The following is a 139,000-nucleotide window of genomic DNA, read 5'->3' on the forward strand; positions in this document are numbered from 1 at the left end:
TATATATACACTCTGCTATATCAAAACCTCATGGGAAATGCAAACCAGATATCTACAATAGATACACAAAGAAAAAGCAACCCAAATGCAACACTAAAGATGGTCATCAAACCACAAGGGAAGAGAACAAAAGAGGAAGGGAAGAAAAAAGAGCTACAAAAACAAACCCAAAACAATGAACAAAATGACAATAAGAACATACATATTGATAATTACATTAAAAGTAAATAGACTAAATGCTCCAACCAAAAGACATAGACTGGCTGAATAGATACAAAAGCAAGAACCATATATATGCTGCCTACTAGAAACTCACTTTAGATCTAGACACCCACACAGACTGAAAGTGGGAGGGTAAAAGAAAGGTATTCCATACAAATGGAAATCAAAGGAAAGCCAGAGTAGCAATAGTCATATCAGACAAAATAGACTCTAAAATAAAGACTGTAACAAGGACCAAGAAGGACACTGCATAATGATCAAGGAATCAATCCAAGAAGAAGATACAACAATTGTAAATATATATTCACCCAACACAGGAACGCCTCAATATATAAGGCTAATGCTAATAGCCATAAAAGGAGAAATTGACAGTAACACAATAGTATTGGGGGATGTTAACACCCCACTTTCATCAATGGACGGATCATCCAGACAGAAAATCAATATGAAAACACAGGCCTTGAATGACACATTAGACCAGAAGAAATCAATTGATATTTATAGAGCATTCCATCTGAAAGCAGCAGAATACACATTCTTCTCAAGTGCACACGAAACATTCTCCAGGATAGATCACACACTGGGCCACAAAGTGAGCCTTGGTAAATTTAAGAAAATTGAAATCATATGAAGCACCTGTTCCAAACACAATGCTATGAGATTAGAAATCAACTACGAGAAAAAAACTGTAAAAAACACAAATACATGGAGGCTAAACAATATGCTATAAGCAACCAATGTATCACTGAAGAAATCAAAGCAAAAATTAAAAATATACCTACAAATGAAAACAAAAACACGAAGTTCCAAAACCTATGGGATGCAGCAGAAGCATTTCTAAAAGGGAAGTTTATAGTGATAAAATCTTACCTCAGGAAACAAGAAAAATCTCAAATAAACAACCTAACCTTATAAGTAAAGCAACTAGAGAAAGGAGAACAAACAAAACCCAAATTTAGTAGAAGGAAAGAAATCATATAGATCAGAGCAGAAATAAATGAGAGACAAAGAAAACAGTAGGAAAGATCAATGAAACTAGTAGCTGGTTCTTTGAAAAGATAAAATTGATAAACCATTAGCCAGCATCATCAAGAAAAAAATGGGGAGAGCTCAAATCAATAAAATTAGAAATAAAAAAGAAGTTACAATGGACACCACAGAAATACAAAAGCTCATAAGAGACTACTACAAGAAACTATATGCCTGTAAAATGCACAACCTAGAAGAAATGGACAAATTCTTAGAAAGGTACAACCTTCGAAGACTGAACCAGGAAGAAATAGAAAATATGAGCAGACAAATCACAAGTACTGAAATTGAAATTGTGATTAAGAAACTCCAACAGGGCATCCCTGGTGGCGCAGTTGTTAAGAAACCACCTGCCAAGGCAGGGGACATGGATTTGAACCCTGGTCCAGGAAGATCCCACATGTCACAGAGCAACTAAGCCCATGGGTCACAACTACTAAGCCTGCTCTCTAGAGCCCACGAACCACAGCTGCTGAGCCTGCATGCCACAACTACTGAAGCTCACGTGCCTAGATCCCATGCTCTGCAACGAGAGAAGCCACCGCAATGAGAAGCCCATGCACCGCAATGAAGAGTAGCCCCCGCTTGCCACAACTAAAAAAAGAAAGCCTACATACAACAACAAACACCCAATGCAGCCAAAAATAAAATAAATAAATAAATTAATTTAAAAAAATTTATTTAAAAAAAAGAAACTCCCAACAAACAGAAGTCCAAGATCAGATGGCTTCACAGGTGAATTCTCTCAAGCATTTAGAGAACACTAAACACCTGTTCTTCTGAAACTATTCCATAAAATTTCAGAAGAAGAAACATTCCCAAACTCATCCTATGAGGCCATAATCACCCTGATACCAAAACCAAACAAAGGTACTACAAAAAAAGAAAAAGAAGTCAATATCACTGATGAACATAGACTCAAAAATCATTTACAAAATACTAGCAAAGTGAATCCAACAACACATTAAAAGGATCAGACACCATGATCAAGTGGGATTTATCCCAAGGATGCAAGGATTTTTCAATATCCACATATCAATCAGTGTGATACACCACATCAATGAATTCAGTAAAGTCACAGAATACAAAATTAATACACAGAAATCTCTTTCATTCCTATACACTAAAAACAAAAGATCAGAAAGAGAAATTATGGAAGGAATCCCATTTACCATCACATCAAAAAGAAAAAAAATACCTATGAATAAATCTACCTAAGGAGACAAAAGACCTGTACTCTGAAAACTCTAAGATGCTGATGAAAGAAATCGAAAGTGACACAAACAGATGGAGAGATATACCATGTGCTTGGATTGGAAGAATCAATACTGTCAAAATGACTATACTACTTAAGGCAATCTACAGATTCAATGCAATCCCTGTTAAATTACCAGTGGAATTTTTTTTTTTAGACTTTTTTCATGTGGACCATTTTTAAAGTCTTTATTGAATTTGTTACAATATTGCTTCTGTTTTATGCTTTGATTTTTGGTTTTTGTTTGTTTGTTTGTTTGTTTGTTTTGGTTGCATGGCATGTGGGATCCCAGCTCCCTGACCAGGGATCGAAGCTGCATCCTCCTCATTGGAAGGTGAAGTCCCAACCACCGGACCGCCAGGGAAGCCCCCACCAATGGCATTTTTCACAGAACTAGAACAGAAAAATTTTAAATGTGTATAGAAACACAAACCCCCAAATAGCCAAAGCATACTATGAAAGCAAAATGGAGCTGGAGGAATCAGGCTCACTGTCTTCAGACTATATTAAAAGCTACAGTAATCAGTATGGTACTTGCACAAAAACAGAAATATAGATCAATGGAACAGAATAGAAAGCCCAGAAGTAAACCCACACAACTATGGTCAATTAATCTATGACAAAGGAGGCAGGAATATACAATGTAGAAAAGACAGTCTCTTCAATAAGTGGTGCTGGGAAAACTGGACAGCTACATGTAAAAAAAAATGAAATTAGAACAATTTTCTAACACCACAGACAAAAATAAACTCAAAATGCATTAAAGACCTAAATGTAAGATGGGATATTATAAAACTCTTAGAGGAAAATCCAGGCAGAACACTCTTTCACAGCAGCAATATCTTTTTGGATCCACCTCCTAGAGGAAAGAAAACAAAAACTAAAATAAACAAATGGGACCTAATAAAACTTAAAAGCTTTTGCCCAGCAAAGGAAACCATAAACAAAACAAAAAGACAACCTACAGAATGGGAGAAAATATTTGCAAATGATGGGACTGACAATGGAATAATCTCCAAAGTATACAAATAGCTTATGCAGCTCAATATCAAAAAAGCAAACAACCCAATCAAAAAATGGACAGAAGATCTAAACAGACATTTCTCCAAAGAAGACATACTGATGGGCAAAAAGCACATGAAAATCTGCTCAACATCACTAATTATTAGAGAAATGCAAATCAAAACTACAATGAGGTATCACCTCACACCAGTCAGAGTAACCATCATCAAAAAGTCTACAAACTGTAGACTACAAAAATGTTGGAGAGGGTGTGGAGAAAAGGAGTCCTCCTACACTGTTGGTGGGAATGTAAATTGATTCAACCACTATGGAGAATATTATGGGATTCCTTAAAAAACTAAAAATAGAACTACCATATGATCCAGCAATCCTACTCTTAGGCATGTATCTGGAGAAAATTATACTTCCAAAAGATACATGCACCCCAGTGTTCAGTGCAGCACTATTCACAATAACCAGGATATGAAAGCAATTTAAATGTCCATTGACAGATGAATGGATAAAGAAGATGTGGAACATATATACAATGGAATATTACTCAGCCATAAAAATGAATGAAATAATGCCATTTGCAGTAACATGAATTGATGTAGAGATTATCATACTAAGTGAAGTAATTCAGAGAAAGACAAATATCATATGATATCACTTATCTGTGGAATCTAAACAAATGATACAAATGAACTTAATTACAAAAGAGAAACAGACTCACAGACTTAAAAAACAAACTTATGGTTACTAAAGGGAAAAGGTATGGGGAGGGATAAATTAGGAGTTTGGATTCACATATACACACTACTATATATAAAATAGATAATCCACAAGACCCTACTGTATAGCAAAGGGAACTCTACTCAATATTCTGTGATAACCTATATGGCAAAAGAATCTGAAAAAGAATGGATATATGTATATGTATAACTGAATCATTTTGCTGTACACCTGAAACTAATTCAACATTGTAAATCAACTATACTTCAATATAAAATAAAAATTAAATTTAAAAAAGAGATTAAAAAAAGAAGTGTCTTCCAATGCAAGGATCAGATCAAAGAACATGAATGGAATATTCCTACTGGGACGATTAGGAGGATAACACATCCTTGGTAGGTGCAGAGCCTGTTCACTTATCCTCTGACTTTCCTTGTTCCCTTTCTCCACTACATCCAATTAAGCAGATAAAAACTTTGAGAAAGCTGCCTCTTCCTTCACCAATGCCAAGAAGGACAAACTCAAAGAGCCATTTGTCTGTCTGTCTTCCTCTGATGTTGCTTCTTCACGTTTGAGCTATTGGGAGGAGAGAGAGGCAATAAATTCTCTTAATAAAAGCAAAAAATAAAAATAAAAAACAAGCCTATATGGTCAGTCACAATCCTTGCTATACTTATATAAATAAGACCAAGTTTATTGAATCTAGACTTATTTTGCAAACAAATTTGTCTTAATTTGGCTATCTTTGATAGAAATGAGGGTGATTTTAGAGGGAAAAATTATCTTTCAATAGAAACCAAAATACGTATTGTGGATATTAGATTCTAGTGCTATTAATTTTCCTTGAAGTTTTGTTAATTACCTGAAAACTGTACTGTATCCTGAATTTTTCTAGTTTCCTCCACTACCTGACTACAACTCTCCAAACTAGTGTTTCCAAATTTTCTCCCACCCTTTTGACTTGGAATCATTGCAACTAAAACTGCTTTTTTTTTCTGAAGTCCTGCATACTGAAGGTAGATACCTTAATATAAACTTCAGAGAAATCTCCACAGCAGCTCATGTTTAGACAATCTTCTTCGTTCCTGTTGCTATATGGACCACTCAGAAAGTTTACCTGAACATCTGATGGACATTCAAACTACAAAAGATGCTTTAACCCTGACATTTAGAGATCTTCTCAACTGTCTACCCTCAGAACTCAAAAACTGATCCGAAATTTGCCTCAATTATTAACCATTGTTTTTTTGTCTCCATAGCAATGCCTCTTATTAAATACCTGATTGCTTGTACAGTAAGCTTAACTTCTACTTGGAAATACTGCTTTGGAAGAGAAAATTAAGGTAAAATGATCATATGGATGGACTCTAATCCAATATGACTTGTATCTTTATAAGGGGGGAATTTTAGAACACAGACATGCACAGACTGAGGGGCAACCATGTGAGGACACAGCGAGAAGGTAGCCATCAAAGGAGAGAGACCTCAAGGAAACTAAACTTGATATTTTGATCTTGGACTTCTAGCCTCTAGAACTATGAGAAAATATATTTTTGTTGTTTAAGCCACCTAGTAGCCAGTGTGGTATTTTGTTATGGCAGCCCTAGCAAACAAATACAATCACTATTAGGGAAAAAAAATCATGTGCTTTGTTATTCCAGTAGAATGATTTTAACACTGATTACTTCTTACCTTGAGATTATAAAAGACAGGGATAAACATTACTGTAGAGTATATATGAGTTGTGTCCTATGAAACAAAGCTAGTTAACAAACACCTCTCAGCTGTAGATGATGCCATGTGTTCATCTGATCAGCAAGAGGACATGAGTGGAAGGGAGAACCTTTTCTGCTTCAGACAAGCAACTTCCTGGGTTACCCTGAGTATGACAAAGAGGGCCATTGCTTGGGGACCAGGTCTCCAAGCAGTCGCAGCAGGCCTCAGGGACCCACAAGAAAATTGTGAAGGAAGAATATTACTAGCCAGGCCCATATGTATCTTTTCCTCCCATCACTGCTCTTTTGTGAAAAATTCTTCCAAATGCATATTTTTGTCCCAAAATATCATGTTGGACGCTCGCTACTAGGAGCAAAATTTTCTAGCATCTCTGTTGGATGAATTTTCACACTTGCAAAATCACTCAGAAAAGAGTTCATCCTCCCAACACCTGCCCTGCACCAGTGTCCCCCTAAACAGCATCTGACCACAATATGAAGGAACTTACCTCCCAGGTAAACAGGTGCTTGAATGTGATTTAATTATCTCTGCATCCTCTCCCTGGTTTCCCTGTGAAATCTAGTCACCTCTTTGCATTAAAGCATTTCTGTGAGAAGCCCTGTAAGGTGCTGGATATTCTCAATTCTGTCCTGCTGGTTTCTCTGAAGTGCCTAGAAGCTGTCCTCTCCACACACAAACTGTTCTGACAAACTTCATTTGAATGATTTGGATTTTAATTCTCAATTTGCTTCTGTTCCTAAGCTCTTAAGGCTTTTTTTTTTTTTTTAACAATTCAGAAAAAACATTAAAAAAAAGACAAGGTTGGGCTTCCCTGGTGGGACAGTGGTTGAGAGTCCGCCTGCCGATGCAGGGGACACGGGTTTGTGCCCCGGTCTGGGAAGATCCCACATGCCGCGGAGCGGCTGGGCCAATGAGCCATGGCCGCTGAGCCTGCGCGTCCGGAGCATGTGCTCTGCAACGGGAGAGGCCACAACAGTGAGAGGCCCACGTACCGCAAAAAAAAAAAAAGGCAAGGCTACTCGCAGATCTAACATGCTAAGCTTTAACTTAGTACGTTCTTAAGACTGATGTTTTCCAAGGAACAAACTTTCATGTTTCCTGTGCAATAATAAAGGTTTGTTATAAAAGTTAAGTACGAAAAGTGAAAAAAAATAAAAATTGTGGTATCTTCACAGTTGAGTTCTTAACATATTTTCTGATATATGTAAAAAGAGAAAAATTGTCAAAATGAATACCAACATTTTAAAAAATAATAATTAAGCCTAAATCCCTAGATTTACCAATTTTATAAAATAAGAAAATAACATTTTATAAAATACAATTTTATGAAATATGATTTTATAAAATTTGTTTAGCTAAGTAACAAATGATTTGCCCAAAAAACAGATTGAGCAGGTGGAGTCCAGAGGGCACATTCTACAAAATAAGTTTATTGACACTGTAAAGGGTCACTAGCATAAAATTGTGGCGGGAATAAAAAGGGCAGTGACCTTCCTCCTGAAGTTTAGGAGTGATCCCTGAATTGAGAGATATCTGAGTTGAAGTGGTCATTGGAAACAAATGGTAGAGAGAAATCACAGAGAGCAGACTATCAATTCCAGCTTCAGGACTCAGAGAAGGAAGGAAGAGCTTCAGATTTCACTGCAGAGAATGAGGCTGAGAAACTTTAAAATCAGATGCTGTTTCCCAGATCCAGGAGGCCAGCTAATGCACAAAAATGCTTAAAGCCACATAGGTATGTCACCTTTATTTCCTAGAGAAGATGTTAGCATTTTCTAAATCCTCATCTACCGTGCCTGGCATGCATTATTTTATAGCTTTCTGGAAGTTTCATCAGCACCACTTGTATATTTGTAGTACGATGTGTCTGTGGAGAGTACAGAATGCAGGTCCGAGGTGGGGGCAACGGACTCTTCTAGCTACCACAGTGAGTGGTTCCCCTGCAAACCTGAGTAAGGAAGACAACTTGCCTTTGGGTGGGTAGTGTTACAATCTGCATGTCTAGGGGCACAAATGTAAAGACCGACCCTGTTCTGGGAATGATTCTGATTCTGACTGACCTCAAAGGGGTAATTATGAAACCCCTGGATCATCAGGATCTGGATGTTCCCTACTTTTTCCATGGTGTGATCATGACAGAAAGTGTGGCTGTAGATATCTGGGAACATTTCCAGAAATGTCCTCCTGTAGGAGTTAATTATAAAGTAAATGTGTATAAAACAGAAAATAATATTGAAACCTATCAAGGGGAGTAGATATTAAGGGTTAATATTGTAGATGGACTACTTTGGAAAAACTCTTTTTCCCTTGGAGTATTAAGAAGTCATCGCATAATTGCCATCTCTCCACATTTTGTTCTAGAGTGCCTGGTTTATTGATATCAGTGTGAGACCTGTTTTAAATAAAAATCTATTTGTAAAAATCCAGATCTGTAATATGTTCTAAATATCATTATAGTGTCTTTTAACTATAGATTAAAAATCACTTCATTTTCAACAAAATATTTTGATGTAAACATCAAATGTTTTGAAAACAAAGGGGATCTGTTTTTGTTGTTTTCTCTTTTATCTAATTTTTGTATCCATTTTGTCTGGGCATATTAAATGGTAAAAATATTTATAAGATTTGCAGTAGGTGAATCTTCTTAAAAAGAAAATACTGAAGGCCACAGAGTCTGGGAATATTAATATCTTTCTAATAGATTGATCCCCCTTGATTTCTTATTCTGGAGTAAAAGTACAAGTTTTTCCATGAAAATTAGACACACAAATCATCTGACACAATGTATGACAGATGGAAAATGATTGATGGGAATTTTGCTTTAATGCACATTGCTCATTGTAATTTTGCCCAGCTTAATGAACTGTGAATTAATAATGAGGAGCAACACATTCAACGTATTATAGTAATAAAGTGCTTTTATGGACATTTTTCATGTTTCCAGACTTTCTTGGCCACCCTGAACAATTTTAACTCAAAGGATTAAAAAATAATCGCTTATTTAACTGTGTTAAAATAGTCAACTTTGAAAAGGATATTTTCCTGTATGAACTTTTTCCTAATTGATTCCATTTTGTTCTGATCAGTAAAGTTACCTGAGTAAGCTGCACTATTAAAAAAAAAGTGATCTGATGGAGTATTAGATGACATACATGACCATAGTCCATTGTTTTCTGATTCAACGACATAAGGGAGTAAAGTGAAAAATTAATACTTATACATTTTTTAATTAGGAGAATAGAAAAACTAAATTTCTTGTAGAAATAAGCCCAAAGAGTCCTCGTGTCAGCCCTGCTCCTCTTAAAAGACCGTGATGCTGTAATACCAATGGATAATCTGGGAGACAACCAGCTGTCATTAAAATAGATTTTACCAAGGCAAGGACAATAGGTTGCTTATTAGCAGTGAGAAATCAGTAGTCTTTTAGAAGTGTACCCTTTGGAAAGTGTGAGATATATAATAAATGAAAGCCTTTCATTATTCATTGTTATGAGCCAAATGTAGATTAAATGTAGACTACCTTCAATTCAGATATTAAGATATCCTTCCCTCAGTAATTTTATGAGGTAACATGTATAATGTCAAGCATAGGCTAAGTCATATATTTTATAATCTTTCAAAAATTTTTAAAGCAATGTGTTAACCCTATAATGAATATAAAATGGATCCTAACTGCATGTCTTAGAAAATGTGCATTTCATAGAACTATTTAAGAATGAAGCCTTAATAGCCCATCTTTTTAAGTATGTTAGCTGAACGTTATGATTGTGTAATATCATTTTAGGGCATTGCCACATTTTAAGAAATAAAATAATATTCAGAAGCATAATTTTGCCAGAATGTAAAATTTAAAACCAGAAATTTGACTTGTGAAAAATCCTCACATGATTATTGGCCTGTTAAAAAATAAAGCAAACCCCACAAACCTGATGCAAGCTATTATGTGCAAAATAATGTGCTAGTTACACAGCCCTCTGGGAAGTGAATGTGAGTCCGGATGCTTCTTTCTTGGTTTATTTCATTCCTAGAGTACCTTTGTTGCAGGTTTTTCTTATGTTTCCAAAGGAAACAAGTAAGCCATCTCAAGTTTAAGTTTTGTCCTCAATAAAGTAAAAAACGTGCCAGATACCATTTGACTGGATGATAACTAAAACTGGACAAATATTTTCCCTCACTGGAGACTGACAGTGTTTTAGTTGTGCTTAAAATTTGTGATTCTCCTAAAAAAAAAGGGTACAAATGAAAACTTATGGTTACCAAGAGATAAGGGGGGAAGGATAAATTGGGAGATTGGGATTGACATATACACACTACTATATATAAAATAGATAATAATAACCTACTGTATAGCACGGGGAACTCTACTCAATACTCTGTAATGGCCTATATGGGAAAAGAATCTTTAAAAAAAGTGGACATATGTATATGTATAACTGGCTCACTTTGCTGTACACCTGAAACGAACACAAATTTGTAAATCAACTATACTCCAATAAAAATTTTTAAAAATAAAAAATAGAGTACTACATGCATTTCTAAGAAATAAACATTATTTTCTTCATTCTTCTAAAATAAATAAAAATAAAAAAATGTAATTTGTGATTTTCAAGCTAATGAACACCTAACAATGAAATTTGCAAATCTGCATTTGGAATGTATAATTCTTTTGTTCAGAGGCAGTGACATTACAAAAGAACAAAACTTCTCAAACATTTCCCCATTTAGAGTAATGCTGACAGTGAGTGTCTGGTGGATCTCAGAGGGGCACAACTGATGATATATTTATCATGCTGCCAGTTTGCTAAGTGGTTTCATATTCACTAAGAAAGACTTGTCAATGGATACTGAAGAATAGATGTGAGGTCTCTGTGAGGTCTTTTTGCCAAGTCTCTGTGTGTTGTCTCTGGGTGAGATCTCTGTGTGAAGTCTCTGTATGAGGTCCCTTTGGAAGGTATCTCTGGGAAATCTGTTAAATCTGTGCTAGGTTTCTGTCTGAGGGTCTGTGAAGCAACATGAGGTCCCTGTGTGAGGTCTCAGTATGTGATCTCTGAGAAAGGTGTTTGCGTGAGAAGTCTCTCTTGAGAGGTGTGTCTGTGAAGTCTTTGTGTATTGTCTCTGGGTCTCTCCATTTCTTTTTTTCTTTTGGTCTCTCAATTTCTTGTCTTACTGTACCTTATGGAAGATGGAGCAGCAAGAGAAGGGCAAAGGGACTTGCTTCTTTCTGTTTTCTTGCTGTTCCATCAGCATCACCTGTCTGTGGCACTCTCCCAGCAGGAGCCGAGGGGTCCAAGTCCAGCTTCCCCATATTCCCAGAACTCACTTCTGGGTGCCCCTGAGAGGACCCAGCAGCAGCCAGGCTCAGGTCCCAGCCCTGTCAACTCTTTCCTCTGGGTACCGACCCCTCCCACAAGTCCTGGCTCCACTCTCACTGCTGTGCCCATTCTGGAGGTTGCCTTGGGAATTGGGGCCCAGAGGTAGGGCCTGGCTCCAGGGAGAAACCAGGGGTGTGAGCAGTCCTGTGCTCACTCTGCCCCCTCCACCCCAGGTCACAGCATTTCCACGTGTTGAGGGGCCTGACAGGGATGGGGGATGGGGTCCATTTCTGTTGTCATCTGGATCAGGGGCATCAGCTGGAACAGAAATCTCCACACTGAGAAAGACACCACCTGGAGCTGTGTCCACCATGCGCCCTGCACATGGCAGAAAGCACCAAATCACTCTAGAGAAATTCTTCCTCATCTCCCTGCTTTTCCATATGGATGGGGGTCAGGAGACAAGAAAAGCTGTGCCAGAAGCAGATCAGTGGAACACTCCTGGATTGCACCCTGCCTCATCCACTTTGCACAGGTCACCTCCACACCACCACAAATCCTGTCTGATTGCTTCTTCACCTGCCAGGCTCTGGGGTGATCAAGGACTGGGAGACAGGCAAGGCTTACTACACAATCACAAGCCAGTCCCCACCTCTCCCCTGGAGCAGTCCTTGGGCCATGTGTTTATGTGAAGGTCACCAGACTAGGAGTCACATCCCAAGTTCCCTAGTCCTGGCTTTTACACCTATTGTTAAGTTATCCTTTCTATAAGTCAAGAGGTGATGATGTGTAAGCTTATTAAATATAGTATTAAGAGATTAACCTTCCCTGATTTGCTTTACTTCTATAAGTTTGACTTTCTGTTTTGACCTAAAGGTGGTTTCTCTAGGTCTGTGATCTTAGAGTTGGAATAGGGTAGAGACCCTGGGGTGGGGCCATGATGAGCTACTGGACCCTTAACGTTTCCTCCCCTTTAGGCCTTTAGATGGTGGTTGTAGTCAGGGGGCTGCTCTTTCAGAACTGCACATTTATGGGAATCTGGTACCACTTTGCCTCCTTCCTTGGATCCAGTGATTTTTCTACACCTACATCCCACCCTAAATTCACAGTGTTTGACCATCAGATAGTTACTACCCACAGTCACACCCCTATTCCATTCATCCAAAACTCCTTCTCTGGGGTTAACATAGAGTGGAAGGTAGGTGACCCATGAACATAGCCATTCATTTATATGGGACTGGACTCAACACAGCCCTCAGCAGCCTCCCTGATACTCCCCCCACCTACACACACAGAGCTGGAAATGCCATCCTTGCTGCTGCTCTAAAGTATAGGAAAAACAGAGGTGGGGGAGGGTGATGCTGTACATTTTATTATGGCTAAGCTAAAAGGGGTTCATAGGGCGTATCTCAATCCCAGCCTTCATCAGAGAGAGAAGGAACTCTTAAGAGCAGATGTTGTATATTCCCTACCAAGAGATCCAGGGGCAAGCTTTCTCCTGTTTCTGAACTCAGAGCCCATACTCTATTCCCCCCAAACTTCCATCCACTTGGCTCTGACACTTCCTGGAGACTGAATTGGAATCTCCGGCCCTATCGTGTAAACCTATCCACTACAGTTGCATAAAGTTCAAAGTAGCATAGAAGAAGGAGAAAGACTGGTTGAACCAGATCCTTGGGTGTGGGTTTCATAGGTTTTTCCCGTCTCATTGTTAGAGTAATTTTGGTTTGTGTAATGACAGTATTATAAGGTGCAATGAAGGGACACGAGACAAGGAGCAAGCTTGTGATGCTACCGTCAACCTCCCTCCATGCCCCTCCCTTCTAGAAGACAAAGTGCACAGCACAGACAGCAGCCATTACACTATGCTTTTATTAGAAAAAAAAATATATATATATATATACATGTATTGGGGAACATTAAATACCTTGGACGTGCTAATGAGAAAATCATTTTCTCTACATGGACTGAATTTTTACTTGGAGACATGTTTTCCTACTAAAGGGAAGACTAAAGAAGGATTTTACTGTCGACCAGGCAAGACACCTCCCCAAAGATGACAATGCCTTGGACAGTGTTGATGGCGGGCTGGGGCACCTGGAATCCTTGGCCCATACTGGCAGGTACTAACTGGAAACAAACTCTTCTTGGGGGGCAAGGATGGGAGGCACCTTAGGCCCAGCTGCTCATCTTCGAACCTTACACTTTTCAAGCTATGTTGGTGTCTGACTTTCCTTTCCCTCATAGAACAACTCTGGCCCTTGGAGGTGGCTTTATGACTGCAGGCTGTATAACCCATCATTCTCCCTTGCTCTGGGTAGGAGGTAAGCCTATGGTAGCAGAAACACCCACATACTGGGACTTGGAATTCCAGTTTGTGTTCATTTAACTTTGTGGCATGAAGTCCATGGTGAATTGCTCTTTTTTCTTCTAGGATCTGTCCAACAGCTGCCATGCGTGCCTGACCCTCAGCAGTCTCACTCTTCAAGATTGATCTGCTTTTGACTGATCCGTGACTCTGGGCAGTGGCTGATATGGGCTTTTTTTTTTTGCAGAACATCTCGACCATTGACTTTTTTCTTGGGGAAAATCCACTTTAAAAATAACCTCATCCTTTTTCTGAAGAGGCTTTCTGGAGGGCTATGTTTCTTCTCTGGCATGCGCTGGAGACATCTGCTCCCAATAGAGTCTGTTATTCCCCTGACCTGGGCAGGGCGGCTCATACTTCCAGCTTGAGAGGTCCCTAATTCTTTAAACCTTTCTTCATGCTCTCCTGGTTTATGCCTCCTACAGTCCTCTCTTTTGTAAGTAGGGGCAATCATCTTGCTCTGGCTCTTCCATGAGTCTTGGAGTTTTGAAGTTTTGGGCTCCTGCTGCCCTAGGTTGCTCCTTTGGGCTTCCATAAGGCCACTTGGCTCCTGGGAAGCTAACCTGTCTCTGGTGAGGACTCTCTGGGGATGGCACTGAGGCACCTGAGAAGCCAAGTTGTCTGCAGCAAGGAACCTGTGTTTGGGAAAGTCCTGAAACTGGTTGTCTGACTGTACCTTTACTTTGGAGTTAAACTCACTAGCAACCTCCATGTTAAGGCATGGCTCACCTGGATGTTGGAAAACAGACATTCTAGGTAGTAGGAAACTTTTACTGGCCCCTGGCACCTCTAAACTCCTCATATGTACATTTGTGGTTTGGGATTTTGTCAACACTTTGGTTTCCAAGATAACACGAGACTGTGGTTGAAGAGCAGGAGACTCCTTGGCCTCCACAGCCTCCCTGGCCTCTTCACCTCTCAAAGACTGGGATCCTAAGTTCACCTCCATCACTGTTACCCTATGGCAGGGGTCTCCTGAGGCCTGACCACCACTCTCCTCTCTTGGCTCATTCCTGACCATTGCTGAACTTGGACCTGGCTCTAGGCTGTCCCTCTTGACCCATTCCACAGTCTCACTCTTCCAGGTTCTGCCCACAAGGCTGAGTGTGAGGGACTGAGAAGGTGGCCTGCCCTCCTGTCCAGTCAGAGAAGCCTTTGAGGGCCCATGGTAGTCACCAGATGGAATCGCTCTCAGGGCACTCTGGATTTCCTTACACACAGTTGAGGGGACAAGGAGAGGCCTCTTCAGGGTAGGAACTGACTCTTCTGTTATCACCTTCTCTCCTGAATGAGCCTGAGGAGGTTTCTCCAGGAACTCAGCAAACTGGACTGTTGAGTGGGACCCAGACACACAGGTAGCTGCAGGGGAAGAGGCAAACTGCAGAACGGTGGAGGGTTGGAACTTTTTCAACTTAAAGACATTTATGGCCTTGAGGACCTTGAGGGGTAGGGTCCACCTGTGCTTTACCCCAAACCGTATAATATGTGCTTCCAGCACCTCTCGAGTGTCTGGATCAAGGAAGGAAACCCTACAGGAGGTGTTCATGCAGGGTTCCCAACCCTTCAAGCAGTGTCTTCCACAGGCTCCAGCAGGCACTGCTTTGCACGCCTCACCAGGAGGGTCTTGACATGAGAGCTGATGAAAGTTGTCCTTGCCAGGAAGCCTCCCCAGGCAGCTATAGGAGAGCAGATGGGGCCAGGATGGCTGGACAGGACAGGCAGGGCTGGGGACCTGCAGCCCAAGAACCCTCCTCTACCCCCACACTGACTTCATAAAGCTCCTGCTCTCCCTCACTCTAGGGCCTTAGCCACGCCCTCCCATGGCTCCCCCTCCCAGGGCTGGGGTCACATTATAGGCTCTGGGAGGAAGGACGACCCAGGAGAGAAGGGGAAAGATTCTTTACCTTTGCCGAAGTGAAACCAGGTTGTGAGTCCCCTCCAGTTCTTCCAGGCAATCTCTGCAAGCTGGAAATCAGGAGACTGGGTCATGGTGGTGAAGGCAGAGGCCTAAGAGTCTTTCAGGAGGCTGAGTGCAATGGCCCTTTAAGGGAAATCTTTGGAGGATTAGACTCTGGAGCCCAAGTATCAGTGTCCAAGGCCACATGTCCCTGACAGTGATGGTAAATCTCACTTGAAAAGGGTTTGTCCTTTGCAAAGTGCTTCCACGTTAATTAGGCTCAGGCTCTGTTTCCTGAGGAATAAGCTCTGCCACTGGCATCCTCAGAGACCATGAAGCTGGGCCCTCAGGACTAGGAGAGATGGAAGCTAACTCTCGGGGGTGCGCAGGGCTGAATGGCAAAGGCTTACCTTTCAAAGATCCACTTTTCTTCCTACTCCTGCTCCTCCCCTTCAGCTCTACTTGATGCTGAGAGATAAGAAAAAATGAGGGGCGAACACCCAACTCTCACTGTCCTCTATCTAGGCAAGCTGTGTTCATGAACAACATGACTTTCTACATTTAACTAAAACTCTGTGGGTTTTTTTCCCCTTTTACTTATTTTTAAAGTGGATAACAATATTTTCAGTTTTTCTTCTTTGAAGAGTGCAAAGAAGGTTTTTTTTTTTGTTTTGGGGTTTTTTTTTTTGCGGTACGCGGGCCTCTCACTGCTGTGGCCTCTCCCGTTGTGGAGCACAGGCTCCGGACGCACAGGCCCAGCGGCCATGGCTCACAGGCCCAGCCGCTCCATGGCACGTGGGATCTTCCCGGACCGGGGCACGAACCCGTGTCCCCTGCATTGGCAGGGGGACTCTCAACCACTGCACCACCAGGGAAGCCCAAGAAGGATTTTTAAAGTTTTAATCACCATAGATTTCTTCTGTCACTGTTCCTCTGATCAAGAAACACACACATTCTCAGACCTAAGTGCTCACGTGAGCTTTGTCAGATAGGATTCTGCTTCCCAAGGCCAGACCTCCACTCCAGCCTCTTCTCTCAGGCTCTCAGGGGCTCAGCCCCAACACAGAGGAAGGTCTCACTTGTGACACCCGCTGCGGGTAGGTGGCTGGTGAACCAGGGCTCAGGGGTCAGCCTTCCTGCAGAGATTGAACTCTTAGTAATCCAGTCCTTGACCATTATTAGTCACGGCATTTGGGACTTGCCCTGGAGCCCTCTACCATACCTGAACTCCTGGTCTAAGATCTCAGGCTAGAAATCCTCATGCCCACTCTAACCCCTCTCTGGCCTGGCTTTTCCCTAGAAGGATGATGTTCTATACTTTTCTGAGAGTTCCCATCTCAGGAGTCTCTCTAGGTGGTTTAGAAAAGTGGAAATAAGAATAAGAAAAAAAGAGATAATCTCTGCTGGGATTAAGCCAAAGCTTTCTTACCTTCCTGATGTTTCTATGTTTCCTAGGTGGTGCTAAGAATGGATTACTCTGGAAGCAGGGGAGTAACATTAGGAAGAGCACCAGTCCACACAGGAACCCAAGGATGATATTAATCACCCAGGAAGTTGGGCTGCATCTCAGCCACATAGCAACAATGCTTTTCGAAGAAAAGAGATTCTCCATCTTCTGAATTGCATTGCTGCCCTCAGGCAACAGAGCACTGGGAGTTCACTTGATGGCAGAACCCCAGGCCTGCATCACAGAGCTGTGGCCTTGTCACAAAGGGCTCCTGAGTGTGGGGGAGGGGCAATAAGAGAAATAGGCTGAATCACTGCCCCGCCTTCCCATCCAGACCCACAGACACCTGCACCCTCCTGGGGCTTCCAGATCCCTCCTTCCAACTACTCTCATCCTGTCAGAGAGACCTTAGCCAATTTTCTGTTCATTGCATCTGGAACCTGGTTCCTTCATCCATTAGAGACCTTTACTTGAGGCCCACCAATTTGATAACTCTTGAACATCTTAAGCTGACCCTGGAAGACTAGCTGTTTCACAGACATTTTTACTCAGGATTTCCTTTGTCCTCAGCTCCAACTTTCCCACATCATGTTTGTGTCTTGTGTAAACCCAGGGATAGAACTTGAATTTCGTTTACACTTATTTAGTTTTGTGAATTTTGAATAGTGTATGTTTTGCCTCATTTTCTATCAGAGGGAACTACACACAAAAATTAAAATAATTTATTTTTCAAAATTCATAAGTATGAAAGAATGATAAATAGTTATGTAATAGGGAAGAACAAATCTGACTCCACATTAGATCTTTTTTACTTTAATCTTTATGCTTTGTTGCCAGAGCTAACTCTGTCCATCCCTGTGACCCAGGCTGGCTCTGCACTTTTTGGAAAACAATGTTGCCTATAGCCTGAAATATACAGGATAGCCTATTGCTAAGGCTCTGACTTTTAAGAGCCCATTCATGGAGATAAAAAGTTGCAGAACAGAGAATAATAATTGTTTTGTTGGAGGTTTACAGGAACACGTGACCTGACCAGGATCTGACCCATCTGGCCAGCTGCTAGAACAAAGGATCCAACACCAAGATATTTGCAACAATTAGCCATGCCCCTCCCTCACCTTGCCTTTAAAAAGGCTTTGCTGAAAGCCTTCAGGGAGTTTGGGGTTTTTCCTGGGCATGAGCCACGTGTCTTCTTGCATGGCACTGTATAAACCCTTCTCTGCTCCAAACTCTGATGTTTCAGTATTTAGCCTCACTGTGCATCAGGCACACAGACTTGCATCTGGTAACAGTTAAACCTTCAAATGATGTTTTTGTAAGTTTGTAGTGTTTATAATTCTGGAGTTAGTAAATCTTTAAACTGCACAAAAACTTGGGACACACTGCAAACACGCACACACACACGTACTCATTTTCCTTAACCAATCTACTACTTTCAAATCCAATAATCCATAACTTTCTACTTAAAGAAAATCTTTCATATGTTGTCTCAACCCAACTTCTTAGTTTGCAACGATAAGACAGTCCCCACTCTCCAGATAAATTTTGAAATATGTGGTCTTAATCCATTAGGGCTGCTATAACAATATACCATAGACTGGGTAGATTAAAAACAACAGACATTTATTATCACAGTTCTGGAGGCTGGGAAGCCCAAGATCAAGTCACCAGTATGGCCACCTCGTAGTGAGAGCTCTCTTCCTGGTTCACAGCTGGAGCCTTCTCTCTGTATCCTCATATGATGGGAGGAGGCTAGAGCTATCTCTGGAGTCTCTTTTATAAGGCACTAATCCCATTCATGAAAGCTCATAAGCACTTTTGCATGGCCCCGCCTCCTATCTGTAAGAGGTAGGATTTCAACATGTAAATTTTGAGAGAACATTAACATTCAGACATGTGCACTCATGCTATACCCGGAAGCTAGGAATGGGTTAGGGTGAGCCAAGGTCCTGACCCTAAAGGGCTGTAGGGTGAAGAGTAGGACTAGGGGTCAAACCCTTGGGGCTGAGCCAGGTCTTGAGCAGCCTCTTCAGATATTCCTAGTGTGTTATGTATGTATTCTCTTTTCTGAGTGTGCCTTGCCTTTCCAGCCCCATCCTCTCAGGCCCCTGAAGCTTCAAGTCCAGCCTGAACCATATAGAAAGGGAGCTTTGAGTCTTACACAAAATTCCCTTATGACACCACTTTCTATCCCTTAGCAGTAACACAAGATTCACTGAAGGATTCACATGGTAAATATGTCTTAATGCCCCATGAGGGCTTTAAAATAATGTGTATTCTCTGCTTGTTGGTCAAAATTTTATACAGTTTTAGTGGGAATGTGGGCATGTGAGTTTATTTGGCTATATTGCTATGAATGTGCACTTTCACAAACATATCTCCTACATCTACTATTTTTCCTACAGTCTTTTCCTCCCATATGATATTCTCACCTTAATTCAACCTTTTATCAAAATTTAGACTTAGGTCTCTCACCATGTGGACATGTTTGTAACAAAATAGCTTCAACCGAGGAGGTCAGTGGAAGGCCTGGACCAGCTACCTTGGTTCCATGATAGTAAGCAAAGGATCGCAAACTACCATGTTAAGCTTAAGCACAAAGCAAAGTTTATTTAAGCATAGGTACACTCTCAGAGAGGGAGAGAGAGGAGGAGAGAGAAAGAGCAGGCTGTTTCTGAGAACAGGCTATTTCAGCGAAGTGAAGCAAGCCCAAAGCAAAGCAAAGTATATCGAAGCAAAGGTACACTCTCGGGGTGGGGGGGGGATGGGTGTACTGTTTCTGCAAATTGAAAGCAGCATTCCTATAAAGGCTTACGAGCGCTTTTAAGGAGCATTTTGCAGAGAGGTGGGGGTGAGTGACAAGGATCATTATTTGATTGACAGTCCTGAGCTATGTAACAAGTTTTCTGCTGTGCATGCTCTCATCCTTGAATCCCCAAGAAATGCCTACTGGGTGGGGGGAGGGGCAAAACCACATGTAATTTATTGTAATTATGGTATAATGAGTTTGGATTTACTATAGGTTATACGCCTGTCTGGTCTGGGCATGCACAGCCTGGAGAAGTCCCCTTGTGTTACTGTGCCTCTCTTTATCAGGATAAGCTGCCCACCACCTGACCATAGTTTCTCCCATTCTGGGTGGATTCAAGGGAGAGTTCCCAGATGGCTGGGTGTGACTCAATTTCTTCTTCTTGTCTTTCTCACCACTGTCACCTCCTTGCTGCTAATGTCTGACTAACTACCTAACAGGTCTTCTTTGCATTCATATTTGCTCTCTAAATTTTCTCTGTTACTTTATTTTCAATATGTTTTGTTTGATGGGTTTTTTTTGAAATTTAAAAATCTTATGATAACATTTACCTTGATTTATTTAATTATTGTTCTACTGTTATTGATTTCTGTCATCTTATTTTATGCTTTATTTTCTACATTTTCTTTATTGTTTCTTTTTTTCCCTTCTTTGGCATCTTCCATTTTACAGGTCAAGGGTACTTATGTTTGTTTGACATTTGGGAATTTTTAATATTGTAATGGTTTTATATCTTGAATTATGTTAATTTTCTCCTCAATTTCTTACCTGTGGATGAAAAATGTTCCCTGCCATATCAGTAGACAAAGGATGTTGCAGTCGTCAAGTCAGACGTCAAAGCAGGAACCCTCAACTGTGCACCTTGAGGGGATTCGGGACGGAGAAAAACAGGGCACTGATCCTAGAGTTAAGGTGCATATCAAAGGAATGATTTCACGGAGCCCAGATTCTTTCATCTTCTCATACATAGAAAAATGCTAAAGTCCTTAACTTGAGATGTCTAGTTTTCTTTAATTAATAGTAATCTTTTGATGTTCTGACTACCTGGTTTTTGTTGACTCCTCCCTTAGGTCTTCTGAGCAGTTCCTCAGAGTGATCTGACAGGCTGTGTTCTGGGCTTAAGTCCTCAGGAAATCTGCCAAATAAAACATAATTCTCCTTTTGGGTTGTGCATATTTTTCAGTCAGCAGTCTTGGCAACCAATGAAGGGGCCCAGAGCAGACTTTTCTTCTTTGCCTGAACTCTATGAGGATCCAGAGTCCTGGCACCAGCAGAGGCTTCTTGGGCCTGTCCGCTTTCTCAGAGTGTCCAGACGAATTTGGGTGAGTATCTCCTGGTTCTTGGATCTCCAGTTTTGGTTGATGATCCTAAGTTTTATTCAGTGGTGTTAAACTCTTCTCTTGAGTAGTAGGTTATCCTTGAAACTTGGTTTCAAGAAGAAGTACCTGGGTCATCCTCAGTGAAAGACACTGGGAAGATTTTTACTCAGTTTAAACACTGAGAGCTTATCCTCAGTAGAAAAACACTGGGAAGACTTTTGCTCAAGTGGGTTAGCCTCACTTAAAAGACACTGGGAAGATCTTGCTCAGTTTAGACACTGTGTGGTTTATCCTCAGTTGAAAGACTGGGGAGACTTTGCTCAGGTGAAAGACACTGAGTAAAAGTTGGACTGGGTAATTAGGTGGAAGACTAAGCTGTCTTCCTTGAATTGGCTACTTTAATAGAGTTTGTCAAAATAAAAGTGATCTTCACAAATTGAGCTCAGAATGGGGAACTTAGCTTTCAATACAAAAGAAAAAGGAACAACAGATTTCCAGCCTCCAACGGATATCCTGGCCAGGTTTATGTACATACAAAATTTACATTTACAAGTGCTTACTTACTTGGGACTTAAAGAAAATCTTGCCCTAAAAATGACTAAGATAGGACTCTTTTATTGCATATGCAGTTAAGTTAGAAAAAGCTGGCTTAATAAAAACATCTTTTCAGAATTCTGACTTCAAAAAAACAAAAGGCTTTCTAGGGGAAACTTGCATTTCTCTTCCTGTGTCTTTGAAATGTAAGTGTTCTGATATTCTTCAGTGTGTGTGTGTGTGTGTGTGTGTGTGTTTTGAGAACTTGGTCACTACCATCCAAAAGTACTTATATGGTGTACATTTGGCAGCCAGTCAAATAGACTGGGATTCTGAGCAGGCTTTTGTCTGACTGTACAACTCTCGGGGGCTTTTTGCCATCCTAACCTTCATTGTGTCAGCCTGTACAACAAAGACCATTACTTTCTTAAACTACTTTTGGGAGTAAACTTTCTGGATCTTATTTAGACAGCATCCTTTACACTCTTTTGTGGGGAAGCCTCTTGCGTCTTATTGGTTTGAGTCACTATTAAGGTATACCTCATTTATGGGCAGATCATGGATCCTTCAAATTGGAGAAACTTCTAAATTGGTAAATTTTTAGAGAGCTCTCATTATAAACAGCTGTTTCATTGGCTCCTATGGGGGGGAAATGTGGGAAATTAGACATATAATGGTTAACCTAAAAACTCCTTTAGTTTCAAACAAACCCAAAAAATTGGTTTGGGAAACCTTATTTGTGGTCTCTGCTTCCCCTAAATGGGTCTTACAGATGCTAATAAAAACATTAGAATAATTATTGTTAATTAGGTTAAGTAACAGGGAAAAAAACTGAAGGAAAAGTCTAAAAACTTTTTCCCAACAAGGTGAAAATTTTAAAGGGACTTCTCCTAAATGAATAAGAAATCTTTAGATGGTTAGTTTAAAGTGGGATAAATAAAACAGACATTAATGAGATAAATCAAAGATTGGATACAATACTACCTAAGATTGGATGGGCCAAAGGGATCTCCTACTTTTCATCAACATTAAAGGGCCAGACCCAAACAAGTCTGCCCTATTTACCCCAGTTTAAAATACGTATATTTTATTACATGTAAATTTTATACACGTAAAATTACACTGAGATACCTGACCAACAATTACTTGGGGCAAAAGTTAGACCAATTAATCAAGTTAAAAGATTGACAAAAGTGCCTGAGTCCCTTGGCTCAACCACTCTCTGGGGACCCCAGAGTCTTTATAAAAATTGGTATGTTTAAATGGGCATTGTATAAGATAATTACCTCTCTTTTGCCTAATTATATTGTGTGGGATAGACATGTTTCACTGGGGAATTCTTCCCCTGCTTGATATTATAAGACGGCATATGAAGGAAATATTAATTAAACATACTAAAGGAAACCAGTGGGATTACCTGAGCCTATAAAATATAAAGTAAAAACTAACAGCTAATATTTAAGGGATAATAAAAATAAATAATGGAGACTTTACTCTGGGTCTAATCTGTGCACTCAGAAAGAGGGTCTTTGTTGAATGCCTTATGCACGTTTTGAAGGTATGATAAATTAAACCATAAAGTTCTAGACTATAGAATTCTGAAATTTCAGTCTAGTTGGAAATCTTCTCACTGTTACAGAAAAGCAAATTAAAGAAAACGTAGTTGGGCAAATCAATCTTTCAATATTATTTAGGTGACAGGCCAGTTCTTTGGGGAATTAAAAGCAACTGTCTTTGTCTTGCAAACCGGTACAAATCAGAAATGTAAATACAGACCACAATGACCTGAGACTGTGCCTAATTAGCTAAATTAGGTAGAACCTGAAACCAAGGTTAAAAAAGGGGAAAAAGTGGCCTTTTAAAACTCAAACTGCTGATTAGTCAGTCAAGAAGACGGAGGAGTAGGAAGATGTGGAGTTCATATCTCCCCACAAATGCATCAAGAATACACCTACAAATGAAACGATTCTCCCAGAGCGCCTGATAAACACTAGCAGAGGACCTCAGGCACCTGAAAGGACAAGAAAGATCCCCACGTAACCAGGTAGGACGAAAGAAAGAAGAAGGGAAAAGGAAGAGCAGATGAAGTGGGACGTGACCTGTGACCCTGGGCGGGGGAGCGGAGCTGAAGGTGAGAAGAGGTTCCCGCATCTGGGGAAGCAGCGGGGAGAGAAGCTGGGGCAGAAGGAGAAATTTGGTGGCTCAGAGAACAGTGCAGCAGCCAGTCTGTGGCAGGCAGGAGAGAGTGAGGCCTACACAGATGGTCTGGCCACAGCTCTGCATGCCCCAGCCACTGGGGACCACTGGTGCACACGGGGGCTGAGTGTTGGAATGTGGGGTTTGAAGAGCAGACCCAGGAAGGGGAATGATGTTGGCTGTGAGGAGACAGCTCAAGGGGATAGGAGTGAGGAGCTCCACAACAAGGAATGCTCCTGGAGGAAGCCCAGACCAGCATAGAAGCAAAGTGCCACTGCTGAGTGATGCACAAAGGGCGGGGCCCCCATTGCAGCCTCTCTCCTCACACACCGGCCCCTGCCTCCACAGGCACTAGGAAGGGCTCCTGCCAGAGTGGCTCACATGCCCCCAGCCATCATCACCTCAGCACTCTCCTGCTTGGGTGGCCCATTTGCCCAGCTTGCCACCTTGACTCCCTCCTGCCTGACAGGCTCGTACATCCCATAGCCACCCAGCACCCTCTCACCTGGGCAGCCTGCCTGCCCTGATTGCCGCTTCTACATCCTCCTGCCTGACAAGCTCGTGTGCTCCAGCAGCCTTGGGAGCAGACGCCAGTGGGTGGCCCACATGCAGAGATGGGGCTGAAACCACAGCTGAGTTCCAGGGAACATGCAACTAAGGAAGAAGAGCTGAAATCTCTCCTCATGGCTGTGCAAATCATGGCATTACACTTCCTCTGATGGTTTCCTAAATTCAGCACCTGGGAACATCCCAATGGACAAGTGCTCCTGCAGCTGAGACAGGTCTGGCTTTAGCAGCTGTGGGTTTTGTGGGCACATACATGCTGGGGTTTGGCCAGGCCAGAGTCTGAGCTGCCTCCATATCTCACATAGTGGGTCCAGGTACATAATTACTGCAGTCCTGGGACCTGACCTCAGTGGATCTGGGCCAGTGGCCTAGTAAAAATGAGGCCTGAGTCACCAGGGCCAGTTGCCGGCATAACCATGGTTAAGGTGGGACTGAGAGCAGTACCAACAGCCGTGTACTTTGTAAGCCCACACAATGGGCGAAAGGAGACAAAACAGAGCATACCCACAGGTGAACACCTCCAGAGGAGGAATACTCAAAGGCTTCTATCCCAGTGGGAGTGCTCCAGTCCTCCCGACCTCACACCGCAGATCAGAAACACAGCTAAGAAACAGATCTGACAGCCTCTACTCCAACGACTAGGGGTCAGAACCCAACCCTGACAAGGCAGTGACAACCACAGAGGAAAGGGAAATTTCTGCTGAATAAAAATCAAAATTAAGAAAATCAACAGGAAAGATCAAACTTGGAAAATGTTTGCAATATCAATATCTGGCAAAGAACTTATATACAGATTAAAGAATTTTTACACTTCAAAAATAAAAAGACAATCCAATGGGAGAAAATGGCAAAAATATATTTATGGATATGTTATATATATAAATGTAAAGTATATGTATCTATGAATATATGCCTATTGGCTATTTGCATGTCTTCCTTTTATTTTTAAGTGCCTAATTATATTTTTTATATGTATACACACTATTACATATAAAATAGATAACTAATAAGAACCTACTGTATAGCACAGGGAACTCTATTCAGTACTCTGTAATGACCTATATGGGAACAGAAACTAAAAGAGTGGATATATGTATATGTATAACAGACTCACTTTGCTGTACAGCAGAAACTAACACAACATTGTAAATCAACTATACTCCAATAAAAATTAATTAAAATATTTACATATATTGTATACAACATATATATTAAGTATATATAATTTATATATATTTAGAGATTGCTCCATCAAAGACGTATAAATTATAATGAGATACCACTACATACCACTATAATGTCTAAAATTTAAAAAACTGTTAATATCAAGTTTTGGTGTGGACCTAGAGAAACATGAATACATTGTTAATGGACTTGTAGCATGAAAGTTTTAAAGTTAAATATACATTTACATATGACCAAGCAATTACCTAATAGTTCATACTTATCCAAGAGATATGAAGTCTTATGTCGCACAAATTTGTTCACAAAAATGTGTAACACCATTATTCATAATAGGTAAAACTGGATATGACCAAAATATCCAAGATTTTTTTTTAAACATCTTTATTGGAGTATAATTGCTTTACAGTGGTGTGTTAGTTTCTGCTTTATAACAAAGTGAATCAGTTATACATATACATATGTTCCCATATCTCTTCCCTCTTGCATCTCCCTCCCTCCCACCCTCCCTATCCCACCCCTCTAGGTGGTCACAAAGCACCGAGCTGATTTCCCTGTGCTATGCAGCTGCTTCCCACTAGCTATCTATTTTACGTTTGGTAGTGTATATATGTCCATGCCACTCTCTCAGTTTGTCACAGCTTCCTCTTCCCCCTCCCCATATCCTCAAGTCCATTCTCTAGTAGGTCTGTGTCTTTATTCCTGTCTTACCCCTAGGTTCTTCATGACCTTTTTTTTTTCTTCTTAGATTCCATATATATGTTAGCATACGGTATTTGTTTTTCTCTTTCTGACTTACTTCACTCTGTATGACAGACTCTAGGTCCATCCACCTCACTACAAATACATCAATTTCATTTCTTTTTATGGCTAAGTAATATTCCATTGTATATATGTGCCACATCTTCTTTATCCATTCATCCGATGATGGACACTTATGTTGCTTCCATGTCCTGGCTATTGTAAATAGAGCTGCAGTGAACATTTTGGTACATGACTCTTTTTGAATTATGGTTTTCTCAGGGTATAGGCCCAGTACTGGGATTGCGGGGTCGTATGGTAGTTCTATTTTTAGTTTTTCAAGGAACCTCCATACAGTTCTCCATGGTGGCTGTATCAATTTACATTCCCACCAACAGTGCAGTAGGGTTCCCTTTTCTCCACACCCTCTCCAGCACTTATATGGTACTGGCACAAAAACAGAAATATAGATCAATGGAACAGGATAGAAAGCCCAGAGATAACCCCACACACATATGGTCACCTTATCTTTGATAAAGGAGGCAAGAATATACAGTGGAGAAAAGACAGCCTCTTCCATAAGTGGTGCTGGGAAAACTGGACAGCTACATGTAAAAGTATGAAATTAGAACACTCCCTGACACCATACACAAAAATAAACTCAAAATGGATTAAAGCCCTAAATGTAAAGCCAGACACTATCAAACTCCTAGAGGAAAACATAGGCAGAACACTCTATGACATAAATCACAGCAAGATCCTTTTTGACCCACCTCCTAGAGAAATGGAAATAAAAACAAAGATAAACAAATGGGACCTAATGAAACTTAAAAGCTTTTTTTGCACAGCAAAGGAAACCATAAACAAGACGAAAAGACAACCCTCAGAATGGGAGAAAATATTTGCAAATGAAGCAACTGACAAAGGATTTATCTCCCAAATTTAGAAGCAGCTCATGCAGCTCAATATCAAAGAAACAAACAACCCAATCTAAAAATGGGCAAAAGACCTAAATAGACATTTCTCCAAAGAAGATATACAGACTGCCAACAAACACATGAAAGGATGCTCAACATCACTAATCATTAGAGAAATGCAAATCAAAACTACATTGAGGTATCACCTCACACCGGTCAGAATGGCCATCATCAGAAAATCTCCAACAAGATTTATATGGGTGAACCAGTTGTGGTATATCCATACAATGTCATACAGCAGTAGAAGGATAGAATTATGAGGAATGCAACAAGGATGAATCTCAGAAACACTATGCTGAGAAAAAAGCTAGACACACAAGAGTATGTACTTTATGTTTCTGTTTATATGACTTTCTAGAAAAGGAAAAATGAATCTATGGCGACAGAAAACATATCAGCAGTTGCCTGTATCAAAGATGGAGTAGAGAGTGACTGCAAAGAGGAAAGGGAAAACTGCAAAGGGGGGTAATAGGAAAATTGTCTACCTTGATGGAAACAGAGTTACAAAATATTTACATTTGTCAAAATTCATTAAAGTGTACATTCAAGTTAGTATATTTTTTATATTATACCACAATATATTTCTTTTAATAAAAATAATTATGAAGAGTAGGTAAGTGGGCAAAGGACCTGAACGCCAGCTTTAGCTATGTTAGAGCTGTAAAATCAAAAAAGATTAAGTTGCCCCTAATTTAAAAACCAGGAAAATGCATAGAAGTTGAGGAATAGAGATTTTAACTTATTTTAAGAGTGAGTTTTCTAATAATTAGAGCTTCCTAAAAATGAAATAAACTTATTTTGAGTTGCAATTTCTTTCTCAGTGAGGACATTCAAGTACAAGATGACGATCATTTTTCAGGTATGTTGTAGAAGTGCCTTAGAGATTGAAATTTGCATTAACCAATACTTAAGATGATTCAATAACATCAGAAAATATGCTATATTTATATATGCTCTTTTATGATAGAGTTCTGTCTATAATGTTTTCTAAAATATACTTTGAATTAATATTTCAATAGTAGTCTCCAGTGCTGCAAATGTAGGCCAGAAAGTTAGATCTGTGCACAGTCTATTTTTTAAGAAGCTTGTAATCTGGAAGAGAAGATAGACAAAAATGTTGTAGCAAAATGCAGTAAGTTTCATAATAGAGATATCCTCATGCTCTTATATGACATGGAAGCAGCGTCACATTCTTAATATGTCATCTTTTTCTGAAATACTTCAGTATTAATTTCTAACAATGATAATAATTAATTAAGGCATGAATTATTTACGGAGAGATACTAGTTATTCCTAAAATATTTGGAGATTGTTTTAACATGAAGGTATTTCTTAGAATACCTCCAGTAAAGTTCCAAAACGTGTCTTTCAAAGCCTAAATGTATTTGTACAATCCTGAAAACCTCAAGGAAAAATGTGAATGTTGCTGGTTATCCACCATTTAAAGTTTTCTAGGCTTTGGCATTTTTCTGCAAGTATAAATAATTGACTATGAACTATGCAGAGAGTTGTTTTACCTGAATTTCTTTGAGATCCATCAGATGTGGCCATTAAAATGAGCCAATCTCCTCCATTACAACTACTCACTGTGCAGGCTTCTAGTCAAGCATTGGTGGAGATAGCGCAGCTCAATTTAAATTTAAAATTCAAGGTAATGTAACTAAACAAGTTAGTCCTATCCTTTTCCCCTTACTTTCCCTTAGAGAGTTTTTGAAGTTAGGGATTTGTAAAATGAAAATATTAAACCAAATTTAATAGCAAAATGTCATTGATATCATTAGTGAAACCAAACCCAGTTTCCATTTACCCCAAAGTATAAATCGCCTATCTGAGAAGCAGTTCAAATTTAAGTCATGTCAGATTGGTGGTCTTTCTGAGTTTCAGTTTGGAACTCTTATTTGAAGTCATTGTTTCATTCAAGAGCACCTCAATATCAATAGCAGATTTTCTACTTCAGCAAAAGCCTTGATGTACATCAGTGCCATTGGGTCCAGAGGATAGCCTTTTTGTACGTTTTTTTCTCCCAGTCTCACTGCAATGTTAAAGTCACTGATATCACAGAGCACACTTCTAATCCTAACTATATGCCCTAATTTTGGCAGAAATCCACTCCTCCACTTTTATGCAATGTATTAACAACCAGAAATTTAATTGTATTTGTTGAGACTGTAATATCAATGTGAAGCATTCCTTTTTTGAAGCTCAAATTCTTAATACTTGCTTTCCCCTTTGCAAGAAATACTTACTCCTTTACTCCCTTGTCCCCTTAGGCTACCTACCTCATACATCAGTTAAGAAGACATTTCACAAGGGATGCCTTTCCTCATCCTTCCAGGAGAGAAAGGCTCCCTGTTCCATGGCTCATAGTACCCTGTCTATATTTACTACAATTAGTAATTATTCTTTAGACTGCAGGCTCTAAGAAATATGGACAATGCTTGCTTTTTCACACCTTGTATTACCAGCACCTAATGCAGTGCCTGGGACATAGTAGAAGTTCTATAAATATGTAATGATTGATGAATGAATGAATGAACGAATGTGTTAGTAACAAGATAAATGCATAAATCGTATTTGTAAAGCACAATACAAAGTAATTTCATTAATATTCACCCACTTATTTGTACCTTTATACCCTTCTCTTCATTTATATATCTTAGAATTACTTTTAATTTTATCAGCAGGGATACAGGATTTAATGATGAAATTTTGATGAAATGTATTAGAAATATTTGTGAGTGAGTAAGCACTATGCCATGGTGAGAGAGAGAAAAAAAATAAAAGCTATTGCTATATTCTTGACTCAAGTCATACTCAATATTATTTGTTACATATTATATTACACACACAAATGCATTCTCACTGGCATGGTATCACCTACATTATTATAATTTCCATTTCCTTCCCAATCCCTTTAAAGCCCACATCTGACCCTTAGACTTATTAAATTGCATTGTTTTAAACCACTTCTCCAATTTGTCAAGGTCATATTATGGTCATGTTGAATTTTGATCTTGACAAAGTATTAATCAGTCTTATCAACTAAAGAGAACTGTAAATTACTAAATCCACATGCTTTTCTATCATCCTAGACTTGATGAAAATACTAAGTAGCCTCTGGCCCAGGATTGACCTCTACATATAAAACTTCTGTCCACTTTGGTTGAGAAGGAACTATAAATGAGTTTAATTGTTCTACCTACTTTGTTTCCAATAAATAGGTCTCTGGTGCTGATCTATTTTTATAAATTTGTGAATGAATTCAATTAGTAACATTTTTTTATAATATTAATATTTAATGTCTGATTTCAAGTCATGGATGAAAAAATGCTAACATCAATGAAAACTACTACTTGCCCAAATAGATTAATAATAGTAAGAACAGTTAAAGTAGATTTTAAATCTACTGTCATGTTTTATTTACTTTCCTGAATTGTTCCCACTATGCCACTTCCTTACTTTCTGAATATGACAGGTTCATGCATGACGTCTTCCTCTAGATGCTGTGCCATTAAGAAATCTCACTGATTATAATAGGTGATCATCTATGATGGATAGTAAGATAAATATGCTTGTGCATTTTCAATCACAAATCCATGTCTTGCACAATGAAATGATTTTACTTGTTGCTTGATCACGGGGACTTCTTCCTCTGAATAAATAAGACTTGACTTTGCCTCTTTATGCAGTCATCTGTTCACAGTTCTGCCTCTCTCCAGTAGACTGTGTCTCCTTAAAGACAAATGAATATTCATTCATCTTTGATCCCCATTGCTTAGCATGCATAGTAATTGTTCAACAAATATTTGTTTAATAAGTTAAACACCAATATGCCGTGAAGTAGGAAAATCTGGAGATGTGAGTGGTCAAGATGGGGGGTGTGATTAAAGGACCCCTCTGAATTCTAAGAACAACATACTTAGGAGGGAATGCATAAGTAATCAATGGGGCTGACTACTTGACAACTAGTATGTATTCAACTTTCAAATTCTATATTATAAGCATCCCTGAGTGTAATTTGAAATGGATAGACAGGAATCTTTATTTTATTTTTTCTAATGAGGAAGCAGTGTAGGTCTCTATTCTCATGGCCTCTGTTGCTTCCTATGAATACTTCTCCAATATCTTGACATAATCATTTTCAGGAAGCCAAGAGAGTCCAAAAGAAAATGACAAACAACAGAAATTGCTTTCATTTTCTAGTGTTTGGAAAAACATAAAAATAGGTTTAAGTTTTTCAAACATACTTAGATTTCATGAGATTTTACTTGGTTTATAATCAATATGATAAGATGCATATATATGTATATATAGAATCATCATTCATTTTAAATTGGAAATAATGTGTATCCCCATGGCTGATTTGCAAACTGTCAATAATAAGAACCAAGCTTATGTCCTCCTAAGTCTTTTGTAGCCCCATTTTAACACATTTTCTGAAAGTTATTTCACTTCAGCCACTCTAGATACTTTCTAAAAAAACAATAGATGACTTTTTAAAATTTTCATTTCAAAATGAAAATATTAAAATATGCTACAAATTGGTGCAATAATGGAAGCTACAACTTACCATGTAAGTTTGTTTGTAATTGAGCAAAATATGTTCCAATAATTTTTGCATTGTATTTGCCTTTCTCTCTGTAATTATTAACCCTTTTTCTTTCACTATGGAATGTGAATTTTGATTTCTCATCTTCAAATTTGCCTTTAAATACATTTCTACCCCTATTTTTCTTCCATCTGGAAGCTAAGTTTTCAAGAGAAAATTTGTTTCCACAAATATTGAATGTCTTCATATTAGGAATAATTCTAATGCAAATACTTTGTATTTGGAAATGTGCCACTGTGTTTAGGAAGGCTAAACACATACTTTTGGGTAAGTTCAAAAAAGATTACTCCAATGATTCAACCAAATATATTTCCAGCATATTGATAAGAAATTTCAAACTAATTGTGTGTGATAGCCATCGATTAAAGACGTAAAATGAATGCCTGCTATTTTAAAACATAATTAAGCCAAGGAAAAGCTATGCATAACTAGCATGTTCCGTAAAGATAATTGGCTCACTAACTAAATTCTAACAGCCCATTCACATTTCTAGATTTTAATTGAAGAATGGATGGAAATAGTAAGGTGAGCTCATTGCCCAATACACATAAGCATGTGAAAATTTTAATTTCTGCAGAGATGCCCATATCGTATGAAATCTTATTAATATTGTGATGGAATACAGTGAATCATGCTGTGAAAGAAGCACATATTTGACTGTTGTACATGTGTTCACACACACACACACACACACACAAACACACAGATACACACACATTTCTTTTCTCTCCTCTCTATTCTCATTTCAGTCCCATTTTTCCTTTTCTTAGGTAACTGGTATCATGAATTTAATATAAATATTTTGAATCCATGCTTGAAGTTTTTACTATATGCAAATGAATCCATGAAAAATACATGATTGCTTTGAGTTTTAAAAATTTGTATACATGTCATCATGCCAAATATGTAATCTTGAAAATCATTTATCATGTATATAATTAATTATTTCGAGTGAAGTATTGCATTGCATCTTAAAAATAGTTTATATATGTCTTTTGTAAGCAGCAAAAACTGGAATTTTTAAATTTATTTTTATTGTCTCTGTGATCAAATGTATTGTGATTATTGATCTATTTCTCCTTTATTTTTCTATGTTTTATCCCTCCCAGTACTAACTTCGTTTAAACACATTTTTCATTCTCTTTTTATGGTCTACCTTTTTTATGAATCATATATGAAGTATTCATTTTTAGTGTTTTCTGAAAAATTTGACATATATTTCTAACTTTAAAAAGTCTAAAACTAATTATCTCATCTTCCTCCTAAGCGGTTCATGGACCCCTCAAATTTTAAATCTGATCTTCAGTATTTCAGTATATTATCTAGTGTTTTAGTTTTACTTTGTACATACCCCCATTGGCTATTATTTTTTACACTCAACCGTTATTCAGATTCATTCCAACATTACAAATTTCTTTGCTGGTCACTGTTCAGTGCACCTTCCTACTTCTTTTTATGCTTATTTTCTTTCTTACTGAAGAACATTCTTTTGTACAATGGTCTCCAATCTTGCCTAAAACACATGAGAATTATGTGAGAACTTTTTAAAGCTCCCATTATTGAAACACTGCCTAGATCACTTTGGTTAAAAAAAAAAGACTCAAAGTATTGGCTTTAGGCATCAGAATATTTTTTAATGCCTTCAGACAATTCCAATAGCTGCTGCTACTGCTTTAGTCATTTTTTGTTGTTGTTGTTACAGTTTGTGGGTGGCAATTCCTCTTTGTCTATGAATGAAAATTTCTTTACTTCTTGTTCTTGAGTAGTTTTTTAAAATGAGGTGTAGAATTTTAATTTGGACAGCTATATGTCCTCAGTACTTTGAAGATATTATTCTATTGTTTTCCAGCATCTACCTGTTTTCTGATAAGAACGAATATTTAAAGCCAGCCCTCAAAAACAAGGCTTATTATTTCCAGGGCCCCCTTGAATTTCTTGGTTTCAACTCCTCCTCACTATTCTAATGTTGAATTTGTTTTTTCCCCTTAAATCCTGAGACTGGGGATCCCCCCCCCTTTTTTGTAAGCTTGTTCATTTGCTTTTTATATGTTGCTACATGTAAAAGCAACATATAAAAGAAAACACAAGTATAGCAAACTGTGTGTTCAGATTGGAAGAAAGGATTCTCAATATCTGTTCAGCCTATCGTATTGACTGAAAGCATTTACCTTGTTTCTTTTACAACTAACTTGAATATTATGAGTCTTACATCTATACAGTACTCTTCACCCTTCTTGGAATGTCTATGCTCAATAAGGACATTAGTTGATTTGTCACTAATATTGCTTTCCCTACATGTGACCTCATTCAGAGTTCTATCCTGTCCCATATACATAGCATAATCTTATATTTTGTATCTAACTGGCATCAGTTTTCCAGTTTTTTTTTCGATTTACTTTTAAGCTTTACTTTTAGCAGGACTGTACTGAAACACTCTTACACTTTAATAGATCTAATTGTCTGGACTTAAAATAATAGATTTCTCTATCACAGGGGAATTTGTCTTTACAGATACTGATTTCTGTTCTCTGCACATGTTTTCATGTTATATGCCCAGTGTAATATGAAGCGAGTTAATTTATTGTGTTACATATAGTAAAGAATCCAGCAGAATAATGTTATTTAGGTTTTTTTTCATTATTTCTATGAATAACAACAACATCAACAATAATAGTAATAGAAAAGATAATTTTTACCTATAGCAAGTCTCAGTTTTTTCTTAAATGCAGTAGAAGGCCCTTCACACTCTATTTGTCAGCTTGGCTTCAGGTTTTCATTTTGTTGGCTAGAAGACAGATAAAGGGGATTATGGACAGAACTGAGCCTGGTTTCTGCTAATCTCCGACTTGAATTCTTTCAAGGGTTGCAAAATACGATTCAAGTATTTCACAGGCCTTTATAACCTTTGTCATCTGCCTGATATATGTGCCATCATGGGTGGATTTGGAACTGACATTTTATATCTCTGATCTCAACTGTATAAATATTTGTTTAGACTGACTATCAACATAGAACACAGACATTCTCTTCTGATGTATGGATGATACAGTAGTCCTTAACTGGGCCCCTAAGGATGGGGCAGGCACAAACTAACAGAGGGCAATGAGGCAAATTTACAATGAACTCAGATTTTATACTTTCCTTTAGGTAAAAGAGTGGTTGCTTCTATACCAAAAAACTATTTCTTATAATTTGGGTTACATTAAAAATATCTCATATATACAGCCATTTATCTGAATCTATAATAGTGACTTGGTTTTCTCAAATACATTATATATGGAGTCCTTTAGACTGGAATTAAATTAATCATGGTTGTATTTTTTTTTCTATTGACTTCCCAGCTATTTACCCCTAGGAAAACTCTCTTAAATAATCAAGAGAAATATTTTAGGCAACATTATGTAAATCATCACCCTTATTAGATGAATTAATATTCTTGAAGTTACAGCTCATTTCATGGAAATCAGATTAACCTGGTGTTATGGGCATTGTCATTTATCAGTAAGTTATTTGTTAATATGCTCAGTATGTGCCATAAAATATGTAACTTTAATAAGAGAATGGATCACCTCAAATAATTTAGCAAATCTTGAAAATGATAAGGATTAAAATTGTGGATGTATAAAGGACACAGAAGCTTGGAGAACTTTAAAACCATCTATTTCTATCCTGTTTCCCTCAGACAAGGAAATGAAGGCTGACACTTTAGCATGGTTTGGAAATCCTTCTAAAAATTATCTGACTTTCTCTTAGAATTAACAAGTAATTTAAAGTTTTAAGAACTGCAGAACTGATCATATGAATTACCATAATTTAGTCAAGATTTTTTTTGAATATCCACCTTTTGACAAACACTGTACATATATGTACCAGGCTGTAGAGATGAATAAAATCATCCTTAGTCTCAAATAACTGAAAGAAAAATCCCCCAATATTAGTGAATACTGAGGAATTAAGGATGATGCTATGAGAAAATTTTTATAATGTGAAATTTATTAAGTTAAATAAAATATTTTGCTTTTGAGATTAGAATGCCTTGTTTTTGTTCTAATGATACTGATGATAGATAGTGGTTGTATTTTGCAGAAGTTTTATGGGAGCAAAATAAAAACTTGGTAATGTGATATAAATTTGGTCCCCCAAGGTGATTTTTATTGTGATTTCTATTGGTGTTGTTAATGAGAGAAATTTCTGTGAGCTATTAGAAAAGAACATGTGGATATCAATATCTAATCAAAAAGAAGGACAAAATAATGGATAATTAGAGAATATATATAACCAGTAAATTAAAAATATACTCACATGCCAAGGAAGCACAGTGGTGGAAGTTTTGCTCATCATAAAGCTTTAACAGTGAGTAGAAGTTATCTTGGTGTCTTGGGTGTGGGAAGATATGCTAACAACCAGTGATAGATCCGTTGTAAAATTTGGAACTGTTTCTTTGGTATTCAATTTCACTTAAGACCTGTGCTTCTGGACAGGATGGAGTAATAGGAACTGGATTTACTCTCCTGGCTTAAACTGCTAAAAGTAAAAAAAAAAAAAAAAAAAATATATATATATATATATATATATATATATAAAACAATAATTTTAGACATTGAACAACAAACAGCACAAGACAACGGTTGTATAAAGCTGTTAATTATAATGAAAACCCATAAAAACCAGTGGCATAATGTTTTATGTAATACAGTTAAATGTTGGTGTTTGAACAAGTCCCTGGTCACCTGTAAAAAATAAAGGTGGATTCTCTTTTCATATTTATTAACAAAATGAATTTCATAGGGATACAGTATTTAAATATGTTAAAATACTACAGTTACTAGAAGAAAACATTTTTGTTTTATTTAATAAAAGTTAATTTTAAATTTTTTTTTATATTTTTATGTGTTGCATTTATTGTTTTAAGATTATACAAATATGTTTTGATATAATTTAATACATGCAGCATCAACTAGAGTATTCAATACACAGAGTATTCAATGGGTATAGCCTTGGTAGTGGGACCAAATTAGCCCTAGACTAAATTGTTTCAGTTGCAGCCTAATAAGGCTTACAAGGAAGCCTCAAAGTGATCAAACTATTTCTTAACTACCTCTTTGAGCAAAGTTACAAATATTTAAAAAAATACAAAAACGCCCTGCAATCAGTAAAGTAAAATTCACAATATCTGACATGCAATCTAGAATTACCAGGGATGCAAAGACAAAGGAAAATATAACCCATAACAAGGAGAAAGATTAATTAATGAAAAGACACTGAAAAATGGTACAATCAGTAAACAAAGACATTCAAACAGTTATTATAACTAATTTTCATAGGTTCAAAAAGGTTAAAGGAAAGCATCAACATCTTAAATAGACATATAGAGGATATAAAAATAACCCAAATTGAGTTCCTAGAGATGAAAAATATAGTTTCTGAGATGAAAAATAAACTGGATGGGATTAAAAGAGATGAGGCAATGCAGAAGCAAAGATTGACCTCCCTGCAAAAGCAAAATTCTGTTATTATAATCTGTCCCACTGAGTAGTCCAAATATAAAGTCTGAAATGAAAAATGCCAGCTTGGTCACCTTTTTTCATTTCGAATTTGCTTTACCCTTGCTTTACCCTTTCAAAAATAATTAAAGTATAAAATTATGAAAATTGTATTCAATGGTATTAATATTAAGCATCTATCCATCTTATGGATTGCCCTGCATAATGCAAATATCTAAAATCTAAATATTATGTGTATATATACATATATGTATATATATCTCACTAGCAGAATGAAAAGAAGATGTGAAAGTACAACACAAGTTGTGGAGGAATATAGTAAAGGAAAGTAAAATAGTATTTTTTTTAGATGTAGTTGCTCTACGCAGTGGAAAAATGATATATGGATTAGCATATTTTATTTTCTGAGAAGCATGAATCAATTTAAAAGGCGAATGGGCAGATGAATTTAAAGAATGAGTAATTTGAATACATTATCATTCTTCAATTTTTCTGTTACTGACAACATCCCCTTTAAGATTTTCAAAATGCTGAAAGGTGAGATTCCAAGATTTTTAGTTGCTATAGAAGCAATTATTAGCAAATCCTTTCTTCTAATCTCATTACAGAAAATACTGCTCTTTGTGCCCAGAGAACTCCCATTAGAACAGATAGCTAGTGGGAAGCAGCCACATAGCACAGGGAGATCAGCTGGGTGCTTTGTGACCACCTAGAGGGGTGGGATAGGGAGGGTGGGATGGAGGGAGACGCAAGAGGGAAGTGATATGGGAACATGTGTATATGTATAACTGATTCACTTTGTTATAAAGCAGAAACTAACACACTATTGTAAAGCAATTATACTCCAATAAAGATGTTAAGAAAATAAAAAAGGAACTGCATTTCGGAGCAGCTCAGAACATAGGGTGTAGCAGTCTGGAGCTATCCCACATTTCCTGTGTCTTATTAAATATTGTGTATATATGCTATGTATTTATATCTCCATCTAAATATACATCTATATCTCCTAAAATACTGTCTCACATATAATGAAGGCACAGTTTCCAGATAGTTGTTCTGGTAGTCATTAGACAAAATATAGTCTCATTTATTTAAAAAATGTGAAATGAGAGAAATGTACGAAAAACTTGATCCATCTTCTGACTGAATTTGTAGTATTAGTACCTTCAGAAGAGGAAATAATTAATTTATTGTAAATTATTTTATTCCTCATTTATTAGAGAGGAAATTTATAAACTGAATCTGTTAGGGCTTAAAGGGTTTTTTTCCAGAAGATAATATCTGTGGTTCTCACCTTACACTGAGCAGTATATCACTAGTGAACAATCTGACAAATATGTACATTATTAAGTTATTTTATTTTAACCTGGCTTTTTAATACTATCATCTGATATACATCATATTAATTGACACTGCAATTTCTTCCTTGATTTGTGTATTTTTTTCTACAAACACTTTGCATTCCATCTTCCACGTATCTGATTTACTCATCCATGTGATGGTCTTCATCTTCAGACATCTTGCTGTCTGAGCTGTTCAACCCTGTGACAGTAAAAGCACACTCACTAGGGACTAGGAGTTTGAGAAGGACTTAGAAAATTGTTTGACACCTGAAAAAAATGGCTCCAGGGTATGAAAAAAAAATCTGCAAAATTGAGATCAAAACTTGTGTAATTAATTTTTTCAACTAATATTACTACAACAGCAATGTTACTCAGCTTTCATATAGTTATCTATAAATTATATTGGATATGTGACTTGGGCACATATTAATGCATTTGATAACATTTAGGGTAAAGCTTCTAAAAGGGCAATTGCCTAGGACTGAGGAAGGTTTAAAAATGGCCCTGCACAGAATGAACTAGAAGTGACTTGAATGGGAGGCTGAGGCAGAGATGCTGGACCCAGAGAGTTACAGAGCAGGCGTACATTGGAGAGAGCTTTCCTATATAGGAGAGCCAAGAATTTGTTACTTATTGAGCGGGGAGCATGAAGGTAGGGGACCCTATAATGAGAATCCTAGGATTGCTTCTAGATTTCTAACTTGGATAAGTGACAGGACGGTACTCTTTGGTGAATACTAAAGGAACAGCAACAGCAGCAAAAGTCTAAGAATGGAACTTTAACATATCACAATGCCACCTTTAAAGTAAATTTGGCATTCTTCTCCTTTTTGAATGAATGAAAATGCATTAATTAAAGACATACACGTTCACACACCTGCTAATATCTGCTCTTCTGCAATCATGTGTTTTCTGTATAGTGTCTAAATATCTATTCCAGTTAAAGTAGTGCTTAAACACTGCAATATGCCTCTTTTCAGCCAAAAAGAAAAACTGTCTATGACTGTTTCAACATATTTTAAATATATGTATAATCATTGCCAACTTATCTGCTTTGCAGATACTAGTTTCCTATACAATATTTAATATCTCCCTTTATTGAAAATGTCATTGCTCAGTATTATGATTGTTTTTCATTTTTATTATATGTCTGACTGTTAGAATTATTGATTAATCTCTTTATTAATGGAATGATCTCAACACAATGTTAAATACTCTTCTTCTCTACCATTATTGTATGTTATTTTAAAGATTTTCCATACAGTTACTTTAAATGGGATTTTCAGATTTTTCAGGCTTTTTGAAGTCAGTAGGATAGGCTCCAGTGAGTAAAAGAAATGCTGAAGAACAACAATATGAATTAAACAAATTTAAGTAGTTAAGAAAGCACTAATCTAGTCATTGAGAAATATATACTAATATTTACATAGTATGTATATATAAATCAATAGTTTCAAAATGAGATAATTTACTGAACAAAATATCTTAAAATGTGAATGAAAAGATGTTGTCAAATCGCTATATGATTAAAGTACAAAAATTTGTATAAGCTTGGAATATAAATAATAAGTACATTTTTGTCTGGGAGACAAGTTGTTATCTGGGAAACCTCAAGACATTTTGTAGATTATCGAAATCACTTTACTATCAATCTTGAGCATTTCTCCTATCAACTCTATAATTAGTATTGGAAATTAGCATGCTGACTCTATTTCACTATCAGGAACATTGAAGAAACTATTTCAAGTGCTAAACATTGGTTTTAACAAATAAAAAACAATTCATCTGAAGAAAATGTTACAATGAGCTGAGGAATTAAAAGATCTCAAAGTAGAGAAATTTCACTGACTGCAGTATACACAACTTGAAGGTAGAGTTTCTGTTTTTCCTGTTTGCCCTCCAAATTTTGGAACAGTGTTATATGCACAGTGCAGGGTAATAAGCAAATATTTAACAAATGAAAAGTACTGAATTCATTACCTTGTGGTACAAATTAGGATTTCTTTTGTACTGTAACTAGAAGATTTTAATTTCAGCATTATGAATTATTAATGTCTTTATCTGATTCCCAGTTCTGTGTCAACCAAACTTATTTGAGTGATAATTAGAGGACTTCATGTTTATCCTATCTTCTAGGATTTCACTTTTGCATATCTGTTAATTCATAATTTTGACATTTTTATAGCACAACCAAAGACTATAAAAACACATGGAGCAAGCACTTGCCGAATAACTAAATAAAACAGGTTTCAGATATGAAACTAGAGCCATGCTTGGTTATACTTCTAAATGCTTCATCTAAAGAGAGACCTGCAACACTGCTGCACGAATTAATCACCTAGGGTGACTTTTAAACCTACCAACAGCTGGCCCCTCTATCATATCTGATTTTATTCAATAGTCTAAATGATAATAATTTTTTGATCAAGAACTTTATTTTACTGGTTGTAAAGGTGTGCGCATGAACACGCACACAATCCCCAGGGCTTTTAAAAATGGTGGGACAGAATTAATCATAACTATTGAGTTTAAATGTCATTTATCAACTTACTAAAGTGCAAGCATGCAGGGAAAATAAGCTAAAGACAAGACTTTTGTTTTTCAATTTATTTTTAAAAAGTCTTGTAGAAATCTTTATGAAATTAACACAAAACGGTAGTACCAAAAATCTTTTTGCTTTGTTTATCCCCTAGTCTGTGGCAATGTAAACAGTGGAAGTTAACCCGGAATTTAAGTTAAGGAAAGCTATATTGTATTAAGTTTAGCCAAACATTGTCTAACTTGCCATCATATTTTTTCAAATCAATAAAATTTCTATTCTCTTCCCTCTCTCCTCATCTCCCTTAAGGTATGTCAACTCTAACCCCGCCCCCCCCATACACACACCTTGTTGCCTCTGACATTATCTCCTCTACTAGAGGTGCTTTTGTACTTATTGCTACATAACAGTTCAACAATAAAATGTGATAAATGCAGGCAAAGTTGTTTCAAGAAGGAAGGTAAATGTCCTTACACATTTTCAACATAGAAACAGAATTTTTCAAAAGTGAGTTACAAAACAGCAAAATTAAAAAAAAATAGTTATAAAGTTTGCAGATAATGTTGTCATCCCTCTTAAAAGAAGAGGGATAAGGCACAGAAGAAATGTAGTGTTGAGGACAATGAAAATCAGCAGTTATTGCAATCTATTTATGCTGCATTCAATGGATTTAGAAGACAGAGGCTTGAGTGCTGTCGTTATTACTTGTTTGCCATTTGATGGTGGGCAAAATATTTAATTTCATTGCGTTTCTGTTTCTATGCCTCTAAAATTTGGATTCCCAGGCTAAGAAAATATTTCAAATCTTTTCTAGGTCTAAAAGTCACACACCTTAGTGTACCCTTTATAAAGGCCACATTTTCACAAAAGATAGCATTCTTGTAAAACACCTTTATAGAAAGAAAAAGCTATATTTAGAAGGTCCACTCAGTGTCCAGGGTTTTCTGAAGTCGTACTGCTGTTTATAACCAGGTGTAGGCCAGTAGGACAACACATTTGCTTTAATAACTGTCCAGATTTCTTGGAGTTAAAGATAAGTTTTCCATTATTCTAAGTGTTGACCTAAGAAATTATTGAAAGAATTGTTCTAATTTACTTATTGAATTGCCCAGTTCTTACATGGCCTGACATGAAAGGTGATTTAAAAGATTGCATTTAAGTTTGGACATATAGCCTTCACCCTGCTGTTTCATCACAGATCTCTTACAGGATAAACACGTGCAACCATTTTGAGTTTCTGAATGGGAGTGCTCCTTATAGTATTTTCCCCTTATAAATTTCTTGCCAACTTACTCCAATTTGAATGCAGGTAGAAATTTATAAATTTCTCCAAGAACTTATTTTTATTTTTATGAATCTCACTGATTTTGTTTTAATACCGAGGACTTTATCAAGTTCATAGACATTTGATAGAATAAAAAGCAAAAGCATAATTAGGAAAAATCCAAAAACCTCAAATAGAAAATAAGATGCTAGGTTGTTAGTAACAGAAATTAGCACAAATAGACTGAAAAACTGACCACCGTTGTAAACTGAGCTTTTAACTATGGGAGTCGCCAGGAAAAGGAGGGTTACCTGACTCAGGGCTCTTCTCCTCTTTCTTTGCCTTCTTTTAACAATCTCGAAAATTAAAGAAAGATTGAAATGACAATAAAAATAATTTATTTCCCAAACCATTTGAGAGTAGTTGCCAACACAATGCAATGTCTCCCCCAAATCCTCTAGTATTTCCTACAAACATATATCCAAATATAATCATGAAAATCAGGAAATTAACACTGACACATGACCACAGAGCTACTAATCCTCAGACCCCTTTCAAGTTTTGTCAATTATCCCCATCATGTCCTTCATAATAAAAGGATCAGCCCAGTGTCACATGTTGCATTTAGCTGTCCTGTCTCTTTAGTTTTTTAATCTGGAAAATTTTCTCAGGCTTCCCTTGAATTTCATGAACTAGAAAATTTTAAAGAATATGGATCAGTTATTTTGTAGGATTTAGCTGTTTGTATTTGTCTCATGATTATTCAGGATATGTGTCGTTGGCAGGAATAACACAGTGGTGAAGCTCTGTTCTTCTCACTGCTTCCTATCAAACAATTTCGGCAAACTTTTAACTTGTAACCTTACTGGAATATTATTTTACTCATTTGATTAAGGTGTATCACCCAGTCTTCTCCATTGTAAAGTTATTTTTTTTCTCCTTCATTATTAATAATTTTTGTGGTAAGGCACTTTGTAATTATGTAAATATCCTGTTCCTCATCAAACATAATTTATTCAATTTAATTATTTAAATCAGTATGAACTCATAGACTCCTATTTTATTCAATTGACTATAATATGTTTCTACCATTATTAGTTTTGAGGCTTAGATTGTTCAAGATTTGTCCAGTGGAAACCCCTTCAGTTTGGCTTCTATATCCTTTGATGTTTCCCAATTATTCTGTGATATCTCCCTTCTTTTTTTTTTAAACATCTTTATTGGAGTATAATTGCTTTACAATGGGGTGTTAGTTTCTGCTTTATAACAAAGTGAATCAGCTATACATATACATACATCCTCATATCTCTTCCCTCTTGCATCTCCTTCCCTCCCACCCTCCTTACCCCACCCCTCTAGGTGGTCACAAAGCACCAAGCTGATCTCCCTGTGCTATGCAGCTGCTTCCCACTAGCTATCTATTTTACGTTTGGTAGGGTATATAGGTCCATGCCTCTCTCTCGCTTTGTCACAGCTTACCCTTCCCCCTCCCCATATCCTCAAGGCCATTCTCTAGTAGGTCTGTGTCTTTATTCCTGTTTTACCCCTCGGTTCTTCATGACATTTTTTTTTTTTTAGATTCCATATATATGTGTTAGCATACGCTATTTGTCTTTCTCTTTCTGATGTCACTCTGTATGACAGACTCTAGGTCCATCCACCTCACTACAAATAACTCAATTTCATTTCTTTTTATGGCTGATCCCTTACTTCTTGAAACAATAATATGTTCTAGAGTCATCTTCTATTTTCCCTATAGTGGTTCTAGAATCAGCCATTTCTCCAAAGAGCTTTAATTCCTTCAGTTGGAGAGCTGTATTTAGAAACCAAGATCTGGACACTAGGTGTATTCATTGCTCTTGGGAAGTAGTGGTCCCAGGTATTCTCAATAGGCAGGGCTAGGGGATTTATGTACATATATACATACACACATATGAAAACATATATTCATAACTATTTACATATATTCACAAACACATTCATAAACATATGCATACATATTGTCTATGTTTATTCTTATAATGTCTCTATATTGAAAATACATCCTCCATTCCCTTTCAACACCCTTTCATTCTAGTTTTTGCCCTTTTCATATTTTAACTCCCTCCACAGATATTAAAATAACACTGATTACCATATTGTTAATATCCTTACTTATTTGATCAATCTTCCTGTATTTAAGTAAATTCTTGTAGCTGCCACTTTCCCATCCACACATTTTCTCCACCTGGCACGGGTTATGACTATCTGTACAGAGTGGTTGCCAAGGCCACTTCCTCATGTGGATGCCCTTTCACACGAATCAGACTTCAGCAGTCAACTCCAGGCTCCCTTATGCAGACATCCTCTCCCCTTTCTCAGACTCTGAGACCCAATGCCAAGTCATGTGGCTCCTTGAATGCCCACCTCCCCCATGCTGACAAAGGGTTATTTTACCTCACTTAATGGACTAATTTGTTCAAGAAGGGAAGGGATCACAACACTAAAAAGCAGTTATACTCCAATAAAGATATAAAAAAAAGGAGGGAAGGGACAAGGAAGGGGATGAAGGGAGGTGGACAGGGATGAACAGGTATCTTTTTTTTCTAAACAATATTTGAAGAGGTCCTTCATTTAGAAGTTACAAAGACATTATGAAGTATCAGCTGAAGAACTGAAACAACGACATATATTTACACATCTATATCCCTACATCTGACACACAATGTACACCTAATTTTATAGCAACCAAAATATAATTTAACAAAACTTATGATGCTTAGCCATACACTTTAATACTCAGCAACTTAAAAAAATATGCAGTGCCATTTGGCTGTTAACTATCAGTCCATTCATATGAATGGATTTGTAAAACTTCTAGCCAAGAGTGTTTGGGATAGCGTCTCTACTGGTCCTACTGGATCCTCTTCTTCTTTTGTCACTCTTTTCAGTCATTTGTTGATTCTCCATTGTATCTCATTGGTGACTTGCATGACCTTTGCTAATCATATCTGGGCAAATACCCCAGCTTGGTGTCTCTCAAAGGGCTGACTGAAAACCATCTGCAACAGAATCAACTGTGGTACTAGATAAAATTCAGGTCCACAGGCCCTGTTCTGATTTCCTGCTCAGAAGCTCTTTAGAGAGTAATGAGTATTTGGAAAATACCTTAGCTAATTCTCACACATTAACACTGAAACCATGGTGTAGTTTGCATGTCTACAATTCCTCAAAGTTCACGGTTTAAAACACATAGGTCTCACCAACTACAGTTCTTTTATCTTAGCTTCATCAATTCACATTTGTTATTTAACCAACTTGGAAATTGCCAGATGTGTGAATAGCCGCCAAAGTAAAATGTATCTGTCTTCTGCAAAAATGTCTTCTACCAAATGTCTCTACAAAATGAAATGTAAATACCTTCTAAGATCTTGCTTGGAGGAATCTTACAGATTTTTAAAATCTTCCAGGTTTTAGGGAATACCAAGTGCAAAGGCCCTGATGTTGGGAAAGCCACTGCAGAAAGAAAATCTGGATGTGTGTGTGAGAGAATAGTAGTAGTAAACGAGCTTGGAGAGTAGGGCAGAAGAAATACTGAATAAAGCATGTAGGACAGGTAAAAAGTTTAATTTTTATTCTAAAGTTATGGGAACAGGTTTTGGGAAATAATGTGATATGATTCATGTTTTTTTTGTGATTATTCTGGCTATTGTATTGGTTATAGACTATAAGGATTGGGGCAAGAGGGGAAGAAGCAAGGAGGTTGTGGAAGAGGCTGCCTATTGCATTAGATGAGGCAAGCAATGATGGCTTGGAGTAAGTAAAGATGGCAAGAGTAAGGTGAGAGGTAGGTGGATTCAGGATGTATTTTCAAGTTAGACTGGCAAGAATTTCTGATGGACTGGACATAGGAATTGTGGGAAAGTGAGAGTTTAAGGATGAATCTAACATTTTTGGCCTGAGCAACTGGATGAGTTATGGAGCCAGGAAAAACTGGAGTGCGATGGATGGATCAAAGCAAAATATTTAGTTTTATTTGCTAAGTTTGAAATGTCTATTATGCATAGATTGGAGATATTTAGTGGGAAATTGGAATTAGGAGTCTGGAGGTTAGGTGAGTGGTTAGGGCTAGAAGTATGAATTGGGGAGTCATAAGTTATCTTCCCATTAAAGTAATGGGACTAGATTAAAACTCATGAGTAGTTAAGGTAGATGGAGAGTGAAGGGGGCCAGGAATGAGCCTTAGGGCATTCTAACAGACTTTGAGGGATGGGAGGCATCACCAAGGGAGACTTCCAAGGAATGCTGAGTGAGGAGGGGAGAAATCTAGGAGAGGATGGTGTCCTGGTAGCCAGTGAAACAAAATATTCATTCTGGAAATTATGAAGTTCATTTTCCAAAGTTTCTTGAATTGATGATCATTTGAAACTTGGTATTTTAAAAAGAGCTTTAGCAAACAGAAAAGAGAATAATTTTCTATCATGAGTGATTGATTGCAGTAGCATGGGGAATGGAAAAGTTGTGAAAAGGGAATCAAGAATTTATGTAAGGGCCTCCCTGGTGGCGCAGTGGTTGAGAGTCCGCCTGCCGATGCAGGGGATACGGGTTCGTGCCCCGGTCTGGGAGGATCCCATATGCCGCGGAGCGGCTGGGCCCGTGAGCCATGGCCGCTGGGCCTGCGCATCCGGAGCCTGTGCTCCGCAACGGGGGAGGCCACAACAGTGAGAGGCCCGCATACCGCAAAAAAAAAAAAAAAAAAAAAAAAAAAGAATTTATGTAAAAGACAATTTTAAACAAAAGTCTTCATTTACAAAACAAGTACACAATATTTAGACATTATATTTTGTCTTTGTGTCAACAGCAGCTACAGCATGCTGTAAGTGAAAGATGAAGGATTACAGTTGAATATCAAATCAGGGAAAAAGGTGAAATAGTTGAGTTCTTTGTAGATTTTTAATAGATTTCAAACCTCTATTGGTTTTGAATAATGTCATATTTCAAACATAATTTTCTAAATAATCATAACAATTTTAGAATCAGAATAAAACTTACACAAGCCTTATTTAAATGCACATATAGTTCATTTTTATGGGTAAAACTAGGACTCTAGTCTTCTGATTACCAGTACTATTTCTTATTGCAACACACTGTTTAAATGTATAGATGATTGAAAAAAAGAGCATACCAGTGATCTCTTAAATGGTTTACAAAATATTAAGTAATTAAAATTAGGGGAAATAAAGCTCATGAGGATTAAATTACAGGAAGAGTTTAAAGGGGGCAAAGAAGTAGGAGATGTATTTCCACATGGATAAATATGATATTTTAGGAGAAAATGACCAAAACTGCATTTATAAGGTCATGATACTAGCTAAATGAAATAAAGACAACCATCATGTGAATAACATATAATTTTGATGGTGAATTTTGAATATGGAGACTGATACAGATTAACATCTGATTATAATAAAAACCAGATAGGCAGGGTAACAAGGTCTTCTTCATCCAATCACAGCTTATCAGGAATAAGGGAACCTCTTGTGCCATTTTAGGACAATGAACTTGCTACAAAGTGAACACTTGACACAAGAAATAGATTAGAAACATAAATATGATTCAAGAAATTCATGGATGGTGAAAGCTATGTTGGATTATTTCAAAAAGTTAGGGATGACTAGGTTAAGTAACTTCTCTTTTTAATAACAGAATAACTGTCACATGAAAGATCTCACTATGCCATTGACAAAGATAAAATCCCGGGACGCCATGGCTTCACAGTCTAATAGTCTAGAGATACAATGTCCAGTATAGTGTCCATTAGTCACAAGTGGCTATTAAATACTTGAAATGTGGGCAAGTTTGACTTAGGAACTTAAATTTTAATTTTATTGAACTTACATTTAAAAATTTAAAAACATATGTGACTAATGGCTATAGTTTTTGACAGCACTAAGAACATTTCCATTATCATGGAAAGTTCTATTGACCAGAGCTGACCCATAACATTTTTATTTAATTTTACATTTATTCCTCTTTGCTAAGAAAATCCTCTCTCTTACTAAAAAACAATATTAGCAAGATGGCTAGATATAAGCTCAAGATGCAAAAGTCTATTGGATTTCTATAATCCAGGAACAAAGAGAGAGCTTAAAAATTATTTAAAATGGAAAAAAAAAAAACTACCTAGGAATAAATCTAAATAAAAATGTGCAAGACATTTATGGAGAAAATAAAACCTTATTGAAAGATATTAAAGAAGTCTTAAATAAATGGAGAGGTACATCTTGTTTATGGAGAGAAAAGACTCATCATAATGATGTAAATTTTCCCCAACTTAATTTATATAGTCAATACAATTACAATAAAAATACTTAATAGAGGTTTTACAGGATTACCAATTCTGAAATTTATGTGAATGGTCAAGAACAGCTCAGACACACCTAAAAAATCCATTCATTCCAAAATGGTCCTGGAAAACTTAATTATTCATAAGAAAACAAAGAAATTGGATAATACAGACAAGTCGATTGTAAGTGCATTAATGGCTTGAATATAAAACAAAGATACACTAGAACTTTCAGAAGAAAATATACTATATCTGGGTAGCATTAAACTAGGGAAGGACATTTTAAGTAGAACAAAAAGACACTAAACTAAAAGATAAATTTGATTTCATTAAAATTGAGAGCTGCTATTTATCACAAGACAACATTGAAAAAGTGAGAAGGCATGAAGTAACTTATTTGTGTCATATATAGCTGACCAAGGATTATTTGCTTGTATTTAAAAAACAATAGAAATAAGTAAGAAAAAGATAAACAGTAGAAAAATGGACAAAAGATATTCTCTGGACTTTCATAGAATAGGAAACATAGGCAACTATTAAACAAATGAAAGGATTCTCAACCTATCGGTAATTAGGGAAATACAAATTAAAATTGTTATGGACTGAATTGTGTTCCCTAAAATTCGTATGTTGATGCCCCATCTCCCAATGTGGCTGTTTGGAGACAGGGACTTTAAAAACATAATTATGGTTAAATGAGGTCATAATGGTGGGGCCCTAACTGATATGACTGGTGTCCTTGTAAGAAGAGGAAGAGATACGAGGGATGTATACACACAGAGAAAAGGCCATGTGAGGACATAGCAAGAAAGCAGTGGTCACCTGCAAGTCAAGGAAAGAGGCCTCAGGAGGACCCAAAACTGCCAACATCTTGATCCTGGACTTCCAGCCTCCAGAACTGTGAGAAGATAAATCTCGTTTTTTAACCCACTGAATCTGAGGTATTTTGCTAGGACAACCTGAGCAGACTAATACAAGGAACAAAAGACTAGAATGGCCATTCTAACTGGTGAAGCTATAGAGCAAAAGGGCTGAAAATTGATTCCATATCTTTGGAAAACATTTTGACGTTATTTTTTAAAGTTGAATATTTGAATTCCCTACAACTCAGCAATTCTACTCTTAGTATGTCTACTCTTTTACTTATGTTAAATCTTGCACATGTCTACCAGGAAACATTAAAATAAATGTTCATGGAAGTACTGTCCGTAATAGGCCCAAAACAACCCAAATATCATTAATAGAATAATAAAGACATTTTCTTGTATTTATACAATAAAATATTATACAGTAGTACAAATGAATGAACACTAGTTAAAGTAAAGTGGGTGAACCTTAGAAATATAATGTTGAGTAAAAAAAGCAAGCACAGAAGACTAAAGTATGATATCAATTTTATAAATCTCAATAATAAGCAAAATCAGATAAAAATTATGTGGATGTTGAACATAGAGCCAAGATCAGAGTGATTTCTTGGGTGAAAGCAGGAAGGTGGGATCAGGGTAGAGAACAGAGAGAAGACTCAGCAGTTTTGATTCTAGTTCTTAGTTTCGGTGGTGTGTTTGCAGGAGTTTTTATTATTTATCATAACTTACATACAATTAAATATATTCTTTTGTATATTATCTAATAATATTTAAAAAATCAAAATACATTGTATACCAAAGATAACCCTTAGACATTAATTATAGAGAGTCCACTTTGAAACAACATACATAGTTACTCATAAATCTTCTGTAGTTGAAAGCTTTTAGCTATGAAATTCTTCCCCCTTCATATGAGGACTTTATGTTCCATAATGAAGGAAAATTGTTCCTACTTTGGGACAATTTGCATTCTTTATTTAAGTGATACTAGTCCTTTGGCTGCCTAGAAATTTTAAAAACAACCGATAACTACATCTACTGCCTGCAAGAGAATAAAGGAAAAGGAGCATAGGAGGCAATCTCATACATTATTGATAAACACATACAAAGACAATATTGGTACAGAGCTATTTCTCCATATAGCAACTCTGAATTTTATTAATAAATACATATATGTATATATATCAAACATTAATAAAAGAATAAAATTATCCAATATGAGTACATTTGCTCTTTTTTTGCAATTAGTTCCAGGATTCTATTTTAGATTATTACTTCATATCTGCGAGAGTTGGGTGTGTGTTTGTGTGTTTGGTTTTGTGGAAGTTGCATTGTGCTAAATTTTACATTTCTTTCTTGAATTAAATGGCTTTTGTTATCCCTTGGGAATACTGAAGATAGCAACAGCAGATTACTACCTACAGGTGGAAAAGTATAAACAGCAATTTTAGCTGCTAGTGATTCTGAAATTGCCCTTAACTTTGCCCTTCTAAAAATGCTCCAAGAATTACGTTTTGCAAATCCACAGATTTACTATCCATATTCAAGTCATTTACGTGGACAAAGAATGTAGCCTTCGGTATCAGTAACAAAGAATGTTACAGCCATCAAGCCATCAGCACCCTGAGGGGATTCAGGATGGAGAAAACAGGATACTGGCCCTAGATAATTAAAGTGCATATCAAGGGAAAGATTTCCATGAGACCAGATTCCTGCATCTCACCATATATAGGAAAGTGCTAAATTTATTAACTTAACTTAGTTTCTTTAATTAACAGTAATCTTTTGATGTTCCAACTACCTGGGGTTTTTTTTGCAACAACCCCTAAATATCCTGTGCCCTCCCTTACCTTTTCAGAAGGGTCCCTCAGAGCTATCTGAGAGGCTGTCTCCTGATTTAAGTCCTAAGTATGTCCTCCAAATAAAACATAATTCTCAACTTTCAGGTTGTGCATTTTTTTTCAGTCAATATTTAATTGTATGGCTCACGTAGGTACTATGCCTAGATGTAATGGGATGAGATGTAAATTATTAAAACTAGATAAATTCTGTCAGCTCTACCACTAGCTGAGATCCAGGCTTTCATCTCTGGATACTTCTGTCATAGACCTTGGCAGATATGGGGTCTGTGTTGGTCTTAAAATTATTCTTAGAATTGTGGGGACTCATTCATTCTTTCAACAAAATTTTATTGATTATATTCTATGTGTCACTTACAGTTCTGGGTCTTGGAATATAGAAGTCAACACACGAAAATACAAGGATAAAACACATTTTCTACCATATTAACTTTCTTCATTCATTAATTCATCCCTAAGTCATTCAACACGCATCTTCTTATTGAATACTGACGAGGGGTCAAATGCCATGCTAAACACTGAGTAGATAACTGCAAATGAGATGGATAGGCCCTGATTTTGATGTCACTACTATCTTTTGTCCTGCCATATAATGGGACAGCTTCATTATTCCCTTTACCCTAAGTTTTTATCACAAATTGCTAATGAAAATAAAACTGTTAGTGGAGTTTCAACATGCATAGGTAAATGAGAACAGAGAACTCCCCTTTCGCATGCCCCATTCTCCTCCTTCTAACTCCCTATGTGAACTCACTTTGTGCCAAGACCAAGAAGATGTGCCCCAATAAGAACTAAGCTGATTTCCTCACACTGACTGGGGCTTTGCTCACTTAGAAGACTTGATGCTTAATTTTGATAAGCAACTAGAAGACCATGGAGACAACCTATAAAAATGATTTGTCTTGGGAGAAAATACTAAAAAGGGTTAATGTGCTATTCCACATGTCTAACCTCCTGGGATTAAACCACAGGCACCAAGATCACCAAGTGTACGTGGCAACAATGAGCTAAAAATGAAAAAAAAAAGCATCATACTGTTATTGTATTCGTCTTCCCCCAAGGCACTCTCTGATAAACACCACAACCTCTAAGGGAATTGAGACCAACTTCCTTGTGAGGTAGGTTATATATGCATCTTTTTCCAAGCAGTTAAATCATATCCAGCTATCAGCACACCTTACTTAAGGTGATTGTAATGTATGAGATTAAATGTTCCTACCTGATTGGAAACCTTCTTGTCCTCAATTCATTGGCTATACTGGATTATTTTTCTTGGGTCAGACCTTCAGACTTCTACCAGAAATCGTTCCTTTGGGGAAACAAGGCCTTCCCAGAAACTCAGGAAACTGAAATGGAGACAGCAAGAGAGAAGGAAATTATTTGGACATATAGACCTCAATTGTTTGGTTTTAAGTAAACGTCCAAGCAAATATCTTCTAAATGGTATAATAACTTTAGGGAAATTCACGGTTTATAAGTTTGTGTACTCATGAACTGTACATATTATGATAAGAGTACAGGTTGCATTTTGTGTCTTCAACTCAAGCAAAGACTTCAAAAAAGGCCCAGTTATCCTTTGTTCATTAAGATACAAAGAGAGGGCAAAAAGGGCAAGTTTCTAAGTCTTTTTCTTTAAAATTTACTTCCTTTCTTCAGTCTTTATCAAGATCTTCAGGAAATTAACTTTACTAAAGTTAATTATTCATAAAATAAACATAGGAACCTGCAGAAGACTATTTCACAGAGACCTGTAATGTACAATATCCATTGCATACATGCACCATGAGCTTGTCTTTTCGAGCACTGGCATACACAAAACTCTGTGTGTGTGTGTGTGTGTGTGTGTGTGTGCACATGTGTGTCTTTTTTGTGATGGAGCCATAGGGAGAAAATAAAGCTATTGGCTGCAATTCAGTGATGTAGAAAGATTTAAGGGTAAAGGAAAAGGCTACATCAAGCGAAGCAATAAAGTCATGAGGTTGTGCCTCCATAATAATAACAATAGCAGTCTTCTGTAACCAAGGGAGCAGGCTCCTCAAATTATACTCACACCTGTTAGACCATCTGCCCATAAATTTCACACTATCATTAATGGAAAACAAATGGCACTGTCTCTCCTTCCCTTTATCCATTGGCTATTCTCATATAAATTATTTTTCTCTTCAAGGTCACGCTCTTTTCTATCTGTTTAAAAATATTAGGATTTAGGAGGAGTGATACAAATGTGCCATGCCTTGGTACTTGTACCAGTGATGGCTCTGTAAGGAGCACCGGATTGGTAGGAGGCTATAAATTGAATTCCCCTAGAAGCAGAACCTGAGGCAATAATTTGAATGCAAACTGTTCATCTGGGAGGTGCTTCCAGAAAACTCAGAAGTGGAGCAGAAATTGAGAATGGAGGCATGGAAGGAAGACAACAGAGGTGCATTACTGAATAAATTACTCCTGCAGGGAACTGCTGCCAGTACTTCAGGGGAGTTCTGTGAAACTCTACAGAACATGTCTCAGAGTTATCCTAAGAATTGGTGAGAAACTTGAAGTACTTATCTTCCAGCCCCCTCTGTCCTTGGTTGAAAGCTACACCCAGATACATTAACTCCTGTACATTTCTGGCCTGCCTTAAGGTGGATAATTGCAGGTGGTAGCATGAGTCTATCAGCATATAGTGGAATGATGAGTGCTGGGGAGATATGAGTGGAGCAGTGAAACCATCTAATACAGTCGGGGCAGGAGATATTAATTACTGGCTTGCAAGTCCAACTGGATAACCTTAAATTCCTGGGTTAATGGTTTTACTTTGAGGTATTTAATCATGATGTATGAGTAAAAATTTCCTCTATTAAATCAAGTTGAAGATCCTAAGTCCCTAATCGTCTGGAAAAATGTGGGTATCTTTTTAACAGATTTTTGAAAAGTAACATGATTAAGATTTCAAACTGACCATTCATTCATTCATTCATTCACTAATTCAACCAACATTTATTGAACACCTAAAGTATGCCATGGGTTAAACTAGGCACCAGTGTTACTGTTACTAAAATCATTATCGTGCCACCTAGAAGTCAATGTATTGTGACACTCAAATAAGAAAATCCATAGTTACCGTAAAAATTATTATAGAGTGCTATAGGAAGACACGGTAAGACCTTAATGCATGCTGTGGAGAGTAGTATATGGGGGATATCAGTAGGGCTTCCTGTAGAAGGCAATTGAAGTGGATATGTAACATGAAGGAAGGGTGAATTTTTGAGGAAAAGAGAAGATAAATTCATGTTTGCCAGAAAATGAATGGTTAAGGATCAGTCCAGAAAGGAGTTCCATTCATAATCAGTATAAGAAATGTCACTGGGGCTTCCCTGGTGGCACAGTGGTTGACAGTCCACCTGCCGATGCAGGGGACACGGGTTCGTGCCCCGGTCCGGGAAGATCCCACATGCTGCAGAGTGGCTGGGCCCATGAGCCATGGCCGCTGAGCCTGCATGTCCGGAGCATGTGCTCCGCAACGGGAGAGGCCACAACAGGGAGAGACCTGCGTACCGCAAAAAAAAAAAAAAAAAAAAAAAAAAAAATGAAATGCTCACTGGAGTGTTAGAAAAGAAGACAATGGAGAGGGTGGTAGAAGCCAGACCATGAATGGTCCATGTATGTATACTAAGTGCTATGGTCTAGTCTTTGTGTTCCCCTCCAAATTTATACGTTGAAATCTTAATTTCCGGAGGTGATAGTATTAGTAGGAGGGGCCTTTGGGAAATGATTACGGTATTAGTGCTCTTACAAAAGAGACTCCACAGAGCTCCTGAAGCTCTTCTGCCATGTGAGGTTACAATGAGAAGTCTGGAACTCAAAAGAGGGCCCTCATCTGACCATACTGGCACCCTATTCTTGCACTTGCAGCCTCCAGAACTGTGAGAAAAAAATGCCTGTTGTTTATGAGCCACCCAACCTGCAATATAATCTTACAGCAGCCCAAAAGGACAAAGAGAGTTTGGATGTGAGATTTTACTCCAAGAAAGATGGGAATCCACTGAAGGATTTTAACTGGTAACTTAGAAGAGAGACAAGTTTCATAACACAATCAGGTATTTTTATAAGAAAAATTTGTTTCATTTTCAGAACGATCACTCTGGAAATACTGTGACTAGATTTTTGGAGAAGGGTGACGGCAGTCCCGGATATACAAAGATGAGTTAGTAGTCCATTAATGTAAGTCAAACAAGAAAGTGGAGATAAAAGTGTGAATTTGTGGCTGAGCGATCTTTTCTGTTAGCAGTTGAAAAATGTTATGTCAATGCTTCTGACTCCAGAGTTTTAGACAAGAAATATGCTGTCATTGGAATTGGTGTTTCTCAATAAGTGATGCATTGTTTTTGCCTGTCCACTTGCGAGATTTTTTTTGTCTCTACTTTTCAGAAGTTTAATTATGATGCGTCTTGGCAAGGATATCTTTGCGTTTTTCCTCTTTGGGTTTGTTCAGATTCTTGAATTTGTGTTTATGTCTTCTAAAAAACTGGGAACTTTTTAGTCATGATTTCTTTGAATACTTTGTCAGTCCTACTTGCTCTCTTTTTTCATTCTGGAACTTTGATGATATTAATGTTAGTGCTTTTGTTACTGTTTACACGTTCTTGAGATCCTGTTCTTTCTCCCATCTCTACCCCTCAGTCTATTTTTCTCTGTACATATGGTACATTGTACTGATCTCTTCTAAGTTCATGATTCTATGCTTTGTAATCTCCACTCTACTCTTGAGCAAAGATTTTTCATTGTTGTATTTTTCAGTTCTACTGTTCTCATTTGTTTTTATTGTTATAACTTCTAGTTTTTTGTTTACATTTTCTATTTTTCCCATTTCTGTCAAGGAACGCATAATTGCTAATTGAAGCATTTAAGTGACAGCTTATTTAAAATCCTTGTCTGATCATATCAATAGATGTTTTACCTCAGTGTTGGTGTATGTTTATTGTCTTTTCTCATTTATTCTGTGATTTCCTGGTTCTTGGTGTCATGAGTATTTTTCAATTGTATTCTAAACATTGTGAGTTATTATATGACTCTGTATCCCATTTAATTTTATTATTACTTTTTAGAAGGAAGTCATCCTATTTGAGGCGTAGTATGAGGACTGGGGAGTGATGTACAGATTTCCATTGGGCCCTACTGACAATACCCCAGCAAAAGTGGGCACTTACATTGTCTCACTGCAGACAGATCAAGGAGAAGTTCAGCTAGCCTATGGCCCTTCTGACACCTTCCCCCCAAAGTGGAACATTAATATCATTGTGTTGCCTTTTAGTAGGAGTGGAAGTTCATCTCCCCAGTAGTTTTCTTGACACCAGGGGAGGGGAGAAGTGAAGTGTTTGCTGTCCTTCCTCCCGCTTCATTCCTTCTTGTTGATGCCGGGTGTGGGTAGAGGGTCAGCTACCTGCTGGCCCCACTGACACCAGGGTAAGAGGAAGAGAAGTGCCAACTAGCCCTGCTTGTGCCGTCTCATTCTGTCTTACTGCCTCAGGATGGTTATGGGGATTCAGCACCCCAGTGGGTCTCACTGACATCATGTGTTGGGGGTTAGTGGGGTGCCTACTCCCTCCAACCTGTAACATCCTATTCTTATTGATGTCAGGGAGAGATGGAGGCTAAGTCCCACCAGTGGACCCCATGACTGTGTGAGGGCAGCCCAGTGTTAACTAGCCTGTCAGGCACCACCTTTTAAAGTCTGTTTGCTCATGGAAAGGGGTGGAGGCTCAGCTCACCACTGGACCACACTGAAACAACCCTGGTGGGGAATCAGAGCGCTGGCTCTTCTGGAGGGCAGGAGTGGGGTGGTGTGGAAGATCAAATCCTACCTTGGCCCAAGTGAAACAACAGGACATAGGGGATGGGTGCACTATTCCACTGGCACTTGGCTCGAGTAGTGTGTACATTCCACTGGCACTTGGCTCGAGTGGTGTGTATATTATTGCCCAAATGGTCTTCTGTCTTTAGCAACCCCTTTCCTCATACTTTGGCTAGGGGGAACAGGGTTTTGTAGGGGTCTTTTTGAAGCTTTTTTGTCTGTTGTTCTGTTGGTGGTTATTGATTGGGGGTCCTGTAATACCCTCTCCAGGATGTATGGGAAGCAACAGGAAACACAGGGGACTCATCACCATGTCATTCCTCAAGTCCCAAAGTCCTTAGTTAAGTCTGCCTTCTCATTTCCACCTTTCAGCGTCTTCCTATGTTTGTTTGTTGTTATGTTCAGGGTTTTAGTTTTAAGTGGGAGAACCTGGGAGAAATGGGCTACTTCATCTTCTTGGAAGCAGAGGTCTGGAGGCCTTTTGATGTTAAAAAGTACTGCTGACTGTAAATTAAAATTTGATGATATACACCTTGCACTTTAAGAATTATTTTGCTAGATGATGTGGCTTCCCAAAGTTGCTACAATTTGATTTTCATACTTCTAAAAGCCAAGTGTTTTGCTGGAGTTGAAATTTAAAGATAAGCAAGAGATGAGGCTAAGATGATCTATGTGGTAACAGATTAAAGTTGGAAACATCAATATACATTCATGTTTAGCTTAATATTGCTTCATATTACCTTAATACACATGGTCATGTAGAGAGATACTTACAGATATGTGCATATACATGGGTAATGTACACACATATTATCTCTTTGCTCTGTCAGCTGAGAAGATCTAGAAGCAATGACATCTGAGCAGCAATTAGCGCACCCCACACCCAGATCCTGCTGTCTAATACCGTTCTCCACTAAAAAGACCTAGTTATCCTTGAAGAATTAGCTGATTCTAGGACTGGGGCAGTAAATATACAAGATTTATATGCAAGACCATCTTATAGTGTCAGAAAGTAAGGAAGTTCCAAAAAAATATATAGGATGGGGATACCTCAGAGTGGCACAAGAGCCAACTGAAAAGAGTTCACAAGGGTCAGGACTAGAGCAATTTGAGGAACAAAGTAACTAAAGTAGAATTCGATTATAACCCAAAGTATAAAATAAAAATCCATGAGTTCTTCTGATATAAATAAATAATTGGATACATAAACGCAGGAGAATAGATAAATCTCCAGTGCAAAGGAATTCCAAATAGTTTATGTAGTACTCCATCTTAAGCATAACTCCCTATTCCTTAGTTGTGGGCTGAGCATATTGACTTCCTTCCAAAAAAGTACAGTATGAAAAAGGGAAAACAGTAATCTTACGATGGAGAAACCTGAAAAACACTACCTCAGCCTGGTGATCAAGGTCCACCTCAGCATTCATAATGCATATTGATACTTTGTACACTTGATGTGATCTGACAAAATAACCCTTCTACTCTGTGGTCTTCCTCCCCAAAACACATAATCCTAATATTATCATGAAAAATGCATCAAACAAATTCTAGTAGTAGGCATCCTACAAAAACCTAAGTACTCAAAATTGTCAAGGTCATCCAAGGAAAATCTGAGAAGCTATCAAACCCAAGAGGAGCCTAAGGAAACACGGCAACTAAATGTAATGTGATGTTTTGGATGAAATCCTGGAATAGAAAAAGGACATTAGGTAAAAACTAAGGAACTGGACTAATGTATGGGCTCTAGTAAATGATAATGTATCAATATTTGTTAATTGATTGTAACAACGTAACATACTAATGTAAGTGGATCATCATAGAGGGAAATGGGTCTGGTGTATATGGAAACACTTTACACTATCTTCTCAATTTTTCTGTAAAATTAAAACACTTCTAAAAAGTAAAGTCTATAAAAATGGCTGTGTTTTCTTGTTTTATGATTATGTGCCTGTATTTCCTAATAAATATGTAAATTTGCTTTACCTTCCTTGATACTGATATTACAGAAAATACTAAGTAACTCTGAAAGAATTTGTAACTCCAATTCAACAAGCAATAATTCTTGGTATTAACTTTTTGGAAGAACCCACTGAATAAATCAAAGCAAATTGTCTTTAAAGGCTGAATTTCTTTTCAGTGTTTAATCTTTTATATGATTAATGCATACCACAAGCATGATTCTCTTTCAAAGGGCAGAAAATGTTGATTGTAGGCAATGACTAAAGTACAGTGAAATATTAATGCCTGATGCTATAACAACTTTAATGTATTTTATGTTTTCAAAATGATGAATTGTTTTTTCAGTTAATAAAGTATTCACTCTTATACATTTCCTACCCACCTTTTCCCAAAACACCCACAAGGAAATGATACTATCATCTGATATTAGGTTCATCAATTTAAATTGGAGTGTTTGGTAGCTGTGGTTGCCAATGGTACTGGAATGTGTGATACTTTTACAGATCCTCTCCATGGCAAAATCTGATCTTCACAAGGTAAATCACAGTAGGTGCCTAAAGCCAAAGGACATATAGCTTTGTAGCTAGATTACCAAGCATTTTACTTAGAGGCACAATAGGATGTAGAAAAGGCCATTTCTCTTTCTGTCTTTTTCTGCTCAAAGATCGCTCACCATCTTCCTTTTTATCAGCCATTTCAGAAGTTTTCCACAAATTTAGAATATATAATGTCACTTAATGTGAATGTAGCTCAACATTCTGTTTTAGTACAGCTAATCTCACATTATTTTATTGGTGCTAAATATGTTAATCATCAGCAAATTTTTGTACTTAACTTTTTTTTTTGATGTGGACCACTTTTTAAAGTCTTTATTGAATTTGTTACAATACTGCTTCTGTTTTATGTTTTGGTTTTTTGGCTGTGAGGCATGTGGGACCATAGCTCCCCGACTAGAGATTGAACCCACACCCACTGCATTGGAAGGCGAAGTCTTAACCACTGGACCGCCAGGGAAGTCCCTGTACTTAACTTTTAAAAATAATTAAAATAAGCTATTCAACACATTTCCCCTTAAAAAAAAAAAAGTAGCTCTCCTTAGGCTGGCCCTGGGCACATACGTGACTTTGCTATTTTTTCCATGGACTATTTTCTTACCTGTTCAACTGTGTCACATCTGTTCTACCTTCTCAAAAAGAAACATTTAAAAATTCATCTACGCACGCATGCATTCACTCATTTATTAAATAAATCTATTGAACACCTACATACAGCACAGAAAAAAAGGCAGAAAACTAATCTGGGTTGCACAGAAAGTAATGAACTCAGTTACAATTTTTGGTGAACACAGGTGTTACTCAATCTACTGGAAATTACATTTCATTATGGGGACTCACAGACTCAAGGAAAATCAAGACCTAAATAATAATAAAGTAATAAAAGCACTAGCCATTTACTGAGTGCCTGCTTGTACCTGACTCTGAAACTCTAAAATCATTACGGATGTTTTGAGGATTGTCTGATATAATTGTAATCTCCATTTTACAGATGAAAATAACAAGGTTAAGAGATATTAGGTTACTTGCCTAAAGTGAGGTGGCCCAGAAACTACAGAACTGGAAATTGAACCTTAGACTTCATAATGCCAAAGTCTGTGCTTTTAATCACAATGTGTGTGTGTGTGTGTGTGTGTGTGTATGAGAGAGAGAGAGAGAGAGAGAGCGAGAGAGAGAGAGAGAGAGAGAGAGAATGTGTTTAATAGAGAACTTCTGAGAAATGGCAAGAAAACTGCCAGGTATCCATAAAACAATAATTTAGGAGATTCCTACTATACAAGTAATTGTTAATCATATGGCTGAACTAAGGATCTCTCACTTTTGAACCAAGAAATCAAAAGCTTCCAGAAGTTGAGTCTAAATTTTACACTTACATAAGATACTTCATACAGAATGCTAAAGTATAATAACTAAAGAGCTCTGAAAATACTGGAAGCATTCATATTAGTATGATTTTATAATGTGGATAATAGAGGATTTAAGAAATTGGCAGAGGCAACTGCAGACTCATTTGTTATCATTTCTGTGAATAAAATGAGAAAAACGAAAAAAGAATGGCTGGCAATTTTAGGTAGTTTGCTTAATCTCCATACTAGGAAAGACTAAGCAAAAAAAAAAAAAAAATTCTCAAAATCTTATTTTTTGAAAGTACCTACAAGTGTATATGGTCTTTTTATACAAAATAACTTGGAATTATGAACTGTCAAATGAGTCTAATCTCCCCTGATGATAAAATTGCTGACTTTATTTGAAACTATGAAATGAAAAATGAGGTAATAATAAGAAATTCTTAAGAAAAGGAGTAGAAAAAACAAAATTATAAGAGTTATGTTAAAAAATATTTTGAAACAAACATAAAATCCCCATTACTGGTACAGAGCTTTTAAAACCTTATTTTGGTTTTAAGTGTTAATAAATATTTATATGTTTACATAATTACTGTCATAAGGAAGACACAATTTTAGGTCAGCTTTCTTCATTCTTTCTTTATTAAGCATTATTCTATTTTGCTCCATCATCCTGTAATTATAATATAGTAACTGTGTAGCTTTCTACTAAGTGGATATAATTTCCTTAACTATTTTCCTATTGTTAACAATTAAAGGTGTTTCCAATTTTTTGTTATTACAAATGACATGACAATGAGCATCTTTATATAATAATTTTGGGGATTATAAATTATTTGTTGCCATAAGCTTCCAGAATTAGAATTAATGTGTAAAAAGCTATTAACATTTTTATCTTGCTAGACATTGCCAAATTACTTGTCTAAAGATGGAACCAAATTATATTGCAAAAATCTTTGCCAACAGAAGACATTATATATAATTTTTGATTTTGCTAAATTAGTAAGTTGGAAACCTATGTTCCATTTCTTTGAATTCTTTGATAACAGAGTGCTGCTGGAGGCTGGGAGGGCAGTCATGTCCGTGAAGGCTCCCCAGAGTTGGAGCGGGGAAGTGGAAAAAGGTAAAAAAAATACTAATTGTATTTTCCCTCGATTGTTATCTCTCACTCTTTTCTGACTCTGTGTAACTTATATCCAGGTAGCTGGAGAAAAATCATGTGGCAGGGCAAATTGGTATTCCAATAAATTAATAATCACCAACTTCAAATGGATTTTCAAGACTGGAAATATTGCTGTGACTTACAGTACGTTCTTTCTAATTCTCCTTACAGACTATTTTCTGAGAAGCTTTACCTGCCCTCCTCAAATGTCCCTCCATCCTCTCTACTTCCTTCACTCTGAGCTGGTGAGGTGCTTCATAGCTCATTAAGAACTCAGAAGTCAGTAAATAGTCCACTGCCAAATCCATTAATTCATTAGCATTTGCGTTGCTCTTTGTATTCCCTTTTACTACAGGAGTGAAAGTTAAAAGGCCATGTGCACTACAGACAGCATTTCGTTTTCCCTCATCTTCTCAAGTACTTCACAGCACTGCGTTTTCTACAACCCAGCTACTCCTTAGGAATGATTCTTGCCAAAATTCAACCTCATTCTAGACTAGTAACTCCAACTTAAAATGTTAAAAACTATACGTGTAACATGAAAGCCTCCCTCCTCCCCTAATCCCTGCATATCTTCTTTAGCCAATTCATGTCTGAACTTTTCAAAATTGTTATCTTCATATACTGTTTCCATGTCCTCACGTCCCATTTACTCTATAATTTACATCCATCTGACTTCTCTCACCGTAAGCTCTTTGCCCACTGTCCTGAAATTTTACTTATGACGGTCACCAGCGATCTCCATGTCAGTATAGCCAATGAATAGTTTTTGTCCTAATTCTAGGCTCTTTCCTTCTTTAAAAAAGAAAAAGAAAAACAAAAACAAAACCCGTTTCTTTTCTTCTATGCTTTTACACTCTCATCATCTTCTGTCTTGGTATATTTTACTGGCTTTCTGTGTTTAATCTCATTTCTAATATTCTATTAGTTTCCTTTATCTTCAGTGGAATAAACCAGTATATGAAGGATTATTCTCAACAGTTAGTTCTCAAAATAACAGTACTAGGAGCAGCAGTCAATACTCTATAAAGCTTACCATGTGCCAGACACTATTCTAAGACACTGTTTAAATACATATATATATACACACACATATATATATATGAGGTTTTCCTCCTCATAAGCCTATGAAATAAGCCTATTATTATACCCACGTTACAAATGAGAAAACTGAGGCAATGAGAGGCCAAGGTCACATGATCAGTACTTGGTGAAGCCCCGCCTGAGTTAATGCCGGAACTTTAGAGTAGACAAGTTAAATAATGTCTCACAGATTGGCCTTAAAAGCGAGCAACATTTAATTAATGACTTGTGAAGTATCAGGAAAAAAATGGAACATTTTTAATTGAATGGGAACTACTAAGTCATGTATCAGTAACTAAGATTGACTCTTATTGAATGAAATTATTTTTCATTATTCTTTTGAAAGAAGAATATTCTTGTGTTAGTGTTTTACAGTTTTCTTCCATTCACATATTTATTCATTTATTAGACGCACGTTTCCTACACACCTTCTATGTGCCAGTGTCTGCTGCAAGCCTTGGAAGATTCAGTGGTGAGCAAAAAATTACAAAGTCCTTGCTCTTAAGCAAGTGTCCAGTGGTGGAGGAAGACAGAGTCAACATGTAAATACATTTTGTACAGCGACAGAAATACGACTGGACAGTGGGATGGAGAGGCAGTGAGGAGGCAGGTCTCTTTGGTCAAGATAGTAGTGGTGGCGTTTGAACCGAGACCTTAGTGATCAGAGGGAAATTGGTCTGGGTAGAAGGATTAGCCAATCTAAAGCTGGGAGAGCAAGAACTAGAGCTTGTTGCATCTGAGGGACTGAAAAAGACAACTGTGCCTCGAACCCCATGAAGGTCAGGGAAACATGTAGTAAGTGACCAGAGCACATGGTCCCTGTGAACCTGGCTAAGTAGTTGAAATTTTCATCTCTTTACAATAGACAGCCTTTAGAGATTAGAAGCAGTGCGATAATAGCATCTGATTTGTGCTTTTTAAAAGACTACTTTGACTGTGGAGTGTCCTACAAAAGCAAACTACTTGTGTCTCTATGAAGTGCAGATAGTAAATTTTAAAAAGCCCAATGAGCTCATAAGCAGTTGGTTTACTAACTGTAATCATTTATCTTAACTAGACTTCATTAATATAAGCTTGGTGACCTTGGGGTCTGGGGACATATTAGATTAGGGAAACCCAACTATTTTCAAATAGTGTGATTTGAAAAATTCTCGAAATTGTTGGGGTTCAGGAAGATTATTTTATTGCTGGGCCTGGATGGGAAGTTTAGAATAAGAAAAGAAAGTATGATGGCTGGCTTCCATCTATTCTCCCTTTCTGTGGGAGAAATGATGGTGGGGTGACTACTTTGCTGTTGACCCAATGCTTAAATTTCAGAGCTAGTTCAATCCAGTAAATATTTGCTGAACAACTATTATATGTTAGGCACCTAGCTGAAACTGGGAATATAAAGAGAATAATTAATAATAAAAGCAGGTATGACTAACAAGAGACAGGCACTGTGCTAATGCTTAACATGCACTATCTCAAGTTACATTAATTTACACACTAACCATATGGGGTAGATGTATTTATTATACCATTTTCCGGGTGAGAAATCTAATCCGTTTAAGGGGCTTAAGTTATTTCTCCAAGGTTACACAGCTAGTTAGGGGCATAGGCAGTATTTGGACTCAGGTCTGGTATCAGCACCAATTCTCTTAACCATTATGCTCTATAAGGACCTTACTTGAGAAGTTCAGGATTATACATATATGGGTACAACCAACCCTAAGACCATCTGGCAAAACTGGCTGCTTGAGAAGTCCTGGATTTATGTAAGATGCTCTTGGAATGGAGAAGATCGTGAAGGAGGGTCCCCAAAACACACTCTCTATACTAAGGGGCAACAGAAGAGAGAAAGAATTAGCCTACAGCAGTATGATATTGAGGACCAAGAAACAGTGTTTCTCTCTTTTGTGAATAGTTATTAAATTATTTCTACTTCAAAGTATCAGAAAGAAATCACAGCACTATGGACAGTTTGCGGAGCCACCCTATCTTAGCGTGAATCCTGGCAGGTGTAGAGTCCATAGTATGACCGTGGCACCTAAGTGTAGTTAAGTAAGCTTTCATTTTTCTTTAGCCTTAAAGCAAAGTAGCTTTCTGATAGGTATAGTTTAGGAAAGTCTTCAAAGAAAATATTTGAAGTCCACTATCTCAGAGAAAAGCAATTTTGCAAAAGATCTGTCAGCAAAAGCAGGGCCAAACACACTAATTATTTAGTGAGACTTGTATTGTTATATCATTGCTCATGTTGTTTCTTTATGCATTTACCTGGAAGAAGGCTTTTAATGTTCAACAATTCTCAAAGAGATAAAGACCCACACTGACCTGTCAGAAAGAGCTGTGCCCTGGAATTAGATCAGTTTAGGTTTGGCTACCTACTAAAACTAGGTAACATTCTTAATCTTTCTGAGCCTGTTTCCTATCTGCAAATAGGGATAACACTATCTATTACAGAGGGATGGGGTTAAATTAAATGACACATGTAAATGAAATATATCCTTCCAGACTGAGAACATACCTAGTAAATGTTAAGTGATCTGCAAATATTCTGCTTTCTTGAAATGGATGAAACCTGTTATGTTCTTAACCAATGGTCTAAATATCAAGACAATATTTAGTTAAAAGTTATATTTGTTCTTTCACTGTCCATCTGCATTTTAACATATTCTAACATATTCTCCTTGATCAATTGTGTCAATATTAGTAACATTTGTCATTTAAGCTATTACTGTTCATATGTTTAAAATATTTCAACATGATATAAGTCATTACTCAAAGGGATGCCTAGCTGGCTTTGTCAAAGATTTATTTTAAGTAAAAATAAAAGACACATTTTTCATTTTCACCAAGTTTTATTGAACAGTGTATTCATTAACTGTATGAACTTTCTGGCCAACCTAATACAGTAGCCAAGACATGGAAACAACCTCATTGTTTTTTTGTGGATGAATGGATGAAGAAAATGGGGTGCATACAACCTACTATTATTCAGCCATGATAAAGAAAGAAACCTGGCTATTTGTGACCACATGGGTAGATTTGGGGGTCATTAAGCTAAATGAAATGTCAGACAGAGAAAGATAAATACTTTAGGATCTCACATGTGAAATCTAAAATACTGAACTCATGATAGAAAGGATGGAATGATGGTTGCCAGAGCTGGGGGTTGGAGGTGAGGAAAATGAGTGAAGATGATCAAAAGATAAAAACTTCTAGTTATAAGATAAGTGAGTAATGGTGATGTCATGTACAGCTTGGTCACTGAAGTTAACAATACCGTATTTTATGTTTGAAAGTTGCTAAGAGAGTAGATCTTGAAAGTTCTCATCACAAAAATAAAATTTGTAATTATGTGAATTAAGGTTAACTAAACTTATTGTGGTAATCATTTCACACTATATCTATATATATCAATCATCACATTGTACACCTTGGACAGATACAATATTATATATCAATTAAATCTCAATAAAACTGGAAAAATCTCATTTATATTTTAGCATAAATATATCAAATTGGGTTTCCTGACAAGATTAATAATAACTATAGATAAAAGGAAATAAGATATTGTTGTTGCTGTTGTTTGCTTTTCCAGAGTGCAAAACACTAAAAAGGGGGGAGGTGAGTATGGGCTTGCAAATGCTGCTCCATGGGCCCTAATGCTGTGATATAGACATTTAGTCCAGATCTGAAAGAGAACTTGAGTCATTTCAACAAATCTGCAAAACAGTCGTGTTCAAACGTGAAGAGATGAAGAGATATCAGTAAATTCTTTTTCACACTGCAAGAAATCTGCCTTCAGCTTTCAGCAAAACCTCAGTTTTCGGGTTATGAGGGTAACAGTTCTTAAGCAAGCAGCACAATGCTTCCACCAGTGCTTTCTCCCTACGATGAATAAGTTTTCAGTCTCCCCACCAGTGCTCATCCCTTCTCCCCTTAATGTCTTGGCCAAAATTCAACCATCAGCCCAGAAAACTCTTTCCCAGTTTCATTGCCTGTACATGACCACGTTATTTCAATCACCTTGGCACATTTATATTACCTACTTCCTAAGGTAGGTATTATATATATGAGATTTTAAATAAAAGAATGCCTGTAAAGTACTTAATGCTCAACTCCTAGAACAATATGAATATTCCGTAACTGCTGACTAGCATTCTTGTTATATCATTTACATTAAAACTAATCTGTACTTTCACACACCCATGTTCTTTGTCCCCAACTGGGGTAAAGGAAATAAATGAACATTTATTGATTATCTACAGTTAAGAGTATAGAATGCAGTGTAGGCTATAGAATTAGTGGTGTTCAAGACTGAAACTGACCTGGATTTGAATTCCAGACCTCTCACTTACTTAAGACTTTACGACGCCTCAGTTCCCTTACTGATAATTAGAGATAATAGACATTTCAGGGACCACGGTAAGGATTAAAAATATTATAATGTTTGGATCCAGAAAGGGCATTCATTACCTCATTTAATGTAAACTCTTAGATAATCTGATTGAGTTTTGAGAATCTGATAACGGCTCTGCATCCTTTTGCTAAAAATAATTAGATAGGTAGATAACTATTCATAGCATTTTGCATAGAATTCCAGGGCTTTGCTAATACGAAAATCAATCAAAGGTTTTAGTTGGCACAAAGAACTCAGAGAAATTGTTATGGGGCAAGAATTAGAATTCTTCTTGAAATACAGACTATCATCCTGGAGAAGAAAGGACAACATTTTAATGTGGTTAAATTTGGGTCAAAACTATGCACTTCCTTAATGGTGTTTCTACCAGCTCTTGATTTGACTGGGATTGAAATTTCTGACATTACTGTCCCCATCACAGACTTGAAAACCTGGCAGACAATCAAGTGCAACCTACAGTTAAAGGTCGCTCATCTAAAAACATGGGTATGTTACTACCATTCTGACAAGAGCGTTATGAAGATTAAGAAAAAGCACAAATAAACTCTCCTAACACCTGACAGCCAAGTAATACATCTTTCAGCTCTTTCAATTCTTTTTCCTGCTTACCTGACTTATTTCCTTCCCTGCTCTGAGTTCTCACTGTGTTTCATGTCCCACAATGCTGAAGTCATTGTAATGCTTTTACTCAGCAATCTCATTTAACATTTAGCATAGTAAATAAGAAAGCCTAAGAAGTGACTGAGGTAAACTGTCATTATTGCATCATTCTGATAACCTGATTTGTCCGGAAATGTAACTCTGTGATTCTCCTTTACTTCCAGTTGCTCACCATTCATGGGCACAAATTGAGTGTATATCAGATATATTAAATTCCTGGAAAATTATCTGTGGTGTGATTTGGGGTTCTATTTGTGTACTACAGCCTTCCTAAAACTAAACTATTATCATTTCTACCCCTCTTCTGTCTGAAAATCCTCAAAACATAAGTTCTAATTAATAGTTATACTAGTTGGCATTATAGTCGTTCTTTTTTGCTTTTTCTCTGATTGTAAGTCTCTTCTGACTCTTAAGTCAATCAAATGGGTTCTCTACATATGAGGAAGCTCAGAGAGGAAAATAGGATGAGTAGGGTAAGAAGACATTCACACATAGAATTAGTGGAAGCCTTACCAGTAACAAAACTAGTGAAATTAGAGCTAATTAATTAGCAGCCAGGAAAATTTCATTTTGTGTTGTCATTAACTGGTCAACTAGGGTAACTAGGCTTACAAACAATAGAAAGAAAGAGTAGAAAATCTATTGGTTCTGCCAGCTTCTCCTGCTTGTTATCAGCGCAATTTTCTCCTAGTTTATGAAACAATAACAGTTTGGTATTAGAATTTAAATGCCATCAATATAAGATATGGAGATATGTGAAGCCTACTACACTTTCTTCGTAAACTAGTTCTATAGCATCATAAATCCCACAGTAGAATGATTCATTTCAAAGACAAAATTCATGCAGAGTACACTATTTGTTTAAACTTCAAAAAAATCAAAAAAGATTGCTATATCTTGTTAGATATGTTATGAGCCCAAAGATATGTTATGAATCCCAAAGCCAGCCAGGCTATCCCTCTGCATTTCTTTGTCCTAACACAGGCTTTTGTCCACCAGCATCCCCCGTCGGCCCCTATACAGAAGAGAACACCGTCTGTTCATCAAGAGCCCCACGCCGCAGACACACGGCGCGGAGTTAGAGCTCAACGATGAAGCTGGAGGAGAGGCAGGGATCTCCCAGTTGTGTCCGGCCTGGTGGGATTCTAGAGAAGCTATTTCTTTAGGAAGCGTCCCTTTCTTCAGACAGACTGGGGCATTTCCAGTGGCTGGCCACAGTGCCCCGAAAAGGTGGACTCAGATGGACTTGGGCATCAAGGAAGGTCCTGTGGGGGGCTCACGGGCTGTTCTTCCGTGTTTCGAACATACAAATCAAGGTGGGGGCAGGCCACCACTAGTGCAGGGCCGACCAGAAGGCACGTCAACAAAGTGTCCCCTCCCTAACCCCTGCAGCCCCTTCTAACAAAAGGAAGACCAAAAGGAAGATGTCCAGGGAAGCCTCATCTAAAAGGTGGAGGAGCAACATTCCTCGGTGCAAGTGTCCTGGCCGTGGCTGCAGCGGGAGGACCACACCATGCCACCCCCTGGCTGGGTGTCATGATGAAATTTGGACATTATACCAGAAGCCAAAGGGTCACTCCACCAAACCCTCAAGAAAAGGATGAGGGACGAAGCATGTGTGCCCTCGAAGCCCCAATCTTCTGGTGCTCCAGTCTTCAAAACTTACACAAGCTGCCTCTTACATGTCTCCTTTAGTTGTCACCTTGGGACAAGGACCTCTGAGCACCTGACTGAGGAAACAGAAAGGCCGCTGCCACAATCATCCTACTGAGCCCTCTCCCCTCCCCTCAAAAAGGGCCAGCAGCCCCCTTCCCTTGAAAGGGCTTTTCTTTAGAAAGGGCGGCCTGGACTTAGCATGACAGGGGAATGCAGTTTAGAGACACCTGGGACCACGGGGTGCTTTCAAAGCCTCTCCCCGCCCTTCCAGGTCTTGTCTGGTGGGGTTTTCAATATTAACGCCGCACAGAGAAATAACACCCAGTGTCAGGATGAAGTGTTCTTACGTGCACAGGGTCAGATGGAGGGTTGAGGCCCCGAGCGTGGTCCAGTGTCACGGGAGTGGGGGCGGGGCGGGGGGCTGGCCGTGAAGAAACAAGAGGAGGAGGGGCAAGGCTCAGTACTGGATCCTGCTGACTACACACACACACACACACCCACACACACACACACACACCCACACACACACTTATAATCTTTAGCTGCCCCATGAACTTTTTGTGAACTGTTTAAAACTGGAGGTCTGTTGAACAAACAGCGGCGCCACTGCCAGCCATAATTTCATTGCAACGAGCTAAAGACTGTTAACTCTTCAGGTTCCAGGCCAAAGATGGACCTGAGCGGAAAGGGCCAAGGAGCCGGGGGCCCTGCCTGGCGTGAGGCCCTTCTCCAGAGCGACAGCCCAAATCCTGGGCAGGAACACCCTCATCCTGGGCAAAGGCCGTACTGCGTACACCCCACCATCACTGAGAAACGGGCCCACCCCCCATCTCTCTGGGATGTAGAAGTAACTAAGGGGATCTTGGGCACAAGGGACACAGAGATAGGGTCAGAGACACCGCCACACTCACCCCATTCCTCTTCTAAAAGCGGCTATTGAAATAGTTGGGGGTCTTTCTTACTTTCTTCTTTTTTTTTTTAACCTCCAAGGAAAAGTTCTTCAAAAGTGACTTCCCTCACCCTTGGCTGTGGGTCATGCTGCAGGGGGCAAATGACGTGATTTAGATGACAGACAGAGCAGGCGCTTTGCTGCTGTATATAAGAGGCTCATCTGCCCTTATTTCTCAACGACCCCCCCCTTTTCTTCCACAGGTGGGTGATGCTTCTGGAAGTGCCAAGATGTGTGAAGTCAGTCATGAAAAGCACTTTACAAGCACCAACCTGTTTCCAGTGGGAGCTGCTAAGCTACACCTTGGCTCTGGGTTTTAACCCTTTTTTCCAGCAGTGGAGAGAAGGGGGCAAGGATGTGGGATAGGGATGAAGAGGGAAGGTGGCCAAGAGAAGGGGTCAGCCGGGGAGACGGAGGAGGGTCTGGTTTCTGAAGAACAGACCAGGAATTGTGGTGGCTGCCCGCTGAACACCCAGTTCTGGGAGAGACCCGGCTTGCAAAACGCAGACTCGCCGCGTGGTCTCCGGCTTTCGGTCTGGCCCTAGGGCCAAGCACAGGAGAGCTTGAGTCTCCCTCGACAGACTTGGGCAGTCATCTGGTCCGGGAACCAAGAGTTATGATTAGCATCCGAGCTTGGCCTGGACGCTGGGGAGAAGAGCCTGATTGGCAGAAAGAGGTCAGAGGGACCAAGATTAGGAGCTGTCCCCCCAACCTCGGCATCCCTGAGTGAGGGCACCTTGGCCCTCTGTGAAAAGACACGAGGGGGCACACGGGTCCCCAGCTGTACCCACCACCGTTCTGCCGATTCCTGCTATGAAGACACCATTATGGAATGAGGAGAAGGAGAGAACGTTTGTTTTGTTTTTTTTCTTTAAAGGCGACTCCCCTTGGCAGGCAACAAACAGATTGCAAAGGAAGGAGCAGTGGCAGTGAGAGGCTGGCGTGAGCGCAGGGAGGAAGGCAGCACCAGGCCACTCCTGCCACCTCTCCTTTCTCTCCACCCCAGCTCCTCCTGGCACCGGGCCACTTTCCACTGCCTCCGCCCTTGAGGCGCTGATGGATTGGTTCAAGTCTGCACAGCACGCTTGTCAAGTGACAGCGACGGAATGGGAAGCAGCGCCACCAAACCATCCCAACTCCACTCCAATACTAACGGTGCCCCTTCCTAGGGCCTCACTCTCTAGGCACCCCATGCCGCATCAGGCACTTATCCAGTTAGTGACCAAGAAGACCTGGACGGGTTTTGGGGAGCTTCCGGCTCAGAAGGCCGGGCAGACGGCAGGGCTCCCAGCCAGCATGCCATGTGCCACGGTCCTCCGTAGGCTGGGGACCTCTTCGGGGAAGGGGTGTCTCTCACTGCACGGGCATGGCTGGTTCTCTGTGGAGGACACGCGCGCGCGCGCAGTCACCACAGCCTCCCAGCTCCCACTCTCATCCATGGCGTGTCTCTGGGCAGGTGGCCGGACCTCTTCAACTTTGACCCCCTCATCTGTAAATCTTTGGCACCGTGTTTTCCAGAGGATTAAACTGCACTATGGACTTGAGTTCTGCCTGGCAATAGCTGGTGCAGGCCACATCTAACCCATTAAACAGCATCTGACTCCACTAAACATTCTACGTAACAAACAAACCCCAGAATGGCTACATAGTTTCCTTGCGGCAGAGGGAAGGCTGAGGCAGGGACACAGAGGGGGCCAGGGAGGGGTGACCTTCTGCAGAGTGTGTGGCTTTCATGGAAGCCCAAAGCTCATGGCGCGGGAGCCCTTCCTGGGACTGCTCCAAGCGCAGACTGAGTCACACACAGGCACTTCTCTACTGGCGTCAAGGAAGGGAGGGATGAAGAAGTTCCTATTTTAGCACTGGGGGCCGCGAGGAGGTGGGAGATGAGAAAAAGCAGTCCAGGGTGTGCAGCGTTGGGGCAAGTCCTCCTGGGATGTTTTCCCCAGTATGCGTAGCAGTGGGGAGAAGGGAACCCCAAGGATGCACCCAGGTCGGGGGGAGGGTCGCAGGCTTCCTGGGGTGTGGCTGAAGGAGGTCGCCTGACTGGGTCCTGCAGCCGGGCATGGGTGCTGGGGGGGAGTGGAGGGTGGGAGGAGTGATCCAGCCTGCCCAGGCTCTGTCTCTTGGCACACTCCAAGTCATGGCTGTCGCCGCCTCCAGAGGCGTCCCCACTCACGACCCAAGTTTTGCATTAGTAACAGAGCTGCGGAGCAGGAGTGCGGGTGTGACGGGGTGGGGGACGGGAAACTCACGTGGCTGGCCCTGACCTTTTGAGCAACCAGAACCTTCCCTGCCTCCTCCCAGGGCGCCAGGATAGCGCCGCGAGCCACTCGGGTCAGTCGGGAGTGAACTTGGCCTGCAGCGGCGGCGGCGAGTGGGGGAAGGGCGCCCCCTCCCCCGCCTCAGCCCTGAGCACGGATCGGTCGGCATCAAAGGGATTTTCTCTCCCACCACACACACCCGCGCTGCCGCAGGCTCCTCGCCCCTCCTCCGCCAGGTCCCCGCGCGGGGCCGGTCCCGCACACGCACCCCCCGCCCGACCTTCCAGGACCACCGGCTCTCTCGGCCAGCCGCCGACCCCAGCTCACCCCGCCCGCGCGCTCCTCTGGGATCCCCCTTCCCAGGCGCCTGCCGCTGAATCTCTGACAAAAAGCAACTTTGGGTGGGCGCACGGAGAACCCAGGATGTGCGGCGGCGCGCCCCAGGGGAGTGGGCACTGACTGGAGACCGCTCCGGCCCATCGTCCTGCGCTCCCTTCGGCCAGTCTGGAGTGTTCTCTCCGTGGACGCCTCCCCCACCTTCCCCGATTCAAAGATGCAAGCCAGGTGTAGCCAACTGTAAAAGGGGGCTCGGGGGCTTGGGGAGGGGGGCACCAGCAAGGATCGACCGGGAGAGCCGCTGCCAAACCGGGGCTGCCCGCCACACACCCCCTTTCCCAAAAGCAGAGCCGTGGCCCCCCGTCAGCTCTTGGACCAACCTCAGACACTTCCCCTTCCCCCCGCCAACCCGCCCCCCCCCACGCCAGGCCTCGGCTTTTTGTTCCTTTCACTTTCTTTCACGGTTGTGCCACACACAACCACGCGTGTATGCAAGAGGGGGCCCCATTTGGAAGCTGGTGTCCCTCAACAGGAGGCAGCAGCCCAGGACAGGAAACCGAGGTTGAATGCAATTAATCGACCTGACTCCACTCCTCCCCGCCCACCCACCCTCCACACCCCCCCGGGTCTGGTCCCTACAGGCTGGGATCCCACTTGGAGTCTACACAACCTGGAAACAAATCCAGAATAAACGATCCATAGACCACGACTCTAGAGGGGGTGTCACTGCACTGCAGCCTCCATCAGGGCTTTGTAGAAATAAAGTGAACTCACTGCAAACTCCTCCCCCCACAAGGAACAAGCTATACCAGAAAGCTATTAACGACAGCTATCATTAGTACACACAGGAAGCACAAAGGAACTTTTTACGAATAAAAGATGCATAAAACACAGGGTCCTGTGATCTGCACCCGGCTTCCCTGCTGATTGTGTGCAGCCTGGGAGTCCTGGGAAGGCTGGGGATGAGGGTCAGAGGAGGACAGGGGCTCCCACTTTCTTTACGAGGAACAATAGGAACCCCACGTCTGTTCATCTTGGAACCCGGAACACCCCAAACAAAGCTGTGGGAAAACTGCGGTAGACGTGGGGGCCCGTGAATTCTTCTAGCTGTTCAGAGCTTAATTACTCCTCCTTGATCCGTGGGACCAGACACGACACCACCAAGGTTAAAATGCCCCAAACAGCGCCGAGCAGATGTGAGCGAGCTGGCAGACGCGCAAATGAGGCCTGCCTCGGAGCACGATAACAAGTGACTAATACGTTGCATATCGTTGAAAGAAAATTATTTTTCTCTGATTTGCATTTGCTTCGGGGGAAAAAAAAGCCAACCAGAGTCCCTCTTCACAAGCACGAGTCTAATCCTGGAAATGCAGCCCGGCTGCTTTAAGAGAGCTGGAAGGAGGGAAAGACTGCCAGCGCTTTGGCGTTGCAGGCTTGTCTATCTTTCCGCCTTTCCTCCAAGGCGAAACTCGTTTTGCAAGCAACATTCCTACAGAAAATGGCACACGTCATAAAAAGAGACCAGTTTATAGAACTGGCACCGAAGTTCATGTATCATTCCAGAAGCATCTCCCAGCTCCCCTCTAGGGAACCCAACTAGATGTAGAAGTCCACATTATAACTCAGAGAGTAGATCTGGGGGCAGGGTGGGGCGGAGGTGGACCCATAATTTGCAGATATCCTGCAAGCTGTACACTCAGGGGCCGAAGTCACACAGAAGGGCACGATATAGAGTTAAGTCAGCTCTAAATGATCCTCCAAAGCCCGGGGGCCAGGGCTGCGGAAGCCTTCAACCTTGAGGTTGGGGGGAGTGGTGTTTACACCCAGCTTGCCCCAGGACAGCCCAGGGGCAGGCCCATCTTCTGGACCAACCTGAGGACCATCCTGAGCCCGCCAGCTTGGACCGGCCCATCGGGGTATTGCTGCCACCCACCAACTGTTCTCCCTCCCACCCTGGCGCCTCCCCGCAGTGCCTGGCAGAGGACCAGGAACTCAGAGAAGGCCGGGCTCTGGGCATTTAGTTGATTAAGTCACAGAGTGGGTGGCGCTGTGGGCAGACCTCAAGACAGCACCGTTGGTCCTGCAGCTGAAAGGCAAGCGCGCTCTTAAAAACCGGGAAGGCAAAGGGAGGCGGGTGATCAAAAGCCGACTTGCACCCCTCCCCACCCCCATTCACCCCCCCTTCGGGTCCTGAACCTACCCACTTGTGTTTCCAATCCAGGAAACAGGGCCGAGGGCATAGAACACAGCGGCCGCCCGTCTCTTGAACTTGTCTGAATAACAGGGCCATTTCAGAGGAAGAACAACGGCCTTCAGAGCCTCTGCAATTTCCAGAAAGCCTTCAGTTAATAATACATTCTTTCCAACAGGCTTGCTTTAGGGCGGAAAGTTATTTTCCCAAATCTTAACAACCCGGTCACAAGCCACTGAGGCCCCAGGTCAACAGATCCCGGCCAAACCCCTCCAGACAGTTGACACTCATGACCCCGCAGGCCTTCTCCTGCCACCTCTGCCTAACAAGTTCCCTAAACCACAACACACCAACCAGCGCGCACGTCCACCACGATCCCAGGAGCCAGAAAGATGCGTGTCGCGGGGGGCGGGTGCCGCCGCCGAGGGCTCTCTCGCAGCGCATCCGAGGGCTCCCGGGCCAGCAAGGGGCGGCCACCTCTGCAGCTCTCCGCGGGCCTGCACGGTGCGCGCTCTGTGTGAGCGCCGAGGAGGCACAGCGCTGCTCGTGCGCCAACAGCTGTCACATTATTTGCACTCGCTGTAAACAGCCTTCACACTCCCCCCTTACCACACAGTTAAGGCCAGACTAACAATCCAGTTAGAGATCAAACCAACAACAGCAGCATTGTGTCTGCCTTCGCACCAAGCCCAGCAGCTGGCAGGTTTCTCCGGAACAAGAGACCGCCCTCCCCCCACCCCTCCAGGCTCCAGCCAAGGCTAGCCGAGGCAGCAATGCGTGTGTCGCTGCTGATTGTTAAAGCAAGACAACACAGCCATTTCGCGCAGAGTTCTGTGCGGTTCATCAGCTCTCCCAGAGTTTCCTCCTCCCAGGCCCCCTCCCCCATTTCCTCAGCTGGGAATAAAGGTTGTTCAGACTCCCAGGGTCGGTTTCTCTGCTCAGCAAAGTGTGGGTCGGCCTGCCCCGGCCAGGCCTGGGGTCCTGCAGCCCTCTCTACCGTGGTCCCAGAGGCTAGGCAGCCCGGCACTTTCTGCAGCCCAAAGCCTCGTGTGTTTCGGAAAACCGTCCAACTCCCTGAATCCTTCCTGGTCGCCCCACTGACCAAAATGTCTCCTTTTATGATTTTTGGTTAAGTCGAACATTTCCATAATCGTCATTATTAGCGCAAATTACATGCCTAATCGGTCCTTAAATAGATTTTAATTAAATAATCATACAAGGCTCATTTTATGACTTAAGAAAGGCATTAGTTTTCGTTATAAACTTTCCACCAGGATATAGAATACTGATAGCAGACATACACTTATTCTTTGAAAAGCACCAATAACTGATGGGCAGAGTGTTGGGAAAGCAGACCCTGCTTCACACCTTCTGGAATCCAAGTGGAGACTAGACAGACCACATCTGCACAACTTTCCTCCGGAGAAGGGAGAGGGGATTTCTTCCTCCAAAGCATTACTTTTGTCTTCTCTTTGGGGCCAGGAGAAAGGAACCCCAAATGTTCCTTTTCCTTGCCCATCTGAAGAGATCTCTCCAGCTTAGAAGTCTCTTCTAGAGACCACTCCTCGCCACCCCCATCTGTTTTCCACCCCTCAGTCTGCTGAGAGCCGTGGTGGAAAGCAGGCAGGCTGTGCTTGTTAAATGCTGTGTAAAATGCTGTTAATAAAATAATAAATACAAAGGATGGAGGCTGCTGGTTCCATGGGTGTTTTGACTGGAAATGCCTTGGCACTTGTCATGTGTTTATGGGAGGGCAGACAACTCTAGGATTTACATAGTTTGGACATCTCTGTACTTCATTTATTCTTTCCTAATTGACGTAGGCCTAGAGCTATTTCAAGTTTGCATTTGTACAGAACTGTTAAATGCCTAAGAGTTTCTCCAATTAAACCAAGTTTTAAATCAGACCCAAGGCTGGAACGTACTCTCGGCCTCGCCCCACTCCACCCTTCTGCCTCTGTGGCTGGAGAAAACAAACAGACACTCAACAACGATCCCCTGTCCTTGCTCTCCCCACCTTCACCACCCCCACCCCCGGGGGGGGCACCTAGGGCAAAGGTTAAGGTGTCTTCAGATTACAGGCAAGGCCCTGGCTACACACACTGGAAAGCACTGCAGTTGGGCGCATCCTGGGCATACTCGAACTTCTAAAATAGTGAGCTAAGATGGGGGAAAACTGCTGGCCTGGTAAAACCCACTGTTCACAAAACAATGTCAGCAAAGGCTGAAAGGCATTCTTTAGAGAGGTACCAGGGACTCATGCCTACTGAAGCTCTTTCAGCACAAAGTCTTTTAGGGGAAGAAGGGAAAAGGAGGGTGGGGGCGGGGAGGAGAGAAAGGCAGCGCTCCTGTTTCAGAGCAGGCATCCCCAGAGAGTCAAGAACCAAGTGTAGCTTCAATCAAACGCTGACTTCCCCTCTGGGAGTCTAGTAGGAAACCTGATCACAGTAGCTTACTACCGGCCTGGATCCATACAGGTCTGGTTTTCTTCTCATGCTAGTAATTTTTTTAAATACATATCGATAGAAAAGAAGCAATCCCTGACAGACTTTTATTGAAAACCACACTGAGACCTCATAACATCCAGACTTAATCCCTATCAGACAAACCACAGCACCTCTGGCCCCTGCAGTGGGCCAGACCCTTTCACCTCTTCCCACCAGGTCTCTCCCCTCCAGCCGTTGCTGTTCCCTCCCCCCAAAAGAATGACGGGAGAACTTGCCAAAGAGCACCTAGATACCGGTACTGGAATCAATTCCTAACCATATAAATGATCCCACTTAGGGGGAGAAAAAAAAAATCCCAGCCTTTTCATATGGATTCCTTTAAAGCCCAGAATGCAAAGAACTGTAACAAAGGGAAAGAGGAACCCACGGAGGCAGACCTGGAGGAATAGCCTCAGGAATACCCTTGGAGGGGAGCTTAACCTGAAGTTTGGTCCCCAGACACTGGCCTACGCAGGTCTTGGTTGGGGGGGGGGGGCGGCTGGCATCTCAGGGGCAGCAGGGAACGGAGAAGCAACCTATAGGAATCTGACCAGTCATTCAAAGCAATTACTAATCCTCCGGGCCTACTATGTGCCAAGTATTCTTTGATCCTAAAGGTGGAAAATTATTCCCAGTCTTACAAATGAAGAAACTTACTGAGGCTCAGAGGCCATAAATAACCTGCCCCCAAGGTCACACAGCTAGTAAAAATGGGCCACGGTCAAACTCAGTCCTGGAGTTGAGGAGAGGAGCCAATTATTGGTCAAATTGTGCCATCCAGAATCCCCAAGAAGTTCGGAAGCCTTCCTTAGCCCTTGTACTCCAATACAGGGTAAAAGGATAGCACTTAACACGTATGAAATTCGGTCCACAAGGAGCCCGCACCCTAGTTTCTCCTACACCCAGAAATCTCTTGGTCCATGTGAAGTCTTTCGAAATTTCTGCCAACATCCTACCCATCTCCCTACACTGGAACACCCTGGTGTGAGGCCAGGGGTTCCCAACAAGGCTCCACTTTCCCCTCCTCCAGGAGCCCAGAACAGGCAGTGGGAGGTGGGTGCTACTCTTAGGTCTCTATAAAAAGTGCTGACACCTGGAACTAGAAGAAGGCTTGCCACATAAAGCAATAAATCAAATTATCTAGACAGAGCAAAAGCCCTTTGGAAAGACTGCCTACATCTACCTTTCCTAGGACTTTAATGAAAAACTCAGGGACCAAAGTGGGCTGGGGAGGCAACTGAGGGGGAAGCGGCTTGCAAGATGCTGGACCCTCCTGGACTCCTGGGGGTCCCCACAAAAAGCCAAGTCCCGAGACAAGCCGGAGGTTGGGGTTATCTCTCCTCTCCCCAACTTCTCATCCCAGCAGCGCAGGGTCAGCGCTCAACATCCCCTCCCCACCCCATCTTCAATTTCCTGCTCTGCCCCGGGCTTTCAGAAGCTCCGGGAACCATCCACACCCGATGCCACAGACGCCACAGGCTCCACGACCGAGGGCCGTCTCCAGCTCAGCTCGGTGGGAAGGGGAACGGGCAGGAGCGCCGGACACTCAGCCGCCCCTGCGCCTTCCCGGCCCCGGGCGGGTGGCTCCTCCAGTGGCCGAGGCTCCGGATGTGTGAAATGGCTCCAGGAGCGCCTGGGGCAGGCCAGGGCCTCCGCAGCGGGAGGGACCGAGGCGATGGCGGAGCCGGGTCCTCACCCCTCTAGTCAGCCAAACACGCCCCGGCGGCCCGGCAGCCCCTGGCTCGCAGCCAGTGGCTTTCTCTCTTTTTTAAACTTTCCGGCCTTGGCCATCACCGCCGATTGGGACAGGATTTCCAGCCCCCGCCTTCCCGCCTCCACACCCTCCGTGCAGGCCCTTCTAACCTCCAAGGAGGTGACCCCCGCCCCCGGGCACCGTGAGTCCCCTGGGCCACCTGGAGCGAGCCGCTTCCCAAAGCGATCGTCGTGCGGCCGAGTCCGGGGCTGCTGCTGCGTCCGGGGAGGAACTCCCGCAGCCTCCAAAGGTCCAGGCCTGCCCGCAGCGGCATGCAGAACCGCCCCCTACTCTCGCTCTCTTCGAAAGACCAGACGCGGGGGCAGGGGGGTGCGGAGGAAGTTTAAGGCCTGTCTTTAAAAAAAAATTTAACTCTTCAGATGCAAGAATGTGGGTGCCCTTGGCACGGTTATGAGCGCTCGGGTAGAACAATAGAAATGGGGGGTGCCGGAAATGGTGCAGGAAGACCCCTATAACCCTATAAACCTCTCCTCCCCCCTCGCAGTTACTACTAGCATTAAAAGATCCCAGTGCCTTCAATGCAATAGTGCCTGTTTATAACTTTTCCCTGCTGGGTCCCCATACCCTATACAAGCCCCCTCCTCACGTTTTGAAATCACCAGGGCAAAGATCGCTCCCAAATCTGTGACCTCCCGGAGCTCTTGGGCCTCTCACCTGCTCTTGCCCCTGGCACCCTGACCTGACTCACCCTCTTCCCCCCAGTAGTTCCTCTGGTTTGCACCTAGACAAGAAATTTAGTTTCATTTAGCTTCCGGTCTTTAATTTTAGCAGGTCTCCTTTTTGCATGCACATCAATATGGCAATTACCATCTAAAAGCTCGCCCAGCCCCGGGTCAATGTAAATTGATCATTGTCCGCCTTCCACAAAATAACACCGGGAGTCTGTGATGCATAATGAGATTATACTGGAAACTGTCTTTTAGATCAAATTCTATTTTAGGCTGTCAGGATCTTCTCCTGGCGAACTTCCCCGCTAGTCTAATCACGGGGCGCCGGAGCCCATGGGTGCTGAGGGGCGATGGCTGGCCGGGGAGACATGGTTCTAAGAAATAACAAAGTGCGGGGACGCCCCCCCCCCCACATTTCCAACACCCTCAACTAGGGGCCGGCGGAAATGAGCCTGCGCTGGGAAAGGGGACCTTCTTACAGAAACGTTGCGGGGGGAAGAGCTCGTTGGTTAATTCCCATCCAACAGAAAGTCAGCTATCCCTTCCGGAGGAACACATGGGGGGCAACCAGCGAAAGCCGTCGGGCCGGGCTGGAGGTTGGGAGACGTCCACGGCCAAGTGCTCGGGGCACAGGCGGCTTGGCTGCCACGGGGGTGGCCTGAGAAGACCTTCCACTCCTGCCCCGGCTGCTTCTCAAGCCAGCGCCACCATCTAGGCCCCGGCAGCGCAGCCAGCCTTGCAAACAGACCAGGAGAAGGTCCTCCCGCCCCTGCGCGGCCCCCGGGGCACGGATGTGACCCTGGAGCTTAACAAAGGGCCTTCAGAGCTCCTTTGGGCCTCGGGCTGGCGGGGGGAGCGGTGGGGCCAGGGGGAGAGGGGCGGTACGGCGGCCCAAGGGGACCCGTGAGGCCCCACGCCCCGCCGGGCTGGGTCTGCCGGGCCCGCCGCCCTCGAGGAAACCACCGAGGTGGCATTGCCGGGGCCGCTGGGCATCCCGAGGACCGTCCTGGGGTTCGGGCGGCTCGGAGGCCGGCGAGCCTCCTGCCCAGCCCCGTGGGCCCGGCTGTCGTGCCCGACCCAGCGCGGGCTCCACCCGAGTGCGGTCTTCCCAATAAAAGCTGGAATTCCCGGCTGGGCTCAGACAAAGAGGGGCCGCGGCAAATCGACGCCGCGGGCAAACCAAACCCAAGCCGAGTTTACGCGCGCGTCTGGGGTCACAGAGGCGCCTGCTAATCCTCCCTACGCTGGCCGTCCCCGCACGGTCTCCTCAAGGGGGAAAAAAAAAGGGAAAGAAAGCATACCTCCCCTTGATTCCGCCCAGAGGCCGAGCTTCGCACTTCTTTCGGTTCAGTCTCTCTCAGTTCACTAGGCCCTGCGCCACCTTAGCAAACAGGGCTTAGAGGAGCGCAACATCCCTTGCTTCCGACCCAGAATGCAAAGCTACTCCTCTTTTTCCTCCACCATCCATCCTCTCAGGGTCCAGAACTCAAAAATCTTTCAGAAATCCTCCTACCTGCTCAAGACATACTCTCTTCCCCACTCTAGGTGGGAAGAAACTATAACCAGAAGCAATCTTAGTAACCAAGGGCCATCCACCCTTAGCTAGGCACCGTCGCCCTCAGTTTCCCTCTAGCCGAAGACACAGTATTTCCCAGTGAATGAGTGTGCGAATGTGGTTGTGTGGCCCACACTTCCATGCCCTGCTCTGTCTCACCGGGCAGGAAAATCTTCATCAGGCATGGAGGGGTTTTTGTCATTCAGCCTGTGTATCTAAGCATGGACGTATGCATGTGAATGCTTTTTGTGTTTCCAAGTGACCCTCTTCACACCTTTAAATGGGCTTTTGTCTCTCGAACGAACTTACAGAAATTCTGCTCCAGTTTCCAGCTCAACAAAGTCTGGGATTTTCTCCTAGAATCTCGCTCTAGGTCTCAGTATTTGCATACCCATGTTTACATTCCTCGCGGCCAGTTCTTTCTCTCTTCTGTATCTCTTGTTCCATGTGGGCACCAGAGTCCAAGTGTCTTGATTTGTCTCAGCACATGTCATTCAGGCGCACATCTTAATCTGTGCATTCCTGTCTAACACGTACACCTCCCCACGAATTACATTCTTGCTTTGTCTATAATGGGGCTCGTTCCCAGACCAATATGGGTTTGCAGTTTAATGTAACTAGAGGATCCCCTAAGACTCCAAACCCTAAAAGGAAGAGGAGGGGGAAGGAGAGAGGAGTGTGACTAATGATTCATTTCTCTATAGGGTAACCCACCCACCAATTTCTACCTCAGGGAAAGAACGAGACCAATGCCTGCAGAGTTGTATTCAATTTTTAGACCCATTCAATGTTGACCCCATGGATGTGTATACAAATGATCGGTCTTGTACACATCACTGTCCAACTCCTGTTTGGAGGCTGCCTCCCTGCACATATTTTATTTGAACTCGCCACAAGTTCATGGTTAAAAGTGTTTTTATTTACATAGACAACTCAAGGACCCCTTTGCTCTCTCCGACGCATACCTGTACGCACTGGCCAGGCATTTCAGGCTTGGGTCTTTGGTAGGCAACACTCTCGGTCAGAGGCCCCACTGACTAAAGCTCTGAGCAGACCTTCACATACTGGGCCTCTGGGAACGGTAAGGTCTAACCTCTGCATCTCCCCAACTCAGTTCCTTAAGTGAGGGTGCCCACCGTGTGTGTTCACACCTTCCCCATTGAGAAGTATCGGGTCAAATTAGATCACCTAGCAGCTGCGTTTGGTTCGTCGAAGAATCGAGCCCAATGTACCAGGATGTGAGACTGCATACACAGAAGAGAAAGGAAAACCCTAAGCCCAGACTCCCGCCTCCTCTCCCCAGGGGGCTACTTTGCCTCCAGGAATTTCTACTACACTCCCCACCCCCACTCTCCCTATCGTCTTTAAAGGGTTAAGAGAAACCCTCGCAGCCTTCCCTCCACCCTGGTCGCTGGGCCCGAAGGCTCGCTCGCTCACGGGAGTCTGCCGCCGCCTCCGCGGCCCGCCCCCCCCCCTTCCCGTCCTTCAGCCGGGAGGGAGCCTGCATGCCTGTCTAGACCCATCTATCACAGGCACACCAACAACACCCGCGAGAGCGCGGAGACCCTACCCAGGTCCCCCTGCCTGCACGGTTCCCGGTGGACAGAACGCTGGAGCGTGACCGCGCCTGCAGGGTCGGGGTGGGACTCTACGGGCTCGGGCTGCCCCGAGCGCACAGCGGGTCCGCCCTGGCCCCGGCCCACAGCGCTCCCGCCAACACGGCTGCCGGGGCACAGTCACAGCTCTGTGCGCTGGGCAGTCCTATTTTTATCTTGTCTAATCCCAAACTGGGCGGGGAGCACAGACGTCGTGCTTAGAGAACAAGAGATAGGCGAGGGAGGCGGGGAGGAGCAGCCAGGCAGCGACGCGAGCGGGAGCGAGTTAAAGACACGGTCGAGGCGACCGAGAGCAGGAAGAAAGAGCGGGCTGCGCGGGCCTCGAGGCGCCGCACGCAACGCGCCGCCCGGCCAAGTTACACTCGCCTCCCGGTCGCCCCTCGCCGCCCATCCCTCCCCACTTCCCAGAGGCGCTCTCAGCAGCCCGGGCCGCGGGGCCCCGGCCTCTGTGGGAGGCACAGGCCCGGCCGGCCCTGCAAAGGGCTGGAGAGAATCGCTAATGAGCTGTGCGGCCCATTGATCCGGAGAACACTTCCCAATTAACTCTCAGTCACCTACTGGTGACAGCGCCTCAAAGGACAGCGCTGGGGCCGTCCGAGCCCTAACCCCGACCTGCCCGTGGAGCGCCTGGCGCCCGAACCCCGCGCGCGCCCCCCCACTACCCCAGGCAATCCCGGTGAGTGGCGGCGTAAACCCGCACACTAAAGGCCAGCCTCGGGTTAAACCTGGACGGCATTTTAATCACCGCCATCTCCCCGCTTCCTCCTCGCGGTGAAATCATGCCCAAAATAAACACGGGAACCAACACTGCAAAGCCCAGACCAGATAACAGGTCGGGGGTGGAGTGGGAAGGGTCGAGAAGCAAATGTATTTTCCAAGTGTCCACGTACAGGAGTCTCGGAGGCCGACAATTAAAATGACTTCCACACAAGCAATTCTGTTGGCCAAACCGAATCCAGCACCTCGTAAGGATTGATTTCGGCCCGCGGTGTCCGTTTCCAGTGCCACAGGAAGTGTCAGATGGCTACAAATAACCAAGTCTGTCTGCGTTCACCACCCACCACCTTCTGGGGTGGGCCATTTCCTCCTCGTTTTTATTCCCAAGTCATTTTAAGGATTTTTCTTCAGAGACTACCCCTAGAATCAAATACCACTACCCCTCCTCTGGCCTTCTCTCAAAAAAGAAACAAACAAACAAAAAAACCCAGCTAAAACCCTGAGCTGTCTACTCTAGACACAAGAGGCTGTACGAATACCTATTTGAAGCGCGCTGGTTTCTTTTTTTAAGGTTTGTTTTTAAATACACATAACCCTCCCCCCTCCTTCGCTCTTCCATCCCCGCAACCCCCCAACCCTTTAGACGCCGGCGGCGCGCGCCCTCGCGCGCGGGCACTCACAGCCTCTAGCTGGAGATCGCGGACTTTCTGGAAAAGATTCATTAACTGCAAATTAAGCCTCGCCCCGGCTTCGGCCTACACGCGGCCAGGCTCAGCCATCTCAGGGACCCGGAGACGTGCCCACTCGAGAGTGCAGGCGGCGGGAAGCCCGCCGGGACCACGCGTGCCTCGAGCCGCCCTACTCCGCACACGGCGCCCCGGGGCTTGCTTGGTCAACAGCAGGAGCACGTCGCCGCCGCCCCGAGCCCCCTAGTTGGCGGAGGCTCTGCAGCGCAGCCGCCCGCCTGCTCCGAGCGCGGGCCCCGCGGTGCAGCGGCGCCTCGCCCTCCCCGCCTCGGCCGAGGATCGCGCCCGGGTGCGCAAGTTCCTCTTCGCTCTCGGCCTCTGCGCCGCACGCCCTCCGAGTGGGACCAACTTCCTCCGGCCGCAGACTCGCACACGCCCTACAGGGCTTTCCACCAGACTCCACACTACCCAGAGGAGGACCCAGGTCTCGCCCCCCGGCCCGCCGCCGCCCCCGCCTCCGCACGATCTACCCCCACCCCTGGGGGTAGATCTTAAACTTAAAACCAACTTAAAACCAACCCCACGACGTCGCGGGGAAGGTGCGGGTGGACCAGAGTGGCAGATTAAAATTTTTAAAGAACATTTACAAAACAAAGCGTCTGACCTAACTGGCTGGCTGGCGGGCGGGCCGAGTCGGAACTGGCTGTCGCCTGTTTCGATTTCCTAGTAGTTTTTTTTTAATCCATGTGATTCACGCTTTGGAGCAATCCAAAAATAGCGAAAAAAACCAAAAAACCGGGACTCCCCTCCCGAGTCGCGCGGCAGCGGCGGCAGCTCGAGCTCGGCTCGGCCCGGGGCGCCCGCCACACACACCCTCGCGCACGCACACGCCGTCGTTCCACGAGCAAGAACGAGCTGCCCCCGGAGAGGTGAGACGAGGCAGCGGCGGCTGGAGGTTTTTACAGTTCTTTCCCGAGTCGAAAACGAAAGCAGACGGGAACCCGCCGCCCTCCCCTTCCTGCTAGCAAGCTAACGCCGAGCCGAGCTTCCCAGCTTCCAGCCCAGCTCACCCCCACGCCCCCCGCCGCCGGACTCGCGGCACTCAGCGACGACCGCGCTCCCGCGCACACAGACACACACTGCCTGCAAACTTCTAATCCGCGAACTCCCTGCTCTCCTCCCAGCCCCCAGGGGGGCGGCAGCCACCCCCGCCGCGCCCCTCCCTCCCCGAAGCCCACGCCGGGCCGCTTAGGTTGGCTGCATTTTTAATAACTTACAGCTAGGAAATAAAAACGAACGCGAGCAAAGCAGCCAAAGTGAAGCGCGAGGCACAAGCTTCGAGGGGTACGCCAGAGAGTCAGAGGAGCCACCCGCCGCTAGTCTGGGCCCCGAGGGAGGGGGCCGACTGCAGCCCGCCGCACGCACGCCCGCCAGCCCGCGCGGCCTCCGCGGGGAAAGGTGTTCCGGGCACTGACCTGAAATCCCCAGCCGGGGAGTAAGCAGGGAGCCTGCGATCCGGCGCTTTGAAGTTTTCCCCGGAGCAGAGTCGAGGCGGCGAGGAGGAGCGACGGGAGGTGGGGTGGGTGGGGAGAGGTGTGCGGGGTTGGAGGAAAGTGGGGTGGCGACCTTGGCGATGGGAGAAGGGGCCGGGCCGGGGAAGCGCGGCGAACAGCAAAGTTTGCCGTCCCCCGCTGCCCGCAACCCGCTCGCGGGGCCGCGCTCGCTCGCCTCCCTCGCCGTCTGCTGCCAGCCGGCTGCCCTCGGGGTCGGCCACGCCGAGGGGTGGGCTCTGGGCCGGGTGGGGGCGGGGGTGGGCTCAAAGCCTCCGGGCAGGTGGCGACAGCCCCACGCGATCCTCCGGGCTCCGGCGGCTGGGCCGGGCTCAGCAGCTCTCGCGTCGCCGCTGCTGCCGCCCGCGCTCGGGCAGGAGCCCCAGAGCCATGCTGACGATTAGCCGCGAGCGCCCGCTCGGGCTGGGTGTTTATGTGTGTGTGAGTGTGTTGGCCAAGTCTTCCCTGCGCGGCGACAGCGCGGCTTGGGCTCCCCGCCCGGCAGCTCGCGGGCTCCCCCTCCGCCGCCGCTGCCGCCTCGCTCCCGCTCTCGGTCGCGGTCTGGGCTCCGGCGCGTCTTCCCCGCTGCCGCCGAGCTCGGTCCGCGTTCAGCAAGGAGCGTAGCTCTGCCTCCCCTCGCCGCTGGGAGCCCAGGCTCCGTCTGCCGCCGCACGCCGCGATCCCAACGCGTCCCCCCTCCCTGGTTCCCTCCTCTTCCTCCTCCCCCTCCCTCCGCCCTCTCGCCCGCCCGCCCGCCCGGCCTCCCTCCCTCCCTCCCAGCAGCCGCCTCCCCTCCCCCTGCAGGCGCAGCGCTCAGGCGACAGCCAGCCGCCCGCCCGCCGCCGCCTCCAGCTCTCACAAGTTTGAGCTCCCCCAGCCTCCGCTCACCCTCCGCTCACCCTCCGTTGCAGCGCCTGGGCGGTGGGGTGTCGGAGCGGTGATTCCTCAAAAAGGTTTGCCCGAGTTTCCCCAGCCGTCATCGATTCCCGGCGCGTTTCGCCTATCTGGGTTCGAACCCCAGACCACTTGGGTGGCGTCCCCCTCGCCCCTTGTCCTCCCCTCCCCCGCTTGGACCGAGTTGGCTGCGCACACCCCGCCCGGGCGCGCGTCCTGGGCGAGCGAGAGACCGACTCGGGCGGCGGCGGCGGCGGCGCGGGCGGCCCGTTGATCCTGAGCCGAGGGGATGGGGGGCGGCGGGGACGGCTCTCCCAGCCGCGCGCCGAGACTCCCCTCGCTACCCAGAAGGCCGGTGGAGGACCGCAATTACTGTAAAGCGCCTAGCACTCGGCTCAGCCAAAGCTGTCAAACCCCAGCGGCAGCTGCCGCTGCCTCCTCTCGCCACCAGCGCTGCGCTCTCCCGGTCGTGCGTCCCCTCCGAGACCAAGCAGAGCCTGGGCGAGTGCGCGTCGGTGCCCATCCCCACACTGGGTCCCCCCTTCCTCCCGGAGAAGCCCTTTACCATTTCGGTGTCCAGAGCTACCTGAAAACACTACCGTGGGCAACGGTGGCCGTTCCGCCCGAACTCCGCGCCCGAGTTCCCCGGATGTTTCGATTGTGTGGGAATTGTTTGGAGAGGCGGGGGATGGAGGAGGCAGCCCGTGGAGCACAAGGAGGCGGGAGTGGGGGCGGTAGGGGAGTGGAGATCCACCAGAATTTCTCCCCGTTCTCAGGCATTTCACAGTCTGCACCTCAGATGATTAGAGGGTCTGTCCTGGCCCCTCACCCCTGCCTTGGGAGATTATCACCCGCGTTTTATTTTCCTTGGCAGGGAGCAACTTTTGGCTTACACCGTTCACTCCATAAATTTCCACTCGGTAACGTCGTGCTGATCGGAGCTCGGCGGCGGCGTACAGCCTGCGCCCGCAGCAGTTCAATTCAATTGACACGTGTTGAGCTTCTCCAGCGCACCCGGCGCGGCGCTGGGAGCGGGGGGTGGGCAGGGGGCAGGCAGGTGAGAGGGGGAAGCGGAGAGTCGAGGTTTCGGCCTCCCCAGAGCGCAGAGCCTCTAGGGAGAGCCGAGAAGCCCCAGTTCGTGAAGCGGGCGGGAAGGGGTGGGAGCGGGGGAGGGGTGTTCCGGCCTAACCGGGCCCGGACACCGCCGCAAAAGGTGACCCCACTCCGTTGCTGGATAGGCTCTTTTTATGCTGAACGTGTGCCGGAGTCCAGCTCCAGCGAGTCCAGGGATACCCGAGGGATGGATAGCGTCGGTGAAGGAAATAATTCTATTACACTTCTTAAAGTATCAGCATTGCATGTTTCTCTTATGTCTTTATTCTTCACAATCACAGGTTTATATATTGTAGTTGATTACATTACCAGGTACGTGGCCAAACAATCTTAGCACAATCGAACCGCAAAATGTTCTACAAAGATTTTTTTAAAAAAATATCCCCTAGTTTCTAGATGTCCTATTAAAATATTTCCCCAAGTTCCCATTAATCACAGGTTATTTCTTAGTAACCAAGCCAAGCAGTTATATGATTATTTCAATTGTAAAAGTTGGAGCTACTTGTTCCTATTTCTCTTCTTGCATGCGCAACCTATTACAATGGTTCCATGAAAATATTTACAATATACCTGCATGCTCTTTCTCCTTGTTTCCTTCAACTGAGACAGCGTTTTCTCCCTACCCTGGCAACCAATTCTGCTCTAGTCATTTGCTTTTCTATAATTAATCTTCCTTTATAATAGAACCATAAATTTCCTATGTCATCAGAAACTCCGGCCCATGGCCATAGCTCCATACTAGAGGGCGTTTTTCATAAAAACATCCCCTTAGTTCCAGGCTCTTAATTCTTTTTTTTTTTTTTTTTTTTTTTTGCGGTATGCGGGCCTCTCACTGTTGTGGCCTCCCCCGTTGCGGAGCACAGGCTCCGGATGCGCAGGCCCAGCGGCCATGGCTCACGGGCCCAGCCGCTCCGCGGCATATGGGATCCTCCCAGACCGGGGCACGAACCCGTATCCCCTGCATCGGCAGGCGGACTCCCAACCACTGCGCCACCAGGGAGGCCCCAGGCTCTTAATTCTTGACCTATTTCCCCGGGGCTTTAGTGGGTACTTCCCATTCTGTGGTAGTTTCAGGAGGGGGAGTCCTAGAGGAATTTTTCTTTCACGTGGAGCAACATCCCCCCAAAATTGCCCCTGTATGTAAATTTATTATCATAAAACATAACAACGGAGCTGTAGTCCACCTTCCTGGCACGGCGCTGCCTTGCAGTTTCGCCTTCCGTTGCTCATGACTTTGTCATGGTGCAATGGCTCCAGGATGGCTTCCGACATCTCCCCCTTCTTTATTTTTTAAAAGTGCAGTATGTAGCTCCACGGAAAGTTGTTTGATGCTTTTAATAATTATTCTGACGATGACTGGAAGTAAAAATATCAGAATTAGTACAACTACTGCAATGATTCCTCCATTAATGAGCATTGAGAATAAGGTTTTATGTGACACAAATGACTTAATACTTTCAAAAGAGTTCTGAGCAGACTGTGCCGGAGATAAATCTAAGTTTGTATTTCCTATGTCATGAATCTCTTGATGTAATTTAGTAAGGTCTAAACTAACATCTCTTTTGTTCCAAACTCCCATAATATGAGTCTGAATTTGTTCCCAAGAATATAATGATTCATTCACTTTTAGAGGAGTAACACAAAACCATCTATATTTTTTATGACACCTCAAAGCTAATCTTACTTTGAGCGCTGTTAATTCCTGCCCTATGTGTAAAATTGCTTCTTCTAAGGCATCCACCTTTGCTTCTAACTTTCTGTCTATAACTTCCTGAGTAGCCAGAGCTAAAGATACATTTTTTGAAAGCTCGTTTACATGTTGAGCTGTAGGTACTTGTTGAGCTAAGGAACTTATTGAAAGAGAAAATGTGCTATTACAGCTATAAATGTAGATATTCCTAGAATCAAAGCTGCAACAACTCTCTTTGAATGTAATAAAACTTCAGTTTCATGCAAAACTTGTAAGCCATAATCATCATACCAGGCAGAGGATAGTTTTACAGGCAACATAATGTATGGTGGTCGTTTAAGAATCATTAAAACTCATACATTCATAGAGGGATTTATACAACTTGTCAAAATACAATCATAGCAATGTGTCCAAAATGTAGAACCAGAAGTATTATGATAAATATTTAGATCCACATATTTTGGGGCTACCAAGAATACATAAGGCGCTGACATACAACCCTGCACAAAATAAATGCCCATATTTTTAGGTCTATGAAGAATAACTGGCGATGGTGCAGCAATAGCTTTCCAAAGCTGGGTCTGTGCATAATACATATTATCTTGAGCCATAGTTAGGATAGGAGGCACCCATCCTCCAGTGTGCCATCTATTAACACGCATAGAAGCAGGAATGAATGAATTATTCCAATCATAACGTGCATGATGTTGTAAATAAGATCTATAATCCTTAGATGGATCAGGATTACTCCAATCATGCACATTTTTTGTGGTATCCTGTATGGGAATATCGATTCTTGAAGAATATATACAATAATTCCATGTAGGAAATCCTGTATTGGTATCTACAGCATCCCAGTTACTATCCAATTGGTCTTCCGGAGATTGTAATATAGATGATTGTACTCCTGTACGAATACCATAAGGAGGATTACAAGGAGGAAATTTTAAAGGATGAGAGGAAGGTTGATTATAAGTTGGATCTTCTCCGGGTGCTAGATAAATCAAAGACCAAAGAAGTCTCTTATTAGATTGACTCGAAGGAGAAGCAGTAAGCTGTCCTTTAAGAAAAACCGGTATACATCCATCCTTACGAGAGGCTACAGAATTATTAATTGATGGAAATATAAAACATATAGGATGGAACCTTGATTTTCCATGAAAAGTAAAATTATTATTTGTTTTAAATTTATTATATGGATAGGAGCTTAGGGCTCCTCCCATTAACCTGGGCATAGTAGTAGATACTGGTATATCCTCATTATCCCAGGCTACAGTTTGTAAAATCGGTGGATCAGGGAGATAAGTCCAATAAGAATTACCCAAAACATTTCCCCTAGTTACCTGGAAGGCCAATATAGCAAGCATAGCAACAAAAAGATTTCCAGGTGTTAAGGTAGCTCCCTGGTCTGTTACCACTTTCTCGGCGTCGTCAGCAAGTCGTTTAATCTGACCCCAAGTTGGTGGATTCGAAGTTCTCATAGAGATGGCTTGTCTCTTGCGAGGTCTTGGGCGCGGACGCGGCAGACAAAGAATTGGTCTCTCTCCGATGGTGAGGTTTTGTATCTGCTGCAGCAGCGGTTTCTATATGAGGAAATAGCTTAACCACATACTGTGAGTCTGAATATAAATTAAAAGTCTGGTTCTGCAGCTCAGCGAAAGCATGTATTATTGCAATTAATTCTGCTTTTTGAGCAGAAGTTTCCTGAGTTTGAATTACCTTTGGAACATTATTAATAAGTAAAGCAGCTTTTCCATTAGATGATCCATCTGTAAAAACTAAAGCTGCATCTTCTATTGGCTGATCAACGTAGAATTTAGGAAATATAACTGGAGTGTAGCAAAAAATTGTAATAGCGGATGTTTTGGCAAATGAAACAGAATTTGTCCAGTATAAGAACTAAGAGCTATTTGCCAGACTTCATCATTCTGTAATAAAATTTTTAGTTGATCTTTATTATAAGGGATAATTATATTAGTTACATCCTTTCCAAACAATTCCTTACTTCTTTTTCTTCCTTTAGCTATTAAAGTTGCTGTTAACATAGGATAGGAACAAACTATTTTCTTTGAAGTAGCTGGTAAATGGATCCATTCCAAAGGTCCTTCCTGCCAAAGTATACCTGTAGGTGTAACTGGAGTGGGCAAGATTAGCAAACACCATTCTTTTGTGGAATCTATTCTTTGTAAGAAGCAGTTGTTTAAAGCAGATTCAATAGACTGAAAAGCCTTTTCTGCTTCAGGAGTCATATTTCTAGATGAGGTTGGATCTGAATTTCCCTGTAATATGTTAAATAAAGGCTTCAATTCTGCTGTAGTTATTTTTAAATAAGGCCTAATCCAATTAATATCTCCCAATAGTTTTTGATAGTCATTTAATGTTCGTAAATTATCTTTCCAAAGTTGTAATGGTTGATGTGTCACAGTTTATGTATGTATTATTCTCCCTAAATAAGTCATAGGTGGTTCAGTTTGAATCTTTTCCGGAGCTATTTGGAGTCCATTTTTTTTTGCAATGCCTCTGTTAAATGCTGTAAGACTTCTTGTAAATATCCTCTATGTGAATGGGACAACAATATATCATCCATATAGTGTATCATATATACTTCCGGATTATTAATTCTTATTTCTGTTATAGCCTTATCCACAAATTTTTGACATAAGTTTGGACTATTTTTCATTCCCTGAGGTAATATTTTCCATTGATATCTTTGATAAGGTTGTTTAAAATTAGTAGAGGGTACACTAAAAGCAAATCTTTTTCTATCTTGAGGGTCCAAAGGAATAGTAAAAAAGCAATCTTGTAAGTCTATAATAATTATATTATAATTTATTGAAACAGCAACAGAAGAGGGCAATCCAGGCTGTAAAGCTCCCATATCTTCCATAGTATTATTAATTGCCGTTAGATCTTGTAAGAGTCTCCATTTTCCTGATTTCTTCTTTATTACAAAAATTGGTGTATTCCATGGACTGTTAGAACTTTCAATATGTCCTGCTTCTAATTGCTGTTGTACCAATTGTCTTGCTGCTGACAATTTTTACCATAGTTAACGGCCATTGTTCTACCCATACAGGAAGATCTGATTTCCAAGAAATGGGGTCAGCAGCTCAAGCAATGGCCATATTTATAAATTTGGATAACCCAAACCTTGCCTAAATTTATGTTGTTTAGTTAGTATGGGCAACATATCACCTTGTTGTTCCTTACCTAATCCCTTATTGGGATCATATCTCATATTTAACATTTGAGAAGTAACCTTTTCATCTGGGCTATATAATAGCATTCCCATTTGTGCCAATATATCTCTTCCCCAAAGGGTAAATGGCAAAGAAGGTATTACATAGGGACAAAATTACCTGATTGACCTTCCGCATTGGTCCAATGCAATATTTGTGAAATTTTTGCTACAGATGGAGCTTTCCCCAAACCTGTAAGCTCATTATGAGTACTTTTAGTTGCCAGGCTGGAGGCCAATCCTTACCAGCCACACAGGTCACATCTGCTCCAGTATCCAATAATCCTATAATCTCTTTTCCATTAACCCTTAGTGCTTTTGTAGGTCTAGACTGGGTAATTTCCTCTACCCAAAAAGCCATATCACTAGATCCAAAACCTCCTTCATTTCTAGGTTTATCAATTACAGATTGTCCCGTCTGATAATATGGGAGCAAAAGCAATTGAGCTATTCTTTGACCTTTAAATATTTGTTGCGTTTTTGTAGGGGGAGCCACCATAATTTGTAGTTCTCCTGTATAGTCAGAATCTATAACACCTGGCAAAACTGTTAACCCTGCAAGAGATGATGAACTTCTTCCCAATATGAGACCCAATACACCTTCTGGCAATGGCCCTTTGATTCCAGTAGGAATTTTTATTGGAGGAGCATCAGGAGTTAATATTGTTGAGGTGGTGGAACACAGGTCCAATCCTGCACTGTCTGGGGTTGCTCTGAAGAGTTCTGAGATGGAACAAAAGGAAGGAAGGGGTTCAGATGTTGGGATGTATTTATTTGTGTTGCCCCTATCATTTTGGGGGCCTGGGGCAGGGCCCCCTGGAAGTTTCCCAAATTGCCTGTGTCAGAATTAGGTGGTAAAAGTTGTCCATTCTTATGAAATTTAGATCTACATTCTTTTGCCCAATGATAACCCTTCTGACACCGTGGACATAAAGTATTTGCAAGATTGACTTTTGAATTTATAGGTGAAGGAACCGATAGTGGAGGCATGTTAGGTGCTTCTTGTTGGTTATCTGCATTCTTATAAGGACATGCTCTAGTAAAATGACCTGGCTTACCACAGGCATAACAATAATTTCCGGGAGTACCCCGAGCCATAATGACAGGAGCTCCTTTTTTCTTTATTTTGTACATATTGTGGATACATTTCCCCTTTTAATGCAGCTGCTATAGCAACGCCCTGTATAAAGGCAGGTCCTACATCTGCACATTGTTTAATAAAATCAGTTATATTTCCAGTTTTCCTAATAGGTCTCAATAATGCTTGACAGGTACTGTTTGCATTTTCAAATGCCAATTGCTTAACAAGCATATCAGCTGCCTCTTGATTGGTAATTACTCTCTGTACTGCCTGTGTTAATCTTGACACAAAGTCTTCATATGCTTCATCAGCCCTTTGCTTAATTTCCCCCAAGGTCGTTGCTTTCCCAGCCACCAAAGGAAGAGATTTCCAGGCATTAACAGCACAGCTAGTGACCTGCGTCAAGACTTCCTTATCTAGGTACATTTGACTTTGTGCAGTATCATGATCTCCCTCACCTATTAACATATCCAACAAGATATCAGCTTTCCTTTGTCTTTTATTAATTGCAGTTTGTTTTCTAGCTAAGTCTTCATATTCTCTTCTCCACAACAGATATTGCCCACCTGAGAGACAGACTCGAGCCGACCCAATCATATGGTGTCATCCATCTGTTAGCAAGAGCATCTAGCAAAGTGAGGGTATAGGGAGCTAGTGGTCCATAATCAGCACATGCAGCCTTTAATTCTTTGAGAATCTTATAAGGCAGAGGTTCCCATGTCACCCCATCATCAAAGGCTCCTTCAAAACCTACAGGGAAACAAGCAGCAAATTCTGGATCATCAGAGACCTGCATTCTTCTGGAATGCGTCTTTGGCTTAATATTAAATGTATTTTTAATCATTTTGTTAGTTGGAGGAGGCGGCGGTGGTCTCAAAGGCATCTCTTGTTTATAATCTGGTAATGCAGGATAACTAATTTTTGGCAAAGGTGTTTTTGTCTCAGAATTAATAACAGGAAAATCCCAAGGATTTGGCTCTCTATGATAAGCAGCAGCAGCCTCCTCCAGGTCTTTTTGGTCCTGAGGCGACAACTCATCATCATCATCATCATCTATTTTACATTTTTCAAATGTAGCTGCCAATACTTTCTTAGGAGGTGGTTTTGGAGGTATTAAGGGAGTACTTTCATCTGGAGTTCCCATATAAGGTATTCTCTGTCTTTCTTGTACTGGATCTAAGGTATCTCTAATGAGATTCCATAGAGCAAAAGTATCTACAGAAACTTTTTCAGGCCCATGAAGTGAATAATATGTTTTTAATTGATCCCCTACCTTAGCCCATGTATCCAAATTAACTGTACCTTCCTCTGGGAACCATGGACATTGTTCTTGAATAAAGTTTAAAAAGTTAGCTAATTGACTAGTAGTTACCTTAATACCTCTTCCAGATAACATATGTTTAATAATATCAATAAATAATTTTCTCTCTTTAGATTCCTTATGACCCATAGTTAACTTACCTTTTATATTACTTATTAGATTATCCACCCTTCACTTACCTTACCTATACTCTGCAAGGGGGTCTGCAGCACCCTAGGTGGAAGCCTAGCTATCCCGAACTCACTCTATTTACACTTACCCTTCAGGTCCCTGTTCGGGCGCCACTTGCTGGAGTCCAGCTCCAGCGAGTCCAGGGATACCCGAGGGATGGATAGCGTCGGCAAAGGAAATAATTCTATTACACTTCTTAAAGTATCAGCATTGCATGTTTCTCTTTCTCATGTCTTTATTCTTCATTCTTCTTCTATTGTTTACAATCACAGGTTTATATATTGTAGTTGATTACATTACCAGGTACGTGGCCAAACAATCTTAGCACAATCAAACCGCAAAATGTTCTATAAAGATTTTTTTTTAAAAAATATCGCCTAGTTTATAGATGTCCTATTATTTCCCCAAGTTCCCATTAATCACAGGTTATTTCTTAGTAACCAAGCCAAGCAGTTATATGATTATTTTAATTGTAAAAGTTGGAGCTACTTGTTCCTATTTCTCTTCTTGCATGCACAACCTATTACAATGGTTCCATGAAAATATTTACAATGTACCTGCATGCTCTTTCTCGTTGTTTCCTTCAACTGAGACAGTGTTTTCTCCCTATCCTGGCAACCAATTCTGCTCTAGTCATTTGCTTTTCTATAATTAATCTTCCTTTATAATAGAACCATAAATTTCCTATGTCATCAGAAACTCCGGCCCATGGCCATAACTCCATACTAGAGGGTGTTTTTCATAAAAACATCCCCTTAGTTCCAGGCTCTTAATTCTTTACCCATTTCCCCCGGGCTTTAGTGGGTACTTCCCATTCTGTGGTAGTTTCAGGAGGGGGAGTCCTAGAGGAATTTTTCTTTCACGTGGAGCAACATCCCCCCAAAATTGCCCCTGTATGTAAATTTATTATCATAAAACATAACAACAGAGCTGTAGTCCACCTTCCTGGCACGGCGCTGCCTTGCAGTTTCGCCTTCCGTTGCTCATGACTTTGTCATGGTGCAATGGCTCCAGGATGGCTTCTGACAGGGAAGTAGGACCGGCTAGCAAAAGCACTCGAGGAAAGAGAGAGGGGTCGCCCCAAGATTTTGTTGCTGTTTAGTGGTGTCCTTAGTGGACAGATGTTCCCCCTCTAACCCCCTGGCCTTGCCCCAAGTGGAATGCCTGGTCTGGTGACAGCTGTAACATTTGGAAACAAACAAGCTGAAGCCACATTAACAGATGACTGCATCTCTTTCTTTCCCGAAGGATTTATCAGAATTGGCTTTAAGAATAATATTAGCATATACGTATATAATAAACCCTTTCCTTCTCTCTTTAAATTGGCACTAGCTATTAACAGGTTTCTCTCTCTGTCTCATCTTCCTCCCTCCCTCCTTCCCTCCCTCCCTCTCCTAAGCTGACCAGATCATCAGTTTCTGGACTTAAGGGGGAAAAAAGGCCAAGGATGTGCTCTCTTTACAGCTGAAACAGGGTTTATTTTCCCAGCGTTGAACCATTCCCAAGTAGAGAGGCTCTTTGACACTAGGGTTCTCTGTGAGTGAACTTCTCACATTCAGCTTGCTTTTGGAATTGCCCATCACTAGGTCCAGGCCAGTTTTATCCTTGGATTTGTCCAGCAACCTAAACAGTATAATTGCACAAGGCCAAGGCAGTACTTTTAATCTAGGAAGAGTTCCCAGCTCTCTGTTTAGCAGTTCCAAAATTAGGAGGTAGTGTAGCAAACAGTTTCAACAAGGCTCAGTAAGAATTCTTGACCCTAGAATGCGGGCTTTTTAAAAGCTGGAACAACCTAATTCATCTCTCTGAGTTTCACTTTCATAAAATTAGACCTCACCAAAGAGCAGGGGATTCTTAATATGTATCAAAGTGTATGTGGAATCTGGATGGGAATATTACATCTTTAATTTCACTAACCTCTAGCTGCAATTTAGTATTTAGCATGTCCTTTAAATCTAAATGCAGACAACAAACCACGATAACATTAGGAGTACCTGTGACTATACCCCAGCAGATTCCACAGACAATTTCCTAAGGCAGTTTTTATAGATATCTCAAAGTATCACTAGTCTGATGTTACAATCAAATCATCATTACCTTTTTTGTTTTATCTAATAGACTATATCTATTTTAGAATGGTTTTAGATAAACAGAAAAATTAAGGGGATAATACAGAGTTCTTATATATCTCATTCCCAATTTCCTCTATTATTGACACCGTACACTAGTGTGGTACCTTTTTTACAATTAATGAGCCAATATTAATACAATTATATTAACCAGAGTCTGTACTTTATTCAGATTTCCTTGGCTTTTGCCTAGTGCCCTTAATTCCATTTCAGGCTTCCATCCAGGACACCACATTACATTTAGTTATCAAGCCCCCTTAGGCTCCTCTGGGCTATGGTAGTTTCTCAGGCTTTTCTTGTTTTTGATAACCTTGACAGTTTCTTTTTAAATTTTATTTATTTAATTTATTTATTTTTGGCTGTGTTGGGTGTTCGTTGCTACGTGTGGGCTTTCTCTAGTTGCGGAGAGCGGGGGTTACTCTTCGTTGCAGTGCGCCGGCCTCTCATTGCAGTGGCCTCTCTCGTTGTGGAGCACGGGCTGTAGGCGCATGGGCCTCCGTAGTTGCATCATATGGACTCAGTATTTGTGGCGCACGGGCTTAGTTGCTCCCTGGCATGTGGGATCTTCCCAGGCCAGGGCTCGAACCCGTGTCCCCTGCATTGGCAGGTGGACTCTCAACCACTGCGCCACCAGGGAAGCCCCCACTTTGATGGTTTTGAGGAGCAGTGATCAAGTGTTTTGTAGCATACCTCACTAATGTAAACTGTCCAATGCTTTTCTCATGGTAAGACTGGGATTATGGTTTATTGGGAGGACAACCAGATAAAGTGCCTTTTTTATAACATCTTATCAAGGGTACATGCTATCAATGTGATTTGCCTGTTGATGTTGACCTTGATAACCTGGCTGAGGTAGTGTCTCAGATTTCTCCACTGTAAAGTTACTCCTCCACCCCTTCCACACTACACTTGTTGGAAGGAAGTCACTATGTGAAGCACAAACCCAAAGAGTGGAGAGTTATGATCCACCTCCTTGAGGACAGAGTATGTACATAAAGTATTTGGAATTCTTCCACACAGATTTGTCTATTTCCCCCTAAACATTAATTTATTCAATTATTGACATTTATTTATATCAGTATAGACTCATGGATATCTATTTTATCCTTTGGGTTATAATCCAATACTACTTTATTTTGTTGTTTGAATTGTTCCAGCTTTGGCCATTGGGAGCTTTTGCTTTTGGCGACTGCGCTCCTTTGACATACTCCCTTTGGGGTGTGTGAGTTTGTGTGTGTCTGTGTATCTGTGTGTATCTGTGTTTAGCATGCATGTTTGTGTGTGTGTGTTTAACACTTCCTGACTTTCTGGTACCACAAGATGCTCCAGGCTCATTTTGTGTATTTCCTGCCCCAGTCCTAGAATCAGTCATTTCTCTGAGGAGCCCTGATTCCTTTAATTGGAGAGTAGTAATAGAAACCAAGATCTGGGCTCTAGATGTGCTGTTGCTAATGGGCTATTATTTGATTAGGCTCTCTTAACTGAGAGAACAAAGAAATATATATGTATACTAACCCATGTATATACACATATCAGTAAATATTTCTATATATAACTATCTATATCTATATTGAGCTGAGTGTATACTGATGTCTGCAACTATAATCCATTAACTCTGAGATTAGTTTAGCCTTCTCCTCTTGTTTATCTGTAAATTCATACTTCAATATTGAGAAATGTGGCTACCACCATCCACCATCTATTTATTTAATTGTTCAATTTCAGTACACATGTATCAGAGTTGTGAACCCATCTCCCCAACATCACTATTTTTAAGTATAGTAGTTAATAGAGTCTCTGTTATATCTTCTTATTTAATGAGTTTAAATACCCATTTGTTTCTATATCACAAATTTGGTTCTTAAAATAGTCTAATGACTGCATTTAAAACATAGTAACTAGTTTCTTTTGAGATTCTATGTATTATATTTTATGAATTTAAAAGTGTTATTTTAAGACTCTTTAAATGGGCTACTCCATATTGTCAAAGGGATCCACAGTAAAAAGAAGGTTAGGACCCCAACCTCACAAAGATTATTGTCAGTTTATAATGAGATGATGTGAAATTGTCTGGTGCAAATGTTGGGAGCTCATGCTTGATAAGTGTTAGCTTTGTCCACTTGGGCAGGCTTCTTTCTCCTTTAAAGTTCTAAATACCTTGGAAGAGAGAACATGCTAAACCTTATGGTTAATAATTTATAATGTAGTGGAAGGATTTGCTAGGTATCAGTGTTGGAGGTAAAGGTCCATATAAGTTTGACGGAGGATGAGTGATTCCACTGCAGAAGTTTGTACTTGATATAAATTAATATAAGTGCAAGCAATGTATTTTAAGTTCATTCTAGAGGAGTAGTTCAGAATAGCTTCATAGAGGAGAAGACCTGAGCTATCTTGGGAGATGTTTAAACAGATGAGGAGTGGAGCCGGAGTTGGGAAGGCAAAGGCAGTGTAGCCTTAGAATGCAAATGTTCACAGACATGATCTTGTGGCTTATTCACCATCCTTACCAACCTAATAAGGACACCTGCTGGTAGCTTCTTCATCATCATCATCACCATCAACATCATCACCATCATGTTAATAAAGAATGGATATATTTGCCAGGTAGTCAAACAAGCTCTTTGCACGTAGCACCTAGATGTTTTCTACGATCCACCTTATGAGTTCAATCATTGTAATTATTCTCATTTTTCACATACAAAAATGAAGACTTAGAGAGATTACATAATTTGTTCAAATCTTGGTGTGTGCCCTCTCAACTCCATGCTCTTTACCTCTGTGCTTAACGGGCTAGGATGATTTGCCCATATTAAGGGCTCAAATATTGGTTGATAAGTATAATAATCTCATAAAAGGAAAAGTGAAGTAATCTACTTTGATGTTTATGATGCAGTTTGGTGAATGCACTTAAGTGCCAATAGATGAATAATAAAAGTTAGAAACACACAAACATAGAGAAGAAAAATTCATATGTGTATGTCTGCTGGGAACAAAAAATCCTCCTGAATGTCTAACTTCTTAGTAAATATCAGGATATCACATACACATCATTAGGCAGCATCAATGGAGGATCCTCTGTACCCTGCAAGAGGGCACTGTTATAGATGCACAGAAAGAAAATTCATGTTTCCTGTACATTATAAATAAGGACATACTATGATCACTCTTTAAGAATGAAGTAATTTGAATTTTTAAATTTTCCTTATCAATTGGTGTATATGAATCATGTTAGGTGAAGAATTATTGGTTGATTGGACATTTTATGTTTTAATTCTTTACAGAAAACAAATCCTTTTAGGCTTAAAATATCACATTCAGCAAATGAGTTATTATACTGAAGAAAGTGATGAATTCAGTAAAGTGTCTGGAATCTAAAATAAGAAGTAATTGAAGGAACTGGGAATAGATGACATGAAGCAAGACCAGGAGAGAAGTAGGTGGTCGCTCTAAACGATTTTAGGAGTTGTCCTATGAAAAAGGGTTTAGACTGTCCCACACTGAAGATTTTAGACCAAGTAGAGAGGTTTAGGTTGATAAAAGGATGAATATTTTGACAAGTAGAACCTTTCAACTATAAAATGGAGCGACTGCATTTTAAACTCAAGAACTCCCTGTTACTGAAGTGCTTTAACAGAGGTTGAAGTTAAGCAGTTGGAAAAGTAAGAGCCTTTACAGTGAGAAAATTCTATGATTCTATGGTTTTCAACTCATAAATTTGTGTAGTTCATCCATTTTACTCATTGTATACACTTAAGTATACTGTTCCTTGAAATGGCCATTCAAAGTTGTTTCCTGTGCCACACACTATGAATGTTAGGGTTGGTCCTGTGTAAATCTTACCCCCATTGAATTAGTATTAACCCTAAACAAGCAGCTTTCTTACATAAGGAAACAAAAAAAGAGGTTCAGAAATGTCCAAACTAAGTTTTTATAAAACTGTGTTATCAAATCTAATTTATCAAAAAACTTCAAACAGGGGCTTCCCTGGTGGCGCAGTGGTTGAGAGTCCACCTGCCGATGCAGGGGACATGGGTTCGTGCCCCAGTCCGGGAAGATCCCACATGCCGTGGAACGGCTGGGCCCGTGAGCCACGGCCGCTGAGCCTGCGCCTCCGGAGCCTGTGCTCCACAACGGGAGAGGCCACAACGGTGAGAGGCCCGCGTACCGCAAAAAAATAAAAATAAAAGGAAGATGCAGACCTGTATGCTTCAGGATTTTCTCACCAAAACCCCCACACAATTTCTTTACTATTCCAGCCAAGTATGGCCTAGCCCTACCCTCATCCCTGTTTTTCTTGGTTTAGTAATAAAGAAAGAGATGGAAATAAAGAAGAGATATCGGGTAGAAAGATATAAAATAGTGGGGAAAATAACATAAGTGAAGTCAAGTACCACCATCATTTACTAGAAGTGAACTTTCAGCACCAGCGTTAATATTTTTTCCTGTTATATCTGTAAATGATAATAACTAATATGTACATAACAATTTTCAATTTAAACAAATCTCATTTTTATAACTAACTACTTCGCAACAAGTAACATGCTAAGGTAACATCAATAGATGAAAAACGGTAGTCCCTGGCCCCAAGGAACGTTGCCCAGGAGAACACAGATATATGTAAACAACACAATCACAATACAGTGTAGCGAGTGCAACAATCAGGCATGCAGAAGTGCAAGGGTAGCAAAAAGGAGCATGTGATCACAACACTAAAAAGAAGACTGCACAAAAGACATAATATGTAAACTGAGGTTTGAAAACTGAAGTGGGTTTCCCAGGTGCCCCATAGGGAGAAAGGAATTCTTGGAGGAGGGAAAAGCATAAATGAAGACAGTGAATTGTTCATATAATCCAGAAGTGAAGTAGGCAATGGCAGGAGAAATGATTGGACACAGGCGTCATGAATACTTGCATGTCTGCATTTTAGCAAGTCCATTCAAAGGAAACTTTGAGGATCAACTCGGGGGTGGGGGGCCGCGGGGGGGACAGAACTAGTCATTGCTGCCAGAAACACTGGAACCACTTTCTACCAACCCACCAAAATAACGACTTCAAAGGCAACATGGTATCACAGAAAAGGTTTTTTTTTTTGTTTGCTTGTTTTTAGTTCATTAGGTCTCACTTAAAATTCTGATTCCACAATGCACTTGCTTTGGGATCTTGAACAACACTCATAACCTCTGCAAGTTTCAGTGTAGTAAGTTTATGTGATTACCTTCATCTGTAATATCCCTGAGTTGCAATCTTAATGGAAACTCAAGTTCAGGTCAAAGACAAGTTTCTCTGTGACCTCTCCTCTGAATTGATTCAAAAGCCGTCTCGCCCGTCCTCATTTGGCTTCTCTTATGGAATCTCATAAAAACTTCTATGACCTCTTTCGGTTTTTTGTTGTTGTTGTTGTTGTCTGTTTGTTTGTTTTTTAATTTAAGTATAGTTGATTTACAATGTTGTGTTACTTTCAGGTGTACAGCACAGTGATTCCTTTTTCACATTCTTTTCCCTTATAAGTTATTACAAAATATTGAGTAGAGTTCCCTGTGCCAATAAGGAGATCCTTGTTGTATCTATTCTATGCCTTATTTGAATGACCGTAGCACTCGTTGTCTGTATCATTTTTATGTCTCTGGTTGCTTTGTGACTGAAAATGAAAAATTTCTATTTGTTCGTTTCCTGGCCCTTCCTTAAAAATGTGTTCATTTATGTATTTCATATTTATTGACTACATCTTAGACACCGTGTTAACTGCTGGTTCTAGATGTTAGTAAAATATAGACCTTCCTGCTCAAAAGGTCACAGTATTTGTGGGAAAACAAAAAAATGAACAACCTATATCTCAAAGAGCTTTGTACTTCCCAAAGAGAACACACCTAGTAGATACAATAAATACATGTATCATACATAAATGTATAAATAGTTAATGGGATTAAAAACTAGAGATAACTGCTTTTCGATTCTGAGGAAATGATGATTATATTTCACCAGGAGCTCAATACCACTCTGAGAATGAGGGCTTAACCCCCGTCCTGACTCACTGCATTGCTTTTCTCTATAAAAATACACAAGTCTGTATATACGCTCTAGAAAAAGGCTTATCTGGCACGAATTTCAGAGAGCAAGAAGAAAACTTCAAGAAGTTCAGAGAAGCATCCAGCAGCTCAGATGATTGGCACTAATACAACTTGCTTGACAGGATAATTGAGCTGTAAATCTCACAAAATTAGATGATCTTTGAAGAATTTCAAAACCTCCTGCTATTAATTGGAAATCCTAGAAGAACCGCTTCTTTTAAAGCATACTGATAATATGCTTTACAGCTTAATATTCAGAAGGCTATGTTTTGGCTAAGTGAGCTTCAGGAAAGAAGGAAACTTGTGGTTCAGTTCCATCTACTCTGCAACCTCTGGTCAAGACATCTACTTCTGTGCTCAGCCATCTTATCATCTGTAAAATGGAGGCAACTCTAAGAAAACATAGTTACAGAGATGTGGCACAGTTTCATGTGTCATTGTCTTCATTTGTTTCAGAAAACCAGTAACATCTAAGCTACTACTGCAAAGAGTGCAATGTTACTTGGGGTCATCTAGTGCAGCTCTGTCAAAGTAAAGAAAAGGAAAGGGGCCTAGAATAACTTTAATTTTCCCAAGAGGACACTATTATTTTATGGTAAATCTGGGACAAGAACCCTGATCTCTTTGATGTCATTCCATTGTTCTTTCGTTGGGTTCTGAACAACCCAGAGAAAGAAAGAGAAATGAAACTCCTATGTGCTGTGTCACTGGTACAGGACGTGGCAAGATTGGAATTGGAGCACTACATATTAACAGGTATTTGGGGAATTCTTCAAACTAATTAAGATATATACCAGGTCCATAAAAAACAGTATGTTTTCTGAAGATGATTCTGTGGCATGAACAGAACTGGTAACTGAAGGTGTCTGTGTGCTGCAGTTCCAAACAGGATGGATGAATGCTTGTTTTCTGGCACCTTGAAGACTCCATCCCAACATACACATTAAAATAAAGTTAACATTTCAACTGGGTCATATTTAATTATGCATGCCCTTGTAAGTCAGCAAAATATTCCATATATCATTTAAGTTGTCACTCACTTTTTTTTTTTTTTTTGCAGTACGCGGGCCTCTCACTGTTGTGGCCTCTCCCGTTGCGGAGCAGAGGCTCTGGACGCGCAGGCTCAGCGGCCATGGCTCACGGGCCTAGCCACTCCGTGGCATCTGGGATCTTCCCGGTCCGGGGCACGAACCTGTGTCCCCTGCATCGGCAGGCGGACTCTCAACCACTGCGCCACCAGGGAAGCCCCATATCTGATTTTCATATTAGGACTCTTCTAATTTTTTATATACATTGGAAAATAACTGATGTCTTTCTAAGGTGTATATCTTTGATTATGTTTTCTATTTTCATAAAGCTTCTTGTATTCTCTACTCAAAACAGGAGTAAATAATGGCTGCATATAACTAATCATAATCAGCCACTTTGTCCAGATTTTTAGATGTGTTGGTATAAAGCTACCATAGTATTCTTTTGTAATTAAAAAAAAATTCTCTCTGTTTTATAGCTAGTCCCATCTCTATCATATTTGCCAAATATTGCTTATTTTATTGGTGTTTGTAAAGAGCAAGCTTTTGGTTTTCTTTGTCACGTTTACTGCTTTTCTTCTCTATTTTTGACTTTTCTCTTGATTAATTTTGTCCTTCTACTCTTTGGGATTTACCTTGTTCTTTTTCTATGTCTACTGTCCATTTCCTGTAGCTTCAAGAGCCATTTTCCACAACTCAACGAGCTCTGCCGGCTGTGTCGTGGCCACTTCATCATATGCCATTAAAACTTAATCTCATACACTGGGTGAAGACTCGGCAGTCTTATTTTGCTTTCAAAATTGTTCTATAGCCTTGGATCCTTCTTCTTCTCCTAAATTAGCACTATCATCAGGGAAAATTCTAGTGGGCCTAGAATTCTAGGCTTGCCTTTCCTGCAGTTTCATAATCAAAGAAAAAAACATTTCCACACTTTTTTTGATGTTGATCGAAAATTTAACAACACTTCTTTGCACTGTATTCAAATCCCAAAATATAAGCAAGCCTTCATGCACACAGGCTCAATGAAATGTCATAACTTTAAACTATGTATGACCTTGAACAATGACCTTTCCAAATACTCCACACTCTTTCTAGGTGTTCAGACTTTTTCATTCCTACAACATCTTTTACATATGGTCGATTTGTGTCATAAGTTCTTCCTCACTCCCACTTCTGAGTATATATCCAAAGGAAATATCATCATAATTTGAAGAGATATCTGTACTCCCATGTTTATTGTAGCATTATGCACAAGAGCCAAGGTATGGAAACCACCTAAGTGTCCATAGTAGATTAATGGAGAAAGGAAATATGGTATATATATAGAATAGAATATTATTCAACCTTAAAAAAGAATAAAATCCTATCATTTAAGTCAACATGGATAAAACTGGAGGCCACGATGCTAAGTGAAATAAGACAAAGACAAATAGTGCATGATGTCACTTATATGTGGACTCTAAAAAAATAGTGAAATAAATCAACTCTTCCCTCCCTGGACATTTTCCTCAGCAGAATCTAGCAGCCTCTACTATGAGTCTTATCTTTTTTCTCTTTATTGTTTGTACCAGATCACAACCCCAGGGAACCTATGTATTTACCGATGTATATCTACATTATAGTTTACCATTGTTCTTTTCCTTTGTAATTCATTCCTTCCACTTCTGGCCTCAGAACCTCATTTTTACTTTGGAGAAGTCCTTGTGATTCAGGTAGGCTGTGTGTCTCCTTCCTAGGCTGTGTGACTTGGGGCTGGCTAGACACAGTGTTTTACATATACTCTATATGTCTTAAGTACTTATTTCTCTGTTTTCCATCATTTTCCCTCCAAATTTTTGTGTAGTTATTTTTTAATTGACATTTGTATTCCTTTCTTTTGTTTGACTAAGGTACTGTTCAACCAATCTTCTGAGTGCTTAATTTCAACTTTTTTAATTCTAGAAGTTTCTTTTGGTTGCATTTCACAGATAATTTTTGCTTAAATTGTACATGTTGCCCTTCTTTTAATACATTAATCATAATTTTAAATAATAGTTTCATTGAGATATAATTTACTTTCCATATTATTTAAAGTGTACAATTTAATGTGTTATGCATCTACCACCACAATCAATTTTAGAACTTTCATCCACCCCCAAAAGAAAAAGAATCTATTATAGGTCACTCACTCCCCCATTTCTCCAAACCCTAGGCAGCCACTAATATAGTTTGTCTCTACAGATTTGTCTAGACTGGACATTGCATACAAATGGAATCATACAATTACTTAGCATGTTTTCAAGGTTCATCCATGTTGTAGCATGCATCAGTACTTGATGTCTTTTTATGGCTGAATAATATTCCATGGTGTGGATATTACTATGTTTCATTTATCCATTCACAGTAAATGGCCATTTGGTTATTTCCACTTTGGGGCTCTTATGAATAATGCTGCTGTGGTTGGAGTTACGTGCAAGTTATGCATGCAGGTCTAGATTTGTTTTTTTAATTAACAGACTATTTCGGAGCAGTTTCTGGTTTACAGAAAAATTAAGCAGAAAGGACAGAGTTCTCATACCTCCTTAGCTCTCTACCCAGTTTCCCCTATTATTAACATCTTACATTAGCGTAAGATGTTTGTTATAGTTAATGAACCCATATTGATACATTATTACTAACTAATGTCCATGGTTTACATTAGACTTCACTCTTTGTTTTGTACATTATATGATTTTTGACAAATGTGCAATAACCTGTATCCACCATTACAGAACCATACACAGGAGTTTCTTTGCCCTTAAAATTCCGCGCTTCACCCATCCTTTTCTCCCTCCCCGCAACCTCTGGCAACCATTGATCTTTTGACTGTCTCCACACTTTGGCCTTTTCCTAAATTTCATATAGCTGCAATCATATAATATGCATGTAGCCTTTGCAGATTGGCTTTTTTTCACTTAGCAATATGCATTTAAGCTTCTTCCATGTCTTTTCATGGCTTCATAGCATTTTCTCTTTATTGCTCAATGCTATTCCTTTGTACCGATATACCATAGTTTGTTTATCCATTCACCTATTGAAAAACATCTTGGTTGATGTCAAGTTTTGGCAATTATGAAAGAAACTGTTATAAACATCCATGTGCAGGTTTTTATGCGGACATAACTTTTCAGTTCCTATGGGTAAATACCAAAGAGCATGATTACTAGATCACTGTATGGTAAAAGTATGTTTAGTTTTGTAAGAAACTGCCAAGTACCCTGCTAGCAGCAAATGAGAATTTCAGTTGTTCTGCATCATCAACAACTTTGGTATTTCATTATTTGGATTTTAGCTATTTGAATAGGTGTGTAGTGGTATCTCGTTATTCTAATTTAAAATTCCCTGATGACATGGAATGTGTAGCATCTTTTCATATGCTTATTTGCCATGTGTCTATTTTCTTTGTTTAATCATAGTTGTTGTGTTTTGTTTTTTAACCAATGCCTACTAACTCTTGTCCTCCTGTGTCTATTTATATTGTCTTTTTTCTATCTATCTTTCTTTCTTTTTTGAGCTTTTGATCATTTAGTCTTTTTCCTGGTATGTCCAATTATTTTTTATATTAAAATTGGGCTTAACTTATTTTAGGAAACTATAAAGATACCTCCATATTCTGGATGTTGTTATCGTTCTCTTGAAAAGATTTCCTTTTGCCCATGGCAGACAGTTACCATAGGGACTGGAAACCTTAGTCCATTCTCATTCAGCTCATTCAAAGCTGTTTTTTCAGTCTGTGTGAAGGGTGCTCTATTTCTGTCTTCTCCTTCCTCTATGGGTGTTGCCTTTTGGGATTACCACGTGAAAGTTTGGATTCTCCCTATTCCCAACTACCCTTGTATTTGTTAGGCTTTAAATGTAATGGTTCCCCCAGCCCTGTGAGACTAAGGATACGTGTAGCTTGTCATTCCATTAGTTGTTGCTTTTAGCTTCAGCTCTTGCCGTTTGGCTTCTGTGGTTACAGTCTTTTGAACTCCTTGGCTTTTCAGCTCCTAGGCTGCAACATTTGAATCAGCAAATGCCCCAAGGAGAAAAGCTGCACCAAATGTCAAGCTTGCATCTGTGTTTCCCTTCTCTCCAGAACTTGGCCCACATGTCTTGGTGTCTCTCTAACATTTGGATGCTGGCGAACAGATGTTTTCTTACTGTATCCAGGTTTTCTAAAATTTCTTTAGACTTCACCTGATCTTATGTTATTATTGAAGTATCATCTCAATTAGCCCTAGGAAGAAAATTTACAATTTTAAGTTTTTTTTTTTAATTTTCTATATTACCTCAGTTTCTGTAGAGACCTTTTACCTGATTGTTCAGTCTAGTTCCTGTGTTACCAGTAAGATGGAGATAGGTGGAGTCTAAGAATATTGGGGAGAAAATCACTGATGAATGATATGGCTCGTTCTTTTTGTTTTTCCTCTCCTTATTTACTCTGGCAGCCTACATTTGCCCTTCTTGATTTGACCCAGTTGCCCAGATAAGCAACCCACTCTGGCAAAGACATGACTTTACTCTCATAAATGTCTGCATGTTAGGATAAGTTAGATGATGAACACCATGCCAAAGTTCTTTCTGTGACCAGTCAGAATGGCCATCATCAAAAAATCTACAAACAATAAATGCTGGAGAGGGTGTGGAGAAAAGGGAACCCTCTTGCACTGTTGGTGGGAATGTACATTGATACAGCCACTATTGAGTACAGTATGGAGGTTCCCTAAAAAACTAAAAATAGAACTACCGTACGGCCCAGCAATCCCACTACTGGGCATATACCCTAATAAAACCATAATTCGAAAAGAGACATGTACCACCATGTTCATTGTGGCAGTATTTACAATCGCCAGGACATGGAAACAACCTAAGTGTCCATCGACAGATGAATGATAAAGAAGATGTGGCATATATATACAGTAGAATATTACTCAGCCATAAAAAGAAATGAAATTGAGTTATTTGCAGTGAGGTGGATGGATCTAGAGACTGTCATACAGAATGAAGTAAGTCAGAAAGGGAAAAACAAATACCGTATGCTAACACAGATATATGGAATCTGAAAAAAAAATTCTTCTGAAGAACCTAGGGGCAGGACAGGAATAAAGATGCAGATGTAGAGAATGGACTTGAGGACACAGGGAGGGGGAAGGGTAAGGTGGGATGAAGTGACAGAGTGGCTTGGACATATATACAGTCCCAAATGTAAAACACAAACTAGTGGGAAGCAGCCACATAGCACAGGGAGATCAGCTCGGTGCTTTGTGACCACCTAGAGGGGTGGGGTAGGGAGGGTGGGAGGGAGACACAAGAGGGAGGAGATATGGGGATATAGGTATATGTATAGCTGATTCACTTTGTTATAAAGCAGAAACTAACACAGCATTGTAAAGCAATTCTACTCCAATAAAGATGTTAAAAAAAACAAAAAGTTAGAGAGTAAAAAAATTCTAAAGAATTGGCCACACTCCTCCAATAGATTCTCTAACATTTAGCAGAACAGAATTCACACTGAATCTGGTTTATGAGTAAAAGACAAGTCAACTTTAAAGTGGATCAGAGATGACAACATTTCTTTTCCATGTGGCTGCTTTGGAGCCATATTTCTGCTGACCACTCAAAACCTTCCTCTTGAGTATTGTGTGATATATTAGAGCCAGGAATAAGGGGTGTTAGTGCTGGAAGGGTCACACAGTGGTCTGCGATTTAATTCACATATCCTTTCTGCACCAGACTCTTTAAGATCATTGAGTTATCCTAAGAATTTTGAAGCTGTAGAATTCACGGCAGTACATTACAATATGCCAATATTACTATTCTCCTGCTCTGACATTCTCCACTGATGGACAGATGAAGGAGAAGGAAGGGCAGTCAGCAGTAACTGAGAGTAAATGAAACTGGAATATTATAATTCAGTATCATTTGAGTGACTGAATTGGCTGGCAGAGTGTTCTCCAGTTAAGGGTGAGGGAATATTAATTCTGCACATGACACCACTACTGTATTTATACAAGTCTACTGGGACAGTTGTTTGCCTTGATTTGTTTTCTTCATTCATTTCAGTCAGACAGTTGTGTTGACTGATTTTCCTTTTTGATGTATGAAATGACTGTTTGACTGAATTTACCATTTACTTTACACTAATGCACTGGAAAAATGATACATTAGTCAAATTGGATTGGCATGTATGAAAATGTTTACCCCAGAACTAGACAGAAATATAATATTGCCTTCTACAGAAATGTAAGTCATATGCCCTGGATTTGGGGGAAATGTTCCAATTTTAACTATTTTGCCAAATTTCAAAAATGTAGGGTAACTGATCCCATAGTAAAAATAAGAAGATCTGTGATGTCCAGATAAAAATAGTTTTGTGTGACTCTGACAATCACATAACACAAAAGAAAAAAGTATTATGAGATAAATTTTAGTGATTTTCATACTTATTAAGAGGTGTTTCTATGTTAAACTTTTGAGTCTTATTCTAGAAGTTCTGTAGGAACAAACACTTCAAATATATTCATAGAAAACCCTCTTTATTTATAATTCCATTCTTCCAATATTTATAGTTACTATGACAGGCCATTTCTCCACATCCCATCCCATGATTCTCTGCTCCTATTGAACATTTGGAAATTGGTGGCATGAGCAGGAAAGTGAAGCAGTTTTTGAGATTACTGAATAATGCTGATTTTATAAAGACTGCTTTCTTCCGTTGTTGGCAAACTTATTATGGTACCGATGGTTGGATACTACTCTTAGAGATGAAAAAGGTCTTAAGGAATCTTCCATATTCCATTCACCAATCTGTGTTCTTGTTCAAAGCAAAATTAATTCCTTTCAAAATTAACATATTAGCTTGATAATAATTTTTAATCTTAAAATAATCTATCTGGGAGAATGGGAATTTTTGGTGGGAAAAAGTGACAGAAGATGGGACGAAAAGAGAATTCATAGAAAGACAAAACAGCATTTTTTAAATGGTGGGTACGAACTTCTGTTTCCAACTATATCAGTTTACCTTAGGAAAACATACTAGAAAGGCCAGATAAATCATAAGCAACATTTGACTGTGAGCGTTAGAAAGCTACTGAGGTAGCCATGACCTAGAAAAGTAAAATAGAGAAAGAAACTCACTGAAGTGAGAACAATATTCTGCACATGCTTTTCTAGCCCAGTCATTTAGAAACTACTGATGAAGAGCAAAAGGCTGAGAAACCAAATGTGGCTCCTAAGAGGTAGAAAAGCCAGCAGATCTTAGGACAATGTCATAGGACTAAGGAAACCAGAATTGGAATTGAGAAATAACAAGGCAGCTAGAATTTTAAGGACCAAAATCACAGAGAGAGTAAAGATTCAGAGAACGGAGCTGGATTCAGCAACAGTGTTCCCTTGCAGTATTTTCCATGTATAATAGGTAGACAAGGCAAGATGCTAAGAAGTCAAACAAAAGCTAACTGAAGTCAAAGCAAAGACTTAGTTGGTTCATAATGCTGAAGAGACAAAATTGGGGTTCAGAACCTATGAAAGATTTGTGGCCCAATGGTAAACTAATGATATGAATTAGGACATTGAAATCTCTACATATGTGTGTGTGTGTGTGTCTGTGTTTGTGTGTGTGTGTGTGTGTAAGGAAGGTTGAGGCAACATCTACATTGAACCTTATAAAGAAGGAAAATGAGTATGAAGTTGGTCCAGTGACTAAGGTGATCTTCCCCTCTGCTCCCTACCTAAGAATAGGAAATTCTCTCCTCAAGAAAATACAGTTGACCCTTGAACAATGTAGGGGTTAGAGACACTGACTCCCTGTGCAGTCAAAAATCCACATATAACTTTATGGTCGGCCCTTTTTATCTGTGGTTCTGAATCTGAGGATTCAACCAACAACACATCATGTAGTACTGTATTACTTATTGAAACAAAATACACGTATAAGTGCATCTGTGCAGTTCAAACCCAGGTTGTTCAAAGGGCAACTGTAATGTCATTCAGATTCTATACAACTTGTCATATCCCAAGTCTGGTATTCACTGAAGAGCCACCAAGACTACCAAGAAAAGGAGAATTAGAATAAAAAACAAAACAGAATCAGAATCATAGATGACCTAAACATTAAAGTTCATACATATTTTGGTAAATATTATCAAGTTCAAGAAAATAGATGACAAGGTGGAGAACTTAACTTGACGACTAGAAACTATAAACTGATTGAAGTTGAACTGATAGAATTAAAAACTATACGAAATTTAAAACTCGGTACTGGATTGGACACAGGTAAAGAGAGGTAAGTGAACTGGAAGATAGAGCAGTAACAATATTAAGACTAAAGCATGGGAAACGAAAAGAATAAAAAGTAGACAAAAGCGCATTTGAGACACATGGGCCACAGTAAATATTTTTTATCATATGTGTAAACTGGAGTCCAAAGAAAAAAGGAGAGAGAGATGGGATGAAAACAATATTTCAGAAATATTAACAGCTGAGAGTTCTCTAAAACTAAAAAGAATATATGGAGCCATAAATTCAATAAGCACTAAAAAATGCAACAAGAACAAATCCAAAGAAAACCACACCTGAGATCACCACAGTACAATTCATGAATAGCAAAGAAAAACATGACATCTTAAAAGCTGCCCGATGAAAAAGAGAGAGATTACTTTCAAAGGAACAATAGGATTAAGATTACAGCTTTCTTCTCAACGAAACTGACTGGATACTAGAAAATAATGGAATAACATTTTTAAGTGCTAAAGAAAAGAACTGCCCATTGGGAATTCTAGAGGCAGAGAAAATGTTGTTTGGAAGGAAAGATGAAATAAGGAAATTTTCAGACAAACAAAATTTAGAAAATATGTTCTCATCAGAACTGACTGAATTAAATTATACAGGGAGACCCGCAGGCTGAAGGAAGATTATCATAGACGAAAATAAGGACTTTATAAAGAATTATGTATAACAGAAGGAATAAATAAGTGGATAAACCTAAATAAAATCTAACAGCACAAAAAAGTAATAATAAAATATATCAAAAATTAAAATGCATTAAAACAAATGGAAGAGAAAAAGTAGTAAAAGATATTTAAGATCTCAGCATTGCTTGAGAAGCAGTAAAAGAGCTAATAAGTCATGGTACATGTGTAACTGCTACTTATGTAAAAATAACAAGCTAATACAAGGGAAAATGGAATTTGAAGAAATCTAAAAGGAAGAAAGAAGAGCAAAAGGAACATAACAAGGTGGGACAGATAGTAAACGAGGAGTAAACGGTCTACAAGAAAATACCTTAACTGTAAATACTCAAATTAAAGGACAAGGATTATTAAAACAAAAAACGTAATTCTATGCCACCTACAAGAGACAAGAGTCAGATTGAAAATTAAAGGATTCAAAAATTATGTCCTAACAACAATAAGTAAAATTGAAGAAGATTTTTTAATGTTAACATAAATTTGAAAGCAAAAAGTATCACTGGCGATAAGGCAGGATAATAAAACCCACTGTTACTTTACAAGGAGTATATTATAAATCTAAACTTCAATGCAATAGATGAAGGGAAATTCCAAAAAACTAAGTAGAAATAGAAAAATCTAAATTACCTAGATCAGTAACATAGAACCACAACAACAAATCAGCAGATTAGAGAAGATCTGAATACCAACATTAAAAACTTTGGCCTAAATTTACATAAAACACTGCAACAACAATGATGGAATATATATATTATGCAGAAAATTTTAGGTGCACATGGCACATTTATAAAATTGACTATATTCCAGTTATAAAACAAGACTCCGAATAAGCAAGAAATTTAAAAATATATAACCAATATTTTACCAAATAGTTGGATATTAAAAACATACTTCTGATCATTATGTAGGTCAAAGATAAAATCACAATGGGAATTAGAATTTTATTAATTGAATGATAATGAAAATATGCCATAACCAAACCTGTGGGTTGCAAATAAAGCTGTGGTCACAGAGAAGTTTATGTATTCAAATTATATTTTCTAAATGTAAAAGGGAAAGGAATAAAGCAACTAGAAGATAACCTATCACCCTGAGGTAGGCAGCTCCTGAACTGTACCTGGTGGGGAAGGCAGGGCAGAACTTCAGGAGGCCAGCTGAGAGCACGGTGAACGCCACGTCAGGAGCAGTCTCCAAGAAAGAGCATTTAATGTACAAAGGGATGACTGAAATATTTTTAAGAGCTAGCACCCTGACTCCTCTTAAGGATGACTTAACTTTGCTGGGGAAAAAACAAGAAGTGCTCGATGTAGAAGGTGAATAGCTTTACAATTCCCAGGAGAATCTTGGTACCAGGACCACACAATGAAGAACTTGGAGTCCCCGTGGCTAATCCAGCAGAGAGAAAAGGAGAAACAGAGATGCGAGAGAAAATAAAGGGAACTCTTGGTGCAGTTTGGTGCTGCTGCAGGCCCAAGTCCAGGTATGTGCTCTCTAGCTCCCCATCTTAAATAAAAGCCACCATGTTCCTCAGTCTTTCAGGTACTTAGAATTTCTCTTTAGAACCTGAAAATGGGGTCAGGTTCCCTGTCTGCATTGCTACAGTCCAAAATAGAGGCAGGATGGTTGAAATAGTTCTCTATCTGGCAGAGGAGGCCTTGAAGCTGTGAGCCACTCACTGCACACCAGCAGGACATGAAGGATTCTTGAGCAGACCTGAAGCTACTGGGAGGCCTTTCGGGAGTTAAATCCCATAGTAAATACTGTACCTTCACTGGCCCCTTCTCCCTCTCTGTCCAGTCTTCCTCCACTCCCATGGGGGCCCAAAGGGGTTAAATGAGCACTCTTTGACTTGTACTTGGTGGTCCCAGAACTTGACTTGGGCTTGGAGACTTCCATGAAAAGTCTGCCTTCCACCTACTGGCTTGGGTTTCTTGGTCTCTCTGCTCCAGGCTAATCCCTTCAACCTGCTTTTTCCATTTCTGCCAATAAGCCCCCTCCCCAGACCTTCCTAATGCTCTTCTGGGGCGGGAGGAGACTTACTGAGGGCAATGTTTATTTCTAGAGGGAGAGGTGACCACATGACCTCACAGTGGTCATCCCCTTGATTACTCAGTTTCTGTCTAGATTAGTCGTGGGTGTCTGTGCACCCCAGCCGCACCCCCAGGAGGCTTTAGATCACTGTCCTTATCTCAGCCCTGAGCCTCTCTCTATCCTCCTTCCCTCTCTCTCCTTACCCATCTTTACCCACAGACTCGCAGACTTTCTGGACCTCTGAGGATGACAAGCACTTCACAGAACCTCTGCTACAGAGCCAAACATACTGAAATGACTCTTTACAAAGCTATTGAAACAACAGAAAAAGAATACATGAGGATTGTTTCTCCTGAGGGTTCAATTACCTAGGGGGCCTTTAGTAAACTTTGATTGATAAATCTAACCTTTCCTTCCTTGGCAATAGTTGATCACACTGTGAGGAAAACAAGTTAGAGAAAGGAAAAATAATATTTGGATTTCAAGGAAATAATAAAGATGCAGGGACTATCTTTGACTTTTGCAAGCTGAGAAGAGGTTTACATTTTGATTATTTGATGGCAGGAATCCCTTTTAAAACAGGGCCAGTCTGCATGATGCATTGACAAATCAACCTTTTCAAATAGAGCCATAACCCCCACAAGATTTCCTGATTTCTCTGGGGTCAGATAAACCATCACATTTCACAGTGGTGCCCTGTATATGAAAGTGATAAACATAATCTGGAAGCACGGCAGTGGCTAAAAATATGGAGCTGGAAGGCATTCGTTGAAATGATTTTTTGCTTTTAATTCATTGCATAAAATGCTAATGTCCAAATTCAGGCAGGTAGATCTTACTAACCATCAAGAGCTTCAACCCTGCTAACAGCTAAGTGTGCACTTTTAAACCCTACTTTGACTGCTCCAGAAACTTACTGGGTTTCCTTAATGCCTCTGTTACTATTTCCTTTGTGTCATTTTGCTTTTCTTTAAAAACATAGCTGTGTGACCTTGGGGAAGTTATATCATTTCCTTGAGACTTGGTTGCCTTCTCTGTGAATATCTGGGTATAATTTTAGTATTGCTCAATAGAAGTTTTGGTGATAATGAAAATATTCTATATCTGTACTATGCAAAGCAGTATTCAATAGCTACATGGAGCTAATAAACATCTTTGAAATATGGCAAATGCAACTGAGGAACTGAATTTTTAACCTTATTTTAAAATTTGTTTCCATATAAATAATGCCACGTGGCTAGCATCTGTTGACAGTACAGATCTACATAATATTTTAAGAACACTCTCCACTCAAAAACTCTGCCATTCATTAAGTCAACCTAAATAATTTTGCCCTCTGACAAACAGAAAATAATTTATGCTTTCCTTGAAATTATCTGTCAAGACCTTTATCAGTTAGGGGACATTATATTCTTAAAATTGACTTTGCTTTATGAAACTTTAATAATGTTGGAGTTCTCTGCCCTTGGTACCACCTTTGTGATGATGGGAAATACTGTGGATGATCAAGGACTATTTCAAGAGATCATGGAGAGAAACCGTCTGGATTCAATTTCATTATGAGGATGTCAAAATGTTAAACTACTTAAAATAAAACCCATACTGTTTTTATGCTAAGTTATATTCTACATGTAGCTGGAAAAATGTTAAAAATATTTTTAAAGAACTACACATCTGGGCTTCCCTGGTGGTGCAGTGGTTGAGAGTCTGCCTGCCGATGCAGGGGACACTGGTTCGTGCCCCGATCCGGGAAGATCCCACATGCCGTGGAGTGGCTGGACCCATGAGCCATGGCCCTGGGCCTGCGTGTCCGAGCCTGTGCTCCGCAACGGGAGAGGCCACAACAGTGAGAGGCCTGCGTACCACACACACACAAAAAAAATTAGAAGTATCTGAAATAAGCCTAAATTCAGAGTTAATCAGATTGGCCTGCTTTCTCAGGGGGACTGGAATTCACTGCTCTTTTCCCTCAACTCCCTGATGTCAGTGGCACTTTCCACAGATGAGGTGGCCTTCTCTGCCTACTGTGGAAGCTCAGTTCCCCCAGGCCCACTCCCTGTCTGAATCCCACACTTGAGGCCAGGTGCCACCCTTCCCAGAACATTTGTGGTCTCATTTCAGTTTTTGACCTGCTCAGATTGAGTCCCTGTAGACTCTTTCTCAGCTTGAAACCTGATCTTCAACCCCTTTCCCTGACCTCGATGGTTACCTTCCTACTTTAGGTCTCAGGTGCTTTAGCTATAAAATGATATAGTTGCCCTTAATTCTAAAGTCTTCTTTCTAAAGCTCTACAATGTGGTGGCTCCTTGAAAATGTTTCTCTTTGCTGGTTTTAATTTTGTAGAGAATTAAAACCACAGCTACTCTAAAAGACAGTATGTTACATTGGATAAGGAAAGTGTGTTTTTGTAGTTAGATTAACAGGGATGGAAGATGACTTAGTATGTTTTAAGACACTCATGATCCATTCCCGTGAGAGTCAGGGGAAGAAGGGGAAGGGAGTTAATAAAATACCAAACCATTGTGACAAATTAAGTTAACAAAGATGTAGCTGATTAGTTACTACTTGAATAAGCCACACATATCCAATTCAAGTTTTCCTTTATTTTTCTAAGGAGGGATCCCAGTGAGCTGAGTCCCATGTTCAGGAACTCCACGTTCAATGGCTTAGTCTTTAAAAACTGTTATGTTGCTGGAAGAAGAAATATTTCCCATCAAGTCCTAATTGATGTTTAGCTATCACGCACATTTGAAATAAATTTATTACTTTGTCTGATCTCAGTGTAATACATTCCAAAGGGGCAAAGAGCACACGAAAATTTATGGAGTCTCCATCTTCTACACTAAAGTGTGCAATAAATTACATAATATTGGGCCGTGAAATTCACAAGCCATAGAAACCACACCATTAGCAATGTATACAGTGGTAAACAGCAGGTAATGATAATCATATAAAACAAAATAGACTGTGAGTGTTGGCACTGCTGCCAATAAAGCAATCATTAAATGCATTCATATGCATCTACGCTAGGTAAGCTCTTTGAGGGCAATTGCTATGAATTCTACATACCTGTCAGGATATTATATAGAGCCCAGTTTCTATGGCCTTTATTCAGAGAGGCTGAGAAACGGTTACTGTGGGTAAATTCAGACCTTTTCTCAATATAGAATTTGGTCAACATGCATTCTGAACAGCAAAATTTCACACTGCTTTCAATTTTCCTACAGTACTTGCCACCTCAACAAATGCAGGATTAAGTATAATGGATTATAAGAAGTTAGAAAGGAAAGATGGAAGAAAAGAAGGAAGGTGGAAAAAAGTTGCGTATGGAGTACATCAACATTTACGTAAAGAGTGGACCTAAAACTAACCTGAGGTTACCCTAAACTATTAGCGTATGATATAGAAGCGTAAGTGAAAAAATAAAAAAAAACCAGCAAGGAAAACTCAAAGATTCTTTGTTTTTTCACTTTACTGCATATACACGTCCATCTTAAACAATCTATATGCTTATATCCAATAAGAGCATTGTTTTGCAAGGCTATTTGGGTTCTATCAGCATGTAAAGGTCGGACAACTCAACTTTAGCAGAGTTAGCCTTCAGGTGAATAATTGCTTCTTTCAGGTTGTGAGCATTTCAATTTTCCAGAAATGTTCCCCAAAAAATGAAAACTAAAAGAGTCCTAGGACAGCGTCCTTTAGAAGTTTTATAGTATCAAGGTTTTTGGAGGAAGAGTATCCTTGTCGATTATCAACACAATGATTCCAAGCAGGTCAATTTATGCTGAGAATATTATATAACAGACCCCACTTCACCTCCATTATACTGACAATGATCTTCCTTACTTCAACCTTGTGCTTCTTAGTAAAGTTGAAAATACTGAGCCAAGAACAGACAGTGACAATGCCAGAGACTCAGATGTACCTATAAGGTGCCTTCAGACAACATCAGCCACCCAGGCTAAAGTCCTGGTTTAAAACATCCCAACATGAATGAATCTCAAAAACCATATGCTGAGCAAGTGAAGCCAGATCAAAAGGGCACCTACTGTATTATTCAACTTACATGAAATTCTAAACTGGGCAAAATTCATCTCTAAAGATAAAAATCAGATCCGTGGTTGCCTTGGGGTGGGAGATGGGGATACTTTTGCAAAAGCCTAGGAGGAAACTTTCTAGGGTTTTAGAATTGTTATCGATCTTATGGGGGTGGTAGTTATACAAATGTGTACATTAATTAAAAGTCATTGAACCGTTGACTAAAAATGTCTGCATTTTATTGTGTGTAAATGATACCTTAATAAAGTTGATTACAAAATGAACCAAAAACAAAACAAAGAAGAAGAAAAACCTCTCAAGACCTCAAAGGAAATACACTGTTTTCTTCCAGCGTACCAGATTGGAAATGAGGCACTAGTCTGTTCTACCCTCAGATTATCCCGAGGATTATCTAGTCTATTTTAAAGCACTAGAGTCCCCTATCAGAAAAACTCACCCCATGTTTAATTACTTTGATTTCTTCTCTGCCTCTTCTCTCACACGGTGAAGTCATTTACGGAAGAAAAACCATCTTTTTCCAACTTTGCATCATCACATATTCTTTCCAAAGCTACTATTTATGAAACAAAATTTGGCTACACTTTGTAAAAATCTAGTTTTTTGAGCCTGACAAATCTTAACAGTTAACCTATTGCCTCCTTTGGAATTTGGAAAAAAAATTATTTTGAAAATGAATAGCTGAGATTTGACATTTTTGTTTTTTGTGATTTTCTCTTCCCCTAAGAGAGAAGTGAGTAGGAATGAGAAACACATACATAAAGAAAAAACAAGTTATCTTGCTGCCTTTGCACGGTTATAATTTATAGGAGGCCCTTTTCAACAATAATCTATTATCAGAATCAATAAAAATAATCTCCATGAAGGCCAGGCCAGGATATTTGTCTCTTTTTCAGCAGATTGCAATACAAACCACATTCATGGATATGCTTCTTCATGATCTTTGTAATACTGTAACAGCTGACCATTTCCTCATGCCTCTTCACCTTAACTTAAACCTGGTTTTTCATTAATGACCTCACATTTCCTTCTCTATCACTTGGTTGTCGGCCTCTTTTCCAACTCCAACTCCAACTCGCATTTCACTCTGGAACCAAAGGAAGACTCACACCTTCCTGCTTTTTAGTGGTACCTCAAGGTCATTACCATATTGTGATCACCCTGAAGAACAGCCAGACAATTGTTATTGCAGAGCCATCTGACAGTTTGTAGCTCTAAAAATTAACTAAGGACCACATTTGTCAAAAATACCCTAGTTTAAGATTTTGGTAATATAGCAACAATAATTCCGAAGTCATTTATGACGATCAGTGTGGGAAGCACCTTCCTTTGGGAAGATCCTTTGCCATACAATACACTTACCCTGTCAGGTAATAAGGAAGCACGGCCGTGGAAATTAAACTTTTGTGGAAAGAAGTACTTGGCTTCGAGAAGGCTTGAAGTTCATACATTTTTCTTGAATTAGATTCCCCATTAATTACATTATCCACAGAGAGGTAATTATCAGAATTATGTAAGCAATTAAGGAGATGCTACTCCACATTCTTTCAGCTTGTTGACCTTTCTCACTTTATTTCATGTGGCTATCTGAAACATCAGTGATTTACATGTCTTTTTTTTTAACAGATTTCTCTGTGTGTGTGTGTGTGTGTGTCCCCATGATGAAAACATCATTAAAATAAAATATCATGAATAGCCTCTTAAGAAGCAGAGTCTACTTAAAGTCCTGGAAAATGTGAAAGCACTAATATTCATGGACAACTCTACACTCTGAACGCTACTCCAAATTTTATTGATCTCTATTTTGTCTAGGAGTTTTTCAAATTTTCTACCATGATCATTTGTTAGTTTTATAATTACATAATAAAGGCATTACATCATACAATCTTTTGTTATCCATTGCAGTTTTAAAACTATTCCTTTCCTTGTCCTCAGCAGATATGTCATAGATTATTAGTACACAAGCAAAGACTTTCAACGTAACAGTACTTTATAGTGAGAAGAACTATACTGAGCTATCTCTATCCTAAGACAATGCACTAGGAAAGCACTAGGAATTCTTAAGCACTAGGAATACAGAGACAATCAAGGGGCAAGTTCCTTGCCTTCGAGTATACATAATCATTATAGCAAATGCTTAAATAGCACTTAGTATATAACTCACCACAGCAGTCTTATTATACTCCTTTTAAATAGGTTAGCAGAGGAAGCCACAGGGAAGTCATAGGGTAAAGCCAGAATTTGAACCTAGGTAGACTAGTACACTGTCCACGGCTTTAACTACTATGATAAAAAAAAAAAAAATATATATATATATATATATATGCCATATATATATATATATATAACTCCAAGTATTCCGAAGTTACAAAACACTTATCTACCAAAACTCAAAAAGGAGCACACAAAATTGCATAGAAAATAAACATGTAAAAGGTCATAAATAAACCACAATATAACCTGCTCCACATAATATACTGACTGCAGTGTCCTGGGCCTCTCCCATCCTTAGGTAGCTGGAAATTACAACAAAATAATACTTTTCACTTTTGGAAGCCACACTATCTCTCATACCAACCAACTAATTACTTCCTTATAGAGAATAGGAAATTAACCTGAATATCAGAAAAAAAACATATATATATAGCATTACTGATGTAGAATCTTTATTTAAAGACAACAACTTCAATAGCAGAGGGAACTTTACCACTGCAGGCTTCAGATAACCTCTATATTTCTCAGGTTTTATGCTAAATAATAAAATGCCATATTGTGTCTGAAGCTATTCTTTCAATAGTCCATTTTCTTAAATGGACTAGCAAAGCAGTAAATACTGAGGAACATTTTGGCTCCCAAATCCTAAAGCCATTCTGATTATGCCTGGGTCATCATGGGGACATCATCGGAACTACCAGAGGACTGGCAGAAATACCAGTGGTCTGGCCAGCTTATAAATTAGAAATTATACAGAATCCAAGTTTATTTTTTTGTTAAGTAATTCCTATGAGGTTTTTGGGATGTCAATGTAAAGTCCTTTGATGTGTAATCTTTATCCATTAGATAGGGAACAATGCCAATCCCCATCATAAATACGTTCCCAATCTGACACTGAAAATCCACTGTAGGGCATAGGACCTGCAAATAGGATATGAATCACACACATCCATCCACTCAGAGAATCCACAAATATTCATTTTTAAGTCTACTATATGCCAATAATGTACCAGGCTCTAAGATGCTAAACCATGCTAAATGCTGAAACAGACATACTCAGTTCTGGCCCTCCTGGAACTTATGACCTACAGAAGTGCCTTCATTGTAAATGGTCAGGACTCAGCCAATGCTATTATCATCAGCAGGTGACCAAATGATAGAGCTTGCTTTCTAAACAAGCTCCACACTCTTTGTTTTCAACATTTTTGCTTTCCTTCAAGCCACATAATCCAGTGGTCAGTTTCTCCCAGTTAGTGAGGTTTGGGGAAAATGTACCCAGTGAACAATTCCTTGTGGCCTCACTCTTTCCTCACACTCTCCTCTGTGCTCTTGAGCTAAAGAGACCTGGATTCGAGTCACTTGCTCTAACCTTATTATTTTAAAATAGGGCTGCTCCTGCTTTGAGGATTTCCACGGGATCAACACAGTAGCAAAGCAGCACTGAATCAGAAGCAGGTACATTTCAAAATGACAGCTCTAAAAATATCCACTCTCCTTTTGTTCTCCTCCTATCCCTTTGCTCTGAACACCTCTGCTCTGAGGCTTTGCCTTTACCCTTCTCTGATTACTGCTCCAAAAGGGTTTCCAAGAACCGGGAGTATTTATGGTTTCACTTGCTCCCAAGTCCTTGGTGGAAAAGGATGCTTGCTTTCTGATTCTTACTAACTCCACACTCACATTGTTAACACAAAAATCATCACTTAAAAAAATTTCCTCAGCTTCATATTTCATCTGGGCCAACACTGAAAGAATATTTTCAAAGAAACAATATCCTCTCTCCTTTGCTCTTCTGAGTTTCACGTTTTTACCTCCAGTCTCATTTTCAACCCTTATTATGGGATGCATCACCAAAATAGAAGAAAGTTCTTTCTGCTTTCCCTGTACCAGCCAATTATTCTACTTTGTTCTGTCTCTAACGAACAGAATGCGAAATCAACACAAAGCCTGATTATGAGACCTCTTCCAAGGGAAAGGTCTGAGAGTTGTCTATTTACTAATGAAGCTCAGTGTGTATTAAGGGTTGACTGAAGCAATCATCAGGAATTTTCATCCCTTAAATTAGTGTTTTCCACCAGAGGCACATCGTTCATTTCAGATAATATAACTTTTAAGTTCAGGATACAACTGGACAAAAGAAAAGAAAAAAAAGTAACCAACACAACATTTGCAGTAATAACACAGTAACAGCTATCATCCTTCCCTGAGGAATTCAGCCTACTTTATGGACACAATTTAGTACAAACTCACAAGAAAGCTAACAAAGCCCAAAACCACTTCACAAGAGTGTAGAGAGGTAAAGGTCAAAACTTATTACTGCCAGGCCCAGCAGACAATGGCACCTACCGGAAAGAGCACAGGACGGGAAAACCTGGAAGCCTGTGTTCCAGTTTCGGTTATTCCTGTAAGCATTGGTATGATCTGAGTGAACTCAGCCTGCTCTGCTTTTTCCGTTTATAAAAACCTACATCATCCTCTCATTAGAATGAAATGCCGCATCTGAAAAGTTGCAGATCTCTTTAGGAAAGAACCAAAACTCATGTTTCTAACCAAAATGGAATAATTCAGTCAATGGAGACATAATAAAAATCTGCCATAAAGCAACTGTTTACTTGAAATCTATCTTTTGTGGTGTATTTATATGGGTAAGGAGTGTATGGATATCATAAGTAGAGTTACCAATTCTTCCAGAAATCAAGGTCATTGAGTTCAGATTCCAACTTTGACCTTGACCCAGGCTTACAGAGATGTAACATGTGCCAATACCTCATATCCACCATACATGGGAGAAACAAGGTATGCAGACAGATCTTCTTCTAAGTACCCCATATGTAGTGGTTTTAATACAGGGTCTCAGATTCGTTGCCATTCTTCACATCCAGACGTGGGCATTTCCCCTTGAATTTGGGCAGGCTTTCCATGGCTTCAAACAGTAGAGCAGGGGTCAGTAAATTATGGCTGGTGGGCCAAATCTAGGCCTCTACCGGCTTTTATAAATGAAGCTTGATTGGAACACAGCCATGTTCCTTAGTATATGTATTGTTTGTGTCTGTTTTCACATCACAGCAGCGGAGCTAAGTAGTTGCAAAAGAGACTGTATGGCGTGTAAAGCCTAAAATATTGACCGTCTGACACTTTATGGAAAAAGGTCTCCAACGCCTGCAATAGTATAAAGTGATGCTATGTAACATCTAAGACTAGGTCATAAAAGGTCATGCAGCTTTTGCATGATTCTCCTGGAATGCTTCAACCCTGAACGCTCATTCTTGGGATACTCTATCTTGAATCCTAACTACCACGTTATGAGAAGTCCAAGCCACATGGGCAGCCATCTATAGGCACTCCAGGCAACAGTCCTTGTTGGGCCCAGTCTTCAAGTCATCCCATCTCAAGGGCCAGACATGTGAATTAAAATTATCTAGATGATTGCAGCCCCAGCCATTTGAATCCTCATGAGCTGAGGTTTCAGACATCAGTCACAGAGTAGAGACAAGCCATCTCCTCTGCGTACTGTTTGAATTGCTGACCCACAGAATCTGGGCACATATTAAAATTTTTGTTTATTTCACCACTAAGTTTGGACTTCTTTATTATGCAGCAATAGATAACTACAGCACTGTGTCTGTACACAGGAGATCTACGTTTCACAGAGCACATACTTTATTTATTTATTTATTTTTTTGCTTTAAAACAAATTTAATCAGTTATACATATACATATGTTCCCATATCCCCTCCCTTTTGCGTCTCCCTCCCTCCCTCCCTATCCCACCCCTCCAGGCGGTCACAAAGCACCGAGCTGATCTCCCTGGAGCACATACTTTTAGATGTGAATGTTGACTGCTCAATTTCTAAGAAGAACGTATACACACATATAGGTACAAAACATTTATGTATATGTAAATATTAGACCTATATAAACTAATCTATATTATCCATAAAATGAGGGGCCCTTGATAATGGCTAACATTTCTTTTCAGTATTTATTGTGTTCCAAGAACTGATAAATTCTTGCATTGTATGAATTTTCTCTTTTAACCCTCATAGCAACTCGCTGAGAGAAGTAATGTTATCTCTATATTATAGATGAGAAAACTGAGGCAAAAACAGATAACATGCTCAAGAGTACTCAACAAGTAAATTTTAGAGTCAAGATTGGAACCCAAGTTCTCAAGGTTTAGATCCCTTACTCTTAGTCACCAAGCTATATACTGAGTAAGGAGATGAAAGCTGAAGCCATTACCTCATGCTCAAGAAGTTAGACAGAAACTTAGCAGGCATGGTTGAAAGAAAACAGGACTTGGAGTCGTAAGTCCAGAGCCTGAGTTATGAAATGAATTCTCCTCTCATCTAGATATAGGTTTGTTTTTAGAAAATGAAAAAGATCACTGCATATTTTGATGGTTAATTTCTGTACTTAATGATTACAAAAGAATGGAATTTTACCAGGGAGCTATTTTGTAATGACATAACTTATTGATTCAAAATCAAACCTTTATTATAAATTCTTGATTCAAAAGCAAATCTTTATTAAGTCTCCGTTGCATCAGAAGTCTTTCCCATTCTTCATTTCTTTTAAAACCCTTTCCTGTCTACTCTTGGCCAAAGCTTGAAGCCTAATTTAACATTTGGAAATAAAATAATGAAATAGTCACAACACAGCAATGCCAATGCCTACTGAAATGGAAGCTCTAAATAATTTTTCAGATAATTTAGGAAATTAAAAATATTTACATCATAGATGCAAAGAGAGAAGTTACTTGTGTAATAAAATAAATGGTGAGACAAAAAGTTTCTGGTCAAGTAGGTTTGTTTAAATATGAACACTAATTTGAGCTCTATCCCGGTGCTAAAACCCAGTGACAGGTTGCATACAGTTTCTAAAGGGATAGTTCAGTGCATTGGGTCAAATTCATGCCCTAAAATGTGGTATTATTAGTAGTACTAGAAGACAGAGTGTGACTGTCTTCTTTGGGACATAGATAAAGACCCCAAGTTAGACAATATCAAGGACAAGTTATGTAGAAGAAGATATTGTCTCAGTCCTTGGAACATGTCATCCAGGATTGAACAAGAGGTAGATTTATTATGAAGTACATGAAGCCAGAGACAGTAAGCAATGAGTGGTAGTTGGTTAAAATAGACAGGTTTTAGAAGTAGAGGCAGGGATGTAGAAAACAAACTTAGGGTTACCAGGGTATTGTGGCGGGGAGGCTAAATTGGGAGATTGGGGCTGAAATATACACACTGCTATACATAAAATAGATAACTAATAAGAACCTGCTCTTCTTATTAGCACAGGGAACTCCACTCAATACTCTGTAACGGGCTATTTGGAAGTGACTCTAAAAAAACATAAAAGTGGATATATGTATATGTATAACGGATTCACTTTGCTGTACATGTGAAATTAACACAACACTGTAAATCAACTATATTCCAATAAAATTTTTTTAAAAAATAGGTTTTAAGAACCATAGTCAGGGAGCAGTGTGGATTGGAAAGACCTGGCAAGAAATATTTCTGCATCTTCAGACAATGTTCCCCAAGCTGGCTATTGCAAGGGTGAGCATTTAAGAGATCTTTGACCTAAGGAGGACAGGAGATTAACAATCAACCCCAATGTGCATGAATTATTCTCCTCTGTGTTATCAGAAATCAGATGGCATCCTAGAGCAAGGGTCAGCAGATCTTTTCTGTAAAGGGTCAGATAGTAAATATTTTGGATTTTGTGTACCATACCTCTCCGTTGCAACTGCCTATCTGCTGCTGTAGCACAGAAACAGCCATGCACCATACGTTAATGAATGGGTGTGGCTGTGTTCAAGCAAAATGTTATGTACAAAACCAGGAGTCAAGCGAGATCTGATCAGTGGGCCAGAGTTTGTGGACCCCAGTTCTGGGTCAGTGTTCACAGCTGAATGAGTCATGAGGCCTTAAGTTCCAGTTCTCATTGTACTACTTTCTACCTGGGTGAACTTGGGTTCATCCTTTTATTTATATGGGCCACTATATTAGTCAAGCTTCTCCAGAAAAACAGAACCAACAGCATGTGTATACAATGTGCCCATATATATTGATAGATCTAGATATCAATATTGATACCTAGATCTATATCCATATCTATATAAAGATAGAGAAAGAGAGAGAGAGATTTTAAACAATTGGTTCACACAATAATAGAGGCTTGGTCAATTCAAAATCTGCAGGTTAGGCTGTCTAGAGACTCTAGGAAGAGTTGCAGTTCAATTTCTGTAAGTCTTCTGGCAGAATTCCTTTTTGCGACAGGGAGGTCAGTCTCTGTTTTATTAAGAGCTTCAACTGATTGGATGAGGCGCACCCATACTATGGAGGATAATCTGCTGTACTCAAAGTCCAACACCAATTTAAATATGAATTTCATCCAAAAACACCATCACAGAGACTACCCTGGTGGCGCAGTGGTTAAGAATCCGCCTGCAAATGCAGGGGACACAGGTTTGAGCCCTGGTCTGGGAAGATCCCATGTGCCGTGGAGGAAATAAGCCCGTGCACCACAGCTACTGAGCCCGTGCACCTAGAGCCCATGCTCTGCAACAAGAGAAGCCACCGCAATGAGAAGCCTGCACACCAAAACAAAGAGTAGCCCTCGCTTGCTGCAAGTAGAGAAAGCCCACGTGTGACAACGAAGACCCAACGCAGCCAAAAATATAAATAAATAAATAAATAAATACAAATTGTAAAAAACACGAAAACACCATCACAGAAATATCCAGAATAATATCTGACCAAATAACCGGGCATGGTGGCCCAGACAAATTGACATAGAAAATTAACCACCTAAGACATAGTTTTGTGATCTTTTACTGAGAAATTTGACTTATCTGAACTATTTTGATAACTAGAAGATACCTTCTAGAGGTAACACCCTCAGGCTTTTACATGGTAGGCAGTAGAGGGAAAGAGCCCATTTGTCCAGTCAGATGACACCTAAAGGATAAAATTCTGTCTTCTCTTTCCAACCCACAAGGATGAATGCCAAAAATACATCACTTATATCTGCTTTAGCTAACATAGGATAGGCCTGGAACAGACCTATGCTCCCAGTAAGCCTCATGAAATGCTATTTCATTAAGGGGAGACTTTACTTGCTAAGATTAGAAGCAAAAGAGAGTGGTGGATGAAACACTGCCCAAGGATATAAGTTCATGCAAGGAAGCAGGAGAGAGAATGGGTATCCGAAGATGTGCACTCTAAGCCAACACTAATTCTAAAGCATCAGGTTATAATTCAGGGAGCACAACTGCTGGGGTTTTTTTCCCCCTCTTTTTTTCCCCCAAAGAGGGACAAATCAAGCATACTGACAAAGGAAGAGCATTAGTCACCACAGATAAATTCCTTTTTAGAGGTGATCTCGCAAATAATTTGGCTCAGTGTAGACTATGATTTGGTTCCAAAAACCATAAGCTAGAGCATTTCATTCCAGGTCCCTCCTCAAATATCCATGATAGGTAGAAATTTGGCATCAGTAGTTCTTGAAATCTCCCCAGGTGATTATAATATGCAACCAGGGCTGAGAATCTGGAGATGTAGAGAGAATTTAAATTCAACTTTAGTTAAACAGTAAAACAAGCTCTGACTCTACTGGCTGGAGCTAGAAAAGGGATATGCATTTACTGGGATGAGAAGATAAAGAAAACCAGGGAGTAAATCAAATGCTTTACACCTGTGCTTAGCTAATTGTTACTCAGATAATTCAGACAATCTTACAGCACCTGAACCCTGAAATTCCTTAGTTCTGTTTAAAAAAAAAAGAAACTCTTCAAGTAACTGAACTCTGAGAATCATGTAAATCATAAAGAAAAAGAAGAAATCTTATTTTTTGAATTAGTTGATTTCATATATACTGTTTCACTTTCATGATATTAACTAGTTAGCTTTCTTTCCATTTTATGTTTGAGGAAAGTAAGGCTTTAAAAATCTCAGTAATTTTCTCAAGGTCACTTGTTAAGGGTGTGGTAGGCAGCATAATGGCTCCTAAAAATGCCCTCACCCTAATCCCTAGAACCTATTAATATGTTACCTTACATGGTGAAGAGGACTTTGCAGATATGACTGAAGTTATAGACCTTGAGATAGAAAGATTATCCTGGATTACCTCATGGAACAAATCTAATTGCATGAGTCCTTAAAAGTAGAAAACCATTCCCAACTGTAGAAAGAGAAAGAGAGAGATGTCCTAATAGAAGCAGAATCAGAGATTCAACATTTTGGGTTTTGTAGGTGGAGAAAGGGGACTCTGAGTCAAGGACTACAAGTGACCACTGGAAGCGGATAAAGTACAGGGAACAGAAACACCCCTAAGAGCCTCCAGAAAAGAATGTAGCTCTGCCAACACTTTCTTTTTCTTTTTTAACCATCTATATTGGAGTATAACTGATTTACAATGGTGTGTTAGTTTCTGCTTCATAACAAAGTGAATCAGCTATACGTATACATATATCCCCATATCTCCTCCCTCTTGCATCTCCCTACCACCCTCCATTCCCGATCGCACCCCTGTAGGTGGACACAAGGCACAGAGCTGATCTCCCTGTGCTTTGCAGCTGCTTCCCACTAGCTATCTATTTTACATTTGGTAGTGTATATATGTCCATGCCACTCTCTCACTTCATCCCAGATTACCCTTCCCCCTCCCTGTGTCCACAAGTCCACTCTCTATGGCTACGTCTTTATTCCTGCCCTGCCCCCTAGGTTCTTCATAACCATTTTTTCTTTTTTTTAGATTCCATATATATGTGTTAGCATACGGTATATGTTTTTCTCTTTCTGACTTACTTCACTCTGTATGACAGTCTCTAGGTCAATCCACCTCACTACAAATAACTCAATTTCATTTCTTTTTATGGCTAAGTAATATTCCATTGTATATATGTGCCACATCTTTATCCATTCATCTGTCGATCCTGCCAACACTTTTACTTTACTCAATTGAGACCAATGTCAGATTTGTAAGGTAATCAATTGACATTGTTTTGAGTCACTATATTTGTGGTAATTTGTATGAAAGCAATAAAAAACTATTACAGGGGTCCTACAGGAGCAAGGCTATATATTTATACTTAAGTATTTCTGAAATGAATTTAACCTTGTGATTGACAGCAGCAGCAGCTTCCAAGGGATCCCACCACACACCTGAGGCAAATGCAGCCTAATACAAAGCAGTGACAGCAGCAGGTCACTGCCCCACACTTGGGGTAGAGGGGGACTCGATCTACTGTAGCAGCAGCATAGCCTGAATGGGAACCCATCCTCCTGTGGCACTAGTCCCATCAACATTAGTCTAATCTGCTAGCACCTGCTGCACCAACAGACCCAACATATACAAACCCTCCAACTCAGCAGCATTAAGTGAGCCAGACTCAGTGTTTCCTGAAACTCATATCCAATGGCACTGGAAAGCCCAGATATCACCTAATGTTATGAAAACATAAAAAAAAAACAATAACAGAAGACTGGGAACTTCAGAAAGAAAAGGGGAACAATGGAATGGGTGAAAACAAATGGGGTATATATAAGAGACTATCATTAGCCTCATGAGTTTCTTAAATACTATCTGATGGTCAAAGCAAATATTATGACACCATCTGATGTGGTTCTCAATGTAGAGAAAGGAAATACTACAGAAAATCATACTTTAAAACTGGGGAATAGTAAGAGACTAAATGGAAGTAAAATTTTGGAACTTCACTTAAAGTAATAAAACACTGATTCCCGTAGGCTATGGTAAGTTACATATGTATACTGTGATGCCAAAAGCAACCACTAAGAAAACTATACAAACAGTATACACAAATGATTATAAATAAATTAAATTAAAATGGACTTATTAAAAAATGTTTAAGTAACCCACCAGGCAAAATAAGAGAAACACAGGATTGAGAAACTAAGGTAAAAGACAAAACAAAAAATAAAATGGTAGACCTAATCTTTAACATAGCAATAATTACATTAACTGTACATGATCTAAATAACAAAGTCAAAGACAGAGATTGGAAGAGTAGATTAAAAATTCACAAGCATGATCCAACTATATACTGTCTATAAGAAGTTTACTTTAAACATCATGATATAGGTAGTTCAAAGTAAAAGGAAGATAATGATATATCATGTGAACGTTAATCAGAAAAAGTAGGAATGGCTATATTAATATCAGATAAAGTAGACTTCAGAGCAAAGGAAATTATTAGGGGCAAAGAGGGTCATTACATAAAGATAACAGGAATAATCCACCTAGATGACCTAATGATACTAAATGTGTGTGCACCAAACAACAGAACTTCAAAATACATGAAGCAAACACTGAAAAAGTAGTAAAAGGAGAAAATTTTAAATCCACAATTATTATTTGAGACTTCAGCACAGCAATTTATAGAACTACCAGAGAGAAAAATCAGCAAGAATATGGAAGAAATGAAAACATCATCAATCAATAGGATATAACTGACATTTAAAGAACACACTCAGTAACAGCAGAATACATATTCAAGTGTCCATGGAATATTCACTCATATACTATATACTGGGCAATAAAAAGAACCTTAGCAGGGCTTCCCTGGTGGCGCAGTGGTTGAGAGTCCGCCTGCCGATGCAGGGGACACGGGTTCGTGCCCCGATCCCGGAAGATCCCACATGCCGCGGAGCGGCTGGGCCCGCGAGCCATGGCCGCGGAGCCTGTGTGTCCGGAGCCTGTGCTCCGCAACGGGAGAGGCCACAGCAGTGAGAGGCCCGCGTACAGCAAAAAAAAAAAAAAAAAAGAACCTTAGCAGATTTAAATTGTAATGTGCCTAAGTGTTGGATGCTAAGACTCAGAGGTTTTCTTATTTCTTTCATTTATATATTCATAAAAAAATTAGCAGATTTAAAAGAATTAAAATCATAGAGTATGTTCTCTAGCCATAATGGAATCAGACTAGAAATCAATAACAGAAAGACAACAGGAAAATCTTCAATCACGTGGAAACTAAACATCACAATTCCAAATAACTCATGGGTAAAAAAGACAGCACCAACGAAATATTTTTTAATGCATAGAAAAAAAGAAAATGGAGATATAACAGATCAAAGTTTGCAGAATGAAGTGAAAGCAATGCTGAAAGGGAAGTTTATAGCACTAAATTGGGAAAGAAAGTATTTCAAAGCAATAATCTAATTTTCTATATTACAACAGTAAAAAAGGAAGAGGAAAAGACACTAAACAAGCAGAAAGAAGGAAATAATAAAGATGAAATAGAAATCCATGAAACTGAAAACAGGAAAATAGGGGGGAAAAATCAATGAAACAAAAGGCTGGTTCTTGGAAATAAACAATCTAATCAATAAAGATCTAGCAAGACTGATAAAGATAAAAAGATGGATGGCACAAATCACAGATATCAGAAATGCAACCAGGGATACCATGACATATCCTGCAGGTTAATAAGGGACAAGTTGCTATGAACAAGTCTACACTATAAATTCAAAAATGTAGATGAAATGGACCAATGCTTCTACACTCAAAACTACCCAAACTCAGCCAAGATGAAATAGATAATCTCAATTTTCCTGTAACCATTAGAAACACTGATTTTTCATTTAAAAACTCCCAAAAGGAATATTCAGGCTTAGATGTTTCACTTTTACCCAAGACATAAAGAATTAACACCAATTTTACATGATTTGATAAGAAAGAGAAGTAGAAGGAACAGTTCCTAATTAAATTTATGAAGCCAGTATTACCTTGATACCAAAACCGGACAGGGATAGGATAGAAAGAAGAAAACTACAGACCAATATTTTTTATGAAATTGGCTGTAAAAATCCTCTGCCAAATATTAGAAAATTAAATCCAGAAATATATAAAAAGAATAATATACCATGACCAAGTGGCATTTATTCTAGTTATGCGAAGTTGGTTAAATATTTGAAAATCAAACAATGTTATCCACCATATCCAATAGATTAAAGGGAAAAGTCATGTGATCCTATCCAATAATGCAGAGAAAGCACTTGACAAAATCCAATCCCATTCATGATTGTAAAAAAAGAAGAAAAAAGAACTCCAAGCAAACTAGGAATAGAAAAGGAACATACTGAAACTCATAAAGATGATCTACAAACAACCTATACCGACATTATATTTAACTGTGAAAGACTGAATGCTTTCTCTGTAAGATCAGAAACAAGGCACGGATATCTGCTCTCACCACTTTTATTAAATATATTACTGGAGGTTCTAGTAAGAAAATAAGCAAAAATAAATAAATACATAAATTTAAATGTTAAAGTTTTAAAAAGTTCATTTAAAAGATAAAAGGACTATTCCTACTATGTTGAATAGGAAGGAATATATCCTACTGAATGTTGAAGAGTAATATATCCTATTATATTGCCTAAGGAAAAGTAAAACTGTCTGTGTCTGAAGAGGAGATGATAATCTAAATGGAGAAAATACCGAGGAATCCACAAAAAGCTTGAGAAATAATATTAGTTTGTAAATGTTTTAGAGTACAAGATCAACACAATTTTATCACATTATATATTAATAACAAATGTGTAGAAGCTTAAATTAAAATATGTGATGCCATTTACAACTGACCTAAATAAATACTTAAATACAAGCCCAATAAGACATTTATAGGACCTCTATACTGAAAATTACAAAATGCTGATGAAGAAAAATTTTAAAGTCCCAAACAAATAGGGAGACATACCTTGTTCATGGATTAGAAAACACAACATAATAAAGATGTCAATTCTCCCCAAGTTAAGAGGCTTAACACAATTACTCTTAAAATGCCCTCAAGGTTTTTGCGGATATAGACAAGCTTTTTCTAAGATTTGTATGGTAAGAAGAGGCTGAAGAATAGCTAAAACAATTTGTAAAGGAAGATTAAAATGGGAGGAATTAATCCACCCAATTTCAAGACTTCGCAGTAATTTTGGAGGGTAGATACATAGATCAATGGAATGGAAGAGAGAACCCAGAAATAGACTGACATAAATACATTTAACCTGTTTTTGACAGCAGTGCAAAAGCTATCAAGGAAGAGTAGACATTTCAAAACATGGTACTGAAACAGTTGGACATCCCTCGACAAAAACAAACAAAAAATGAACCTTAACCTAAACCTCCACACCTTACACAAAAATTAAATCAAAGTGGATCATAATCTTAAATGTAAAAGCAGGACATTTTTAGAAAAAGAAATAGGAGAAAATCTTTGGCATCTAGAACTAGGTGAATAATTCTTAGACTTGACACCGAAAGTATGATCAATAAAAGCAAAAACTGATAAATTGGATCTCATCAAAATGAGTTAAAAATGCTTCATAGAAGATCCTTTTAAGTGGATGAAAACTCAAATTACACAGTGGGAAAACATATTTGAAAATCCCATATGAGACAGATGACTTGTATCTATAATATACAAAGAACTCTCCAAACAACTTAAAAAAATCCAACTAGAAAATAGGCAGAAGACAGGAACAGACATTTCATGGAAGAGAATATACACATGGCAAAGAAGCACATGAAAAGATGCTCAACATCATTAGCATTAGGGAAATGCAAATTAAGACCATAATGAGATATCAGAGAATAACTAAAATTATAGTGACAACATCAAATGCTGGCGAGTACGTAGAAAAGTTATATCACGTCACTGGTGGAAAAATAAAATGGTTTAGCCACTCTGAGAAACAGCTTGACAGTCTCTTTTAATCCTAAAAGTAGATTCACCCTACAACGCAGTACTTGTACTCTTGAGCATTTATCCAAAAGAAACAAAAAATTAAGTTCCCACAGAAACTTACACATAAATGTTCAGAGCAGTTTTATTTATAATAGCCCAAAACTGGCAACTACCCAAATGTCTTTCAATGGATGAATGTTGAAACAAATTGTGATAAAATCTTATGATAGAATACTACGGAGCAACGAAAAGGAACAAATTATTAATATATGCAAAAATTAAAATGAACTTCAAGGGAATGATGCTGAAGAAAAAAATTTTAAAAGCCAATCTCCGAAGATTAAGTAATTCATGATTATGTTTACATATTATTCTTAAAATAACAAAACTGTGGAGATGGAGAACAGATTAGAAGTTGCCAAGGGTTAGAGATGGGGGTAGAAGGTACAGTGGGGAAACTTTGTGAGGTTTTTGTGGTCCCAGTACAAATAATACAGCACTCTTGGTTTTAATCCCTAAAGATGTTTAAAAACAATTCCTAATAAGAATTGTCCAGATATTTAGCAATGGCAGCAGATTACAGGTATAGCTCCCCAACATGACAACTTCAAAAGAGATTGTACTAATTCAATGCATATGTTAATTTTTAAAAGGCCAGTCACAGTACTTAAATGGTATATATCTTAACGATATTATTCTAAGTATCTAGTTATACCAGATGGACTAGCAGGATTTTCTGTACATTCAATCTTATTTAAGACAGTAAATCTTATAATAAGACAGTTAAAAAAAGAAAAAGAAAAAAAAACAAACCTCAACTACAGTTGGATATTCTCATAGGAAGATGAGGTGAAAAAGGTAGCAGTGGTTCAAAAGCTTAAGCAGTGGCACCTAAATTTGGCTGCATATTAGAATCATCTGAAGCACTTTTTAAAAACCCTCACACTGACTGTTGGTCATCCTAGACCAATAAAATAACTTTAAATCTGCTCAGACGATGCCAGTGTCTAGCCAGAACTGAGAACCAGCGGACTAAGCAGAAGGGGATGTTTCTACAAAGATTTCTTAATAATAAGTCCTTTCACCCAATCAGATTTACCTTCCCACAAAGGGGTAAAGAAGGCTAGATGTTGTCCATACTTGCTTCGCTTTAATTAGCACTTGTGACTTGCCCAAATCCTAGATCATGTTTCCCCTAAATTTCATGTTATTCCCTAAGTTTTTCAAACCCAGGGCTAAGGGGTTTGCCAGGATGAGATTTTAAGTGTTCACACAGGGGAAGTCCCTGGCAAACCAGGACAGCGGTCACTCTACATTGAATTGTAAAGCATCCTAAATAACCCTGCCACTGCTCCCAGATACTAGTCTGTGCCAACCAGTGGAGAAAAGGCATTCTCCATTACTACCACGGCAAATGCTGCTGTACTTGCCTTGGCTACTCCCTATCTTTTCCAGGCGTCACTCCCCTTCACCTGCTGGTGGACGCTTTGGCCAGCTGACAATGCAGATATTTTCAAACTTTAAGGTGAATAAAAATCATATGGAGGGCCTGTTATAACAGAGATCACTGAGCCCCACTAGAGTTGCTGATTCCATAGGGCTGGGATAGGGCCCTAAAACTTGAATATCTGACACATTATCAGGGGATGCTGGTAAAGCTGGTCAGGTTGTTACCGAATGCAGGTTCATGTGTCTGAAGCACAGTGAGGCCAAACAAACCTAAAGGTTGGAGTCTGGAGAAGAGAAAGGTTTATTGCAGGATCGAGCAAGGAGAGGGGTGGTCCGTGTTCCAAAACCCCTGAAATCTCCAAAGGATTTCAGCAAAGCATTTTTAAAGGCCAGGTGAGGGAGGGACATCCCAGGGCATGTGATCAGCTCGTGCACAATCCTCTGACTGGCTGATGTTGAGGCCACAAGGCAGGTAACATTATCCATCCTTAGGTGCCAGAAGGTCTGGGGGCTACATGCTCATGATCATCAAAGAGTTCATTTCTTCCATTGGGTGGTGGTTTTTAGCATCTGAAAACTCAAGAAATATGCCTGAGATACTATTATCTGAGTACTTCAGAGAGAAACTACAATAGAGGATATGGTGATGGGTCTGTCCTAGGAAGGCCCCATAGGGTACTGCTTGGTTACAAGGTGACCATACTTTGAGAACCACTGCTCTAGTGGCTTGGAATGTTAAGAAAGTAATGGAAGAATCC

At 40.3% G+C, this 139,000-nt stretch overlaps 1 protein-coding gene and 1 long non-coding RNA gene across 6 annotated transcripts; both read right to left on the reverse strand.

Annotated features, from left to right (window-relative positions):
• Positions 1 to 13,608: 13,608 nt before the first annotated feature.
• LOC309797853 (putative spermatogenesis-associated protein 31C2) lies at positions 13,609 to 21,435 on the reverse strand. 3 transcript variants are annotated; one of them, XM_082646249.1, is made up of 5 exons: positions 20,855 to 21,435; positions 20,579 to 20,671; positions 15,965 to 16,022; positions 15,562 to 15,622; positions 13,609 to 15,333 (listed from the first exon to the last, which is right to left on the reverse strand). In XM_082646249.1, the coding sequence occupies exons 2-5, from the start codon at positions 20,603 to 20,605 to the stop codon at positions 13,767 to 13,769; spliced, it is 1,713 nt and encodes a 570-aa protein (XP_082502375.1). In that variant the 5' UTR covers positions 20,606 to 20,671; positions 20,855 to 21,435; the 3' UTR covers positions 13,609 to 13,766. The 3 variants fall into 3 exon arrangements, with proteins under 3 accessions (XP_082502375.1, XP_082502374.1, XP_082502376.1); XM_082646248.1 differs by lacking the exon at positions 20,855 to 21,435 and adding an exon at positions 16,984 to 18,840 and having other exon boundaries at positions 20,579 to 20,655; XM_082646250.1 differs by lacking the exons at positions 15,965 to 16,022; positions 20,579 to 20,671; positions 20,855 to 21,435 and adding an exon at positions 15,789 to 15,954 and having other exon boundaries at positions 15,562 to 15,698.
• Positions 21,436 to 38,895: 17,460 nt separating this feature from the next.
• LOC309797855 lies at positions 38,896 to 88,277 on the reverse strand. Of its 3 annotated transcripts, XR_014292825.1 has the most exons (4): positions 87,982 to 88,277; positions 55,411 to 55,538; positions 52,855 to 52,981; positions 38,896 to 38,981 (listed from the first exon to the last, which is right to left on the reverse strand). It is a non-coding gene; the product is annotated as an uncharacterized lncRNA (long non-coding RNA). The 3 variants fall into 3 exon arrangements; XR_014292826.1 differs by lacking the exon at positions 55,411 to 55,538 and having other exon boundaries at positions 87,971 to 88,143; XR_014292827.1 differs by lacking the exon at positions 55,411 to 55,538 and having other exon boundaries at positions 87,982 to 88,141.
• Between the last annotated feature and the right edge of the window lie 50,723 nt (positions 88,278 to 139,000).

Source organism: Mesoplodon mirus (genome assembly GCF_964341445.2).
Source record: "Mesoplodon mirus genome assembly, contig: HAP1_SCAFFOLD_1118, whole genome shotgun sequence".
Lineage (NCBI taxonomy): Eukaryota > Metazoa > Chordata > Mammalia > Artiodactyla > Ziphiidae > Mesoplodon > Mesoplodon mirus.

What these genes read in the sequence shown, in the direction of transcription:
- LOC309797853 (XM_082646248.1), bottom strand. Translation starts at nt 17,166, where the DNA reads ATGGAGAATCTCTTTTCTTCGAAAAGCATTGTTGCTATGTGGCTGAGA. An exon ending in AACATAGAAACATCAGGAAG is followed by an intron (nt 16,023 to 16,983) that starts GTAAGAAAGCTT and finishes CTTATCTCTCAG; the next exon opens with CATCAAGTAGAGCTGAAGGG. An exon ending in CTGGTTTCACTTCGGCAAAG is followed by an intron (nt 15,334 to 15,561) that starts GTAAAGAATCTT and finishes GCTCTCCTATAG; the next exon opens with CTGCCTGGGGAGGCTTCCTG.